Source organism: Rutilus rutilus (genome assembly GCF_951802725.1).
Source record: "Rutilus rutilus genome assembly, chromosome: 3".
Lineage (NCBI taxonomy): Eukaryota > Metazoa > Chordata > Actinopteri > Cypriniformes > Leuciscidae > Rutilus > Rutilus rutilus.
Genome location: NC_140211.1, coordinates 7880177 through 8015091, shown reverse-complemented (window position 1 = coordinate 8015091; position 134915 = coordinate 7880177). Strand labels below are relative to the sequence as shown.

The following is a 134915-nucleotide window of genomic DNA, read 5'->3' as shown; positions in this document are numbered from 1 at the left end:
CATTGTCTTCCCACGATCGCTCGGCGGCCTCCTATGCCTTCTCTTCCCTTGATGGGGCCGCGACTAAAGGGTACACTGGGGTCCCCCCGGTGGAGCGCTCTGTTGCGATGTAGCTGTGTCCTCAGAGCGCTTCAACCTGGCGTGGTGATCCTAAGCACCCCTCCAAAGCCAGTAGATTTTCGTCTACCCTGGTGGCAAAGTCTGTGGGGCAAGCCGCCGCCTCGCTGCATGCCATGGCCATCCTGCAGGTCTACCAGGCCCGGATGCTCAGGGATATGGACGAGGGTAGAGCTGACCCAGGGCTCATGCAGAGCTCCCTGGGTCAGGTGATGTCCACTGCTTTGGTCCAGGAGAGACAACTCTGGCTGAACCTGGCCGATATGCGAGAGTCTGAGCGGACCCGGTTCCTTGACTCCCATATCCCAGGCTGGCCTCTTCAGCCACACAGCTCGGCCTGCTTCATATGAGACCGCTTCAGCACTGGCTTCGCGATCGAGTCCCGAGTTGGACATGGCAACAGGGCACGCTCCGGGTATCATTTACTCAGGCCTGCCGTCAGACCTTCACCCCGTGGACGAACCTCTCTTTTCTACGGGCCGGAGTCCCCTCAGCTGATTTGGGAACAGTGCAGCGACGCACTGGTAGATCTGTTTGCCTCCCTAGACTCTTCCTACTGCCGCTTGTTTTGTTCCCTGACTGAGGGGACCCTCGGCATGGATGCACTAGCGCACAGCTGGCCGCGGGGCCCAAGAGCCTTCTTGCACAAGTCCAGTGCAAGATCAGGGAGGATGAGGAGCAGGTCCTTTTGGTTGCGCCTCATTGGTCCAACCGGACTTGGTTCTCCGAACTGGTTCTCCGAACTGGTGCTCCTCGCGACAGCCCCTGCCTGACCAATTCCTCTGGAGAAGGACCTCCTTTCTCAGAGACGGGGCACCCTCTGGCACCCACATCCCGATCTATCGAACCTCCATGTATGGGTCCTGGACGGGATGCAGCAGATTTGAGTACCCGACCACCTCAGGTGGTGGTTACCATCACTTTCGCTAGGGCCCTGTCTACTAGACACACCTATGCGTTGAAGTGGAACCTCTTCATCACCTGGTGTTTTTCTCGCCGAGAAGACCCCAGAAAATGCCCGATTGGGTCCATGCTCTCCTTCCTCCAAGAAGGGTTGGAACGAACGCTATCTCCTTCCACCCTGAAGGTTTACGTGGCTGCCATCTCTGCTCACCATGACCTTGTGGAGTCAAAAATGGTGGGACAGCATGACCTGGTCGTCAGGTTCCTGAGGGGGGCGAGGAGACTTAATCCTCCTCGCTCTCCTCTTATACCCCCTTGGGACCTCGCAGTGGTCCTATCTGCCCTGCTGAGAGCTCCCTTTGAGCCATTGCAATCAGTGGCGCTTAAGTTCCTGTCAATGAAGACCCAGTGTACCTCGGTATTCCTTCGTTAAGCCTAGCCCTTCATCCGTGCTAGTCTCACGACAGGGAGCTCAGTCTTGCGCAGGGCACTGGAAGACAGCCGCTGTGGCGTGAATGAATTGGGACCCCCATTTCGTCATTCACTGACGTAACTTGTAGTGACTGAACGAAAGGGAACGGAGACGTTATATCCCTCTGCCACAACTGCTGTACCATTGGAACGGCCTGGAGCTCAGTCATAGCTCCTCAGCAGAAAACATGATGCGAGATTGCTGGCGTCCTCCTTTTTATACCCACGCGGTCGGGCGTAGTTACGCTATGCAAATTCCGCAGACCCATGGCATTTACATTGCCATTGGCTCATTTTCTAGAACTCGAATGTGATAGGCTTTTAAGTGAAACCCCCATTTCGTCATTCACTGATGTGACGTCTTGGAACGAGTTGGAACAAACTTGTAACTCCTCAGGGAACAAGGGTTACATACGTAACCAAGACTTTTTTTCCTTTTTATGTTTGGTATCATTTTAAATGTCTCAGTGCGATTGGTAAAATGGTCTTAATTTCATTGCAGTCATTGGTATTTTGAGAAAGATTGAAAACGAGAATTCTGTTCTAATTTTTGGGGTGTGTCTCTTCAAGATATCTGATAATTCTCTCCTCTCCCCCGAAGCCAGGTGTACATGGGGTACATGAATAGACCCAAAATTACTCTAAAAAATATTTGTACAAGCCTTTTGTTCTGGTCTGCATACATAAGGGTCAGTGGCAGAGCAGTCTTTGGGAACCTGTAACCAGAAAACCCCCATGCAGTGCTGTGTCAGTGTCATAAGTGGTACACTGTCAGGTGCATTTCTTACTCTTAGAGTCATCTTTGAGCAATTGATGTCATGTATTTATTATTTTTTAATTGGCTTTTAATTGTTTACTTGTGTAATTGTCATGATACACTTTTACCTGACAAATTTAGCATTTAGCATTATTCTGAAATTATTTCTTGTATAGATCAATGTGGAGTCTGGTGTTACCTTAAATCTCCATCCAGGATAGATCAAACTGAAGGCACTAATGAATGGAGCATGGAGCAAATCATTAAGGAGACCTTCTGATTTCTGTCTATCACTGACTTACTGTAGCAAGTTGCTAGCCTGGTAATACCAAACTCTGCTACTTCGCTTTGCTTCGTAGACAGAGTCTGGCATGGCATAATTGAAAAGCGTTTTCTTTCTCGTGGGGGGGCGCTTGTCTGAAGTTTAAAATCATTGGTTACCCGTAAGCCAATCACATAACGTTTGGTTATGGCGTGTGTTATGCGCATGCTCAGCCGCATCTAACTTCCACTGTAAACACATGAATGATGCGAAAACAAAACCATTGAGTGAAATACCGGAGTGAACATGGCTGTGAACGACTTTTGCAGATTATGTGAAGTAAATCTACGCATCCACGGTACAATCAGTGTCTACGTCGTCACGGCTCTCAGCCCGCCCTCTGTTCGTTGATTGGCCGGCTGTTTTCAGGCCGGAGGAAAACGGAAAGCTATTACGCTGTCTCAGACTGAGTACAGAAGCGAAATGAAATTGAGCGGAAGTACGAAGTCTAGTCAGGCTAGCAAGTTGCAGCCCACGACTATTAAAAATTACACTTTTTGTTATGAGTCAGCAGAGAGCGACACTAAAATAGTTTACACTGCATCCTCCGACTATTTCAGAACTTGCTATTTTATGTCCGTGAGCTCGTGATATTCGACCGACGTACAGTCTTAAAGCGATACTGGGTCCCTTAATGAACGAATAATTGAAAGTATGAGATACCCAGAATAATCAAAGATCTAAATGAAATCATAATCAATATTTTCTAATAAGAAACACAATCTAAATTTGATAATCATTTGAAATTGGCGTCAGATTAAGTGCAGAGCTAAAGTAAGATTCAAAAACTAAATTCTACAAATTGAGTGAACTTTACAGAAAACTGAAAAGACACGCATTATACCTTCGCCCACAATGTTGGATTCCGTCATTGGGCCAATGGATGGCCTTTACAAGACTTCTCATTTTGTGTTCTGTAGAAGAACGTCATACGGGTTTGGAATGTCGTGATGGTGAATAGCTCAGGGAATAATACTGAATTCATGTTGTAATCTACAGTAACCTGGTAATGCTTTGCGAGATGAGAAAATGGCACAATAAAAACCAATTGTTAGAATATTCTTCACACTAAGAGAAAATGTTTTCTTTTAAAGGGGTCATATAATGCCATTTTTGTACAAGTTAATATGATTCTTTAGGGTCTAAATGAAAAGTTTTTAATATACTTTAATTAAAAATTCTCATTAGTATTGTAAGAAAACACTAATTTTACCTGGTCAAAAACAGCTCTGTTTTCAGCACGCCATTTAAGTGCGTGTGTCTTTAAATGATAATGAGCTTTGCTCACCCCGCCCCTCTGTTCTGTTGGGCGTTTTGACCGGTTTTGACACAACACAGGTGGAGTGTTGCCTTGACAACAGTTGAGGGTATATTTTGGAGAAAGAATGGCAGCGGGAGTCTCTGAGGACACATTTGTGCAACTGTATCAGTTTGAACCGGAGTCGGACCTGGAACAAGATGACGGCCCCGAAGAAGTTCAACAATTAAGGCTCGAACAGGACGTTTCTGAATGGTTGGTTAACGTAATGTCACTTTGATCTATCTTTGTATGTACTGGCAGGGTAGAGTAGTGAGATACGAACGCTATGTGTTTACTGATGTACACGTTAGTTAATTGACAGATTGATGTTACAGCTAATGGTCATGAAAAACTTTTTTTCATTAAATGTAGGCTTGTCAGTGATGCGTAACGTTATCTATGCAGTGTTAGGTACAACTGTCAGGGCTGAAGCACTAACATTTTACTGATGTTTAAAAAATAAGCAGTCTGTGAGACTATGACAGTCATTAGGCACATAAACAACACATACTCAAGACAGGAGCTAATACCTTTTTCAATGTACTCGTTTATAAAGCAGTCTGGTGAAATGATTTGCGCAAACATGAAAGCATTGACGTTGATCGTGGGGAATATTCCCTTCAAAACAAAACTCAGCCACTGCGTCTTCAGCGGTTCGGATGTAGGAACATCAAAATGACTGCTGTGTTCGTTATTACACCCAAGAACAGAACACCACAATCTCTTAGACCCCATTAGGCTCCAGCGTATCAACAATGGCGTATTATGATGACAGCTCGCTCAGGGCGGGTCTGTGTTGAAACACTGCTGTCAATTAACAATCGTGGGAGGGGCGTCCGACTGTGTGACGTCACACGGTCAGACGGCTCGAGTTGAGACAGGGGAAAACATATAAGGAGATTTAAAAAAAACACTGGATGGATTTTTATTATTATATGATGGTTGAGGCACTGCCAACACACATTTCAGTACAATCAACTTGTAAAAGTGCATGTACCATTATATGACCCCTTTAAGAACTGTTCACTGAAAGGTTCTTTGGGGAGCCAAAAACGGTTCTTCTATGGAATCGCTGTGAAAAACCTTTGGAACCTTTATTTTAAAGAGTGCATTAACATGTAAATGAGAGCAGATGTCATGAGATTCAATAACTTGAATGGCTTAAGATGTATGCATGTGTTACATGGTCCATTTTTATGACATATTTATGATGCTTTTGAAAGCTTTAAAGTGTCAGTCTCAGTTCATTGTAACTGCATGCAAACAATTTTCAGATTTTCTTATTTTGGGTTCTGCAGAAGAATGTCATACAGGTTTGGAATGACATGATGGTGAATAACTTAGGGAATAATACTAAATACATGTTGTAATCTACAGTAACCTAGTAATATTATGAAAGATGACAAATAAACAATAAAAAACAAAAATATCCATTTTGAAAATTAAAAAATATTTTATTGCTAGTATAATTGTTAAAAAACCATGCAAAACTATGATCAACATATAAAACTATAATTCAGTGAGACAATAATAAATATGATTAAAAGGTCAGAAAAAGTTACATAAAAAAACATCAATTCACAGTTTATTAAACAAAAGCATGTTTTCACATTTGATACTTCACTTATCACCAAGAGATTATAAATTACATAGAAAATTCTATATTACAGTAGTAATAGTTGAATGAATCATTTCCTTTAGTTGCTCTTTGTGACGTTCCTCTTGTTAATCCTGCAAACATGAAGAGACACACAGTACATTACAATCTGAAGGATGAAAAGTGCTGCAATGTCCAAGTTTAAAAGTATGAATTAAAATGATTCATTAGCATGATTTGATTTCACTTATAATAAGCAGATAATAAAAGCAAAACATCATCATAGACAAACTTACTCTTCCTTGAGAGAAATCACCCAGTCTACACTAGGATTGAGACACGTCATTCCTTTCTTCATTGTAGCACTGTAAGAAACAAATGTATGATTATTTAAAATCTATTATTATTTTGAAAGACCACTGTAAGGAAAAAATACGTGACATTCTGGTAAGTCATGATTTTATCGTTAAATTATGTTCACCCCACAAAAAACTGACATTCTCTCATTATTTTCTATTTAATTTTCTAAATTTGTATGACTTTTTATAGCAGAATATCCAAGCTGCTCTTTTCCATATAAAGCAAGACCTTTTATTTTATTTTACAGAAGAACAGCTCAGGCATTCTGCTAAACATCTGGTGAAAATAAAAGCCATACAGGTTTGAAACAACATGAAGGAGAGTAAATTAAGCCTCAAATTCATTCATTCAGAAGAAACATCCATGTATCATCATCAGTTATGAATTTTCACACGCTACCAGCCACTCTAATGATCTTAAAGACCTTTAATATGAAGGCTTAAATCTTTCAGATTAGTGAAAAAAGCATCAACAAGTGTCCACCACACATGTGAACTCCTGAAATGATGAAGAGAAGAAGAAGAAGAGGAGTGTGGAACCTTGACAGATGGAAGCAAGAAGCAATAATGTGTCTGTATTTGAAGTGTTGTTTTTGTAAGATTCACACTCACATGATCTCCTCATTTTTGCAGTGTGGTCCAGCAGGAATCACCTTCAACGAGAGTATTCTTCCAGTACGAATTGGTGGGCCTGAATGTGTTTGAATGCACAGGCAGCGCCTGTTGATGTGAGGCATTCCTGCAGTGACAGAGAGAGAGAGTTGGTGTAAATATCTGCAAATGAATTGATTTAAAATACTGTTATGAATGTTATATTCTGCTTACCTTCTGTTGTGGACAGCAGTGCAGCGGTGCAGATCAGAAACACGAAGGCTGTTACGGTGAACTTCATCATTCTGAATCAGCGTTGTGCAGAGAAATGCCAGTAAACGTGTGAAGTGAGCGTCTGCTGTAGTCTAACACAGGCCTGCACTCTCCCTTTTAAAGAGAGAAACTCCCACACGACATGAGAGTGTGTTGCGCATTTACGGTTCCCGACTAATCTTCTCTTCCAAGGAACTCTATCTTTCTCGCTCTCACTCTCAGTGGCTATTATTCTATTGTAATTTCATTTACAAGCGAGTATAAAAATACTTCTTAACCCTATGAAGCATACTGTATCATATTTGATATGCTAATTTCTGAGGCCTCTAAATAATCAACATGATCAAAACTTCGCTGAAACTTGCAGTTGCACACAATCTACTACAGTCCTTCTGTCGTCTGATTGATAGTTCATACTTTTTTTGGCAAGTTAAAGGCCTTTTAGTTTAATTGTAAAAATGTCCAGCTTCAGCTTGTGGTTCTTTTTTTGCTGTGAAATCTTTACTGATTTTTATACAGTAAACATAAGAATAACTTAAGTTATATTTCAGGATGAACATTTAATAGACTGAAGCAACTTTGGTTTACTTGAACTACAAACGTAGCTTTGATCACAAAACTAAGCATTTAAATATCATTAAGACATGTTGGGAGATATCAAGCGAAAACTGATATTTATATGCATTTTATGTAAGTCTGCGATACTGTTATAAAGACATAATTCATTTACATTACAAGCTTTCAGAATTTTGAAATAATGTGAATGTTGCCCTCACGTGCACTTTCCTAGTTGAAAATTGGACGTGAATACCCTCTCAAGTAGTACTACTGGGAAACTGGGATTATTTTGATACCTGAGTCATAAACTCTCCTATTGCATTTGAGTCTTTTGACCCAGAAAAGGTACATACTTTTATTTTTAATCCATAGTTTTTAGTATGAAGATTAAATCTGTGATGAAAGTGTGTTAAGACTGTCAAAATAAACATCACTTATTTTTTTTCAGATTTATAAACAACCTTTTAAACTAAATTGTTCAGGTCCGGTTTGACTTGAAAGTGAACTGTGGATTTACACATGAAATTATATTGATTATTTTTTTAATCTAGTTAGATTTGTCTGAAATTACTTCTGTAAAATACATCTAGCCTCTTTCCTAAGCTCATACACACATTTGTTCCTTCCCTCTGGCGCTGCGTTTTGTTTAGAAACATACTGTATTCGTGATTACACACAATAATTCTGAAATTAAAATAAAATGACAGAAACAAATTAATGTCTTAATGTGTTTCTAGAGCAAAAGTGCATAGACCAACATTTAAGAGTAATACTGATGTTGTTAGAAAAAAGAATATGTAGGTTTCATAAGATCTGGATCCAAACTTGGAAATGAACGATCAGACGGATACAGACCGGACAGGATTAGACTGTGAGGCCAACATACTTATAGCCATCGGTGTAGAAGATACCCCAACTTCCGCACTAAGAGATTGCCGTGAAGGTGATTAAACATGTAGTGGAGCTAACACAGGAGAACTAGCGATTATATCTGAGATACGTTTCACATCTTGCCGCTGCTGCTTGCTCTCCTCTCTCATTTCACGAATACACACGAGAACATCAGCATTCATTACCGTATTATCCTGCTCATCTGCAAATGTGAGGTGCCTCTGAGGATGACTAACCTCATACTCCTGAGGATACAACGGCTGTCGAGTAATTCTGTGTGGCCGAACCACCTCATCTTCTACCATTCCCTCTCTGGGTCTGGATGATCTATGTAATGTTTTCTGTGGAAAATTCCTTTCCAAATAATGGTCTAGTCCTCCTTTCTGCTGCACGCTGAGAGACTGAACAGAGCAGTGGTCATACAGAGGACACGAGAGAAGTTCATTTTCATCATTTTATCTGGAAGGATAAATCTGCCAAAAAAAAAAGGAAATGTAAGCTTAGCGTTAAGTTCTGCCAGGAAGACTCAATCAGCGCGTTATGAATTAACTCACTTCTAACCAATCATGTGTTAACACTCTCAGTATAAAAGAATGGTACTTACATCCGTCTGAGTTCGCAGATACTGACGGCGCCAATTACGCTTCCATTCAGTTTGCAGAAACCGACGCCGGCGTTCACTCACTCACTCACTCACTCACTCGCGTTTCGGTTCCAACTGTAACAACACAAGTCTTTGATTAGATCTCAGCAATTTTCGCGGTGCGCGAGTGCGACAAACTTGTGTAGGAAACAAGCGCGTGGCAGCTTGAAATCTCATGAGAGACGATCTCCACACAGGCTTTTTCAAGTTCAAGTTCCACTTTCAAGGTTTTACGTTGGTAGGCGCTTTCAGCCGCCACTGTTTTGTCCCCACTAATATGATTAAACTTCATTCAGGTATGTATATTAACTTGCTACTCTACTGTTCCCTTCATCAGCGGTAAAGTTCATATGGCGACTGTGGTGACGTGGTAGGTTTCTCTATTTTCAGCGTCGTTGATTCCACGCATTAATGGGCAGTTGCAAAATACTAACAACTGGATTGTTGAATAAAATTAAAACAAGCTTAAGAGCAACTAAGATATTAAATCGGCTTTTTATGCATAGCCTACTATGCCTTATATTACAGCTCGCGCTTCTCATCTGCTCACTCGCCATAGTGAGAATGCCTTCCATCTTAAAGGAGCAGTAGGCCTACCTATTCATACTTGTTTTACGCTCTTCTCTGAATTCGTTATTGTTCGGTATTTATGGAGATGTTTTTTCAATCACTTCCCCATCCAGACTTGGCACCTGGATGATTGCAGACTTCAACGCAAAAAAAAAAAAAAAAAAAAAAAAAAAGTGAAAATGATAGGCTACATATTAATATATGACCATATCATAAAGAAAGAAGCTGACCATAAAGAAAGAAGCTGACCTTAAAGAAACCAAGTTGGTCATTGGACGTTATACATGCCGCAGTAGACATGGCTATGAAGGGTATATGTTGGGCTTATATGGGTATGTTGCAGGAGTATATCATACAAGTAAATGATACATTTACAGTGCTGATAATTCTTTAAAACTGTTCCACACTCTAGATATACATTTTTCTTCATATCATCAAGATCTTTTAATACTTACATTTAAGTTCATCAGTAACAGAAATATGGTACAATCGCTGTAACACAAATGTTCTCAGCGACTACTTGAATCCACCATATGTGTCATAGAAATATTTACGTAATAGGTATTTGATATTAAATGTACAAAGGCAGACTAAGGATGCTCAGGCAAAGGTCACAGACTTTGTCAAAATGTGATTACACAGTAGATCTAATAGTATGTTTAAATTATATCATTCAAACCGTTAAAAAAAAAAAAAAAAAAAACAGTCAAGTCTCAAGTGATATTATTTACTCATCTGTTTGATTTAAATGTTCACGGATTTTTCTTTTAAATGTTCACGGATTTTTCTTTTAAAAGGACTCTCTTGGTTGCCACGGCCAGCGATCTCTCAGCCATGAATACAATTTCACTCATACAAGAGCTCCTCGAGAGTAATGTCAGGTGTATGCTGCGCAGCTGAGAAATAGATTCCACGCTCAAGTCAACAACAGAATATTAAGTGTGATTGAGGTTGTATCTTATCGGTATGCCGTCACCTTACTTCAGGTAAGTATTGCACTAAGATTTATAAGATTAAGATTTAGTGGTTAAAAAAAAAAAAAAAAAAAAAATTTATCGAGCCTGCTCAGCCGCGTTCATTCGCGCTTTACAGAAATTGCCCTATAGTGGCTGCTAACATCCTTTTGGGTTCGTAGTGGCAGCAAAACTTATGTTGTATGTGCTAACGAAGGTCGGTTACATCACTAAGGCAGATCTTCTTGTTAAACGATCATGCTATTCCTGAGATTTTTATCTGGCAATCAGTAGTCTCCAAATTCATGATTAAGGTCGCGTGAGCACATTCCTGACCACTGCAATGCTATAGCTACACACTTAGTCTTCAGGTGGCTCTGCCCTTCAGCAACCCTTGTCCATCACCCTGCCTCCTCTAATATCGATCATTTAATTTAGTCGCTCTGCTCAATCCAGCTAGACCATATCACTGAAGGTGTGGCTCCCTACACCTTAAAAGCTTATATTTCTGCTTTTGTTTATATTATTTGTTTAACATATGTTTAAACATATTTGTTTAAGTTTTGGTTTTCTTTTCAGATTCCTTTATTTCTCATCCTGATCACGGCCGGTCGTTCCTTCCTCGTCTACAGTTACGAAATCAATGTGTGGTGGGTCCCCAGTGTCCCCAGGGTGTTGTGAGGGGTTTGTCTTGGAATGTTCCAAAGTTATTTTCATCTACTATGCTGGAATTGTCATTGAGGGTGAGTAAAAGCGCAGGGGTTTTGTCTGTCCCTTTGGATGCAGTCTGACTGCTGCTCCCGGCACAGGGGGTGGAGTTTCAACAGCTCGTTTTGCAGCTTCCGATTACTCTCACAGACATTTTCAAAACTTTTAGCTTTATGTTCAAACCCAACTCAGACAAAGATGGAGAGACTCAGAAGCGTCAACATGTAGACACCATTTCTGGATGGTTAGTTGATGAATTATGTAGCTTTTGCGTAGTAATCTTTTAGTCATCCATTAACTCATTCTCTCGATATGCTATAAATCATTGCGGGAGCTGGAATTATGTAACTTTACGGATTGCGATGCCACTTATCCGGAAGGATGCCGCTCAGTCCCTTTCAGCGTTGTCATAGTCCTTACAAAGCAATCTCTTTAAGTCTTCCATGCTTGACTTGTGCGTTGTAACTTTGCAGTTGTTGAAATGCTGTAACAGCAACATTACAGAAGTGGAATTCATTCAACCCCCCCTTTTTAATCCCCTTCTATTCGAAATGGTCTTCTTTCTGTTTTCATATTCAGATTGTAGCCATGTTTTAACAGCATTCTTGGCTCATGCACCCAGGGGAATTTACTTAAGATCTAAACACTCCGATCTTGCTCTGTCTTTTTCTGTTTCACGTTCTTGCCTAATTGCTTTACTCTTTCTTAAGCTCTCCAAATAACTCCAGTTCTGTTATCACATTAACAAATTCTAAAATTAGCAATAAATTTGTCCCTTCTATCTATGATTAAATTCCTACAATTCGCCCTAGATTCTCAGATCACTCCCCCTATTTTCCTACCTAACGAAGCATCTCTCTCTAAAGCCTGGTTCAGGACTGTCCTCAAAGCTACAGCTGTCTCCCTTCCAGCATACCGGTCATTCCTGCAGGATCGGGGCAGCCACTACAGCAGCCGAACGTGGCATTTCTACTTCAGCTATCAAGATGCTGGGCAGATGGTTTTCCTCTTTATGCAAGTTTTATGCAAGAAATAATTCTAAAATCATTCTGGAAGCTCAGCAAGCTCTTCAGTAACGATTCAGGTAAATCCTCATGCAAATACTGGTGGTGGTGTCATGTTGCAATTAATCTGCAATTAATCTGCACTGAAACTATAGCTCGCATCACTCGATAAGCGGATAATGCGGTCTGTCTCCATGTGGCTATTGCAGCCTCGTTTCGTGTGGTCTGTTTGGTCTTGTCTCTCGTCTATGTGTAGTCCATCACGGCCTTGTGGCTGTTTGTGGACTTGTCCTGAGTGGCTGCCTTAGCCGTGTTCTGTGTGGTTGTTCATGGCCGTGTAGCCTATTGTGGCCTGGTCCTTATGGCCCATCGTGGTCTCGTGGTCCATCGCGGCCTCTGTTCTGTGTGGCTTAGTAGCCTTGTGTCTTAGGTTTTGTCTTTGTGTGGCATTAGCAGCCGTTGTGGCTCCTAAGCGGTCTCGTCTCTGTGGTCTCCCATGGCCATGTGGCCTACCGTGGCCTTGTCCTGCAAGGCCCATCGTGGTCTAGTGACCTCTAGAGGTCGTGGTTTCATGTGGCTTAATGGCCGTGTTTATGTTTAGCTTGTCTACGTGTGGCCTTTAGCGGCTCTGTGGCCTATTGCAGCCTTGTCCTATGTGTGGCCATTCGTGGTCCGTGGTCCATCGCGGCCTGCGTTCTGTGTGGTCTATCATGGCCGTGTGGCCTATCGTGGCCTTGTCCTGTGTGTGGCCCATCGTGGTCTGTGGTCCATCGAGGCCTTGGTTTTGTGTGGCTTAGTTGCCTTGTCTTATAGGCTTGTCTCTGTGTGGCATTAGCGGCCGTTGTGGCTCCTAAGCGGTCTCGTCTATGTGGTCTCCCATGGCCGTGTGGCCTTGTCCTATATGTGGCTTTTATGGCCTCGTGGCTCGTCGAGGCCTTGGTTTTATGTGGTCCAATGGCCGTTCGGTCTATCGTGGCCTGTCCCGTGTGTGGTCTTTTGCATCTTATGGCCATCGTGGCCAGCTATATGTGGTCTATCATGGCCGTGTAGCCTGCATGGCTCGTCTGCATGTGCCCATCGAGGTTTGTTGGTCCATCGCGGCCTTATGTGTGGTCGAGCCGGCCTTGTGGTCAAGCATGACCTTGTGTTTATGTGCGGTCCATCGTGGCCTTGTGGTCAAGCATGACCTTGTGTTTATGTGCGGTCCATCGTGGCCTTGTGGTCAAGCATGACCTTGTGTTTATGTGCGGTCCATCGTGGCCTCGTGGTCAAGCATGACCTTGTGTTTATGTGCGGTCCATCGTGGCCTTGTGGTCAAGCATGACCTTGTGTTATGTGTGGTCCATCGTGGCCTCAATGGCTTTTATGTGCAGCCTATCAGGGTCAAGTGGTCCATCGCTGCTTCGTCTCTATGTGGTCATCACGACCTCGTGCTTTATAGCTATTATGTGTGGTCTTTGGACCTTGTCTTTATGTTGTCTATCACATCATGTCTATGCACAGCAAATTTGGTATTATGGTCCATTGAGGCCTTGTCTAAGTGGTCGTCATAATCAAGCAATATTATGGCTTTCATGTATGGTCTATCGTGACCTTGTCTTTATGCAGTTTATTTTTTAATATATTAAATAATTAAATAAAGCTTTTTCACGTTATTCTTAACGTTTCTTTCTCATTCCAGGAACTGCAGGATCCACGACTGGTGGGTACTCTTACTTACAGTTTCTTCGGGGGTGGGCTCCGTCCCGGCGGAGGTATTCCTCCACCTATCTTGGGGGTGGGTTCCGTCCCGGCGGAGGTGTTCCTCCGTCCGTCCCGGCGGAGGTGTTCCTCCGTCCCCCGGTGGAGGTGTTCCTCCACCTATCTTTGGGGGTCGGCTGCGCCCCTGCCTTCATCTTCAGGCGGGATTTGCAGATTCCGTTACCCTCGCATTGCTTGCTAAGGACGGGGCCTACGCCAAAGACTATGCTTGCTGAGCTATTAATAAATTTACTCTTGTTATATCATTTTATCTCCCGAGTCTTTCTGGTAGAAATGTAAGCTTAGCGTTAAGTTCTGCCAGGAAGACTCAATCAGCGCGTTATGAATTAACTCACTTCTAACCAATCATGTGTTAACACTCTCAGTATAAAAGAATGGTACTTACATCCGTCTGAGTTCGCAGATACTGACGGCGCCAATTACCTCCATCCTCCCCAACCACCTCCAAGATGGTCCTTTCCCTCCATCCTCCCCACCACCACCAGGATGGTCCCTTCCTTTACCTCCAGGGGGTCGGCTGCGCCCCTGCCTTCATCTTCAGGCGGGATTTGCAGATTCCGTTACCCTCGCATTGCTTGCTAAGGACGGGGCCTACGCCAAAGACTATGCTTGCTGAGCTATTAATAAATTTACTCTTGTTATATCATTTTATCTCCCGAGTCTTTCTGGTAGAACTAAAAAAACAAAACGGTCAGCAATAGTTTAGTGGCATAATGCATGAAGAAAGATTTGTTAATAAATAAAAATTCAAGACAAGTTTCAGCACATGAGTCTTTTTCACCCATTCATCTTTGGGATTGAGGCAGGTCTGTCCTTGTTTCAGAGTGGCAATGTGTAAGACAAAGAAGGTTTAATGAAGGCAGATTGAAAAACAGATTAAATAGATCATAAGAGACAATATTCATTTGAATCTATCATGCATCCAGATTGCACTGATCTTTGGTGTATATCACACTCACATGATCTGCATGTTTGCTGAAAGTGATTGTGCAACAGGAGCTTCTTCAGTGAACCTGTACATACTGTATGTATGTACATACCATACCGTATACATCCGCTTCGCGTCGGGGTCCTGATCAGCCTGTCGGAGTTGTATTCGCTATAACAACCTGGCTGATCAGGACCTACATTATCCCTTACTTATTTGGGGATTAAAACCTGCCTTGCATTTTGAAAGCTGTATATTTTTGCTTAGCTGTATATTCAACTAACTAGATATTTTATCATGTTTCTTCTGAATTTCCAATATCATTAATATGCAATATTTACGGCGAGTGAATAAAATGAATATCATATATATTATTATGACGTTTTGTGTGAGTCATTTGTAGTTTGTTTTTCTTTTTTCTTTTTTTATGGGAAGTATCTCAACAATAAGAGGTAAATGTTGTTTGGTGTCATATTAAAGAGGGGTTTTGTGCTCTTTATAACAAAGTAGCTTGTAAACAATTGTAAACTGTAGTTTTTCTGCTGTCTGGTTCATTGAAAAAAAACATTACTTTTTAGAATTAGCATCCACATTCTATTGGGTTCTAAAGGGTTAACTAGCTTTTATAACATGGAGCACATTTACCATCTAGAAATCCTCTTCAAGAATACAGGACTACAGGGTTCGAATTACGGGGGAGCTAAGGGGAGCTCGGCTCCCCTGAAAAGGACCTGGGCTCCCCTGAAAGCCTACTTTGAGACATTTAGGGGGAGCTCTAAAACACTGTCCATTTTTTTGTGTCGCATATAGATTGTGATTTTCTGTACATTTTTTGTACATTCTGTACAAGGGAAAACTCCTTTTCTCGAGAATATTGAAGCCTTTATTTTAAAACGTATTGCAGCAGCACAGGCGAGAGCATCAGAGCTGATGGGCTGTGCTGAGGCAACTGCACAAACCAATGGCGAGAAAGCAGAAGCACGCGATCCAATAGGAGCGCTTGGCGACCTGCCAGACTCTGCGCGCCAAATAGAAGAGTATAAATACAGAGAAAACTCGCCATATGACAGATCTAATCGACTGAAGCGAAAACACCTGACGTGAGAGAAATAGCACGGCAAGGCAACGCAGTACTCGTTCCCTTATCTCCGAGGTAAGGGAACCGAGGTTACGTAAGTAACCAAGTACGTTCTGTACTGTTTACTGTAAAACTATTGTTTTAAATGCCCGAACATGCACCAAAAGCGTTAAAATCAGTCAGGGAGGATCGGAAAATAGGGCTCCCCCGAAAGCCACTTTGTAATTTGAACCCTGCAGGACTATATAACCAAAATGGATCCTTACTAAGTGTACTTTTACTAACTCTTCCAAATAATTGTAATCATCTCTCTCTCTGTCCTTATGTATAGTCAAGCCAGGTTGAGTTAGCAGTGGAGGAGAGAGACAGGGAGGAACAGGCTGTAGACTACTTTGCCCGTCCTGAGCCTGCTATGATGCAGGTGTTTTTAAATCATTACCCCAAACAGGATGCTAAAAACCCTGTGGTGAAGAGGGTGTTCAAAAAAGAGATGGCAAAAGCAGAAAGTGGCTGACATACTGTCATGAACGTCATGCTTTATTTTGTTTTTAAGTCTGGCCTTCAGCAAGCCAACTGACTCCAACATTTTCATAAATGGAATGTCAGACTGGAGACATGTGCACCAGAGAGCGGAAGAGCGTGACAAAAGCATGGCACACAGAAATTGTGCCGAAGCTTATTTTTTAAACTGCTCAAAATCTGACATCAAAAACCTACTGGGGGGCAGACAGCTGACAGAGCACAGAAATCAGGTCAAGAAGAGGCGTCAGGTTTTGGAACGGGTAGTGGAGGTCGTAAAAGTGATAGGAAAGAGGGGCCTAAGCTACAGACATGTGGAGAATGAGGCTGCGTATACCCTGGACAACGATAGCATCGACCATGGACATTTTTTGGAGCTGATCATTTTATCGGGAAAATATGATTTAAAGAGCATCTAAGTAATGTGATTGAGAAGAGCAAAAAATTGCATGTGTCACCAGGATCAAGAGGCAGAGGTTTCCTCATGTCTCTACTGTCTAAAACGACCGTCAACTCTGTGATTGATACCATCCGGAACTTAATTCAGCAAAACATCTCCACTGAGATCCGGAAAGCTGGAATGTTTTCTGTCCAGCTGGATACAACGGTCATAACAGGACATAACAGCGCAAGACCAATGCTCAGTCGTTTTGAGGATGTTCAGAGGACCATGGAGCCATTTCCACTAAGTAAGTATAAAATATGTGCAACCATCTCTCTACATTGTTATATATTAAAAATACTTGTATGGTGATCATTTTACTCAATCAGTTATCATTCTTGTCTCTCTCTCTCTCTCTCTCTCTCTCTCTCTCTCTCTCTCTCTCTCTCTCTCTCTCTCTCTCTCTCTCTCTCTCAGGATGCCCTCACTTTGTGTAGGCCCTACTCCACTGCCACCTTTGATCAGTCAAGAGAGAGTGAGTACACTGGTCCACTTGCACTGGTACACTGGTCCATGGCACTTAGTGCTTTGTAGGGGGTTTTGGGAATGGAACAGTAGATATGCATATCTACAGGGACCGCAAGGATGGTGTACTGGTTGGTTGTGTCCGACCGATTGTGGTGGGCAAAAATGCCAGGGCCCTTTTTTTGTCTCAGTACAGCCCCGCCTCCACCAGTTCAGCAAACATTGCCTGTAAAGAACAAGCTGGTGGGCTTTTGTCTGTTGACCTGCTGGAACCGGGCACCTCCACGCTGCTTGTACTTGGCAGTTCAGTGCGGCAATGGGCTGTAACGACGTCCTGAAACAGATCATGCACAGTTGGTTTGAGTGCCTCTGGAAAGTATCTGTCTTTGTATGGGTTTTGTATGTCTTTGTATAGCCCCTTTCACACAGAGATTCCAGAAAATACACGATAAAGTGACACGGGATTTGACCCGGGTTCGTTTGATTTTGGTTCATTCACACTGCCAGTGATTTTCCGGACACAACCCGTAAAAATCCCGTAAAGACACGTGACATCGATGTGACATGTAATGTCTCAGCAGCGTCTGAAGTGTGCTTATGAGCTGCGATTTCTCTCTCGAGAAACCACACTTGTGCATTTTTTTTCTCTGATTCGTTCATAAACTTGCACATTATGTACCGTTTCACAGCTGGCGATCCCGGCTTCATCATCACTATGACACGGCATTATTACGGCTTTTGTTCACACAGCGCGCGTTCCCGGGACTGAACACGGCAATGTTACTAGGTCCCCAACCCGGCATCGATGCCAGCATCAATCCCTGGTCGTGTTTGTGTTCACACAGTTCTGGCAATTTCCCGGTAATTTGCCGGGATCATCACGCTGTGTGAAAGGGGCTTATCTGAAATAGATGTAAAAATGAAAAACTATGTGAAATCAATTATAGTGACATGTAGGGCTGGTCTGAATACCATTTTTTTGTGATTCGAAGCTTCCGTAGTAATGAACATCGAATATTCGAAGCTTCGGAGAGAGGGGGCTGAATATTCTTCTCTCTAATAGACAGGAAAGACAGGAACACAGGACTCTGTGTCTGTCTGTCTGTTTGCATTTTGATTATTTCGAGAACCATTCATCCAATCGACTTCACATCACAAGGGATTTGTGCAATTTGTGCACATTTGGTGCAATATAGATAGACACGCGAGACGCGACACGTGACACATTCAGAATTAATCAACTTTTAATACTACAGAACAGCACGAGCGGGAAGCGGCGCGCCTCAAGCGGCAGGGCTTATATGCTCTGAGAACGGACACTGCACTAGTGATAGAAAACACACACACACACACACACACAGGGCTGCGTTTCCCAAAAGCATCGCAAGCCTAAGTAGATCGTAAAAATGATCGTACGACTGATCTTAATATTACGGTCTGTTTCCCAAAAGCATCGTAACTTAAGTAGCACTTAAAAATCATCGTAGATCTACGAGTGCTCTGGAGTAATCGTAAATCCCCAAGTGCATCGTAAGAAGACAGGACAACCGGCAGATTACACCTTTAACTTTATTCAAATGCAATGTGATTATAAGGTTTTGATTGTACTTTATTGTACACTTTATTACTCTTTTTTTGTTGTTGTTGTTGGTTAAACTAATGTATAAATAAAATAAAAAGAACAAAACAAAAAAATATAAATAATTTAATCTAATAATTTTAATCAAAATGCAGAGTCTCTTAGTCCCACAAATGACTATACATTCTACTTTTAATTATTTTACCCTACCACCTACAGCAGAGATACGGGATTATATTCAAAGATCTAAATCTTCCACTTGTCAGCTCCACCCAATGCCTACTTGCTTGGTTAAAGCCTGTGTATCGTCACTGTCCTCATTATTTACTAAAATTATTCATTCTTCGCTTGATACCGGGCATGTACCGTCCTTCATGAAAACCGCTGTCATTACTCCAATTCTTAAAAAAATAGGGGCTGATCCATTAAATTTTGAAAACTATAGACCGATTTCTAACCTGCCATTTATTACTAAAATACTGGAAAAGTGTGTCAAAGCTCAAATTCATGAACACCTGTCCAAGAATGCATTATATGAACGTTTCCAATCAGGATTTCGTTCTCATCATAGTACAGAGACGGCCTTGGTCAAAATAACTAATGACTTGTTAATAGCAGCTGATTCTGGTCTTCTGACTATACTAGTCCTACTTGATCTTAGTGCGGCATTTGACACTATCTCGCACAAGATACTCTTGGACAGGCTAGTATCTATAGGAGTCACGGGTACCCCCTTGTCCTGGTTTAGATCATACCTCACTGGTCGTAATCAATATGTCCAAATAAAAAATTATAAATCAAGGTCATTTAGAGTTAACTTTGGCGTTCCTCAGGGATCTGTTTTAGGGCCTCTTTTATTTATGATCTACTTACTTCCTCTTGGTTCTATTTTTAGGAAATACGGTATTAATTTTCATAGTTATGCTGATGACACCCAGTTGTATTTATCTTCTAAACCTTCTAGTTCTTCTCCTCGACCTGTTTTGAATGAATGTTTATCTGAAATTAAAGCTTGGCTTTCAGGTAATTTCCTCAAACTAAATAGTGACAAAACCGAAATTTTATTAGTAGGTACTAAATCAATTTTGGCTAAATCTGATTGTCCTTCTTTAGTTATTGATAATACTGAAATGTATCCTTCTCAACAGGTCAGGAGTCTGGGTGTTATCCTGGACAGCACACTCTCCTTTGAAGCACATGTAAATAACATTACACGTGCCGCATATTTTCATCTGCGTAATGTTAGTCGTCTTCGTCCTTCTCTCACTAAGAGCAGCACAGCAATTCTAATTCATGCGCTGGTCACTTCACGAATTGATTACTGTAATGCTCTTCTCTCTGGTCTTCCTACAAAACTTCATCGTAAATTTCAACTGGTTCAAAATTCAGCGGCGCGTGTCCTGTCTAGGACTTCTCTACGCGAGCACATCACTCCAATTCTTCAACAATTACATTGGCTTCCAGTTAAGTACCGTATTGATTTTAAAATTCTGCTTCTCACATTTAAGGCTTTACATAATTTGGCTCCTCCGTATCTCACTGAACTTTTAAACATTTACACTCCTTCTCGTTCTCTGAGATCGTCTCACTCTATTTCTCTTGTGTCGCCACGTATTCGCTTAACTACAATGGGAGCGAGAACTTTTAGTTTTGTGGCGCCTCGATTGTGGAATTCGCTTCCCCCCAACATACGGAATTGTGACAGTTTTAAAAAATTTAAATCCCGTCTAAAAACTTATCTTTTTACTCAGGCTTACGGGTGAATTGCAGCATTCTTTTCTTTGTGTGATGGATGTAATTATGCTGTAAATTTCATAATTTCATTTTTATATTGTTATTATTTTACTGGTTGTTTGCTGTAAGGTGTCCTTGGGTGTTCAGAAAGGCGCCTTTAAATAAAATGTATTATTATTATTATTATTATTTATTAAAATAAAGGAATGAACAAAAAAATAAATAAAAGATGTAATATGCTTCAAAGACTGGGAAAAATAGGGATAAAAAAAAAAAAATAATCTGTCAATGACTTGCTGGCATGCACGAAAACCAGCCATGTATTGGGCATTTCTTGTTTGGGCATCATTGTTCCCACCACCTGTTTTATTAAATGTTGTCCTCTGCAGAGCCCTTTTCCTTTTAGCAAGGCTGGCAAAGTCCTGCCACTTCTTCCTGACCTCCTTCCCTGATCTTTTAATGCCCCTAGTTACAGTCAGTTTTCTAGCAAAATCCTCCCAGATTTTTTGTTTTTGTTTATTTGTATGACTTCCCTTAAACCTGCTGAAAATAATATGTTTGTATAGCTCCACCTCCTCTAAAATTACCTTAATGTCTTCTTTTTAAAATCTTTTTTTTTAATTTTTTTTATGAGTCTCCACTCGTAGGTTTGTGCTTTTAGAGATTATTGGCCTCGTGGAAAATGCACATCAGGTGAAAACAGTTAGGTTAAACATTTAAAATTACAAGCCATTCTACAAGGTGACATTTCAGCACTTGACAAACGGACAGCGACTCTGAAGTAGCACTTAATGACGGAAAACAAACGATTACAGTTTGTCCAGTTGTTTACAGTCCTTTTTACTAATTTTATACCAAGATTTTTTTTTTCCAATTAAATCTCATGCAGAATAGGTCAATTCTTCATAATTTCAGTATGAATAAAAAACAAAGTAGTTACACTGAGATGGTTTGGACAACCATATGTTTTTGAACAGTCAATTATTGGTTACAGACAGTATAAAACCATCAAAATGATCTAATCGTCCTTGAAATCCATGCATGCACAAATCTATTTAAACTTAGGTATTCTGGGTTTGTGTAATTTTCAAAACAATTGAGAAGCCCCCGTTTGAAAATACGAAATAGAATTTAATAGAAAAGAATTTATAACATGATGTAATTATTTAATTATTTCAGTTGTGCAAAGTACTAGGTGTAACGCTAGCCACAGAAGATGAAGACGAGGATTAGATAACATAAGATTTAATATAATAGATCAAACAGCCAACATGCAAGACAGTGTGCTATGCACAAACAATAACCGACAACAACTGAATGAAACGGAGGAACTTATATGGCGGTGATGAGACAATGACAGCTGTAAAGATAAGTGTCCATGGTGAATTATATGGTGGCGGGAAAACGAAGACAAAGAAACACGTGATGAATGAGGAAAAACTGAAAGTCCATGAAAACTAAACTGAACAGAAAGAAACTCAGTGAATTTGCTATAGCATAAACAAATGTTTTCATGTTAAGTACTTAGTGGAATAATAGTTATGAAAGGTACCAATTTCTGTTTCAATTTCAATTTCAAATGGAACGCTAATCCTGATTCTGAGGATCTAAAATGAAACAGTTACTGTGACAAAATAAAGCCATTAAATATTTTTCGTTTATGCTTTTATTGATTGTCAGATTTAACATTTGAAATGCTAATAGCCTAGTGCTGGGCGGTATGACCAAAAATCCACATCACGGTATTTTTCTAAATTACACCGGTTTCACGGTAGGCTATATGACGTTTTTTTTTCCCCAAGCATGACTGGGTGTAAGAGGCGCTATAGGAGCGGCAGAAATAGCGGTTTCCCCGGCTGTACACAAAGCAGCAACGCTCATAAACGCTGCTTTATCAGGAAAGATAAAGAACGATTCAATCGTAATAACAAAGAAGCTTTTCTAAAGACCGTCAGTTAACTTCACATACATTCATGCGCCGCCTTTTGATTTTGAAATGTGCAGTGCTCATGTTTATTTAACGATGTCAGATACCAACCACAAACAGATTTTCCAAAAGGCTGTGTTGATATTGTGAACCAATGTATGGGAAACACTGTAATCTAATTTGACAGCTATCAATTATAGTTTAACCTAGCCATCTTCAAAGTCACGCAAAATGCTAAAAAAATAAACGTGTGAGAGCGTGTTATAGCATAGGTTATATGTAATGTTATAGCCAGTTATGACGACGGTACTGGAACACGCATCACCGCAGATGAAAAGCTGAGCATATCAAAGCCAACGTGCAAACTATCGCAAATCAAAGTGAAAGTAAGTCGCATAACACACAATCATCATCAATAAAAGTAGAGAAACGAAATGATCTTACCAGGGCTGTTGCCGCTCTCTCTTATTGCGGTCTTTGATTTTGAAATTTTAGCTGATGATCAATAAAATGCAGCTCGTATCTGTTGCTTTCGGTGACGTGCACTCAAATAAATATGCATATAGGGAATTGAAGACCGGATTTAAATCCGTTTCGCAAAAACACATTTATGTGACCTGGTGTAAATGGAATCGTTTTGATAAACCAGATAGTTATCCGATCTGAGAAAACGCATGAAGTGGCCAGGTGTAAACAGCCCCTTACGGTGCGTGTCCACTGGCACGGTGCGAGCTGTGCTGCGTTCCAGTCCACAATTCGCTAGTTGCACGTGGCCGCGATTTTGGATTTCGAATCAGCGAGGGTATGCTAAGACACTTCCGGTTTTGCATTACGCCCGGTGCAGGGAGCTGGAGAAAGACGAAATGTATCTTTTATAGTTGTTTATAGAATCAATTATCACTTAAAATACTACTAAGATCCATATTACTATCACGCGAGCCAATGGCAATTCAAGAGTTCACATCTACATATAATTATTACGGTAAAGGTTATGCGTATTTGGCGTGCTGTCCGGGTGGAGGGCTCCGAGCTCGGAATTTCTGCCCGAACCCAGAGCACTCCCCCCGTTGGTGAGAGTAGATGGAACTAGAAGTGAGGAGATGGGGTGGAGGTGGGATGCTGAATAAACTGTCAAGGAACAGAGGTGGGTTCTGCTGTTATTTATATTGTCCTGAGTTGATTACTGATTGATCTCCACTTGTGCTAATTGGGTTAATTATCTGCACCTGCTCCTCCCGAACCTTGTTAATAAAACATAATTTAAATACAACTGTTCACGAACAGAAGATTGTGTTTGACTCATGCTGCATACGCATATGCAACGACAATTATAATTCCTCTTTTGTTAAAACGGATACTCAGCCTAAACAGCAGCCATGATTCACAAGAAGATACTGACGTATGTACAGTAAATATAATTCTGTTGTCTGTCTTTGAATGTGTGCAAGTATGATTCATGCACTATATTGGATTTGATCAAATGAGAGTGCTGCATTTTGAAAGTATCTTGACAAGCTCTTTTTCTTAAATATACCAAAGTGGAGGTGATATTTCAGTTAGTAATTCTAGCTAAGAAACACTTAACACTATTCTAAAGCAAGGCATTGAAACTGAGATTACTTCAGGTTGATGTCCATAATCGCTTTGTAGATAATGAGCAACACTGTGTTGATATTAAAACAGATTACGACCAAAAAGAAATGCTTCACAATTGACAACTTTAAAAGCAACAGGTATCAAAAGCTTGATGTTTCCAACTCCATATTAGCTTGACTAATTAATTCTTATTAACTAGCAAATTAGTAACTGAAAACCAGTTATGTGATACAGATTTAACTGATTATTTTTGAACAGGTTAAATGCAAACTGAAAGCCAATTTTAATTGATGTCATTAAAGTTGATATTTACACTTACAGGACCTCAAATATGAGCAGAGCTATGTGATTTAGTTAGAAATATATTTATATCATTCATCAATCAGGTTTTTCATTAGTGTTTAGGATAGGACACTTTTATACTGTATCCTTTTTTTAATCAATTTATTCATTAGACTGTTATTAAACTTAAGCTATCAAGACTTTTCCTGACTGAAAACATGAAAAATGGGTTCCAGTTCATGTAAGTACAGATTTAAATCCACTTTATAACATGAAGGTAACTATAATAATTTTACATTTTTCCTATGAATATTTAATGTGACTCTTTATATGATAATTTAGAAGTTCTTTAGATTAGCTGATTATTTTCCTATTTAGCACAAGAGGACCAGGTGCCGTTGATAGACAGAGACGAAGGTGAGAATATGAACATCTCTGTTGCTACCAGGCCTGTATTGTGAAACTGTGCATTTTATTAAGATTTATATCATTGCAAATATGGCCGCTGAGCGAGCAGGCTTTCTTTAAAATAAGTTTTTAAAATATATTTTAATTTATTTTAATTTAATGGAACATTTCACTCTTTCAGGAATTCAGCCTGTTTTTGAGGAACTGAAACTTGTTCTGATTGGAAGTCAAGGTACTGGAAAAAACACTATTGGTAATGCCATCCTTGGGGATAAAATCTTCACGTTCTGGACATCTTTTAGAAGTGACCACATCAAGGAGACTCGTACAGTATCAGGAACAGAGATTCATTTGACTCGCACTCCAGGCTGGAATGGAGAGTTGGATAGGTCAGAGAAAGCCAAAATGGAAATTGTTCACTGTGTGCAGTCCTTATACAATACTGGCCCTCACGCGGTCCTCTTGGCTCTTAAAGTGAACTCTGAACTGCCAGAGTCGACCATCAGCACCCTAGAAAGACTTCTTACTGATGAGCTGTGGAATCATACTATAGTGATCTTCACACATGCGGAAAGACTGGGAGGTTATACCATTGAGGATAATATCAGATGTCAGCAGCTTCAACCTTTAATTGACAAATGTGGACAAAGATATTTCGTGGTTCAGAAAAATGACTGCAACCAGATTACTGACACAATTGAAGATCTCATTATCAGGAAGAATTCAGCCAGTTTTTTTAAACTTTCTGCTGTGAAAGAGGTTGATACTAATGCATTACTGTCAGACTGGACATGTCTTGTCGAGAGGATCAAATCTAAAATAGTTTTTCTCAAGCAAAATTTACAGTTAAATCCAAAAACACAAAATAATAACTCAGATAAAAAGCTACTCAAATCAAAAGATGATGAGATAGAGAGGCTGAATAACCTTGTTCAAGTAAAAGTGAGGTTACGATCAAGATCCTCAGGACCTGACCCGTCTGCCCAACACAGAATTGCAGAACTGGAACATCAACTCAATATGAAGTGCAAAGTGGAAGAGGAAAAGGATACTAAGATTAAAGAATTGGAAAAACAGCTACAAAAATGGAAAACAAGAGCTTTAGAACAGAGAACACATGAGGATCAACATGCAACTGCACATGCAGACATCCGTAGTCGACTCAGTCAAAATCTTAATCAGGAGTCCATGAGAAGCTTCCCCCAAATTCCATTAAATGTTCTTCCTTCAAATAGTAAGTAGTTCAAATGTGTTTTCAGATCATGCTCTTTTGATAACAGCAGTAATCACACAGGATCTTATTCGTACAGGAATGTTTGTGTGCAGAAAGCCCCAATGTCCTGTTCACACTGACAGTAGGGCTGCACAATTAATCGCAATGAAACCGCACGCAATTTGGCAAAGGCTGCGATTATTTTATGCACAGTTTGTCAGTGCAACAGCTGATCAGTAGTAAATGCTCCATCACACACACACACACACACACCACATATCTCTCTGAACACCAGAGGGCTGCACACCACATATTCCTCTGAACACCAGAGGGCGTCACACACACACACACACACACACACACACACACACACACACACACACACACACACACACACACACCACATATCCCTCTGAACACCAGAGGGCTGCACACCACATATTCCTCTGAACACCAGAGGGCGTCACACACACACACACACACACACACACACACACACACACACACACACACACACACACACACACACACACACACACACACCACGTATCCCTCTGAACACCAGAGGGCTGCACACCACATATTCCTCTGAACACCAGAGGGCGTCACACACACACACACACACACCACATATCCCTCTGAACACCAGAGGGCGTCTCTCTCTCACACACACACACACACACACACCCCAAATATGACCCGCTGCATAAGTATGATAACACACATTCCTGGGGTCTCATTTATAAAACTGTGCGTAGGAACCTTACTAAAAGTGTACGTGCGCCCGAAAGCCAAAAAAGGCGTACGCAAAAAAATATTCAGACTTATAAAACCGTTCGTACGCCAGAACCTGCGCAGAATTCACTTTATAAATCCCAGTCAGCGGAAGATTGTGCGCACATGCGTCTCCACCCCGAAATAATCATATATGGAGCTTACAACGCCTTGTTTTACTATGCAGATCCTCATCTGCATATCATTTGCATATGATTATTCATCCACGTGATAACGTTTAACGGTACAATACATATTACATTATTAAAAATCATGTAGTTGCCTATCCTTGCCTTGTTTTTGAATACATAAATCAAATAGTGTATAAAATACATTTCAGAGAAAGTTTTTCTCAATCTTTTCCACTGGTCGAATTGTATTTTTAATTGATTTATATTTTTAATGGAAACAGATAGGCCTTGGGCATTATTTGCACTAAACTATTTTCTCAGACAATCTGGTATTATCATGATAAGCAATAGTAGAAAAGTGTTCAAAAGCATCGCATCCACAACAAATATTTCTATTGACTTAATTTGAATATAAAAAATGTTGTAACTTCTCAGTAATGATTTCATGTTTAAGTGTTTAACTCCATTCATTTGAATGGCATATTTAATCTAAATGTTTATATCAGAAGTAAAACATAGTTTAAATCATTTTATTTATTTAAACTGTTATTTGCATCAGTTTCACTAAACGGCCCAACGCGCTCGCTGGCGCGGACATTTAAGAAGGGATGGATATTTGCTTCAAGTGACTTGCTTGGTGAGTGAAATTATATTTGTATTATCTTTCTGTATATGTTTAATTTTCTTTAGATTTTCTGTCTAAAAGTGACCAAAAAGACACTTAACTCCAGCTCGCCATCGGTGTCGCCAAACTGCTCCATCTCCAAAACGTTCGTACGCATGGGTCAGAGTTTGCGTGCAGGTGCGCAAATTTTCCCGTCAAGTTTGTTTTTATAAATCACAACTTATGCGTCAGAAGTGGCGTACGCCTCTTTCAGGGCCTGTTTTGTGCGTACGCAACGGTTATAAATGAGGCCCCAGGAGATCCCTGTGGGCATCATCGCTGTTGCTGAATACACAGAAGACTGAAACACTATGATTGATTAAACATGACTAATAAACACACGACTGCCTTATTCTTTATAAGAAGCACATCATCTCACAGGAGGAAGAATTTTCTTTTCAGGATTCATGAGTATGATAGTTTTTCACCTGGAAATTGGCAATTAGAAAGTGAAGTCATGCTGATGGCTTCAAGCATACCAAAGTCACCTTTATTTATATAGCACTTTTTACAATACAGATTGTTTCAAAGCAGCTTTAAAAAGAGTGACGTGACGTGTAGCTTTTAGGCCATAACTGCCCCCAAATATTTACTTTACAGTGTTAACAGGAAAATAATGCCACAACGTTTGTTTTGGCTCTACAGCAGCTCTAAATGAAAACAGTGTCATTGTCCAGCTTAAAGGCATGCTACATTGTATGTAGGATTTTTCAAAAAAAAAAAAAAACATTCCAAATTAGTTTAAACTGTCTTTACATACTAGGGTTGTGCCGATGGACGATATCATCGTCCATCGTGATGGCTGACCGACATCACGATGGTGAGCCACCATCGTGATGCCACGCCCCCCACCCTGTCAGACCAGCCCAGTCTCACGGCAGTTCGTGTTCGTGTGTACACCAGTGGTTGGGAACCTGGCTCTAGGCAAAAATCATGTGGCTCGCAAGGTCTCTCACCCTTTACCAACGAACGATAAAAAAATAAGACGTGCGTGTTCAGTGCTGTTCGCGAGTGTCACGAGTCACCACAGCAATCAACTAACCGCTTACGTTTCTGTGGTAACCTAACAGCTCCTGCACTGGGATTCAAGCAGCCGCTGCTTGTTTAAGGTGATGGCGAAAATCATTTTAGAACAGCACCGAAAATGTAAAAGTAGGCTATATAAACTTTAATATATCATTTTATTGAAACGGGTGCTTTACTGTTCAAAGAGACATTTCGAAACATTTCACCGGCTGGCCGCTGGTACTTTCACTTTAGCCGCAGAGACCCTTTATGTCCTATAAATGTGTGGTATTGTTGATAATCCGCGCAGATTTCAGTTGACGATTCTGTTTAAAGTTATTAATAATAAAACATGAATGAATGAGAAAGAAAAGAGCAGGATGTGCTTTATATTGAAAAGAAATATTAAAAGCGTGATAAGTCGCGAAAGAGACCTGAATTGTACTGACAGGATGCTGTGCGCGCGCTCCGAGCGCAACACGGACAAGAATCTTTGTCTTCGGTTGCGAGCCTAAACGGCCAAATAAACATATAAATATTTCAAAATGCCAGGCCGAGTATTCCCGTGGCGTAAACACAGTAGAAGTGTACTCTCTCTCTCTTCGTGATGGTCAGCGCGATTCCGTAGCACCCCCCCCCCCCCCCCCCCCGACGATATCATCGTCCATCGCGATGTTTTACTGTAAACATCGTCAACTGCCAATTTAGGGGACATCGCCCAACCCTATTACATACCAATACATAATTAAAATGTAAGTACTCTGAAAAAGAGAGTATAAAAATCGAGTGTCTGTAGCAGGCACGGCGTCATGGGTGGGCCTGACGGGCCTGGGCCCACCCACTTTTCAACAGGCCCACCCAAAAAACAAACAAAAAAAAACCTAATATATTCAAATTTTGTCAAGAAGAACTTTTAACAATGCAACAAAATATTTAAAGAGCATCAAGCTATTAAAATCTATATTATTTATACGCACAGATAATATAACAGTAGGCTATATTAGTCAATATTTTTGCAGTATATATATCCAAGCAGTGATTGGATAACGTTTTTTTATTTTTTTTATTTAACGTTTTTAATTTAAGGCCCACCCACAATTGGTCTGGCCCATCCAAAACTGGAATCCTGGCGCCGTGCCTGGTCTGTAGACCTCTCACGACTGTAACAGTTGTAAACACAGCTAATTATTTCCATTCACTCCACCCCCTCCCTTCTGAGCTCCTTCCAAAGCCACGCCCCCAAAACACATGAACGCGCGACGCCAAACGCTCAGGCTCAGCTGGAACAAGACGCATTTATTACCTGAGACTAGTGGAGAGGAAGGAGCGCAGTGCATGCAGTGACATCATGTCAGAATCACATGTAATAAAATACCTAACTTTATCACTATAAATATAAACAAATAAGATTTCTTTTAGTACTCACTATCAAGCTAGCATATCGATACTGGTAAAGTTTAAAATATACTTTGTTTGATTCGGTAACAAGCTATATTTATAGGTAACGAGCTATATTTATAAGGCAAAGCTAAAAACAGGTTGCATTGATACACGTTTTTCCATTACCATCAGTTACACTGTGATGAAGGTGAATTTCGTGTAAGACTCATAACATATACGGTGTTTTGCGAGTTTCCATGATGAAAACATTGTTGACTCTAATGAGGACTACACTCCGGAGACAAGTACCGCTTCGTCGGTTCGAGGACAGGTCCGGGGTCGAGGGCGAAGCAGAGGAGGTGTTCAAGAGTGCGGGCAACCATGGTCCGAGGAAGTAGTTTTTGCCTTGTTTGCCTTCGCTGACTGCATATGCAGGTGCTTTGAATTTTGAATGCTCTTTCTCTGCCATAATTTTACTCTTCGTAGGTTCCGCGCCTCTCAAATCAAACGGGTGCGCACGCATATAGGCAGATCTAGCAACAGGGGTGGTAGCCATGGTTGCGAGAGTGAGTGACAGTCGCCCAAACCAATCAATTGTTTCATCCCGAATGGAAATAATGAGCTGTGTTTATTGCAGATTAAAAGGTCTACAGTCACTTGATTTTTATACTCTCTTTTTCAGAGCACTTACATTTTAATTATGTATTGGTATTTAAAGACAGTTTAAACAAATGTGATTTTTTTTTTTTTATATAAAAATCCTACCTACCCTACCTTTAAGTAAGTTCAGTGTTGATTAATTTCCATGGTAAAAATAATTAGACATTAATTTAGTTAATTTATCTGTACAGCCACTCTGAAGAAAACAGTGATGTCATCGTCCAGCTCAGTTCAGTTCTCATGGGATGGGTGTCAATGCAGGCAGATCAATAATATTTTGACCAAAGTGTATACCGATAATGATTAATAACCTCAGGGCTCATGGTACGTAGGTCTGTCTGGACAGAATCATCAATAATCTATTTCTCTATGGGGAGAATTAATGGGGATTTTTACTTCTAGAACTTGACTATTCTTAGTGGGAACCCCACACAAAAGTCATTGTATTTTGACAAGGAATCAGTTTTCTTGTGTGTTTACTTGAGAACCTTTTCTGCACATACAAGTCAAATATTTGTACACAATTATTATTGACTGAAAGCTATTGAATAAATACATAATGATTTCAGGTGGTGAACATGTTCCAATCAGTTCAGCAGCAGGGATGGGGTGAAACTCTTCTTAAGATCTTGGATGAGCTGTCTAATGATCAACTGAAAAAAATGAAAGATCTCATGCACTTGAGTAAAGGATGGAACATTCCCAGATCATCAATGGAGGAGGACAAAACCAGAGGTGATCTAGTAGACCTTATAATAGAGAAGTGGGGTGAACAACTGTCAGTGCTGAAAACACGAGACCTCATGAAGAAAATCCCTCGTAATGATATGGTAGAGCTGTTTACACCTTTCTTGGAGGTAATTGGTGAAAAATGGTGATCATCAGCTATCATACAGTCATCATTTCTTTCTCAAAAGAGGTCTGCTTACTTTTTTATTATCCAGAATAAAAAAGATTATTTCTTCTCCACATCAGGGAAATCTCACACATATTTATTAAAATAAGGCACCCAAATAGTGGATAGAAACCATATTGAAGTGGTTCAATGTTTTTTAAAAACCATAGTGGATGTTATTGAATTCACTCATTCAATGTACAGCTGTCTGAATTCACTCACTCGTTTTCATTCACTCTTTCAGTTTTTGAACTGAGGCTATTGAGACTTTCTCTGACTGAAACAAATGGGGAAAAAAAGTTGTGTGTTTTAAATAAATATACAGATTTAAAATTTTTATAACAATAAATATTTCTCTGTGAATCTTTGATTTGAGTGTATATACTGTATGATAATTTATAAGTTTTAAAAATTATTTTTTTTAGCACGAGAGGATAAGGTGCACTTGTTAGAGGATGATGGTGATAATATGAATGTGTATTTAGATGTATTACTATTTAACAAATGTGTTTGCAATAAAAATTACATCCAGACATATTGGCCCAGACTTGTCCACAGAAAACGAAATGTGAAATGGTTCACTGTGTGCAGTCCTTATATGATACTGAACCTCACACGGTCCTCTTGGCTCCTAAAGTGAACTTGGTGCTGCCAGAGTCGACCATACACAGCCTAGAGAATTTTCTTACTGTTCGGCTATGGGATCATACTATAGTGATCTTCACACATGGAGAAAAACTGGATGGTTATACCACTAAGGAGCATATACATCAGCAGCTTCAACCTTTAATTGACAAATGTGGACAAAGATATTTTGTCATTCAAAAAAGCAACAGCAACCAGATTACTGAGACAATTGAAGATCTCATTATCAGGAAGAATCCAGCATGATGTTTTAAACCTAATGATCAGATAAAGGTTGACAAATTACTGTCATACTTGAAAGATCTTGTTGAGGTGATCAAATTTAAAATCGCCTCTACCTTTAAGCAGAATATATATATGGTTACCAGACTGTCTTATTATATGTCAAATTATATGTAATTAATTACAAATTTTGGACATCTGTGCAAACTGACTTCACTCTTATTAGTCGCCACATTACATTGCTGCTCATTTGCATGAAATTAAATATATATTTTTTATTGTATATCTATATTTGTACACAGTTATTAGTGAATGCACCGTGATGAATTATATATAATTTCTTCTCATCTGATCACATTTCCTCAGGCTCAGCTCTACGCAACTGTAAAGTCACACACTTCTTCAGATCTTGAATGATCTTTCTGATGATGAACTGAATAGAATGAAATACTGCATGTGCTATAATGACAAATACAGAATAACCAAGAGCTCATTGGAGGGCAGAGACAGAGTTGATCTAGCAGAACTAATGCTAAAACAATGGGGTGAACGACGGTCAGTGATGAAAACACGAGACCTCATAAAGAAAATCATGATGATGTAGATCTGTTTACCTGTCTTGAAGTATATCATACAGTCATCATTTATTTCTCAAAGAGGACTGCTTCGTTTTTATCATTCCAAATAATGAGACATTTCTTCTTCACGTCAGGGAAATCTCACATGTCTGTATTGAAATGAGACACTGGAATATTTTTATGTTACAAGAACCCACAGAACCATGAAATTTTCCTAATGACTAGTTCCTACCCAGCCTCATTCTATAAAAAATGTAAAAACATGCATTGTTTAGTTGTTCAACTGACTGACTTCAGGAAATTTCTACCATTTAAAAGGTACACTATGTAACTTTTGGCCCTGTAGCGGTTGAATAACAAAGCTGCATGCATTTTGCGGAAGAACATTATTTTGGTTGTGTCGCTATTACAGCATTCCCCTAAGTTCTCACCAATGTTGATTCTGGTTTTATTATGAGCTCTGTCTCATTCTCTTTTTGCCAGCAGACTGGAGATTAGAGATTTATCTGCTCTTTGTCAACCTTTCTTACTCGTTGTGAAACTAACCTCTGCCACTTCCACACCAGACACGCGTCAAAGTAGCCGGAGCAACTTTTCTCTCACTTTTCTCTCTTTACGGATATGATGAGCAGGGGTGGAAGTAACACATTACAACTACTCACGTTACTGTAATTATGTGTTTTTTTTTTTTTTTTTTTTACTTTAAGGAGTATATTTAAGTCTGTAATTTTACTTGTAGGCCTACTTAAGTACAAATTAAGCTAAGTAATCTACGACGCTACTTGTAAAATCACAATCTGTACACCTAATTTTTTTTTTTTTTTTTTACAAATGTGACCCTGGACCACAAAACCAGTCACATGGGTCAATTTTTTGAAGTTGAGATTTATACAACATCTGAATAGATACGCTTTCCAATGATGTATGGTTTGTTAGGATAGGACAATATTTGGCCAAGATACAACTATTTGAAAATCTGGAATCTGAGGGTGCAAAAAAATTGAAACATTGAGAAAAACGCCTTTAAAGTTCTACATTTATGTTCGCGATTGTGCTGCATTCACTCACAAAAATAAATGTTTTACATTTACCGTAGGAAATTTACAAAATATCTTCATGGAACATGATCTTTACTTGATATCCTAATGATTTTTGGCATAAAAGACAAATCGATAATTTTGACCCATACAATGTATTTGTTGGCTATTGCCACAAATATTCCCGTGCGACTTGTGACTGGTTTCGTGATCCAGGGTCACAAATGTTACTGAGTACACTAACCAGCATTTTGTAGCTAATAAAGATATTTGATTGCAAACGGACCAATAAACGTGCCTCGCGCTGTTCTATCATGGCCCTCGACCTCGTCCTGCTCGCCACACAATACTTTGAAAATGTAACAAAATATATTAAGACTCACTTCATTAACGCTCTTCAAACTTTCTGAAAAATAGTCTGTCACTCGTTACGCTGGATGAAAACTTCAGCAACGGCAATCATGTCCACTTTTGCCGAGACCTCTGTATGTGTCTGGCAGCACATCTAGTCATTAAGCCTGCTCTGTATCATAGTCGAGCGTAGATACATTTTAATACATCTCAGTGTTGAGAATGATCTATCAGCTGATGCTGTTGTGGCAGGAATTGTGAAAAACAGTAGTTTTTGAATCAGCGACAGTATTCATAGCTTCACTGATGAATCTAACTGATGTTCCAGACTTATCTTGAATGATCCCTTGATAATGTCTGGCAACATGCTCAACTGTGCACATAAATTCTCAAAGTCAAAATCCACCTTAGACGTTATAGAAGGCTGGAGAGTCACCTCTTCCCCAGAAGAAGCTGTGAAAAGGTGTTTCTCCAAGTTCGTTTTGGAGACTGTTTGATCAAGTGAGTAACTTCTTGCACAATATCCAATGCATCTCGTATCAGCTGACAATTTTTCCCAGCATCTTGAAGGCAGGCATAAGTTCAAGCAATCTGCTAAACAGTGCACATGTACAGCCACTGGACTGCACTCTTTAAAGCATGCAGCGACGCCTCTCAAGTGACCGGACATGTTCGCTGCGCCGCCGTATGCCTGGCCTCTGCACAAATCACACATTATATTGCAGCGGATCAAAAGGTCATTTATTACACAGAAAATTGTGTGAGCGTAGTTTTTTGGCAAATCAAGTCCAATGAAATCCTCTCGAATTTTGTATGTGTCGTCCACCCAGCGAAGCAAAGTCACAAGTTGTTCTTTGTTGGAAATGTCTTTAGTTTCATCCACGAGTATTGCATAAAAGCCGCCACGAATGGGAGACAAAACCTTTCGTAGTACATTGAATGAAATTATATTCATTATCTCGTTGATTATGTCATGGGACATATAATTCTTCACTCTGAGATGGTGAGCGGGAACATGGTTTGTGTAAAATGAGCAACACATTATTAGCCGTTTGATAATGCAGTCAAGCCAAAGGCTAATCATATTAATTACCGTTATGTGTCCGACGTGATTGATAGTGATACATTAAACGCATTACCATTCTGATACATCGACTTGTATACGACCGTGTATGAGTGAGTGGAGGCAGGGCTAATTTGCATATTCATGATTCCGTATATTGTTAGCCTCATAGCATAATTGCCCAAGTCATATTTAAAAAAAAAAGACTTAGGCAATTATGCTATGAGGCTAACGATATACTAGATGACGCAAGGGTGCAGAGTTACATTCAAGTTATTTTAAAGCATGAATTAAAAAAAAAAATCACAGGAAAAAACATTTAAATATGCCATTGTGGTGATCAAAAATGAGTTTTAAGGGATAAAATGAATGACTACATTAAATAAATTAAAATCAAACACGTGTTTTGAAAACTGCTTCCCCCTAGTGACATTTTTAGTTTCAGTTTAAACTTTTAATTTCAGTTTTAGTTTATATACAGTATATACATACACACACATACACATACACATATACTATACATCCATATACATATACATATATTATCATATTATAATTATTACTAATTATCAAACTATATAAAAGATGCCGAAATATTTTGTGGTCCGTTTTCTGAAATCACATGATTTGCCAAATTGACAGTCTAGAAATAAACTGTGCCCACTACTATATCCAGCTATATTATTGGTAATATGTGTTCAAATGTATTTTAATCCAGTGGTGTTATTTACTGCTATGTGTATGATGAAACATGAGTAGGGATATTGTTATTGCCGTGATGTAATATTTAATTACTTAATGGAGATTAATGTAGGGTATTGTTTTTCATTAAGCCAACAACATCAACAATAATACAAATAGCTTGTTTCTTTACAATGTTTCACTGAGATTTCTCTTACACCAAAAAGTGCAGTCCCTTTTTAAAAACATATCAGCTTTATATCTGATCAGGAACAGAGGATAGAACTTGAAGACCAAACTCACGTCAAGTCAAGCTCCTGCTGCTTTACTTACTGGGATGAACAAGTCTGGTAGGCTATTGTTGATTTATATGCATTTCTGTGAATCAGGTTATTTCAACAGTTATTTTAATGTAGGATTATGTAGGAATATCCCGTTTTATGTTCCAACTTGTAGTTTTACTGGCTGGTCAAATGCTTCAGAGTTCATGCAAGGTGAGATCACTACTCTTAATTTCTACTAATCAGTTTTCTTTTTAGATCAGATAAAGCTTTATTTTAGATTTATGCATTTGAATGTCCCCTGCATACAGTGTGTTGTTCCACTCTCCTTCATAGCGTCATCAAGCTTAGTCTTTGTTATTGACAGCTCCGTTGACAGCTATTTAGCGACGAGAATACTTTTTGTGCGCCAAAAAACAAACAAAATGACGACTTTATTTAACAATTTCTTCTCTTCCATATCAGCTGAATAAAGTTGTTATTTTGTTTGTTTGACGCACAAAAAGTATTCTCGTCGCTTCACAACATTGAGGTTGAACCACTGTAGTCACATGGACTATTTTAACGATGTCTTTCCTACCTTTATGGGCCTTCAAAGTGTTCATTAAATAGCTGTCAATGGAGCCCCCGAGCCATTGGATTTCATGAAAAATATCTTAATTTGTGTTATGAAGATGAACGAAGGTTTTACGGTTTGGAACGACATGAGGGTGAGTAATTAATGACAGAATATGCGTTTTTGGGTGAAATGTGTCCGAGTGCGGTCTGACTTGCTCTGATGTCATGCTGACGTATGTCAAAAAACTCTTGCAACGGCGAGGCGGACGTGTCACATTCTGCAGTTGCTCTCCACCGAATGCGCTGATCAAAAGAGAAACGACTTGCTGAAGACTCAGCTTAATGCTCATTGGTTTAAACAACAGTGATGTATTGTTCTGTTTTAACATTTTTGATTTTAAAACTCTGATATCATGTTTGTATGTGTACAAATTATGTGTGAAATTTCAAACTCTCTGACAGTGTGATATCTGCCTTTGATCTCGCAGGTGTCTGAGCCACTAGGAGAAGAAAGCACTGTCCGTCTGCGTCGAAAACGTATTCAGTGACTTGTTGCCTCGCTGCCCTATCGGACTTTGCAGGCAGCGTATGCACACGAAGGTAGGCAAGGCGAGGCGCATCAAACAAGCCTAAAGACTCGTAAGGTAAAGTAATTATTTATATTCCCTGTAAATTATCTTTGGCTGTATTATAATGATTTCTTAATTCAGAATATGATTAAGATTGCGTAGATGGATGTGTTCGGGGAATTTGGTTGTTAAAAGTATAACATTTAAAGCCACTTAGATGAACGAAATGACTCGTTAATTTTGATGACGAGATCGAACGAAAGTGTCAGTAAAATGATCCGAACTTCCCATCAAACGTTATCAATCACGTGGTATTTTCATTTCGAAACTATCATCGGTAGCCTACAGTGTGTGATATATAGGGCTTTGAAAACTGGAGCATCGGAGCCCGGTGTCAACCGTCCCATCACTAATGCTGAGAGGGGTAGGTAAAAATTTGCTCTAGTGAAATGACATTGTTTTTGTAACATAGGCTATTACGGTTCATAACGAACTCCACATAATGTAAATAAGTTCAGGTAGCCTAAAGGCACCTGTAACATTCGATTTATTCTTCTGTTGTGAAACCTGTTCAAATGACCCTTCTGAGACACAAGGAAAAAAAACATTTATGAATTACAATGTTACAGATTAAAAAAACAGATTGCTTTACAAATAGAGCTTATTTAAACATCTCTCTATTTGTCCAAAAGTCACATTTAATAATCGTGAATGCAGTGAGTTGGACTCTTCCCACCCTGTCTATGGACTGTTTGTCCCAGTTCCCTCAGGAAGAAGGCTGCGCTCCATCCGGGCAAGAACAACTATAGGCTCAGGAACTTTTTTTTTGCAGAGGCTATTCGACTGACAAATCCTTGATCTTCTGCTCTGTGTGCAATAATATAGATACGGGCATGTGTAATAAAAGTGTCTCTGTTTTTTATTTAATTTATTTTTTTAGAAATAATGTTTACATTTTTTTAAAAGTATTATTTATACATTTAATGCACAATAATATTTGACTATTTATGTCCTAATTTATTACTAATTATTACTGTTTTTATTCTTGCATTGTCTATTCTAGATTTTTATTGCTGTTATGCTAATTATTGACAACGCTGCTTAGACATACACCCTAGTTTCTAATGTTTTTATAGGTCAATGTTTTTATCTTGTGTTTTGACCAGGACCTTAGTACATAGACCTAAACATATCAACCTTGACATCGCAGCCTGTTCATTAGGCTATAACCGTAATAAAATATAATAATAAAATAGTCAACCTAACATATAAAAATTGCACTGCTCTGTTTAAATAGTCAGTAGGCTAGTACAATTGGTAGGCTACCATTCAGCATAAGCACCGCTCCACTGTGATGTTTCCAAGCACATTTTTGCGCATGTGAGTGGAGTACAAAGAAGCATATAATAAATAATTGTTTACCATCCAAATCCATCGCGAATGTTTTAAAATTTTGATTCTAATGAGAGAGATACGTGAGCCCAACGCCGCTTACTTCCACTTTCGCTTTAAATTATTTCGTTGTGGCTTGTTTATAGTTATTTTTTTATTCTTTTTCTGTTCTGAATATCATTCAATTTAAAGGATAAATCATTGATTTAAATGTCAATCATCAATCATTGATCGAATAAATTTTTTGTGACATGGCTTAACATTACGTGACTTGCGCACGAATTGTCTATGCACGCGAGGTTATGCGCATGACTCAAACACTGGCAGACACAGCAGCAGTTGTAGGCAGGTATATTGATCATGAAATCAGAATTTTCTTGTCTTGAATTATTCATCCATTCATTCATTTATGTGACTTATTAAAGTTAATTAATATGTAAAAAAAAAAAAAGGGGATTCGATTGGAAGCAGCCGCTTAGTTCGCTTATGCCTCGGGCCGGCCCTGCTTGAACCTTGTTGTAGCCTATATGTTAAAGATCATCAAAATATAGACCCAGGGTATTATGAATAAAACAATGAAAAGCCTTCACATAGAGTGTATCAATTGTCGCTGCACTTGTGTTATGAAACATAATAACTTCCTCTGTCTAGTTCATAGGCCTACCTGTTTATTATTGCTATTTTATCTGTCTAGAAAAATAGTCACATGACTGAGAAGAATACAGGAAAAGAGAAACGGATAATCTGCAGGTGGGGTTCTGTACAAACAACTAAAGAGCTATAGTCCAATGCATTACTGATAATTATAGATTTAAGCAGTAGGCCTATAAACTTCTGGACGACTTTTGGACTTTATCTTATCTCTCCTCATTAAGATAACTGACAAAAGGAGGAATTTTTCCATCTCCAGCCATGTTTAATGCTTCCTCTTTTGTTAAAACAGATACTCAGCCTAAACAGCAGCCATGATTCACAAGAAGAAACTGACGTATGTACAGTAAATATAATTCTGTTATCTGTCTTTGAATGTGTGCGAGTATGATTCATGCACTATATTGGATTTGATAAAAATGAGAGTTCTGCATCTTGAAAGTATCTTGACAAGCTCTTTTTCTTAAATATACCAAAGTGGAGGTGATATTTCAGTTAGTAATTCTAGCTAAGAAACACTTAACACTATTCTAAAGCAAGGCATTGAAACTGAGATTACTTCAGGTTGACATCCATAATTGCTTTGTAGATAATGAGCATGTTGATATTAAAACAGATTACGACCAGATGCATTCCTTTTTGGAAATGCATCACATAATAATAGACTACTTTAAAAGCAACAAGTATCAAAAGCTTGATGTTTCCACCTCCATATTAGTTTGACTAATTCATTCTTAGTAATTAGTAGAGCCCGACCGATTTATTGGTTTGCCGATTTTATCGGCCGATATGAGCCTGTCGCATATATATCGGTATCGGCGTATGACGCAGATATGCCGGCGATATGACTTTTTTTTTTTTTTTTTTTTTTTTTACAGAACACATAACCCTGATAAAATGCTTGTATATACGTAGTTTGTCCAGCAGAGTGCGCTCCATTGTTTTTGCTAATGTTTGTTGCTGTTGCGACGCGAGCAACAATGGCCGCGTCCGTTGTAGACACATGTTAAAGCCCATTGTAATTAAACACGTTTTCATTATGGCATTATTACTTATACTTTAAAGATCTGAGTTCTTCCTCCACTGGTATAGAGACTAGAGGAATTAAGACTAGAAGATAATAGTTTTGCCAGTGACACTTTTGATATATTTATTGATACAAGTTATTTTTTATATAACTTGACTAAATTAAAAGACAAAGTCATTAGTGAAGATTATGCAACAGTATTTAGAATATAATATAGAATAGAACATGCAATGCAAACTAGTTTGGTTACAGCTCAAATATCATTCTCATTCTATCAATCACCCTGCCTCCATTACATATATTTGTCACAAGTGATTGATCATCACATTTGAGTGATCATTGCAAATCGTGTGTGTATATATATTCTGTTTATGTATAGTGTGTATTCTATATATAGTACCAGTCAAAAGTGTGTACACACGAATGGGAAAGTATGTCCAAACTTTTGACTTTTGACATAAATAATATTGCTACTGTATTATAATATACACATAAATAATATTGGCCAATATATCGAAATCAGGCTTTTTTTACTCCCTAATATCGGTATCGGCATCGGCCCCCAAAAAATCATATTATATTAAATAAAGATTGTTGAAAAGCAATCAGATGAGTGGTGTTTGAAAACCAGTTATGTGATACAGATTTAACTGATTATTTTTGAACAGGTTAAGTGCAAATTGAGAGCCAATTTTAATTTATGTTATGAAAATGTATATTTACACTTACAGGACCTCAAATATGAGCAGAGCTATATGTGAATGATTTAGTTAGAAATATACATCATTCATAAATCAGGGTTTTTATTAGTGATTAGGATAGGACACTTTTAAACTGAATCCTTTTCTTTTTTTTTCATGAACTTAAGCTATCAAGACTTTTCTGAAAACATGAAAAAAGGGTTACAGTTCATGTAAGTACAGAATTAAATCCACTTTATAACATGAAGGTAACTATAATAATGTAAGATTGTTCCTATGAATCTTTACTGTGACTCTTTATGTGATGATTTATAATTTCTTTAGACTAGCTGATCATTTTTATTTTTTAGCACAAGAGGACCAGGTGCCCTTGTTTGAGAATGATGAAGATGAGAATATGAACATCTATGTTAGGCCTATTGTAAAACGGTGCATTTTTTTAAGATTTATATAATTGCAAATATGGCCACCGAATTAGCAGGCTTTCTTTAAAATATGTAAAAGATCTAAGTGTCCCCCATGATAGAAAACTTTGTTGTTCTCAGTTGGCTTCGTCTTATACACTGCGATTTGCCGAAGCTTGTAAAGCAAAGGTATGGCACAGAGTTACGGTCACGCACTCTGGAGTCCATCAAACCAGATATCTCAAGCCCTGTGTTCATTATTAGATGAGGAGCAGTTGTCAAAGGATGCTAGAGCTATGTGCTCGGCCGTGCCTAACCCCCCTCACTGGGTCGACTCAGGAAGTCCTGCCCACTTTGTAAAGAGGCTCGCAAACCGGACAATCACTTACTGCCTCCTCCTGACAGAGCTTTTATAGGTGCGGCTAGTTGCTGGCTCACCGTGCCACTCTGACGGCGAGTCCGAGGATGACAACGACGACAACATGCCGTGCAACCTTAAAGGGATAGTTCACTTTGAAATTTGGTATGTTTTATGTGGAGCAACAGGTGATGGCGTTCTTCCACTCAAAGGGGATTGAGTTGGTCAAGGATAACATCGAGGCTTGTCACCCTCTCCCACGAAAAAACAAGACGGATAAACCGGTCGTAATCATTCGGTTTTCCTCCAGGAAGCAAAAGACGGATCTGCTGAAGCAGGGAAGGCTGCTGAAGGGTACGGATGTGTATGTAAACGAGCATCTGACAAAGAAAAATGCCGACATCGCCAAAAAGGCCCGTTTCCTTAGAAAACAGAAGAAAATACAATCTACATGGACCAGGAACTGTAAAATATTCATCAAGCTCAACGGATCACCAGAACAAGCCAAAATACTAGTAGTCAGGAGCTTGGAGGAGTTGGATAAGTACCAATGACACAAAAAGAAAACAAGGTAAACTTAAGACAATAAACATGACAATCCCTGTCAACAAAAATATATCCATATCGAGATTAGAAACGTTTGCATACACAGAGCATGGAATACAAGACATAGAAAATGACATTGACCCAGAAAATAACTTGTTTCACAATATCAACAACAACTGCAGTTATTATACAGAGGATGAATTTAATGTTACTTTCAAATCAGATGATAACATATCAATTATTTACTTCAACAGCAGAAGCCTTTACGCCAATTTCCTAAATATTAAGGAGTATTTGAGACAATTCAAGAACCCATTTAATATTATAGCAATATCGGAGACATGGATTAGTATTGATAAGGGTGTGGATTTTGCAGTCATGCAGACTGCAAGGTCGCTGATGACCTGTATTGTGGCACTGACACCCTTGAGGACCTTCTTGCGATGTGGAAAAAGGTCTTAGTGGCCCTCCAGGCATGCAATCTGTGCTTTGCTCCCAGTAAGTCTGTCGTTGCCCCGGTCTATACGACATTTTGGGGTGGGTGTGAAGTCAAGGTACTATTTGCGGTAGTCTGCACCGCATTGCAACATTGACTTCGTGTGCCCACCCATGACTGTTCGTGGCCTACGTAAGCATTTTAGCGCTAAGCTTCGCGAAAATCTGATTAATTGGCTTCCATGCGAGATTGAGGCCCTGGATATAGCTGCCTCCCTGAAGCATTTTGGCCAAGAAGCATGACCTTGGCAAGAGAATGGCTTTTAGTCGTACGGCGTAACACAACACTGTTGACCTCCACTGAGTACATTGTCGTTCCTTATCGTCGACTGGTACTTCTGTGCCCTGGATTTGGATTCGGCTGTCCAGATTACCAGTAAGGGATGTCACTAATGTGCTGTACTTGCACAGTCCCCAGTGTTCACAGTGGAGCAGTCCAGCTGCTATCCACCTGAAATGGTCAGGTCTACCTTTGCAGCTGACGTGCTTCAACATGAACGTCAGCCCATCCTAGTCGTTTGTGAGTGTGTGACATCCTTCACAGCTGCTTTGTTGATTGATGACGAGCGGACCAACAGCGCATTGATTGCTGTAGTTAGAAGGGACTCAGCGCCAGGTTTCTCGGCACTTGCTTAATACAGGTTGGCCATTAAGGTAGGCGTTACTAAAAATATCAATAAAAATCCGGTGGCCGAAAAGGCTATCTAGGAGCTACAGGGTCGGTAGCTGTTGCTCAGTTAAATAGCCATTTCCGGTCATGTGGCATGTCAGCCCGTGATTTCGTTGCAGCACGCACAACTACCTCCACAGTGTTAAGACGAAAGCACCACGATGCCAGGGTGCACCTAGCCCAGATATTAGCCCGGGCAACCTTGTATACCTTTATAGTGACTGCAATAAGTCTTCGGCTCAAAGCCGATATCTTGTGCTTAGATCCGCTGGAACGTGGTTACAACATCTGTAAGTTTACGGGTTATGGCATGATTCTTATGGGGTCCACTTACGGGACTGTTATAAAGTTGACTCTTTCCCGAGTGTCGTAGGTCATTGGGAAGATGGTGCAGCGTCTGAGAGTGAAGAGGAGCGCGGAGTGCCACTCATGCCCCCATCATAAATGTGTCCCTATCTTGTTCGGTGGAGGTTCCATGTCCCCCTCAGCTGTCGGATCAGGTCCCTCGGCGTTCTGCCCGTCTCCGTCGGCTCCCTGACAAGTTGAAAGATTATGAGATTCAATAGATGGGCTGCCTTCACCTGTGTTCTTATTTTGGCTTAAAGGATGTTGTGTTGATGCGTTATGAAGCTCCATAAGGGTCTGCTGTGCGGTTGGCACTGCACAGATGGTTCAATCAATTTATTCCCTGTTTGTGTGTTTCAAAAGTCAGCAGGTGCCAGAGAAGAGGGTGTATAATCTGGTAGTGTTGTCACGATACTAGAATTTCTAACTTCGATACGATACTTTGAAAAATATCGATATTCGATACCATTTTCAATACCACAGAGAAAAAAACTGCCACAATATTAAGGGGGTATTTTTTTTATTTAAAGCTAAATATAACAAGTCTAGAACATGACAATGAGGTATATTTTACATGAACAAAAATGCCCTGAGGTAGTGCACTTGTTCAAAAGCATAAATGCTGGTTAATACATTAATGTTATTTGATGAACAAATTTAAACGCAACCATGCGTGCATCACACGCGAAAACAATGCTCACTGGATCGACATGAAGTCAAGTCACCTTTATTTATATAGTGCTTTTAACAATACAGATTGTGTCAAAGCACTTAACAGTATCAAACTGGAGGATAGAGTGTCAGTAATGTATAATAATAAGATTAAACATTCAATTTTCAGTTAAAGGCATTTCATTATTGAATTCAGAGATGTCATTGTCTAGTTCAGTTTAGATATTTAGTATCTGTGTAATCAAATGGATGATAATCGCTAATGAAGGCAAATTTAATAATTCAAATTTAAATAATTTTTTGAATAAAGTTAAATAAGCACAAGTTAATTTTACCATCACACAGAACGAGCAGTGCGCTGCGTTTTTTACAGTATGTTGCTAGGCAATCACTGAAACAGCTGTCCTGTCAGTCAAGTAAACGTCAAATCAGCCTTTCATTAACTTTTTTTTAAATTTACTTTCTGTTAACATTATGGTAGTTACGGTTCGTGAAGTCGTTAAGCTCCTGGTAACCCGCGAAAGCACCACAAGTTTATCCTCCATCATCGCACTCTCCGGGCGTTCAAGCAGCTGTAGCTTTCATCACTACAACGGAAGGCCCACCTCTCCATTCAATCGATTGGACAGTGGAAAGAAACGCGATGACGTCGGGTGCTTTTTCCGCTCGGAGTTGCTTTTTTTTTCAACTTCAAAAACGTGAGGCGCAGCAGGCGCATAATCAGTGTGCAGAACGCTCACTGCCATATGAAACCAATTGAAAATAGGCGCCTCTCACTGCAAAAAACGTGTCAGGTGTGATCGCCCCCATTCACTTTTGCTATTTAACCAGAGCGAATGAGACGAGTGCGCGTGTGGTGTTTGTCAATGCGCCTTTGGAGAGAAGTGAAAGTGACAGCTCGGCTAGTATAGGTGTATCGATACTTCGGGAAATTAGTATTGGTGCCGTTCAGATATTTCAGTATCGATATTTATCGAAATATCAATATTTTTGACAACACTATAATCTGTAAGGAAAATGGGTGGCGCCAGTATAGCTGGGCCGAGATGGGTCTTGTGCATGTTGCGCACTTGGGTCCCACCTAGTAGCAAGTGCAATCCTGCATGAAATCCATCTGGGCAATTAACATGGGCCCATTATGGAACCCACGGACAATCCTATATGGTGCCCATTTTTCAGCACATTTCATACCCATATGGACCCCACATACAAATGTTGGCTGGGATGTGGAGTGTGACGTGGATCGTGATGTGGTTCTTGACATTGAGGTTGAATGAGCAGACCCCGGTGGAGCATGCACGTGGGCTACGGGTTGTTGTTGTTGTGTATGCGATTTGTCATTAAAGGCTTTCAAAAGTAACATTCCCAAAACTTAAGCGCAAACCTGGCAATCGCCTCAAGCAACAGCAGCTCCCCAACTAACCACCTTGCTTGCTTAAATAGGAGCCAAGACTGGATTCAGGTGTTCTCAGGTCACGGCCCAATCACTAATCAAACCTGCTAAGAGAAAACAAAACAACCAAACCCACACAAAACAACTGAATCCTAACACATTCATTAGGTATTTTTCCTCTTTTTGGTGATTTCATGACAGTTTTTAGGATAGGCTTTCACACTGGTTTTTGGAATGAAAAATATTTGCAGCTTTAATATTTCTATAATCCTTTATTCTATTAATTTCAACTCATTCTAATCTATTCATTAGGAAGGTTATCAGCTGAAGCTATCAAGACTTTCCCTGACTGGGACATGACAAATGGGAAACAAATCATGTAAGTTGTGTGTTTGGAAAAAAATATACAGATATAAAAAAAAAAACCTAAGTATTCTTTATTGTCTTTATAACAATACATAATTTCCTATAATAAATACATCCTATAAATCGTTTATATCACTATTTATTTGATAATTTCTAAGTTTTATAACAGATTTATTTTGTTAATTTTTTTAGCACGAGAGGACAAGGTGCGCTTGTTAGAGGATGATGAAGGTGAGTATCTCTGTGTATTTAGAGTTATTATTATTTAAGAAATGTATTTGCAATACAAATTACATCCAGACCTATTGTGAAACACAGTGCATTTTGTTTTGATTTATATATTGTAACACATGTGGAAAAATATGGTAGACTAGACTTTTTGCTTAGTTTAATAGCACTTTAGATATTACTCAACAAACAAATGCACTTCCATGATCTGTACACTTTCATTCTTTCAGAAATTGAGCCCATTTTGGATGAACTTAAGCTTGTGCTCATTGGAATTCAAGGTGCTGGAAAAAACACTGTTGGAAATGCCATCTTTAGGGAAAAAGTCTTTACATTCTGGACATCTTATAAAAGTGATTACGTCAAGGAGACTCGTACAGTATCAGGAACACGGATTCATCTGGCTCGCACTCCAGGCTGGAAAGGAGAGTTGCATAGATCAGAGACAACCAGAAGGGAAATAGTTCACTGTATGCAGTCCTTATACAATACTGGCCCTCATGCGGTCCTCTTGGCTCTTAAAGTGAACTCTGAACTGCCAGAGTCGACCATCAACACCCTAGAAAGACTTTTTACTGATGAGCTGTGGAATCATACTATAGTGATCTTTACACATGCGGAAAAACTGGGACATTGCAACATTAAGGATTATATCAGAAGTATGCAGCTTCAGTCTTTAATTGAAAAGTGTGGACAAAGATATTTTGATATCCAAAAAAATGATGGAAAACAGATTACTGACAAAATTGAAGAGCTCATTATCAGGAAGAACTCACCGATTTGTTTTAAACTTTCTGAGAGAGAGGGTGATGAACTTAAGGCTAAATTGTCAGACTGTCAATATCTTGCTAAGAGGATCAAATCTAAAATCGCCTCTATCTCAGCCTTCAAGGAAAAGTTGCTGTCAAATCCAGAAAAACAAAATAAGGACAAAAAAAAGCTATTCAATTCAAAGGATGAAGATTTAAGGAGACTAAAAACTATTCTTGAAGAAAAAGAGAGGGAGATAAAGAGGCTGCAGTCAGTGATAACTCAAGATCAACAAGATCTAATGGAAAAGGATACTGAGATTAAAACATTAAAACAAAAATTAAAGGAGAAGGATACTGAGAATGAAACACTGAAAAAAAAATTAAAGGAGAAGGATACTGAGAAGGAAACACTGAAAAAAAAAGTAAAGGAGAAGGATGAAACACTGAACAAAAAAGTAAAGGAGAAGGATACTAAGATTGAAGAATTGACAAAAGAGATACAAATATTGCGAGCTAGATATCAGAGACCACATGCAGTCTATCGTAGTAAACTCGGTCAAGACGGCACAACAGTGAACTCAAGAAAGGCCAAAATACAGTTAGAAATTCCTTCAAATGGTAAGTACAAGTACAAGGTTCAAATTAAATTGTTGAAAATATGTTCATTGGGTGCAGTAATCATGCATGATTAATGCATAAAGAAGAGGTAGTGTGGAAATTCATTCCCATTAATAGTCGTCACATTGCTGTATTGTTAATTTCCATGACCATGGAATTAAACAATTTTTTTTTATAGTATATCAATATTTGTACAAATTCATTGGTGAATGCAATGCATAATTTCAGCTTATCTGATCACATTCCCTCAGGCTCAGCTCAACGCAACTGGAGTCACACTCTTCTTCATATCTTGAATGAGCTTTCTGATGATGAACTGAAGAGAATGAAATACTACTTAAAACAGAATGAAGAATACAGAATACCCATGAGCTCAATAGAGAGAACAGACAGAGTTGATCTAGCAGAACTAATGCTAAAACAGTGGGGTAAACTACTGTCAGTGCTGAAGACAAGAGACCTCATGAAGAAAATCCCTCGTAATGATGATGTCATGATAGAGCTGTTTATACCTGTCTTGAAGGAAATTGGGGAAACATGGTGATCATCAGCTATCATACAGTCATCATTTCTTTCTCAAAGAGGACTGCTTCATTTTTGTCATTCCAAATAATGAGACATTTCTTTTCCACATCCAAGGAAATCATGCATCTTTATTGAAATGAGACAATGGAATATATTTATCTTCTAAGAACTTACAGAACCATGAAATTTGCATAATGAACCAGAATGGTCTGGCAATTTTCTCTCAAAGTTATGAACAAATGTTCTTCCAGTAACGTTAATATAACATTTGTTCAAAGTTATTGGGTCTGTAGTGATGTTCTTAAAATGTTGGCACAAAAATACTCATACATCCAATATTTATTGTACATTTTGTATATTGTGTAATAGAAATTTTACATTTAGATGTGTTTTTTTACTCTTAGATGTGTTTTTACTTTTAGAAGTGTACAACTTGTATTAACATCTGTCACTTTATTTTTTACTCATGAGCATTTAGAGAAATATATTCATATAAGCTAAAGCACGTTATTAAAGATATGTAATCAAGTTTTAGAAATGCATAAGTTAAGACAAGCTTGCAGGAACAAAATGTTTTGAGTTATAGGAGACTTAGTAGCAAAGAGACTAAGAGTACTCAAGTGACCTTTTGTGAGCTTCAAGTGTGAAAAGTATGTGCGTAGCTTAAGATCAAAAATAACGATAGACAAAAGGTGTGAATTTTGAGCAGCAGCTAAAAACAGGAACTTGTATCTAGGCATGATATTGTTCTGTTTGGATATAATTTATGCAAGACAAAGATTTTGGACGAGATGCCTCCTTTTAAGGTAAACGAATGGTGAAGCCTAACCAGGATGTGTTTTGTGTATATAAGCTGGGCAAAAAGCAGAAGTCGGGACCTTCCCATACCAGATGCGTTCTGTATGTGAATGTCAATTTCTTGCAAGAAATAAAGATCTTTATAACTTTTGAAATCTCCAGCTGTCTTCCAATTATTATTTAAAGTTGAGAAAGAATTTCCACCACAATTGTTATATTGTGTGTCAGACACTTTTATTTATATTGTAGCTCTAAGTCCCCCTGCAGTGAAAATCAGGGTTTTAATGTTGTTTATATGTCTATGTGGTGTTTTTAGTATGCGTTAAGACAAATCATGTGTAAATTCAATTCAAAAATTGCTGAGTATTTTCTGTTTAAAACTGCAGTGAAAAAAAAGACGCGGTTTGAAATCGCCTGTTTCTGATGTCATGTCAAGGTCCGGGCGCGCTTTAGCAAATCATCATTACTATGAGTTTTAAGGGATACAATTATTGACTATAGGGCCCAGGGGGACTTTAAGTTTTTGGGCCCTATTTTAAGGATATAAGCGCATGGTCTAAAGCGCACGGCGCAAGTCCGAATCCACTATTGCTATTTTAACGATAACGACAGGAAAAATGGTTGGTGCTCCCAGCGCATGGTTTAAAAGTGTTGTCCCTATTCTCTTAATGAGTGTGTTTTGGGCTTTAAGTGCAATAAACCAATCAGAGTCTCATCTCCCATTCCCTTTAAAAGTCAGTTGCACTTGCAAAGGTGGATTTGCTATTTACATGACACAATTTGCATAAAGACTGAGTGCTTTTTACAGAGAGGAAACGGATCTGCTCGTGCGCAAGGTAAAAGATACGGCAGAGTATTTCATTTTACACATGGGGTACTTTTTTTATCCCTGTATAAACCAAACACTTGCGCTCCCCGGGGTGGTTCAGCGCAAAGAGGAGGTGTGTTCCTGCGCAAACGTTCCCTGACGCTATTTTGCAGGTTTAGAAAACAATTCCGCCACTGACCAGGAAAAACCTAGTCTAAAGTCAGTGGCGCGTTGCGCATGATATTCAGATGCTATTTTAAGGGCGCATGCTTGGCCATAATCAATGTAGCGTGTGCACAACGCGCATACACTTTGATTCTCTCATCTACACAGAAGCAGCAGTTTTCATTTTTGCAAATCATACATAATTACGATAGATAGATAGATAAATAGATAGATAGACAGTTTATTATAAAAGCATAAATCTAGCTTACACATTTACCCAAATTATCATACGCCTGTTTAACCTAAGTTAATTTGGGTGGGTTTCTCCCATCCCCAATGCCACTTCTCTGTGTTTTACAGCCCTGAAGAGAACGTCGTAAATCCGCCGTTATAATATCAATCCGCTATAGAAGAAGCACGCCTGCTCTTAAAGGGAATGTGAGATGTCGCTCTTATTGGTTTATTTCAAGTTACGCCCAAACCACACCAATGAATAATGAAGCTACTTCAGACCAACCCATTTTAGATTTGCGTCACCCACAAAGTTACTTGCGTTTCGTGCTTGATACTTGCGTTTCAGATCGTTAAAATAGGGCCCTTTAGATGGGTTTGATTTATACAGGGATAAAAAAATTGCCCATGTGTAAAATGAAATACTCTAATGTATCTTTAATGCTGTGGGCCTAATTTTCTGCCAGAGGTCCTGGACATATTGTTCAGAGACATGGCATCATGGATTCGATCAAATACCAACAGATAAAAAATCAAAACCTGACAACCTCTGCTAGAAATCTTATTTCGGGCCATGTTTGGATCTTCCAACAGGACAGTGATCCAAAAACAAACATCAAAACAAAAATGGGTCACTGAACACAAAACCAAGCATCTGCAATGGCCATCCCAGTCCCTGACCTGATTCCTATAGAAAATGAGTGGACTGAAATGAAGAGAAGAAGCGCCAACATGGATCTGGGAATCTGAAGGATCTGGAGAGATTCTGTATGGAGGAATGGTCTCTGATCTCTCGTCAGGTGTTCTCCAAACTCATCAGGCATTATAGGAGAAGACTCAGAGCTGTTATCTTGAAAAAAGGAGGTTGCAAAACGTATTTATAAAAGGGGGCAAATAATTGTTCCCAACGTTTTTTGGAGAAAAAATGTGATTTCACAGCAAATGTGATTTCCCCCCCACTTTCAATTATTTTACTTCAATGAAAGGTTTTTTGATAAAATATCAAAAGGATTAACAATTCAGATGTTTTTTTTTTACAGCCATCTTTGATCATATTTACCAAGGGGCCAAATAATTCTGACCAGCACTGTATATGTCTCTTAACTCGTTGATTGGGTTAAATAACTGAATGTGCTCCTTGTGAACTTTGTTAATAAAACATAATTTCTACACGGATGTCGTGTGTTGTTCATAAATGAACTCTGTGACATTATTCTGAAGTTTTCTCTAGTTCTCTAAATCGCTGCGAAGTCTCTGCCATTGTGAAGTCTGCTCCGACCCCACAACCAACAACGGCCTTCTCGCAGAAAGGTGGCACCGCCAGCTCGCCCACAGGCTACTAAGAACCCACTAAAGGCTTCAAAGTGCACCTGAGACGGGCGACCCAGGGAAGGAGAGGAAATAGGGGAAAGTTTGACAAGCTACGATAAATGATATGTGGGGTATTTTGAGCTGAAACTTCACAGACACATTCTGGGGACACCTGAGACTTGTAATACATCTTGTGAAAATGGGCATAATAGGTCCTCTTTAACATGTAGCCTATACTAATATTTTACCAGTTTTGTGTTCCAAGGTGTAGCCTATGTTAATGTTTTGCTCCACTCTTAAAAGCTAAAGCGGTCATAATTCATGGTGAGATCACTACTGTTCATTCATATTAATCTATTAGCCTACTTATTTTTCTTTTTAAATAAGGTTAAGCTTAATTGTAGATTAATGCATTTGTGTGTCCCCTTGTGTTCGATGTTTTGTGCTTTTTGTGAAATTTTCCAGCCTTGTGCTTGTCTGTTCTTGTCCCTGCATGTTCCGGCAGTTTCTGTCAGAATGCTCTTTATAAAGGCTGCGCATAAACTGATAAGACGGCGCTTACAAACTGACTTTGTCTGAGAATTTGCTGTCTTTCTAAATTGGTCTGTGTATTGAGTGGTACAGGGATTCATTTTTTTTTTACTATAGTCTATTAATTTTTTAATCAGTCATATGTAGGATGAAAAGGCAGAAAAACTTTATTTAGTATAACGTCCAAGACTTGATAGTATTTTTTGGCACAAGTTTATCTGTTACTTGGTAGTCATGATGGATTTTTATAAATAGTAATTAGTAAATTAACATTATTAAATATGCAGTCCATAAGGGACACCACAAAATGTAAATAAATTAATGTAAAAACTTCCCAATATTAACATGTACTCTAAATACCTCATACAATATTAAAATACCTCTTAAGTTACATAACCTGAGACACAAGGTGAATATTGGCACAAACTGCAGTGCAAACAAAACAAATCAAACAAAGGTTTGCTATTTGTTTGATTAAACAACTCTCTGCTTGTCCACAAATCACACTGAAACATGAACAAGTGTGTTGATGCAGTTTGTTGAAAATTGTCAGTATAGGAAACAGAGGAAATATTGAATATTATGAGTAAAACAATGAATGGGAAAAAGTTATGGTGAAATATTTTGTGTCATGTGAAGGTTTATATACTGAGTTTATAAAACATGATCTCTTCCTCTGTCTAGGTCTATTGTTACTATTTCTGTCTGTAGAACGAGTCACGTGACTGAGAAGAACAAAGGAAAAAGAGAGATGGGTGGTGTGCAATGGGGTTTCTTTACGGACACAAACAAACAGACGATAAAATAATCTCTAATTCACTGCTATAGCCAATTGTCAATAGATTTAATCCATACAGTAATACTTCTCAAAGACTTTTGGATGTTATCCAATCTCTCATCATTATGCTGAGATAAGGGGGAACTTTTCTTGTTCCTTCCTGTTTTGTGAAAACATACTCAGCCTGAACAGCGGCTCGAACTCACTTCGAGGGAAAGTTAATGTAAGTAAATACAATTCTGTTGTCTGACTTTTAATATGTGCAAGTTTAATTTACTGTACATGATTCATTTATTTGATTTGATAAATTGAGATACAGCATTTTGAAAGCAAAAGTAGCTTATCTTGACAAGCATATCTTAAATACACCAAATACAATATTTCCATTGAAAATTCAAGCAGTTCTTAACAAAACAACAAAAATAATGAAATTAACTGTATTGTATTAGTCAATTCACATACTAACTGATTGTTATGTGTGGTTCATATGGCAGTTTTCAGTTTTCCTTTGACTCGTGACTCATAATTTGAGACAGAGTGAAGAAGAACTTTAAAATTTAGCTTAAATTGATCCTCCTCCTGTAGTTAATGTAAAGTGAGACTGAATGTCATGGTCACACAGAAATGCAACCAAACGAGAAGAGAAACGGGGCGCGACATTCCTAAAATATAGGTCTATGTGTTTGAATTAGTCAAAGTCAAAGACTTTCAGTTTCAGTTTAAATAAGCTATATATATATATATATATATATATATATATATATATAAAATAGGGATAAGGTAGGGATATCGTTATTGTTATTTCCGTGATGTAATATTTAATGACTTAATGGAGATAGGGTATTGTTTTTCATTAAGCCAGCACCATCAACAATAATACAAATAGCTTGTTTCTTTACAATGTTTCACTGAGATTTCTCTTACACCAAAAAGTGCAGTCCCTTTTTAAAAACAAATCAGCTTTATATCTGATCAGGAACTGAGGACAGAACTCACTATCAAGCTCCTGCTGCTTTACTTACTGTAATGAACAAGTCTGGTATTGTTGGATTGATATGCATTTCTGTGAATCAGGTTATTTCAACAGTTATTTTAATGTAGGAATATGAATATCCCGTTTATGTTCCAACTTGTATGTTTTACTGGCTGGTCAAATGCTTCAGAGTTCATGCATGGTGAGATCACTACTCTTAATTTCTACTAAACAGTTTTCTTTTTAGATCAGATAAAGCTTTATTTTAGATTTATGCATTTGAATGTCCCCTGCATACAGTGTGTTGTGATTTTGTGAAACCTTCCAGTCATGCACTCCCCAATATTAGCATGCACTCTATTCTTACTCTGTGAAACCTGTTCAAGTAAAGTTATAGTTAACAAATCTGAGACACAAGGCAAATATTTGCATGAACTGCAGTGCAAACACAAATTAGATCAGTCATTTGTTTGATTAAACAACTGCCTGTCCACAATCACATTTAAACATGAACGAGTGAGTTGTTGCACTCTGCTGAAGATCATCAGTAGGCTATATTCATGGATATTGAAATATTCTGAATAAAATAATGAATGGGCACAAACGGTGAAAGATGGTGTCTCATGTCAAGTTACATAACAACATAGCAGCATGTTTCGTCACTTCACTAGGGTTATAAAAAACGTGACAGCTTCCTCTGTCTAATTAATGTCTGCGTCTGTAAACTTAAAAATGCTGCTTCCGCAGGAACAATACGGCGGCAGGAAGATAACAAGGCACATCCGAATCCAGTGATCGTGCCACATCCTGTCTCCTGACATACCTTCTTCTGAGCAATTTTTGAAGGCAGCATAGATGGATCCTTCCCACAATCCTGTGCGTTCCATTCCCTGACTGTTGACCTAAGAAATAAAGATGGCATCTGAAATTTGAGGTTGGTGATCAGTTTGTGTGTAAAGTGTACATTTTGACCTACTTTTCCCACTTTTGATGAGATTTCTAGCAAAAAGTTAGTATTGTAGTAATTAAATATTCAATTGGTTGTCACCAAAGCTCTTTCTGTTTTGTTATCGATCATCAAATAGTTACGCTGCCTCAGAAGTCTGTCTGAAATCAGTTTCATGAGGTATCTTCATGCATAAACGCTGCCTGCGAAGTCATTGACTGACAGGGCAGAGAGGCAACAAGTCAGCTGTCTAGGTTTTCGGATGCAGCCCACGTCTGTAGAACGAGTCACGTGACAAGAGAACAAAGAGGAAAAAAATAGAGACGGATGATCTGCAATGTGGACCAATATTTGGGCCAATCCCAAACAGGGCCAGAGATTTCACCTTCTTTCACCAAAGTTCCACCTGCTAACACACCCTAGATGCCAGACAGATTTCCTGATATCAGGTATTACAGACTAATGTGACTGGAAGAGGCAATTAAGGATAAAGAATTCATACAAATCTACAACAGGCATTATTCACTTTTACTGTGAATAACTTTGCAAACTCCACCCACTGGCCCAAAGACAGTGTCCAGTGTCGTGGTCGAAGGGAATTCAGCGTGTATGTCTTCGGGCGCTTCTGGAAAAATCACTTTAATTTATTAAACAGTTGATCTCTAATGTTAATTCTGACTCCATGAATAATTTAATCTGACTCCAAATTTAAGTGACTCTTTGTTTTTTACTGATTTTCTTTCTTAACAGCTGATCAAAAGATGAATTGTGATTTAATTTAGATCTTTTATGATTCTTGACATTCCATACTTTCAGTTATTAATTCATTATGGACCCAATGCCGCATAAAGATCACGTCGGCCGGATCATGTTTCTCCCGGACACAAACTTGCTAATTCTGATTTTAGTCAGAGGATGTAGGGTTTGCTAATACCTCTAAAGTCGGTTGCCTACTGCTCACTCGAAGAAAAAAGTGTAGTTTATTTTAGCCATTTCCATACAACTTGCTAAATCAGTGATAGGCAGAAATCAAAAGGTCTTCAGATGACGTGCCTACTGCTCCGTTCATACATGCACCTTTAGTTTGACCTACCTTAACTAAGATTTGCGGTAGCACCAGCTTCCTTATAATCTACTAAAATATTGATTTCAGAATACTTCAGAATAAATCAAGATGTAACATTTATTTTGCCAGGCAGAGTTAAACATCAATTAAAAGGATTAAACAGAATACACAATACATAACTGATCAGCATAAAATACAAACATAATTCAAAATGCAGTATCAAAAATAGTTTAAAAGAGTCAGCATACCTGGCAATAGAGACACACAGCAACAGTGTGGGAAGTTCTGTTCACAGATGCTTCCTTGAGTGGTTTGCTAATTCCCTTTAAATACCCAAGTGGAACAAAAGAACAATAAACATCTAGCACCCAAATATTTATTCAGCTTTCGTTGGACCCTTTCTCGTGCCCCAAGTGGTCACGCCTGAGTTTGGGGGATAAAGACGAATGTTATCAACGATCTTTATTGGGGTATCTCCCACATCAGAAGAACAGGCATTGTTTTCTTATTTCTGACTGTTCTGCTGCTGCGGGAATGAAACTTCTTTACCCTTCTCACCAAAAGTATTTATTTTGACCTCTCATAAACAGCTAGAGACAGTAGGTTTGTGTGTTTTGCATGACTGAATGAGACCTGGAAGGGAGAAGATAGTGTGAGGGGTCAGGAACTCAGCATGGGGGGAAGAGATGAGATTGGGACAGTTGTGTTGTGCTCTCTGTCCCATAGATCTCTTCTTCAGATTAGTGAGTTTTATTGCTTTATTGCAGGTTCAAATTCTTGAATTCAGTCTTAGTAGAAGTCCATCCTTACAACTTTTACACACTGGCACAGTCCACCCATGAAAAAATCACAACAGCCTGATCATCTCTAATTATGTGCTACATTGGTATTAATCTCTCTAGGTCGTCCTCAGACGAGCCTTCCATCGTTGCCTCCAGTCATCCCGATTCTCCATGCATCTGGCCAGTTCGTTGGTGCTCTGGGCTCCTGCATCCCTCTTGAGTATGTCCACGTATGTTAGCGTGGGACGTCCTCTTGACCGATGGCCATGTGTTGGTTCCCATAGCACCAGCTTGCTGGCTGGCAGCTCTCGATGCCTTCGGCAATGTCCTGCAAGTCTCATTCTCCTCATAGCAATCTTGTTGCTCACTCTTGGTACTCCCTCATACAGGATTTTGTTGGTTACATGCGCACTCTTGCTGATGTTAAGCACTGCACGCAGCATCCTGGTGTAGCACCCGTCCAGGGACTTCTCTAGGGTTGGATTCAGGGTCCAGCATTCACTGCCATAGAGGAGAACGGACTCTACCGTCGCGTAGAAGAAGCTGAGTTTGATTTGGCGGGAGAGGTTGGAGTTCCATACACTGTTCATGCCGTTCAGGGCCCTCCATGCAAGTGCCTTCTTCACTTTTAGATCTTGCTCAGTTGAGTTGACCCATGCGCCCAGGTATTTGAAGTCCTCAACTTCTTTCAGCACAGTGTCTTCTGCTGTTATCAGAGGTTGATGCTCTGGTGGAACGTTGTAGGTCATGACCTCAGTTTTCTTTGCATTTACCCTAAGGCCAACCTTGGTGCACTCTAGCTCTACCCTGTGTAGTAGTTCCTGTGCTTGTTCCATGTTGTCGGAGAGCAGACTGATGTCATCCGCATAGTCAAGGTCTGTCAGGACTACTGCCGGGTGTCGACTTGACTTCCTTGGTGTTAGCGTGAAGCCAAGTTCCTGCTCTCGCCCACTGATTGCCTTCTTGAGCGCATAATCAAGGACTATGATGAAGAGGAAGGGGGCTAGTGTATCCCCTTGCATAACTCCAGCCAGGATGTCAAACTCCTCGCTGTTGCCATCTGGGGTCACCACCCTGGCCCTTGTTCCTGAGTACATGGACTCTATTGCCCGGAGTAGGTTCGGAGGAATTCTGTATGCCTTCAGGATCTTCACCATCGTGCCTCGGTGAATCGAGTCAAATGCCTTTTTGAAGTCTATGAAACATAGGACTGCAGTCAGGTTGTCCTTCCTCACCTCCTCTATCAATCTCCTGAGTGCCAGGATCTGGGCTGTAGCAGTTCGCCCTTCTCGAAAGCCGTTCTGATTTACTCTCAAGTGAGGGTCGATTGCTTGCCGGACCCTGTTTAGAATCATGCGGTTTGGGAGGTCTGATGGTATTTCCTCTTCCTCAGCTGCGTCTGCTGTTTCTCCCAGCAGCCTTTTGAAGTGGCTTGACCAGGTCGTCACCCTCTCCTCCGGGCTATGTCCCTTCACCTGTCCCTCCTTGGTCCTCTTCCGCCCCGTCATTTCATTGATGACCCTCCAGGCCTCCCCATACTGCTGTTCCCCTTGTGCCGCCTGCACCCTCCGCACTCTTTCCATCAGTTCTTCCCCTTTGATGGTATCATAGGTTCTGAAAAGAAACTGTTTGGCTTCGTTCAGCTCGCTGCGCCTCTCCGTAGTTGGTTCCCACTCAAAGTTGAGGCGGGCTTCCTCCACCATCCCACGTGCTGCTATGACCTCTGGGTGTTTTGATCACAGGGAGGTTCTGACTTTCTCCATCTTAGGCACGCACAGTCTGGTCGCCTCCTTGTTCTCAGTGATGAATCTCCTGTATTCGCCGCTTGCCTCCACTCCCCTGTCCAGCTGCTGGAATCGTCTCCTCACCTCCTCAGTGTATCTGGTTAGAAGGCCAGGGTCACTTGAGAAAGCTTTCCAGTTATACCGGATTTTGGGACTTGGTTTGGGGACCCTGAGGCTAAGGCGAACTCTCATTGACACCACGCGTTGATCTGAGCCCACAGAACTAAAAGTGCTGTATGGCTCAGCATTCATGATGGAGTTCCTCCACTTCTTCCTCACTAGGATGTAATCTAGCTGCCGTAGCGTTCCTGAGGCTCGGTCCCGGAAGGTCCACCTCTTTCCTGTTCTCTTCCGGAAGATGGTATTTGCCGCCAGTAACTCGTGCTCCGTGAGGAAGGCAGTGAGGTAGGTGCCGTTGCGGTTGGTAGAGTTGTGGTAGGGGAAGGGTACGTCCTCTGGTCCAAGCCTCGCATTGAAGTCCCCAAGGATTGCCAGGAAGTTGTGCGTTGGGACGCCGCGGAGCGCTCTTTCAAGGTCCTCAAAGAACTTCTCCACCTCGTCAGATGGCGCCACGTTGGTGGGTGAGTACGCGACTATGACTGTTGTTACTGGGTTACCCGAGAACTCTGCGCACATAATCCTGTCGGTGTGGTGGTAAACCCGACGTAGAGCCTTACGTGCCCGTGGGCCCAGCATTAACCCTACACCGCCTGTTGCGGCTTGGGCATCGTTCCTCCACGCTGATGCGGAAATGAATGTGCATCTCTCCACTCTGCGGTACAGTATCGGGTCATCAGTGTGCACTCTCCTATGTTCTTGAAACCCCAGGATCTCCACTCCCTGTTCCTCTGCACATTGTGCAAGTTCTATCAACCTCGCTTCTTCTCTCGCTGTGCATGCGTTGAAGGTTCCCATAACAACTGGTCTCCGACAGCGCATGAGTGCATTGGACGGGGTGATGTGGTCGGACAGGACCCTCCCTGGGACAATCCCAGGGTTTAAGGTCCCGTTGTCATGGTGTCCTCCAGGAGGAGGACCAGCACCACCATCCGCCGCGATGTTCCTACGGACTCCCGCCGCTGGAAGTATAGGATTTGGGATGTCTTTGTGCTCCATGGTTGGCTTTACTATGCTGATAGCGGACTGTGGGGCGCAACTCCTCGCAGTCCCGATTTATTTCAGAGTGACCTTCTCTTAGACAGGTTGCCATCCAAGGCTATGAGCCCCATCTACCCATGCTATTTGACCCCTAGCTGGGACAGTGGTTGGCAGACGCCAGGGCGTGTCCACACACCGGTGGGCCTGCACGTCATGCCTCTGGGGCCCACTGCTGCTCAGAGATCCCCTACAGATTAGCCTGGGACCTCGCGGAACCCAGTATCCGTGTGTGGCCACGTGGAGGCACTGCAGGAGTCTTGGTGGTGGAGAGGCTGTGTACCGGCAGGAGGAGGCTTACGCACTCGGCTCCTCTTTTCACCTCCACTAGGGGGGCTAGCCGGTGGCAGTAGCTGAAAGTAGAGAGTAGCAAGCAGGAGCAACATGCAACACACAACATGCAACATGCACTAACTACAAGTACTTCTACGCACTACTGCACATGACGCATCACACGCACCCTGTGCAAGTGCACACACACACTAAAATTAATAGGCCTATATAAAACGTCTTAATGACTTTTGGACTTTCTCATCTCAAATCATTATTATGACAAAAGCAGGACATTTTCCATCTTTAGCAATCTGCAATGCTTTCTGTTTTGTGAAAACATAGGCTACTCAACCTAAACAGCAGCTCTAATATAGTTTGAGAGGAGGTTGACATACAGTAAGTAGACTAAATATAATTGTTTTCTGACAATATATGCAAGTTTAATTAACTGTACGTGATGAATTTGTGACTTAGGCTCATTGATTTGATCAAATAAAAGCATGCCTACTGCATTTTGAAAGTATAAGCATATATTTTGACAAACATGTTTCTTATTAAAGGGGACCTATTATGCAAAATTCACTTTTACATGCTGTTTGGACATAAATGTGTGTTGGCAGTGTGTGTACACAACCACCCAATAGTGATAAAAATCCACTCACTCCTTTTTTATTAATCCCCATAAATCATCAGCAGTGTCTCCCAACGACCTGTTTTCAGAATGCGGCTTTAGTGACATCACTAAAGCCACAGGCCCCGCCCACGAGTGTTGACAGACACTGCCGTTTTAACATAGACCCGCCCTGATCGAGTTCACAGCGAGTTGTACACATCCGCCATATTGCTGCACTGACGAGAATGTCTCCCAAGCGTTGTAGGTGTTGTGTGGCTGGATGTATTAACCCTCTGGGGTCTGAGGTGTTTTTGGGGTCCTTGAGATGTTCTGACATGCCCTGACATTTGTGCTTTTTTCAGTTGCTTATAAACATAGTAATGGCAAAAAAAAATTACACACTATTTAGCACAAACAGGGCTACCATAATATGTGAGCAACAAGAATGTACATGTCTGCATTTTTGAGAGAATAATGTTTATGCGTGGTTATTGAAAAAACTAAAAACTAAAGTTTCTGAAATAAGACCACAAAACACACACTAAATATGTGCCAATAAGACTTTTGTCTAATGGATGTCATCGCCTAGTGTTTTTTCTTCAAAATTATGTGAAAATCACCCTGCCTAATCCTTCACATAACACAATACATTGATTTGAATTTTGCAAAGCACTTTCTGTTTGGAAAGGCCATATGCGGAGTGGGCGTCACAGATCATGCATATGTAGTGGTTCACACCTCAGGAGACAATGGGGCCCGCATACTTAATTAGCCATTCATTCAGGTGAGTCACTGAGCCACAAGAATGCAAGAGCAACAGTTGGAAGCATCTCAATTCTTTTTTATTTTTCCACATATTGTGCTTGCAATTTGGCCTATAATAGCCAAGGAAAACATGTAATTGTGCCGTTAATTCTCATACTGTATTTTCAGTTTTGGAATATTTATCCTCTCCCCAAATTTGTCACTAATAAAACACAATAAAAATTATTTAAAGAAAAGGCTTATATTTACCTTTTAATAGTTTGTTTACATCTACCTTGTAAATATTTAAATAAACAACAATTCAAGTGTAATCTTTCTTTGTACAAACTAAAGTATACATTTTATCATACATATTTCAAAGTTAAGGATTTGATTGATTATTTGATTATTTTTGACAAAAAAATTGGCAAATAAAAGCTTATTTGAGGTGGCAGATATTTTACAGTAAAAATGTATAATCTATCCAAAACTAATCAACGAAATGTTGTCTTTCATATGTCTGTAACATAGGTCTTTCATTTTTATTATAAGGAATATAAATGCTAATTTGCAGTTTAATACCTTGCTTATACAAATATATATATGTGCATACACACACACACATATACATGTGTATATATTTATACACAAAAATAAATTTTATTTATATTTTTTATATACATTTTTTTTTCCACAAATTGTGCTTGTAAATTGTATAATATCCAAGGTAAACATGTCTAGTAATTGTGCAGTAAATTCTCATACTGTATTTTCAGTTTTGGAATATTTATCCTCTCCCCAAATTTGTTACTAATAAAACACAATAAAAATTATTTAAAGAAAAAAAATTTATATTTACCTTTTAATAGTTTGTTTACATCTACCTTTTGAGGGACATTTTCCCTTATTATTATTATTCCTCACAGCGCTGCGAGACGGTGTAAACAAGTAATGATCTGAATAAACTTGTTTTCTTGAGCTGATATGGGGCTCGAGAAAACACAGCCCCTCACAGGTTTGCGCCGTGGATTCCCGCGAGTCAGACGCGGATACTGTGTTTGTTTTAGGCTCGCGCAGTCTTCACTCGGACGCGCGCTTCAATCCGTTGTGGAGACTCTCTTTTCGTTCCAGTGAAATTACAAAACAAAATACACACACACACATGTCTCTGCCTGATATACAACCACTGATAAACATAATCTGATTTGACAAAAAAAAAAAAAAAATATGAGTGCAGATTCGAACTCAGAACCTCTGACACGCTAGGCAAATGTTCTACCACTAGACCACTTGAGTTCACGTATTTACTCACGTGAAAACTCGGTGTTTACTCGGCGTGATCAATTCACTCTTGAACATGCTGCCGTTCGTCTGAGTTACAATCTTCCTCATCATTCATGAAGATCTCCAGTTCAAGCACCTTATGTTGTGATTGCTAGCCTATTTACTTTTTATGTATTAAATCCAGGAAATTTGTTAATGAAAATAATATTAAAATTAAGATACAATTAAAACAAAACGAAATTCGTTTTAAAGAATGGATTTGTGCTTTCTGTTTTGAAGTCTCTGTGAAAGTTTGAAAGTCTTTTAGTGCTGCTTCAGAGCGCTCGCGTCCATAATGGAGAACTGTCACGTAATATTGTTTTTTCCTCATAAATGCGAACATGTGTCAACTAATGCAAGTAAATTTAAAAAGACTTACCCGAAATATTATCCACGGCTGGATCAAGTCGCTCAACGTTCGTCGCTCAAAATACAAACGTTCGTCGTCAGAGTCCTGCTCTTCTTCTGAGCAAAATTTGAACTCGTGTCATCTTCCAACAGCACAGGAAAGTGAATAAATGAAACTTGCTGGTTTTAAGGCATTTCAGGGGGCGTTTACCTTATTTTGCATAGATCACCTCAGCTCATTATCTTATGAATAGCGCGCTCTGCGAGTGGGTGTGAACTCATTACCGATAATTAGGTGAGACGGGAGAAACTGTACTTCTCTTTAGTTTCTTACAGATTACATTGCAGGAGAATATTTGTTTTGAATGTGAATTGTTTTATTTAAAAGTAGAAATTTAAAGCTTTCTTTAGACGCATGTTTCATGGTTGTGTGATAAGTATTAGCTGAGTTTCAGTTCATTTTCCAGACTTGTTTCAAAAAGATTTTTGCGGAGACAGAGTGAGCTGAAAGCGCACCCTGTTTATTTTATTTATTTAAAAATAAAAACAATGTTTTGATGTTAATGTGAGTGTACACAAAAAAAGAAGACCCTCTATAGTTTATAATCATGTATTTATTTTATTAATATGACCGTAAATGACGGACTTTTTTAAGTTTATGTTGCTTCTATGTGAAAAAAATCCAGCAAAACGCGGGGGCGCGTTTGCCGACCTCAGAGGGTTAATAATGTACAATAAACTTTATTAAACTCATCAGTATATTTTTGATCATCATTCGGACCTGGTCCGAAACAGCAGACTTGTAGGCTATTAATAGTGGATACATACAAGCAGATGACAAATACGTTATAACCATAATTAAACTAAACTATACCTGTTCCATCTCCATACAGCACTCTGACTCTGTAGGCATTATTGTCCGACTCCGGGTCGAAATTAACACCGTTACTGAGAGTTTCTGATATTATCATCATTCCGTGAGATGAAATTGTCCTAGACTGAGCGCGAGCTCATGAAGCTCCGCCCCCTGTGCCGTGCATTTAAAGGGCACACACTAAAACAGTGCGTTTTTCTGAGCACCAAGAGTGACAATTTAAACATGCTGTAAAAAATTTTGAGCCAAAACAAGTAGCGTAGCGAAATACAGTTTCTGTCGTGTTTTATTTGGCATTTTGTAAAATCCCATTAATTTATGTTGGAGGACTCATTGCTCGTTGATATTACTGCGCTACCGGAAACAGAAAAGACGCTTCAGACCCAAATATCGAGCGAAAGTTTATACGCGGTTGTGAGGTATCTGAAAAATAGTTCCACTATAGCAAATAACACGGATTGAAATCATACATTGCACCGATATATTTGTTTTTAATCATCAATGAACATCACTAACCACTCGGTGAGTTGAACAGTTTTGAAAACGAACGTTAAGGGTTGTTTTAAGGACATGTTTTTGCATGCCCGTAGCCAGACACTCTGAAGCGGTCAAAGGCGATTCTAAACGAGTCAGAAAGTCGAGACAGGACCCATTGTCAAAATTTCTGTGTCCACCACTCTAGTTCATCCAAAACAAACCAGAAAAGAGACTCAAAGTGCTAAATACCAGAATTATCCTTTAACATTAATATGAACTGTCAAACTGAGGTAAAATATAGATCCTTCTAATTAATGAGGGGTTCATAAATGTACTATGATAAAACGAGTGGAGAACGGAGTAGTTGAAATATGCTTGCATGTTTGCATTGGTCAAAGTTTGTATGGTATTAAAGATTGTTGAAACATAATTTGTTAAGACCATTGTATTATCAGGAAGAGACCATCTGTGAATAAGATCAAAATTATCAAGAGGTTTATGATAAAAATCACATTTTTATTAATTTATTGGTTTTATCCCTATTGATTTTATCAGTACCATCAGTATCACTTCTGATTTCATTTTACTTTGACTTATTAATAGTTTATAGTAACTATAACTTTATAATAATTAGTACATTAATAACGAATTTAGGAAATATATCTAATTGAAAAAGCATCAGGTTCAAAGGAAATTGTAAACATACTAAACCAAACTTATGTTTTGAAAATTTATATTTTCATTATAGTGGATGAACTAGAGTGACTCTGTACTATGCACAACAAATTTATTGAATTCAATTTAATTTACATTTATTTGTATAGCGTTTTGTACAAAACATATTGTTTCAAAGCAGCTTTACAAATGCATGACTACATTTCAATTTAGAATGCTCTGTTATCAGAGGGAACTTTGTCCAAGTTATGTATTTCAGAAATGCATATATACAAATCACACAGTTAGTTAATAATGTATTAATTTGGTCATACTCTTGACCTTATTATGTCATATGGGACCCCTGTAGATAATGCATGTATTGAAAATCCTTCCTTTTCTGATCATAAGCCCATTGTATTTACGATCCCTGTTGTGAGCTCTGTCACTGTGAATAAGTCTGTAGGCTCTTATTCTCGCTTCATAAACTCACTTACTGCCTCTCAGTTTAGTGAGAAATATTTAATGCCGTTGAAGGATTGATCTTGAATGCTGAGTCTTCCATCAGGCCTGATGATTTAATTTCTCTTTTTTATGCATCTTGTTCTGATATTTTAGATTCTATTGCCCCTTTTAAGATAAATCAACCAAAGGAAAAATCTTACTATTGGCTGGATAATAACACTTGCTGTCTCAGACATGCATGTCGTAAAGCAGAGAGGAGATGGAAGCTTGATCGTTTAACTGTATCATTTGAGATTTTCAAAGAGTGTTTGGTTAAGTTTCAGAGTGCTGCAAAGTCAGCTAGCTCTAAATATTTCTCTGATTTAATTGCTAAACACTGTCATAGACCTAAGATTTTATTTTCTGTGATACATTCTGTAATTAGTCCAAGGTGTCAATTTCATGGGGAACCCTCGGCTGAACGTTGTGAGAAATGTTTAATGTTTTTTGCTTATAAAGTGTTAGCTATTTGTGCATCCTTCACTTTACAGCTTACAGATCAGTCTTCGAATTCACTGGCTAGTACGTTTTTCTTTCAGAATTTTGAGCATGTCTCTTTAATGGAACTCTGTGAAGTGGTTAACAAGATGAAGACAACTACCACCACACTTGATGTTATACCTTCTGATATTTTAAAACTGGCTTTTCCTATAATTGGCCCCAGTATCCAAGCGTTGATTAATTCATCTTTGGACACTGGGATAGTTCCGAATAGTTTTAAGCATGCGATTGTTCAGCCTTTGCTTAAGAAACAAGGTTTGGATGAGGGTTGCTTTAATAATTATAGGCCTGTCTCTAAGCTATCATTTTTATCAAAACTTTTAGAAAAAGTTGTGCTGTCTCAATTGCACTCATTTTTAAATGCTGCAAATTTACTTGAACCTTTTCAATCTGGTTTCACTGCCCATCATAGTACAGAGTCTGCCTTGCTAAAAGTGTTCAATGACATTTTACTTGCAGCTGAAGCCGGTAAAAATGTCGTACTGATCCTACTTGATCTTACGGCTGCCTTTGATATGGTAGACCATAGTGTTCTTATTTGACGTATAGAGCATTTTTTCGGTATCAAGGGTACGCCTTACAGTGGTTTCGATCATATCTTAAAGACAGGTCTTTTTTAGTGGAGATAGGTACATTTTCTTCATCTTTTGCTCCTATTATTAGTGGAGTTCCTCAGAGCTCTATTTTGGGTCCCCTTCTTTTTAACTTGTATATGCGTCCATTGGGAGAAATTATTAGGAAGCACAATGTTTCGTTTCATTTTTATGCAGATGAATCACAGCTGTACCTGCCGTTGAAAGCTGGCCATTCAATTCAACCTTTGTTGGAATGCATCAGGGACATTAAGAAATGGTTAGCGCTTAACTTTCTCCAAATTAATGAGGACAAAACGGAAACAATTGTTTTTGGTTCGCCAAAATTGAGCAGTAGTATCATTAAGGAGCTAAGTAATCATTTTCCCTCTGTTTCCTACCAGGTTAGGAACCTTGGTGTTATCATGGACTCAGAATTGTGCTTAACTAAACAAATTAATTGTGTTGTTAAGAATAGTTTTCATCAATTGCAGATTATTTCCAATATTACATTGTTTTTTTTTGTTTTCAAGACTTGGAGAAGGTTACTCATGCTTTTATTACCACATGCTTAGATTACTGTAACTCTTTGTATCTGGGTCTTACTCAGTCAACACTTCGCCTCCAGTTAGTACAAAATGCAGCTGCAAGGCTGCTGACCAGGACAAGGAAATATGATCATGTCACCCCAATTTTAGCGTCCCTTCATTGGCTCCCGATTCATTTTAGAATCCAGTTTAAAATCTTGTTGTTTGTTTTTAAAGCTCTTAATGATCAAGCTCCATTTTACCTTAAAGATCGTCTTACTCCTCTGTCATCTTCCAGATTAAGATCTGCGGAAAAGGCTCCAGTTTAAAAACTAAGGGAGATAAAGCTTTCTCAGTTGCCCCCTGAAATTCAATTCAAAAGAAAAAATGTATTCGATCCAAATGAACAAAAAAACATAATCAAAATGTCAGTAATATCAGTCAGTATGAAATCCAGGTGAATGGATGTATAACTGGAATGTTGTATGGTTGTGAAACAAAAGTAACATTAAACTCAAAACTAAAGCGCAACAGCTTAGGAGCCAAGACTGGATTCAGGTGTTTTCCGGTCACGGCCCAATCAGTAATGAAACCTGCAAAGAGAAAACAAAACAACCAAACCCATACAAAACAACTGAATCCTAACACAAAAATGTGGTATTTTTCCTCTTTTTGGTGATAATTTTTTTTAGGATAGGGTTTAAAAGGGATGGTTCGGAGTAAAATCAACCTAGGGTCCTTTGCACCATGACCTCGAGCCAAACACCCCCCCCCCCAGAAGCCTTTTTTCCCTTGGTTGAACATTTTTAAAGTTAGAGCTTACATAAGGATGTAGTGTAACGACGAATTATTATTTTTTCCGAAGTGTTGACAATTTAGTGTTAACTAATAATTGTTATAAACTGGTACTACCAACAAAATATTAGTGCATTCCTGGAACTGGGCGTCGTTACACTACATCCTTATGCATCACTTTCTGCCAGGACTTTTACGTGCTTTTCCCAAACCACTGAAATGACGTTGACGTTCGGGTTAGTGGTAGCATGAGCCGTCAGGCAAGTGTTATCTAAATAAACTCCTGATGTACTTACAAACTTTCCAATGCCTCGTTTTATGAGTACAGAACCTATTTGTACTACTGTAGAAGTTTGGTACCATTCTGGGCATTATTAGTGGGGTAATTTACGAGTTACAAATTTGGAGCCAATAGCGGCTGCACTAAGCCATTTGGCTGATATCTCTAAATAAGCTCTAACTTAAAAAATTTTCAACCAAGGTAAAAAATGCATCCCTTTAACACTGGTTTTTGGACTGACAAATATTTCTTTATTCTATTAATTTCAATTCATTCTAATCTATTCATTAGGAATGGTTATCAGCTGAAGCTATCAAGACTTTCCCTGACTGGAACATGACAAATGGGAAACAAACCATGTAAGTTGTGTGTTTGGAAAAAAATATACAGTACAGATATACAGAAGACAATTCTTAATTGTCTCTATAACAATAAATAATTTTCTATTAATCTTTTATATCACCATTTATTTGATCATTTATAAGTTTTATAACTGATTTACTGATTTTTTAGCACAAGAGGACCAGGTGCACTTGTTAGAGAATGATGAAGGTGAGTATATGCACATCTCTGTGTATTTAGAATTATTATTATTTAAAGGGGTCATCGATGCAAAATTCACTTTTATATGGTCTTTGCATATAAATGTGTCTTTGCAGTATGTGGACACAATTACCATACAATGAAATCACGCTTTTTTTTATCCTCAAAAAGTATAAACACTCTCAATAATCAAGCCATTTGGATTTTCTCAGCAATATGGTGTCATATTGCTCATGCTCCGCCCACGACCACTGATGGACTATCCCGTATTAGCATATTTCTGCCCTCAGCCATTTGTATGCTTTCTGCTAAGCAGGTTGCCAAGGCAGCACTTTACATGTCTTGTGTCGACACGCCCCATGGAAGAGAGGGGTGGGGTGAGCAGTTGCTCATTATTATTTAAAGAGACACGCACCGAAACAGATCGCTGTAAACAGAGCTGTTTTTGAAGAGGTAAAAAGGGTGTTGTTTTACACAACCACTGAGGAATTGTAGCCAAAGTATGTTACAAACTTTACATGAAGACCCTAAAGAATCATACAAACTTGTGGAAAATGGGCATCCGATGACCATATCTTTGCAATACAAATTACATCCAGACCTATTATGAAACACAGTGCATTTTGTTTTAATTTATATATTGTAACACGTGTGGAAAAATATGGTAGACTAGACTTTTTGCTGTTACTTGTTACTAGACTAGACTGTAACCTATGTTCCTTGAGAACAGGGAATGAGACTCTGCGTCGATGATGCTTATCCAATCAAAGCAATCTTATTGACCGGCGATAGCCTATGACGTCACTACTAGTGCGACCCGGAAGTACTGTATATAAGGGGCGCCTACAGAACATGTCATCCACTTATCGTCTGAAGGGACTGTTCAGCAGGCATCCCCGAGGCATGGCGAAAGACGGAGCGTCTCGTTCCCTGTTCTCGGGGAACATAGGTTACAGTCGTAACCTGAGACACTCAATGTGGCAAACTCTAACTCAACCTACGGGCACTGCCCAAGCTATAAGCTTCAAAGAGGCCTTCTATACAATGAAGGCCTACCAAGGCCGCTCAAAGGCTTGGAACCAACAGCTTCCGTGGAAGGAGTTCCTTTAAGGGAATATGGCCAGGGGGTCCGAAAGGAGTCCCGTCCAGTCTGTTTCTGAGGGGGACATCAATCTGTTTCTTAAACAGAGTCTCTAACATTATTTGCCTCACTTGTGGAGGCATCCGATAGGGAGGACTGCAGATAGTGGCAGTAATCGCTCACAGACCGGATCATAGAGATGGGCATCCTAGAGAATAGAACTCAGCATAACGCTTCCTAACCCTTGCAAACGAGGGGAGTAACTCTACTCAAAGCTGGATCCACACAGTGCTACAGAGCCCTGTGGAGGCTGGGTACTCTGAAAGGGACCCTTATAAAGGGAGCACCTCCAGCTCTAGGGCTGACCTAATAGGGAGGCCTCATGAGAGTCCTTCGACCTTCCAACCAGACTTAGGGAGCTAAGTTTTCATCCAGAGTGATCCTCAGATAGATTCTGGAACACTATGCTCAACCTGAAAAGTATTGACCAGGCTCTGGGCTAGAATCAGGGAGACTCTATGGGGGCCTGCAATGTGATACTTAATGCCTTTGCAATGCTAAGCATCCACTTTCAAGGAGGCCTGTTAAGGCCTAAATACTTGATAGTGAGACTGTTAGCAGAGCTAGCCTCAGAAGCAGGTGCTCTCACAGATATTTCTGGTTATACTTATTTAACATTGCTAACAGGCAGTGTACTCAGCAGAAGTGCTATCGACCCTTTAGAGCAAGGGGAGTACAATCTTACGCTACCGGACTATCAAGGAGGCCTACTGTAAGGCCTTCAGGTTTGAATGGCACAGGCGTTAGCCTGGGCAGTGCTTTGGCTCTAAGGGAGCATACTCAACCATCCCAAATGGGAGAGAGTAACTAATCTGTCTCTATCTGAGCCTGGGTGGTGAAGGGTGATAACCAAGGGCGTAGGTTTGATTTTGAAATTGGTGGGGATGGGGACATCCCCAGAAGCTGAGCTGCATCTGTCATTAAAGGGACAGTTCACCCAAAAATGAAAATTCTGTCATCATTTACTCACCCTCAAGTTGTTTCAAACCTGTATGCATTTCTTTCTTCTGCTGAACACAAAAGAAGATATTTTGAAGAATGTCGGTAACCAGACAGTTGATGGACCCCATTGACTTCCATAGTAGAAAAAAATACTCAAAACTGGTTTACCGACATTCTTCAAAATATATTCTTTTGTGTTCAGAAGAAGAAAGAAATCCATACAGGTTTGAAACAACTTGAGGGTGAGTAAATGATGACAGAATTTTCATTTTTGGGTGAACTATCCCTTTAACAGAAATTAACTGTTGGCATGTTTGTTTCACATCAATAATGTCCAGTTTGTCCTGTTGGACATGGCACACAGCAATACTGTTAAGTGTAACTTGTGCCATTGTTCTGAGCCATGTTTTCAGTCTCCTAAGAGCACTGAAACTTCTTTCAGCCTCAGATGATGAGACTGGGATGACAAGGGTTTCAACTTCATCAAACAGTCCTCTCATTTCAACAAGACCAAGCAATGTTGTGTTTTTATGTTTTATGGGGACTTTTTACAGACATAGACTAATGATTTAATACTGTACAAACTGTATATTATATCCCCCTACACTAACCCTGCCTATCACAGAAAACTTTCGGCATTTTTACATTTTCAGCTGTTTTCCAAAAAAACAACAACAACCATTTTGTCCCTATAATGTAGTGTTACACACACACACTTAAGCATACACAATCTCTCTCTCTCTCTCTCTCTCATTGCTAGGGACATATCAGTGTCACTGGATATTGGTAGGGACATCCCTACTAAATTCTACGCCCCTGGTGATAACATACAAGCTATGGGTAGCAAAGTACTCTAAATAATGACCCTAACAAGGGGAGTACTATCAGCATGACCCTGAGGAATGTATCAGGGTCGAGGCCTATTATCTTTTTTTCTTCTTTTTTTTAATATATTTTATATTTTCTACTAAACCCAAGGGAATGGAGTCCTCAGTAAGTGGCCAACGACATTCAACCTTATGACTTGAATTCTTTTATTCAAAGGGCTCAGTGGAAAATTCCTATTTCAAATTAAGGCCTTGCTGGATATACTACTATACTTGGCTCTAAAGGGCGGAGGCCAGAGCATTCTGCTTTTTACTTTCTAGAGAGAAAGGCCTGACAATGCCCATGAAATATCTGCATCGGCTTTTTGAAGACAGCTGCTACATTATGCTACTATCTACCCTGTAACACCACTAGCAATTTTACACCTAATGCAAAAGGTGGGCCTTGGCTAGACGACTAGTACTACGAAAACTAGATTTATAGGAATAAAATCTCCTAATGGGCTCTTGCTCTAAGGAACCTACACTCAGATACTGAGAGGCTTGAGACGAGAATGCTTAGCAGACCGCCACCAAATTCCTAGTTACTAAGTATTAGCCAGATATCGAGGCGGCCCTGTGATGGCTGACACACGAACATTATATGTCTGAAGTTCAGAGCAATAATCTCAAAATGACTCTCTAAAGTGAGAGGAGAACCGCTGCTCTAGTATAAGGTGGCTATCAAGGCTTGACGTTGTAGTTCTATCTGGAGTTTGACAGAGCGGTGGCCTCAGTAGAATAACACCCGATAGGGAGGAAGCCATCTCACCCAGAAATGTCTGTTTGATGCTCGGATGAACGGTGGCCTCACTAGAGAATTTTCCATATAAGAAAAAAGTGGGGAGGCACAGATTTGGACCGCAGTGTTATGCAAGATTTAAATGCAGCAGAGCGCGCCTTTGCCTCTCTGAACTTTCCTACCACCGCCTCGACGGAGGTGCCGAACAGTTCAGGAGGCGACACTGGTGCAACGAGAAGAAAGGCTTTTTCTTTCTCCCGATGTCAGCCAAGTTCAACCACAGATGCCTCTCCTCCTCTCCAGATGCCACCATCGCCGCCATCGAGTGTCCGATCGCAGCTGCTGTTTGTTTGATGGCCCAGAGAGCTAAATATGTGGTGCGACGCAGCTCGTCCACTGCGTCAAGGGAAAGAACCTGACTTTGGTCCTGGAGCGTTATGGTCGGAAAGAAACTGTTTGTCAAGTCTGCCACGAGCGGTCTCTTCCCTCACGCGCTCCTACAGCAGCTGAAGCCTCGCTGAAGCAGGGTGGCTGTGAGGGTTCAGGTTGAACACCCAGATGTGAGGAACACCCTCATCAGCCATCTTCTGCTCTCTTGGGCTGGGCAGCAGAGCACTCGCGAGCCTCCGAGGGGCGTGAGAGATTAACACCTCTCTCAGTTGGCACAAGCAGCTAACTCAAGAGCTGACCATACGTGCTCTTAGCCTAAACAGTAAACGCACAAGTTGTGTGTGTCATCAGGTGTCAAATATCTTAGACATGGATACACACACTTCCTGAAGTGTTTTTCACAAGCTGTGATTACCTTTTGAAGTTTTCAGGTTGAAGCATACAGACAAAAGAGTCCCTGAAGATGAAAAAGTGCATGCCATGTTCTCAAGGCACTCCTTAAATACTTCCGTGTCGCACTTGTAGTGACGTCATAGCCTTTCGCTGGTCAATGCGATTGCTGTGATTGGATAAGTGTTTCAGGCTCTGGTTCCCGCGGAGGCGTTCCCCAAAGCGTCATTGACGCAGTGCGAGTTACCTTTCGAAAGGGAAAGCACTTTATATATTACCCAACAAACCAATGCACTTCCATTATCTTTAGACCAGAATTATTAATGAACTGTAAAGTATTAAAGGAACACACTGACTTTTTAGGACTTAAGCTTATTCACCGTATCCCCCAGAGCTAGATACAGCCATACATATCCTTTTCATCTCCGTGCGTGCTGTAACTCTGTCTGACGCACCCATCGCTAGCCTAGCTTAGCACAAAGACTGGAGGTAAACGCTCTGCCCAGGTAGCAGTGCTTTGCATTCTGAGAATATAGTTCCCAGTATGTATACGGTTAGAAGATGGCTGTGTCTCATGTGACCTTGTTATTTGTACATGCTGTGACTATACAAATCACAACATGTAAATAGGAAAATGTTGGCGTAATTTTGTCACTTATTGGGAGCAGTATGCTAGCTGGAGCTGTTTACCTCCAGTCTTTGTGCTAAGCTAGGCTAGCGGTGGGTGCCTCAGACAGAGTTACGGCACGCACGGAGATGAGAAGGGTATGTATGGTCTTATCTAACTCTGGGGGATAAGGTGAATGAGCTACAGTCCCAAAAATTCAGCATGTTCCTTTAATATCAGTATAGGTGTCAGTAAAGATTCAGATATCATCCTGGCCAGTGCAAAATAAACAGAACATCACTGATTGCATCTTTAAAGTACATTTAAATTTCTTTCAATTTATTGCAACATTCACTCTTTCAGAAATTGAGCCCATTTTTGAAGAACTTAAGCTTGTGCTCATTGGAATTAAAGGTGCTGGAAAAAACATTATTGGAAATGCCATCTTTAGGGAAAAAGTCTTTACATTCTGGACATCTTATAAAAGTGACTCTTATAAAAAGAGTCTCAAGGAGACTCGTAAAGTATCAGGAACAGAGATTCACCTGGCTCGCACTCCAGGCTGGAAAGGAGAGTTGCATAGGTCAGAGAAAGCCAGAAGGGAAATTGTTCACTGTGTGCAGTCCTTATACAATACTGGCCCTCACGCGGTCCTCTTGGCTCTTAAAGTGAACTCTGAACTGCCGGAGTCGACCATCAGCACCCTAGAAAGACTTCTTACTGATGAGCTGTGGAAACATACTATAGTGATCTTTACACATGCGGAAAAACTGGGACATTGCAACATTAAGGATTATATCAGAAGTACGCAGCTTCAGTCTTTAATTGAAAAATGTGGACAAAGATATTTTGATATCCGAAAAAATGATGGAAAACAGATTACTGACAAAATTGAAGAGCTCATTATGAGGAAGAACTCAGGAGGAGCGATTTGTTTTAATCTTGCTGATCAGAGAGAGGCTGATGAACATGTGGGTGATAAACTGTCAGACTGGAAAGGTCTTGTTGAGAGGATCAAATCTAAAATCAACTCTATCTCAACCTTCAAGGAAAAGCTGCTGTCAAATCTAGAAAAACAAAATAAGGACAAAAGAGAGATTAAAAAGCTACTCGATTCAAAGGATGAAGAGATAAGGAGACTAAAAACTATTCTTGAAGAAAAAGAGAGGGAGATAAAGAGGCTACAGTCAGTGATAAATCAAGATCCTGCCCTGATCGCACACAGAAGAGTTGCAGAATTGGAAGAAGAACTTGATTTGAAAAACAGAGAGCTAATGGAAAAGGATACTGAGATTGAAACACTGAAAAAAAAAGTAAAGGAGAGGGATACTGAGAATGAAGAATTGACAAACGAGATACAAATATTGCGAGGAATGGCTAGACATCAGAGACCACATGAGGCACATGCAGGCTATCGTAGTAAACTCGGTCAAAACGTCACAACGGTGAACTCAAGACACACCGAAATACAGTTGTATGATATTCCTTCAAATGGTAAGTATGGAGTTCAAATTAAATTGTTGAAAATATGTTCATTGGGTGCAGTAATCATGCATGATTAATGCATAAAGAAGAGGTAGTGCGGAAATTCATTCCCATTAATAGTCGTCACATTGCTGTATTGTTAATTTCCATTCAATTGTACATGTTTTTATTGAATTTCAATATTTGTACAAATTTATTTGTGAATGCAATGCAGTGAATTAATATTTAATTTCAGCTTATCTGATCACATTCCCTCAGGCTCAGCTCTAAGCAACTGGAGTCACACTCTTCTTCATATCTTGAATGAGCTTTCTGATGATGAACTGAAGAGAATGAAATACTACTTAAAACAGAATGAAGAATACAGAATACCCATGAGCTCAATAGAGAGAACAGACAGAGTTGATCTAGCAGAACTAATGCTAAAACAGTGGGGTAAACTACAGTCAGTGCTGAAGACAAGAGACCTCATGAAGAAAATCCCTCGTAATGATGATGTCATGATAGAGCTGTTTATACCTTTCTTGAAGGAAATTGGAGAAACATGGTGATCATCAGCTATCATACAGTCATCATTTCTTTCTCAAAGAGGACTGCTTCATTTTGTATCATTCTGAATAGAAATCGTGCATCTTTATTGAAATGAGACATATTCAATATTTTTGTCATTAATTTTTTATCTTCCAAGAACATATGAACCATGAAATTTGCCTAATGATTAGTTTCTTCCCAGCTAACAGGCAATGTTTTCAGAATGGTCTGGCAATTTTCTCTCAAAGTTATGAACAAATGTTCTTCCAGTAACATTAATAGAACATTTGTTCAAAGTTAATAGGTCTTTAGTAATGTTCTTAAAACATTTAGAATTTTTTTTTTTACATTTTTTTAAAAAAAAATTAGGAACTTCTAAACAGCTAAATTCAGTCTTGACTCAAATATATTCATTCATCTATCCATTCTAATAATAATAAAAAAGAAAACATGATTTATTTGCTTAACTGACGGACTTCAGAAAATTGCTGCCATGCAAATCTGTTCAAACACTGTGATGTCATGAGGATTATCAACTTCATATACCTATTTTTAGGACACATTCTTTTTTTTCTTTTTTTTAACATACTTTCATTATTTGTCTTTGTGACTTCAGTACTGTACATTTTATGATTTGCATGTATTGTTCTTTGTATATTGTTAAATTGTGTCTCAGACACTTAAAAAACTGTATGAAAATGTTACATATTTAAAACTAATAATATGAAGTAAGATTTCACTTTTTAATGTGTTCAAATAATTTTACAACTGATATTTTTAAGAAATGTGAATTCATGTTTAGCATTTAATTAATGTTTAACCATGCCAATATGTAATGATTTGTTTTGATAATATGAAGATTTTTCTTTAAAAAAATTGAGGTTGAATCCAAAAAAATAAAAAAATAAAAAAACGATTTTAGAATTTTTAGAACTGCTTAAATGAACTGAACTCTGGTGCGTTTCTATGGTCGCATGTTCCTTCGTTACCAACACAATTCAATGGATCTTGCGACCATAGTGGGCTAACATTGCTTTTGTGAAACACCCCGTTTCATTTGTTTCAGGTCATGAAGGTCAGCAAACTTTGGAACTACATTGGAGCAAATACCAAAGCTGTTTGTTGCAAATTCTTCTTCGTCTTATTTATATTGTGGCTCTATTTTAAAGTCCCCCTGTGGTGAAAATCAGGGTTTTAATGTTGTTTATGTCTATGTGTTGTTTTTAATATGCTTTAAGACAAACCATGTACAAATTCATAGGTCAACATTAATGTTTGATTAATGCAAGAACATGTGACGGTCTGTGGAGACAATGTCTTTTGGGGTTTTTAACCAAATGTAAAATTTTCCAATTTTTATAGATTTGATTGAGTCTATGAGTTGTGTTTTTTACCATATCAGCATTCTCTGCCCTGACTCTTTGCCCTCAGTCACCCCTCTTAGTTTTGTTGATTTTAGAACTATTTCCCTGAATACAACTGGGCAGCCAGTGGACAAATCTCTTACATTCAATGGTTTCTTGCAGTCTTATAATGTCAGAATTCAGAATTTCTTTTTTGAAGTCTGAATGTTGGCTTTTAATAACAAAAATGGAGGACCTTGAATTTTCAGTTCTTGAATTTTCCAACATGTGACTTTTAAGGAAATATGAGCCCATTAATTAATCGCATTTTTTATTTCAAAAACAAGACAGACATCAGTATGTTGAATTGACAAATCAAGAAGAATATATGAAATATTATTGTTTTATTGTTTTATTAGGATCCCCATTAGCGGCCCATTTAAAGGTGAACTAAGTAACTTTTTTACCTTAACTGAACAGCTTCGGAGTCATTGGAATGGTTATAATACTTATTTCGGGTTGAATGGTGGTCGTTTCGCACCCCCCTGGTGCCCCTGAGCGGAAAATACGCACTTGCAACTTTGGGACAGTGGGCCACCGGCCGCCGCGTCAGGAATATCGCGTGATATCAGGTCTCGCGATGTAAACAACTGCTTTACGGCCAAAAGAAATCTGCTAAAATGCTGTCATTATTGCGCTCCCTCACGCTGTTCGAACCTGAATGAAGAAGACGTTTTAAAGAATGTCCCATCTGCTTTGATGTCGTTGATCTACTAGCCTCTAGTGTCTGAGAATCACCAACGAGTTTTTACAACACTGTTGTCAAATATCTATTCCGAAGCTATGGGGGGAGCTCTAGAGAGAAACCTGCGAGCGAAAAGCAAGAATACAGCGTAGAAATCCCGAAGCTACTGAGTGCTGCTTTAATGGCAGCTAATCTTCCTGGGGTCCTCTTTAAAATATTCACAACATAAAATTACACAAAGCAATAACAACACAAATTACAATCAAAAGAATTCAAACATTGCAATTACATTCAAAATATTACGAAGTGAAAGAACATGACCATTTCCAGCTTTCACGAGGTCATTTGCAGCAGTTCCTGGGTTACTGTCCTCTTAAATTTGTATTTGTTCTGAATTCTGCGTGATGAAACAGAGAGTCGATTCCAAATAGATATTGCTCTGTAAAGTGATGTGCGTTTCAGAAAATTTGTCCTGGGAAGCGGAAGTTATGTTATGTCACCACCTAGTGCCTGCCTGGTGGCATATAAGTATCCACTTCCAACAAAAACAAGCTGCTCAGAGAGAAACTGTGGCTGTTTCATAAATACTGCATTCCACAATATTAAAGTTAATCGTAGTTTGATTTTGTCGTCAACTGTGAGCCAAGAAAGGCGTGTATGCATCAGGGCCACGTTAGTCTTAAGAGAGCACTGGAGGACAGTCCTCGCTGCCCTATTTTGTGCCACTTGAAGCTTACGAAGGTCTTTTTGTGATGCAGACGACCATATAATTGGACAGTTTTCTAAATGGCACAAAACAAGAGACTGGACAACCTGTTTAGCAATGGACATAGGAATATATGACATACATTTTCTGGACATTGCAATACCATTCCCCATTTTAGCTATCACTCCATCAATATGAGGTGACCAAGACAAGTAAGAATCCAAGGTGACGCCCAGTAACCTGGTTTGCATCACTTGTCTTAGCTGCAGCCCATTAACTGACAAGTTCAGAGAGGGCTGGGTAGTTAGTTTTGATCTTTTCCAGAATATCATAGATGTTGATTTGTCTACATTTAAAACTAATTTGTTATCTTTTACCCACTTGCTTATATTCTGCAAGTCATGATTTAATAGATTTGAGACATCATGAGGAGTTTTTGCAGAACAGTACAGTGTGGAATCATCTGCATACATGACAACAGTTGAATATTTCACAATGAAAGGTAAATCATTTGTAAAAATCGAGTATAGCAAAGGCCCAAGGCAGCTACCCTGGGGCACACCACAATGTATTGTCCTAATAGATGAATATTGACCATTAAAGAACACCCGCTGCTTCCTATTGGATAGGTAACTCCCCATCCATGACAGAGACGAAGGTGTAAAACCATAGCATTCTAATTTTTGAAGCAGTATTTTGTGATCTATCAAGTCAAACGCTGCACTGAAATCCAACATCACTGCTCCTACTAATCTGTTTGCATCGATTTCTTCTAACCAGTTGTCGGTCATATGAGTTAAAGCAGTACATGTGGAGTGACCCTCTCGATATGCATGCTGGTACTTGGTGATCAGCCTGTTAGAAAAAAAATATTTATAAACTTGTTCAAAAGCAATCTTTTCCATGACTTTGCTGAGTAAAGGTAATAAACTGATAGGTCGGCTATTCTGTCCTGTAAATGTGGCTCTTTTATTTTTAGGCAGTGGTATGATTTTAGCCTCCTTCCATTTCTCTGGAAATATGCCCTGCAACAAACTTAAATTGACCAAATGAGCAATGGGAAAGGACAGAGCTTCAGCTGCCACCCTGATAAGCCTGGAATCCAAGTGGTCCATGCCTGATGCCTTTCCATCAGGAAGAGCTGCAAGAATTTTTCCGACAGAACCTCTGTCAACTTGACTGAATGAGAAAGTGACAGAATGGTTCTTCTCACTCATTATCTTACTTAATATTGCATCATAAGATTCTGAGATATTTGGACACATACCAGATCGAAATTTCTCTACCTTACTAATAAAATAATTGTTGAAATAATTAGCAATTCCCTCTGGATCTGTAATGAACACTCCATCATTTTCAACATGTGAAGCAGCTGAGTGCTTACTCCTGCCCATTATTTGATTTAAAGTGTTCCATAGTTTTTTTTACCATCATTTTTTGCTTCATTAATCGTTTCCTGGAAGTACTCTTTTTTCTTCTTTCTATTCATTTTGACTACTTTATTTCTAAGAGTTCGGTATTGTTTTTGATCAGCTAGTTCGCAAGAAATATTAGCTTTTGTTTTAGCGTTATCTCTAGACAGCATTACATTTTTAAGATTTTTGTCCAACCAAGGGGCGCTTTTATTTCTCACAGCTCTTTTTCTGAGAGGAGCATGCTTGTCAACTATTTTCATTAGTATGTCCATAAACCTATTAAGGGCTGAGTCAGGGTCACGATCTTCACACACTTCTGACCAGTCCACACCTTGAATTTCACCCACATACTGCTCTTGGTTGAAATATCTATAAGTTCTTTTATGAATTATTTTACCGCCCCCTTTAGGCAATTTAGTTTTCCTTGTGACTCCTATGATATTATGGTCACTACAACCAGTGGGCACAGAGACTGCTTTGGAGCATTGTTCAAAAGCGTTTGTAAATATATGATCTATACATGTTGCAGATAACACCAATGTACTGGTAGCAACCCTAGTGGGTTGAGTTATGATTTGTTTTAGGCCACATATTGTAGCTGTAGATTTAAGCTTCTTAAGCCCCTTTCACACAGCGCATTGAACCCGGGAAATTGCCGGCAAATTGCCGGAACGCCTTCTGTGTGAACGCAAACACGACCCGGGTTTAATGCCGGGATCGATGCCGGGTTGGGGACCTAGTAACATTGCCGTGTTCAGTCCCGGGACGCGCGCTGTGTGAACAAAAGCCGTAATAATGCCGTGTCGTAGTGATGACGCTGAAGCCGGGATCGTTCGCCAGCTGTGAAACGGTACGAAATGCGCAATTTTATGATCGAATCAGAGAAATAAATGCACAAGCGTGGTTTCTCGAGAGAGAAATCACAGCTCATTAGCAAACTGAAGACGCTGCTGAGACATTACAAGTCACATCGATGTCACGTGTCTTTCCGGGACATACACGGGTTGTGTGTGAACGCGCTCTCTGATTCCGGAAAATCACTGGCAGTGTGAATGAACCAAAATCAAATGAACCCGGGTCAAATCCCGGGTCACTTTATCCGTGTATTTTCCGGAATCTCTGTGTGAAAGGGGCTTTATACATTGGACAGTTTGGTGACAGCCAGTCAATGTTAAGATCACCTAAAATAAATATCTCTCTGTTTTGATCACAAACAGCATCAAACATTTCACATATGTTATCCAAATATTGAGTATTGGCACTGGGAGGTCTGTATACACACCCAACTAAGATAGACTTTATGTGTGGTATATGAACTTGTACCCATAATGCTTCAATATTCTGCCATATGAAATCATTTCGAACATTAACTGGGATGTTATCCTTAACATAGAATGCAACACCACCACCGTGTCTATTTCTGTCCCTCCTAAATAATCTATAGCCGTCTATCTTCACATCAGCATCCGTGAAGCTAGAATCTAAGTGTGTTTCAGACAAAGCTAGGATTTCAATACTATTGGACTGCAAGATCTGATATATGTCATTAGTTTTGTATCTCAAACTGCAGATATTCAAGTGCGCTATTGTAATACCCTTAATTGGAAAAGCTAAATGACACAAGTCAATAGCCATGATCTAAATTACAAGTAAAAACCCACAAAAATACAAATAAACAAAACAAAAATGAATGTTTGCATACTTCTAACTAGGCTCCTCCACTCTTGGATTTTATGACCAGTTTATCATATTTCAGAGTGGCTATTTCTCCTCTTTCCCAGGCAGCTCGCAGCTTGGGTAGCAATTCTTTTCTTTTCTTCATTACAGCCTCAGAGAAGTCCTCATTTATGTAGATGCGTGTACCTTTTAATTTCTTTGCAGAGGATAAAATGGTCTGCTTGTCCTTGAATCGCAGGAGTTTGGCGATTATCTGTCTGGGTCTTCCACCCTCCTGATGCTGGCCAATCCTGTGGGCCCGTTCAATTTCAATATTGTTGTCATTTAGACCCATTTTGCTGACCAACATGTCCTTGATTTTCTTCTCGGATACATCCCAGCTCTCTCCTCTTTCCTCAGGAATGCCATCCACTATAAGGTTGTTTCTTCGTGACTGGTTCTCAATAAAATCCAGCTTTGTAGCCATCTTGTCCAGCTCCTCCTTTGATTTAAGTATTTCCGTTTCAAGCTTCTTCAACTTATTCATTTCCTCTTGTGCTTTAGCCATTTTGTCAACTTTGTCTTGAGTAAATTCCAGGCTAATTTTGATTCCTTGAACATCCTTAAATACATCATCTAAGCGTTTGTTGGTGCCATCAATTATGAGCTGCACAAAAGATTTAAAGTTGTCATGTTGTTGTTGTAACATGTCTTTATAAAAATCTTTTTGCTGCTCAAGCGTCTGAGTGAAGAGGCTCATGGTCACCAGTGACTCATCCTCTGGTGGTATAGCCTTTGGTTGTCTGGGAGGCATGTTGTTTCTTACCCTGTGCGTCCACCTGGGCCCTGGGTGTAAAACCAAGAAAGTCCTGGGTAGCTCAAGGGCTTCGGCCTACTCCGGACCTCACTCCAAACAAACAAGATTTTGAGGATATTCCAGCAATATCTTCACTCAATATTGTGGAACAGGTTGGATTAGAGGGTACCAGGAGCAAGATATTATGATGTATCTATGAATATCTAAGAATTTAAAATAAATGTATAAATAAAGTAAAATAAATATACAAAAACATCATATTCTTATATATATATATAATAAATTTGTTTTAAAATAAATAAATCGAATAAAAATAAAACACATCTCTCTCTCTCTCTCTCTCTCTCTCTCTATCTCTCTCTCTCTCTCTCTCTCTCTCTCTCTCTCTCTCTCTCTCTCACACACACACACACAATTAATTGATTGACAGAATTAATGAACTAAATCCATATAATGATCACATGATGGGAACCCCTATTAAGTGTCTGGCAGAACCCTTATAATGTTTCTTCTAAAGAGTGAACCAGAGATGTATTACAAAGTATTATTTCCAGTCCAGTTTTATTGGTATTTCTACTTAAGTATAAATATTTTTGTTGCCTTTTATTTCATAAAATTAGAATTTTGATGCTTATTGGGGCATTTTTATCTGTTTTGCTTTAACCTCAGGATGCACACATGCATTACCTGCAACTTGCACCTAAAAAACACACATTTGAGACAGAAGAAGCTGTCAGATGATGTTAGACTCAATAATAAATCGAATCAGATATTTTGTGTCTATTTAATAATAATAATTATTAAATATATAAAACTATTTAATTCCTCTCTGTTGCTCTGACTCTCTTCTTTAAGTTCAGGAAGTGTTGAGTCTATAAGACTGACTGTGTTTGACAGTGTGTCATTAATAGATCAGGATGGAGCTCAGTTCACTTCCTCTAATGATCTGTGAGTATTATTTTCTCATTTATGCATCAGTTGTGAATTTTGTATAATGTTGTAGTGAATCAGTGTTCATCTGTATTTCATCTTTTTAAGTATTTGGTCTGTTTTTTATTTATGCTGCTATAATACTTTGAGTATCAAATCCATGTAGTTCATGATATCTGTGTGTGAAAGTGAAAAACTCCTGATGTGCTGAATGAGATCAGTGTATTGATCATTACTGTGATGTTGTTCAGTTTAGTTATGGTTCATGTGTGAATCAAACGTGCTGTCAGGTTATGTAGTTGTCTTTGTTTTCTTCAATAGATCTTCACTATCTACATTTAGTCTTTAATTGTGATGTGGATCTCAGAAACTCAGATGTTGATTTGATGTCAGGTTTTGTTGTTCTGGAAACTCCTGGAGTTGTTCAAGAGTTTAGTAGTAGATGTGTAGATGATGTTGTGAGACGGCTTGTGTTTCTTCAGTCTCAAACTCTGACTAGTGACATTAATGACCACGATGAAGCCACTTCCCATATGAAGCAATGATTACATGGAAAATAAGATCTTCAGACTGTGGTTTCAGCTCTGTCATGACAGCATCAGCTAACTATTATTGAACATAGATGTTTTCTTCACTCTTCCACTTATTGACTTATATCTGGAAGAATATATAGAGTTGATTTGATATAATAGAAATGGACAGAGTTGAGCTGATGGAATAGAAAATGAAGCAAGTTCATACATAGAATTTTAAAAACGATAAAGAAGTTAAGATTAAAACAGCATTTTCCTAGTTTTACATTGATTGTACTATATCTAAAATGGAAAGTGTACCAAATTACCCATACTTGAAAGTATCTATTTTTCTCAAAGAGAGATTTACAAACCTTTTCTCTCTGTCTCAAGGATTGGGGTCATTTGGATGTTTCATTATCATGTTTAGTCTTATTTCTCTTCATAATAAAATACCATATTGTCACCCTGATATCTGAGAATATACAAATTGAGGACAAAGGTTTTTCAATTATCATAACAGCTTTAAACTTCTGATATTTATAAAATTTGTTTATATGAAAGGTTTCAATTTTACCATAGTATTTTCTTGTGAATTTCCTCTTATTAAAACACCATTTTAAATAGTTTTCTTAGTCTCTTCATTTGTACGGACGGTTGCACAACATTGACATTTTGGGGGTTTAAGATACCAAAAAATAAAGTAATATTTATTATTTGAAAATACTAAAAATGAATTCAAACTGAGTAGTTTTTTATGGAATAAAGTCAAATGTCATGAATTTATCAAATTAAAAGGGAATAATGCACTTACTTGGACACAAAATTGTGCGCGTCATGTCATTGACCCTAATGTAGTTTTTCTAAAGCATTTACTGCCATGAGAACTCCCAACAACACATCCCTATATGACCGCTTTCGCAAGCTACGCTAGCGGCGGTCATAATAATGCACTTTTTGTGCACGTCATGTCATTGACCCTAATGTAGTTTTTCTAAAGCATTTACTGCTGTAAGAACTCCATACTAACCCAACAACACAGTCTGTGTTTGTCTGAAAGGACCTTGTGAATTGGTGTCAAAAAAATTAAATAAAATAAATAAATAATAATTGCATATAATCAGCAGACAAATCAAGCCTTTTTTTGGAGAGACTGATATTGTAAATCAATATTGTATTTTCTCCAGAATGAAGTTGTGAGGATGCAGCTGGTGTGTGTGTGTTGATTCTCCAGTTCTGCTCTACGCCACAACAGAGATCTCAGCATAAACACATGATCAGTGTTTTTATCAGAATTGATTATTTTTACATGTCTTAGTCACATTTAAAAATATAAGCACACAAGTTTTCTGTTAATGAGCCTGTTTTTATCATTTCTCTGCCACCTTATAATCATCATAAATTATTCAAATGCTGATTTAAATGCATTTATGTATGAAAATGAATGAAGCAACAACAAATAAATGAATGTGTTTTGTCTCTTTTGATTTGTAGTGCTGATTTCAAACATCCAGCCTGGACAAACTAAAGGTGATTTATACATTTCCTCAAGTCTTCACACACATTACACAGTGGAACAGAAACAGAAAGTGTTTAGCAGTGTGTCGAGTACAGTGAGATTCTGTCAATTCACTTAATATGACTTTGTTAGATGTTTAACCATAACTTCTGTTTGTTCAGTTTTTACAGAGGCACCTAAAGCTGTTCTGACTGTTCAGCCTGAACCATCACAGATATTCAGAGGAGAGACTGCCACTCTCACATGTGACTTACAGGGGGAAGGATGGACATACAAATGGGAGTGTGTAGATAGAGATTACATATCTAAAGAGTACGTCTCTAAAGAGAAATATGAAGATTATACACAGTACGATTTTAAAGAGAAAGAGTTCAAGATCACTGCAGAGATCGCACAGATATGCAGGTGTAGCGGCTGCAGAGGATCAGGCTGCTCTGACTGGAGTGATAAAGTGACTCTGACTGTGTCGGGTGAGTGATCATCACTGACTGACTTTAGGATCTTGCTCAGATTGTATATTATAATGATGTTTGCTTTGTGTTGGAGTATTATTATCCAAATGATAGTTAAAGTTTAGGTTTGACTCAGATCAGATGAATCCAAGCCATTTTCAATAACAATGTGTCATCAATTTATTTTCCATTCCCTACAAATTGTTGTTAAATTAAACATCCGATCAAGCCTTCTGCCTGCGCTAATAATTATCATGAACATCTTATCAATATACTGTATCTGTATGTTAAAAGATATGATTTGTACCCTGGATATCACAGATGTTCCTTTTTTAAAGATTATTTGTATTACACCCTAAACGCAAATATATGCATTTATTTTTTAACTGTAACATAAATGTTACTTAAGTGCTTTTTTAATAGAAGCAAATGTATGCATAATGCAATCTATCCATTAATTATCATACAGCAACAATAATAGCACAAAACTATCAAATACATTTGAACTATAAAAAAAGCTGCATGCTGATTAATGTTTTTTTGTTTGTTTTTTTGTAAAAATTGTATTACAGAAGGTACTTTTATTCTTATACTTTTAAGATCAATTTATTACAAAGGGATCATTTGATTCTTTTAAGCACTGGATTTGTCTTCATGTATTTTCATTCTGAGAGTTTAAAGTTGAACCTCTTGTGTTTGATGAACGTAAAACTGCATATAATTACATTACTCACAATAACAGAGAAAAGTATTAAAGTATATTAAATATAATTAATATAAATTATAGAAAACATAAGCAGTGATAGATGATTACTGAAGGCTGTATATTAACACAAGATCATGAAATATTTACAGACAAACCCAGAGTAACTGTGAAGCCCCAGAGTTCAGTGTTCACTGGAGACACAGTTACTCTGAGATGTGACGTGGGACACTTAACTGGACAGGAGATTATCTGGTACAAAGACTTTAAGATAATAAAATCTGGTGATGAGACAGAAACACTGAGAGATGTGAGAGTCTCTGATGGAGGAGAGTACAGTTGTGCTGTAATAAGAGAAAACAACCCCACAACACAAGGTCATAGAGTCACGCTAACAGTCAGAGGTAATGTGCAATCTGATTTAATAATTGGAATATTATGAAACTTAATGTCATCCAAGTAAGCTAAGTATTTCAGAAATTATATACAAAGTCACAGTTAGCTAAACATTTTTTAAGTTAAACAATGTAATAATTTAATGCAGAAACAATGAGCTCATTGAAGTAATGAATACTTGTTTGTTAACAAATGAGTAACATTTTAGCATTGGTGCATGTTGATTCAGATATTATGTAAATGAATGTCATCCATCAACAGTATCATGTTCTGTCAGTTAAATTAAACACAGTTCATTTCTCACAGAGAGACCCAAAGCTGTATTGCGTGTTCAGCCTGATGGACGAGTGTTCAGAGGAGAGACGGTCACTCTCACATGTGACATACAGGAGTCAGACGTCACTAGCTGGACCTACAGCTGGAATAAAGATGATTCAGAGATTCATGTCAGTCAGTCACAGGAATACAGAATCAGTTCAGTTAGTGAATCTCACACAGGTCAGTACAGCTGTAGTGGAAGAGAGACACGAGGATCACGACACACACACACCAGTGATGAAGTTACACTGACGCTTCCAGGTGAGTGTGAGAATCTCTCCTTCACATCAATCTGATTCACATCCATGGTAAAATTACCACTGAGATCAGTGTATCTCTTTTATACTTAACAAAACAAAGTGCTATTAAAGGGATAGTTCACTTTGAAATTAATTTTTGATATGTTTTAGCTTACCTCAAGGGCATCCAAGATGTAGGTGTCTTTGTTTCCGCAGTAGTTTCAATTTTGATATTTCTAGGTCAAACCGTTCTTGTCTGTCAGTCATATAATGCAGGTCGATGGTCACTGTCTCAAAACACAAGCACAGAGTCCAAATTAAAACAATTCCCCACGTCCAAATGAAACAATTCCCCATCATAAGTACACATTGATGGCCTAAGACACGAAACGAGCGGTTTGTGTGAGAAAACGAACAGTAGTCATATCGTTGTTATCTCTTGAAAACAGCACACGTCCAAATGATCTGACGGCGCGGGCGGGTATAGATACATAGATGTCGCCTTGGCTACTGCAGTTCATTGGAACGAAACCGTAGCCAAGCGACATCTAGTGTATATATCTATACCCGCCCGCTGGCGGGTATAGATGTATACACTAGATGTCGCCTTCGCTACTGCAGTTCATTGGAACGATACCGTAGCCAAGGCGACATCTATGTATCTATACCCGCCCGCGCCGTCAGATCATTTGGACGTGTGCTGTTTTCAAGAGATAACAACGATATGACTACTGTTCGTTTTCTCACACAAACCGCTCGTTTCGTGTCTTAGGCCATCAATGTGTACTTATGATGGGGAATTGTTTCATTTGGACGATGGGGAATTGTTTTAATTTGGACTCTGTGCTTGTGTTTTGAGCCAGTGACCATCGACCTGCATTATATGACTGACAGACAAGAACGGTTTGACCTAAAAATATCAAAATTGAAACTACTGCGGAAACAAAGACACCTACATCTTGGATGCCCTTGAGGTAAGCTAAAAAATATCAAAAATTAATTTCAAAGTGAACTATCCCTTTAAAACTGGTTGAAATATGTGCATTAAAGAATAATTGTATGATGCTTTTAAGTATAAAATATGAATGATGAACAGTGACAAAGACATGATTGATGACTGTAAATAAATGTTGGTTTAAAAGTTGGATAATATTTGTCAAACTCCAAAATAACAGTCAGTGAGCAAAGATTCAAATCAATGGCTTCACTGAGACCTACATGACACAAGGATATTTTTTTAACCGAAAGGTTTAAAAGTTTAAAAAACAGAAGAAAAGTCAAATCTGGTGGTGCTAGAGGGTACATTATTTTTCATTTTAGATAAGAAAATCTAACAAGTTTAGATGATGGGAAAACAGCATATAATTACATTACTCACAAGAATAGAGAAAAGTATTGAAAAAGTATATTAAATATAATTAATATAAATTATAGAAAACATAAGCAGTGATAGATGATGACTGAAGGCTGTATATTAACTCAAGATCATTATGAAATATTTACAGACAAACCCAGAGTAACTGTGAAGCCCCAGAGTTCAGTGTTCACTGGAGACACAGTTACTCTGAGATGTGACGAAAGACGCTCAACTGGACGGAGGATTTTCTGGTACAAAGACTTCAAGAGAATAAAATCTGGTGATGAGACAGAAACACTGAGAGATGTGAGAGTCTCTGATGGAGGAGAGTACTGGTGTGGTGTACTGAAAGAAAACTCCACAGCAAACGGTCAAAGAGTCACACTAACAGTCAGAGGTAATGTGGCAATCTGATTTAATAATAGGAATATTATGAAACTTAATGTCATCCAAGTAAGTTAAGTATTTAAGAAATGTACATATACAAAGTCACAGTTAGCTAAAAAAAATTGTAATTTAAACAATGTAATAATTTAGTGCAGAAACAATGAGCTCATTGAAGTAATGAATACTTGATTGTTAACAAATGACTGAGTAACATTTTAGCATTGGTGCATGTTGATTTAGATATTATGTAAATTAATGTCATCCATCAACAGTATCATGTTCTGTCAGTTAAATTAAACACAGTTCATTTCTCACAGAGAGACCCAAAGCTGTATTGCGTGTTCAGCCTGACGGACGAGTGTTCAGAGGAGAGACGGTCACTCTCACATGTGACATACAGGAGTCAGACGTCACTAGCTGGACCTACAGCTGGAATAAAGATGATTCAGAGATTCATGTCAGTCAATCACAGGAATACAGAATCAGTTCAGTTAATGAATCTCACACAGGTAATTACAGCTGTAGTGGAAGAGAGACACGAGGATCACGACACACACACACCAGTGATGAAGTTACACTGATGCTTTCAGGTGAGTGTGAGAATCTCTCCTTCACATCAATCTGATTCACATCCATGGAAAAATTACCACTGAGATCAGTGTATCTCTTTACTACTTCAACAAAACAAGTGATATTAAAACTCTTTGAAATATGTGCATTAAAGAATAATTGTATGATGCTTTTAAGTATAAAATATGAATGATGAACAGTGACAGAGACATGATTGATGACTGTAAATAAATGTTGGTTTAAAAGTTGGATAATATTTGTCAAACTCCAAAATAGCAGTCAGTGAGCAAAGATTCAAATCAATGGCTTCACTGAGACCTACATGACACAAGGATATTTAACCGAAAGGTTTAAAAGTAAAAAAACTGAAGAAAAGTTAAATCTGGTGGCGCTAGAGAGTACCTTATTTTTTATTATAGATAAGAAAATCTAACAAGTTTTGATGATGATAAAATGATTTGGTTGTTTAATTTTTCAGGTCCAGAAGCTCCATTGCCAGTTCTCTCAGTTCTCAAACTGCTCAGTTTTCTACTGGCAGCTTCTACATATCTGCTCGTGACCATCATTATAGGAGTCAAATGCTACAGAGCTCATGGTGAGATTCTCTCTCTCTCTCTCTCTCTCTCTCTCTCTCTCTCTCTCTCTCTCTGATCTGTTCTCCTACAGATTAATTTAACCAGATCTACCATCACTATGAATAATTAACCCTTATTCCATATCTCGTGTGTTTTACAGCTCAGTCTGATGAGATCAATCAATATGCTGTAACAGAGGAGTGAAAGTCTGCTGTCCTGATGAATGAATCCCATTCTGTTTCTCTTTTTCAACATTATTTAGTTATATTCATAATGTGTCTGAATTTGACATAATTAAGGCTTAAATGAACTCTGCGTGAGCTACTGCAGCTTCACTAATCGTATCTCTATCGTATTTTGTCTTTATTTCTGTTTTGAATATGTTGAAGTAAATTGTCAAGTGTTTATCCTCATTGTTTGCCAAAATGATTTTGTAATTAATATGAAGCTATAATTTTAGTCTTTATTTGTTTCACTATATGTCTTGCATTTCTGCTTTATTTAATAAAGAAGCATAGCCTGGCTAACGTCAGACTTCGTCTCATTGAGACGTGGTCTGGGAACCACGGGTTCATTTTCTCGTATTTGAGGCGTGGTTTACGAATGCCCAGAGCCGTTTATTGGGCGCTACGAATGTCTATCAAATGCGCCTGTACGTAGCTCATAGCCAATCGTTTCAATTATACCAGATGACGTATGTAGAGCGACAGAAATTTGACGAGGAAGAAGACGATGGGTCAGAGATTTGTGTACACGATGGCGTTCAGCGACTAAACTACTTAAAACACTATCTAAGGCTGCATCGAAAGGTAACTTCGCGTCTGCTGCCATGTTTGTTTATATAGATATAAACAAACTGCTTTGGTGTGTCGCATAGACGTCGTCATCGTCTTGCTGCTCCCTCCCCGTTCTGTGATTGGTTCCCTTTTTGAGGGGAAAATCTGGTCCATGGTGTCCAGGCTGCCTAGCAGCATGAATAAAATCGCGCTGTGTGCAAGGCAGCATAGGGAAACCCAGGCTAAAAGAAGCATACATCTTCAACAAATAGTGGAGAAGCTCAAATATCTTCAAAAAGCATCACTGAAGTCGGTGTTGGGAAAGTGACACAAAATTAAGTTAAAGTCACTGGTTTTGGGTCACAGAGTGCTTGTGCTGGTCATTGTGGTAAAAAATAAATAAAAATAATTCTGCCAGTACATCATTTATTTTCAGTGCTGGGTACTAGTAACTTCTTATATATAATCTGGATTACGTAATCAGATTCCAAAGATTCATTACTTGTAATTAGATTAGATTATGTTTTAAAATACTTGTAGTCAGACTACAGTTACTTTTTTATTGACTACATGAGTACATGTTACTCTCACAATGGCTATTCATAATTTATCGATTTTCCCTACTGCTCCTTTTTTATCTTTTAAATTTTCCTTTCTAAAAAAGCCTATTGCTTATATACGTTCAGAAGCTCATCCAGGTTTGTGGAATCACACACAGATCAGCTTCTAGCCATGTGATTATCACGGAAAAGTGAAAACAGCCAAACACAGCATTTGATCACTGTATTAACACAAATCATTTCACTTTTAATAAGTTTTAAATATGTGGGATTACAAATTTAAGATTGCTGATCTTAAATCTTAAATCTTAAATCTTACATCCTTACTTAACATAACATGAAAAATTAAGGTAGAGTACATTGAATTTAGCATTTAAGGTTATGATGATGACATCAGATGAATAATTCTCTTCAGCAAAGTTTCCAGCAAGAGATTCCTGTCAGTCCTGTTCTCTCTATTAAGTTAAATGAGTCCGATTACTGAGCCTCTCGCCCTTTGTCTTTAATGGCTCTTGGAGCCCCTGTCCCAGTCTTTGAATAGTTATGCTGATTGGATTAGGATTGGTAACACTCTAGAGTATAGGGCGGGTTCCTAAACCTGGATACTTCATTTGCATGCTTTGTTTAAGGTCGTCACCCAGGTGCCTTGTCTACATTTCTAAGCCCTGCCTCCTAAAATCTATATAAACAACAATGTACACTGCCTCAGTTAGACTTGATGACTGCAGCCGACAGCTCGTGTTCTCAATAAAGAATCCTGCTGAAGATACAACCGAGTCTCCTGGTCTTCGTTTCTGAGTTTCCTACAAATACTAACTTTCACTTTTAAGGAGTCAAGTCCCAATGCGGTGTAATTCTCCCATGTTGCAGCATGTGGTATCTTTTAGACGACATGTGTATGTGGCGATACAGAGAGCCAAACAGTACTGAGGAGGTTATAGTCTAAGTGGAACCTGCCCCAAAAACACCGACTACGCCACCCTGGGAATTTCACCCAGAGAATGATTCTTCTTTATTTCCTAATTGCAATACTATTGATTCACTTAAGGACACACAGGTAAGTAAACAATTCAGCCAGAGACGAGGTTCAATTTTAAAAGAGATAACAAATTTTATTCAATAATTTAAAACACAATTCGAAACACATTCATACTTGCTGCGAGGCCTACCGGTGGAGGAGAAAGGAGTCACAACGGCACGAAGAAATCCCAGGAAAGGTCACCACGTGAACACACAAACACTAAAAAAACACAACAGTGGACACAGCAAAGTAAAACAGAATAGACGACACAGCACGCAGGAAGGGGAAACCACCACCCGGACACCAATACCCCCACCTTCGGCTCTCAGCCACTGAAACAGACACACACGATCAAGGGGGATTCACTCAACAGAAAAAAAGAAAAGTCAATATAATATTGAATAAAGTACAATGAAACCTTGGCCAAGGAAGACAAATTCAACAATAAAACAGAATAAGACAAAATATAAATAAACATTAACTGGATTAGTTTATCTAATGAGATAAACTAAAATCACTGATAAAGAAACAAAATAGAAAAAAAAACAAATTAACTAAATTGAAAACAAAGTAATAGAAAAGAAATATAAACACTTAACTCAAATTATAACTGTAAAGAGCCAACCCCTTCAACTGCATCCAAACAGTTAAAACACTGGCCCAACGTCAAACTAGAGGCTCGCACAGTCAAACGTACGGCCGTGGCCCGTGAGAGTCCAGTGGCCGTGATTGCCCAGTCGCCGTGAAGGCAGAACGGGCGGGCAGCGATCGAGTAGAGTTGATGATGCAATGTTCAAAATCTGCATTAAAAAGACAGCTGTACAGTGATCGAGTGACGTTAGAATTTCTGGTACGTAATGTTCAAAACACACAAGAACACAGCTGTCCAGGACGAGCAGGTAGCACGATCGCGTACAAGTGCTGGTATGAATGTTCAAAGCGTACACATTAACAGCTGTCCAGGGCTGGCATGCAGCGATCAAGTAGAGTTGATGATACAATATTCAAAATATACTCGTTAACAAGCAACACTCCAGGACGGACGTGCAGAAATCAGATGACGTTAAAGTTGATTGTACAATATTCAAAATGTGCGTTAAACAAACAGCAATCCAGGCAAAACAGCAGCTAGTGAATAAATACTCTGCGGCTGACGTCAATCTCCAGTTGAACCAGCCCAGTTCCGATCAAGCAGCGTTTTGTATCACCCAGGAGGAGGCAGCTCAAAGGGTACAAACAGTACAGGCAGCTTTCAGTAACATCCGCTTTTAAATGCGTTGAACGACGGAACAAAGGGCTGGCCCGCCAACCGGAGATAGCAGAGCAACACCCGGAGTGAGTGACTCGGAAGTATGACGCACTTCCGTCACCCGCGAGCAAGAGGGCAGTCAGAAGGACTACTACCTGTATTTATAGGGGGAGCCTGTGGCAGTAATTGGTAAAAAGAACGCCAGCTCGTTATGAGTTAACTCATACTGCTACAATCTACCCCACCTTTTGGATTGTCGCCCCGACGATGAATCAATAAAATTAAGAATACCATATACTAGCTCCAAGACACTCACCTCTATCTTGGGACGCTAGTAAAGCAAACACTGAGGGAGACCCTTGTTACAAGTCTTCTTACCATAATGGCTACACAAGAAACACTTGTTACAAATGCTCTGCCATGACGGCTACAACAAACACTAGAGACACTTGGTACAAGTCCTCTTGCCATGACGGCTACAACAAACACTAGAGATACCTGGTACAAGTCCTCTTGCCATGACGGCTACCCATCAATCCATTCTGTTAACCCTATGCCTGATCTTCCCCTAAACATAAGACATTTTCGGTCACAGGGCACAAAAACCAATCTCAATTGTAGGGGCTCTAGTCATGGGTAGAGCAGTAGGTAACACATTAGGGGGTGTAGAACTAGGTCCAGGCACGGCTGCAGCCTGTTCCAGTCGCAGCCTCTCATTATCTGCTCTTAACTGCTCAACTAAGTCCCTCAACTCCTGTAACTCTCCCTCCATACTTATCCTGCCCAATAAAGGGGAAACTCTACCGTTAGGAGATAGGAAAGCGGAGAAAGAACACCAGCTGCTGTTTTGCCTGTAACACAGAACAAAGAAAATGTGAACACTCTTGGACAAATCAAAATGCACCCAGGACCACAAAGGAGCAGAAATAACCAAATGCAACAAAATTGAACACGTCTCGGCTTTAAATTGTAAACCCTGCCGACTATACGCCAAATGTGGCGATACAGAGAGCCAAACAGTACTGAGGAGGTTATAGTCTAAGTGGAACCTGCCCCAAAAACACCGACTACGCCACCCTGGGAATTTCACCCAGAGAATGATTCTTCTTTATTTCCTAATTGCAATACTATTGATTCACTTAAGGACACACAGGTAAGTAAACAATTCAGCCAGAGACGAGGTTCAATTTTAAAAGAGATAACAAATTTTATTCAATAATTTAAAACACAATTCGAAACACATTCATACTTGCTGCGAGGCCTACCGGTGGAGGAGAAAGGAGTCACAACGGCACGAAGAAATCCCAGGAAAGGTCACCACGTGAACACACAAACACTAAAAAAACACAACAGTGGACACAGCAAAGTAAAACAGAATAGACGACACAGCACGCAGGAAGGGGAAACCACCACCCGGACACCAATACCCCCACCTTCGGCTCTCAGCCACTGAAACAGACACACACGATCAAGGGGGATTCACTCAACAGAAAAAAAGAAAAGTCAATATAATATTGAATAAAGTACAATGAAACCTTGGCCAAGGAAGACAAATTCAACAATAAAACAGAATAAGACAAAATATAAATAAACATTAACTGGATTAGTTTATCTAATGAGATAAACTAAAATCACTGATAAAGAAACAAAATAGAAAACAAAACAAATTAACTAAATTGAAAACAAAGTAATAGAAAAGAAATATAAACACTTAACTCAAATTATAACTGTAAAGAGCCAACCCCTTCAACTGCATCCAAACAGTTAAAACACTGGCCCAACGTCAAACTAGAGGCTCGCACAGTCAAACGTACGGCCGTGGCCCGTGAGAGTCCAGTGGCCGTGATTGCCCAGTCGCCGTGAAGGCAGAACGGGCGGGCAGCGATCGAGTAGAGTTGATGATGCAATGTTCAAAATCTGCATTAAAAAGACAGCTGTACAGTGATCGAGTGACGTTAGAATTTCTGGTACGTAATGTTCAAAACACACAAGAACACAGCTGTCCAGGACGAGCAGGTAGCGCGATCGCGTACAAGTGCTGGTATGAATGTTCAAAGCGTACACATTAACAGCTGTCCAGGGCTGGCATGCAGCGATCAAGTAGAGTTGATGATACAATATTCAAAATATACTCGTTAACAAGCAACACTCCAGGACGGACGTGCAGAAATCAGATGACGTTAAAGTTGATTGTACAATATTCAAAATGTGCGTTAAACAAACAGCAATCCAGGCAAAACAGCAGCTAGTGAATAAATACTCTGCGGCTGACGTCAATCTCCAGTTGAACCAGCCCAGTTCCGATCAAGCAGCGTTTTGTATCACCCAGGAGGAGGCAGCTCAAAGGGTACAAACAGTACAGGCAGCTTTCAGTAACATCCGCTTTTAAATGCGTTGAACGACGGAACAAAGGGCTGGCCCGCCAACCGGAGATAGCAGAGCAACACCCGGAGTGAGTGACTCGGAAGTATGACGCACTTCCGTCACCCGCGAGCAAGAGGGCAGTCAGAAGGACTACTACCTGTATTTATAGGGGGAGCCTGTGGCAGTAATTGGTAAAAAGAACGCCAGCTCGTTATGAGTTAACTCATACTGCTACATGTACATGATTCTAAATAATGAAAATGAAGAACTGAACCTGATTATGAAATTTAAAGTTGATCATTTTGGTTACGTGATTTTTGCGACCTCTAGTATGATGAAATGCTTTGGTTGTGGGAAAGAAGGTCACACTATTAGGGCATGCCCAGATAAAGAAATACAGAGTGCAGCTCATGACAATGTGGCAACTGAAGGGACGAGCGCCGACAGTGATAGAACACGTAATCCCAAACCCGCTGCGGAGAGCAATGGTAGTGAAGTTGCGGAGATGATGGAGGTGAACACTATGGTAATTGACGATGCAAATAAGGTGGTAAATGGCAATGTAAATACCGTGGTAAATGCGGTCGTAAATATTGTTTCAAATGGTGCTGAAGGAAAAGATGATTCAGTACAGGAAAACAATGTTGCTGCTGTTGTGGCTGAGGCGGGTTGTGATGATTTGGATATGGCGGAGGATGAATCTATTTTCAAAACCCCTGCAATGAAAAGAAAGACAAGCAAAAGAGGGAGAAGGAAAAAAGCTAAGAAAGTAGTGGATGGTAACGTCTAAAACGTTGAGGAGGTTGAAGTCGATTCAGACACTGGTTGTCTTGATGAATCTGCTCAGGGAAGTGAGTGTGAGTCTTCAGACTCTTCTGTGGCTGTGAGGAGGTCAGGAAGAATTGCTTATACTTTGGAGAAAATAAAGATATTTCTACAGAACACTAAAGGAATGAAAGGGGTGAAAGTAGAGGATTTTTTTCCCGAATAGGCAAAAATTCTTGGACTCAGCTAAAATATTGATGAAGGAGACATGGGTGGATTTACAGATCAAGACATTTTCAGATTAAAGCAAATACTGCATAAAATCAAACTAAATATGCTTAATGAAGAATTTGAGATGGCTTGATTTTTTTTTCTTTTTTTTTTTCTTATCTTTGTTTGTTGTCCTGTACAGATGTTTTTCCCACTATAATGAGCAGAATTAAAGTAGGTACTTTGAATTTAAATGGAGCAAGGGATGTTCATAAAAGGGCAATTCTTTTTCAATTGATAAAACATTGTCTTAAACATTGATGTTATGATGATACAGGAAACTCATAGTGACTGTGCTAATGAAATTGAATGGAAGAAGGAATGGGAAGGTGAAATTATATTGAGCCACAAAAGTGCGGTTAGTGGAGGAGTGGCTGTTCTCTTTCAGAAGAATTTGATGCCAATATCCTATGAAGTTGAAAATGTGGTGGATGGGCATCTAATGATTGTAAAGGCACAGTTTGGGAAATTAAAGTTAGTCTTTATTAACGTCTATGCTCCTACTTTGGGGGTAAAATAGAGTGGTTCTTTTAAATGAAATTGATACTTTATTGTCAAATTGTCATACTGAAGATTACATGTTCATGGGTGGGGATTTTAATTGGACTGAAAATGACAATTTAGATCGAAATCATTCAGAGCCACACATGGCGTCACAGAGAGCGATGGTTAAGCTTAGTAATGCACATGACCTGTGCGATATTTGGAGAGCTTGACAGATTTTATTGTTTTAAATATCAATTTAATATTGTTAAAAGCTGTGATATAAAATCAGTAGGTTTTTCTGATCATTCCATTGTCATTGTTACTGGTTTTATTGCCAATATAGAATCTAAAAGTGCGTTTTGGCATTTTAATGTTTCCCTTCTTGAAGATATTTTTTTTAAGGAGGTTTTTTGTGAGTTTTGGAAAACTTTTAAGGTTAAGAAAAAATGTTATACCTCAATTCAACAATGGTGGGACTGTGGGGAAATTCAAATATAGCAACTGTGCCAACAATACAGATTCAATGTATCCCAGGATATTGCAAGATCATTGGAAGAATTAGAGATTGAAATTGTGAAATTACAGAGTTTAGTAGATTCTACAAGGAATCAAAGGTGGTTTTATGCTCTTAAATCCAAGAGAAGAGTAAGGAATGATCTGTTAGGTATTCAAGCGCAGGGAGCGTTGATTCGTTCACGCTTTCAAAGTGTTGTACAAATGGATTCCCCTGCTAAGTTTTTTGTTTTTTGTTTAGAGAAAAAAAGTGGCCAAAGTAGGTATATTCATACTCTCCTTTCAGATAGTGGACAAGAACTCACAGTTTTGAGTGAGATTAGAAAAAGGGCAAGGCTATTTTATGCCGATTTGTATAAAAGTGAGGTCAAGGAAGAGGAGGATTTGAATAAAGTTTTCCTTGAAGACCTGCCTAAAGTTTCAAAAGGTGCGGACACTAAATTAAAGAGGCTTTTATCTAAAGGAGAACTTTACGCAGCTCTAAAAAGTATGGAAAATGGTAAAACACCTGGGATTGATGGTCTCCCGGTGGACTTTTATAAAACATTTTGGGAGATGATTTACTGGAAGTGTTTAATAATAGCCTAGCTGAAGGTCAACAGCCGATGAGTTGCAGGAGGGCTGTCATCACGCTCCTGCCGAAAAAGGTGATCTAAGAGAGATTAAAAATTGGCGGCCTGTTTCACTATTATGTGCTGATTTTAAGATTCTTTCAAAGACTTTGGCGAATAGAGTTAGAGAAGTAACTGGGGACATCATCCATATTGATCAGACATACTGTATGCCTAACAGATCTATATTTGATAATGTTTATTTGATTAAGAATATTTTGGATGTTTCTAGTCTTTTGAACATAGATACTGGATTGATCTCTTTAGATCAGGAAAAAGCGTTCGACAGGGTTGAGCATCTTTACCTTTGGAATATGCTGGAAGGATTTGGTTTTGATAAAAGTTTTATTGGCATTATTAAAGTTTTGTACCGGGATATTGAAAGTGTTTTAAAGGTTAATGGTGGTTTGAGTGGACCTTTTAAAATTTCACGTGGAATTAGACAGGGTTGTGCTTTGTCAGGCATGTAATATGCTATGTCAGTCGAACCTCTATTAGTAAGAATGAGAAATGGAATTGAGGGCTGGGATTTGCCTTTTTCTGGAATGTCCTTTAAATTATGTGCTTATGCAGATGATATTGTTGTTTTAGTAAAGGGTCAAAAAGATTTAGAAGTTTACAGTCAATTATTAAAGACTTTAGTTTGATTTCATCTGCTAAAGTAAATTGGACAAAAAGAGAGGCAATTTGCGTTTGGAAATTGGGAAAAAGGTCTACCCACATTACCTGCTGGGTTATCATGGAATAAAAAATGTTTTAAATACCTCTGAGTTTATTTAGGTAACAATGAAATGTTGCAGACAAACTGGGAAGGTTCTTTGGAGAAAGTGCAAGGTCGACTTGAAAAATGGAGGTGGCTCCTTCCGAAATTGTCTTACAGAGGAAGAACTTTAATAATAAATATTCTAGTAGCTTCTGCTTTGTGGCATCGGCTGGCTTGTGTTGAACCCCCTGCTGTTTTTTTGGGAAAATTGCAGTCAATTCTGGTTAACTTATTTTGGGACAAACTGCATTGGACTCCACAAAGTGTGCTGTTCCTTCAAAAGGAAGAAGGAGGACAAGGACTAGGTCACCTGGCAAGAGGTGCTCTTCAATATATCCAAAGATATTTAACTGGACCAAAAAACCTTGTCTGGAGAGAGGTAACCAGCACAATTTTAAAGCAGGCTGGAGGACTAGGACTGGATTCTACATTGTTTTTAATGGACTGTAACAAAGTGCCAGTAAATGGACTACCTCCTTTTTATAAAGGACTTTTTAAAGTCTGGAGCTTCTTTACAAAGCAGAGGTTGAAATCAAATGATTCACTCTTTTGGTTATTAGAAGAGCCTTTAATAGGCGGAGCTCGTTTTGATGTGTCTTGTGAATCCATACCTGGAATAAGTTACATGTTGATGGATAAAAAAATTGTAAAGTTAAGACAACTTGTTGATATTAGTGGAGTTGATTTTAACAATGTTAAAGAGCTGGCCTCACAGGTGGGTATGGTGTCTCTTCGAAAAGTCAATGTGTTTGTGGATCTGATTAAACAGAGATTGACTGCTGAGGAAAGAGCACTTCTTAGAGATTATTGGAGTGGACAAAGTACTCCTACAGGGATGGACTCATATCCTGATATCAGTATATCACACCTGATTTTCAAGGATTTTCTGGACCTTTATTAATGTTGAATGGACGACATGATTTAAAACTATATGAAGTGAAAGGGAAACAATTATATAAATGTTTTGTCAAGGTTTTGAATAAAAAGGTGTTAAATGGAAGAGTGGACAATGTATGGAAAGACAAATTGGGAGTAGAAGAAGACTGTAAACCAAACTGGAGAGTGTTATACAAACCACCATTAACAATAAAAAAGCAGGAGATATTCAGTGGAAGGAAAAAAATTACATCCCCAAGTCAAAAATTTCTAGTGACTGATTACATCAAAATTTTTCAATTAGTCTGACGTATTATTTCTCATTGAGCCAATGTTAACAGACTACTGCAACAAGAATTGCACTTGGGCCAATTTAAAAATTTAGATGTGACCAGTCACTAGAAAATTTTGACTTGGAGAGGTTAGAATTTTTTTACAGTGATGGTACAGTTGCTGTTAATGCCTTTGTTTCTGGCATTAATCATAATGTGCAGAGTGGGTGTCCTTTTTGTGATATGAGAGAAACTGTCTTTCATTGTTTTATGGAATGTGACAGATTGGTCGATTTATTTAGTGTACTTAAGGGGTTGTTTAAAAAAAAAAAAAAAAAAAAAAAAATTTAAGAGTTTTATTTTTGGACCAAAATATTACTTTTCAATTAGAAAGAAAAGCCAGCTTTTAAATTTTTTGGTGGGTCAAGCTAAACTGGCCATTTATATTAGCAGAAAGAACAAGATTGAAAGTAAAACAGGACAAGAAGTACTATTGATGTTTAAAGAGTTTGTGAAGGCCAGAATTTTGGTTGATTATAAATTCTATAAAGCTATGAATAACTGTGAGTTTTTTTCTGGATCAGTGGTGCTATAATGAGACTCTTTGTACACTATTTGAAGACAACCTAATTATACCAACATTGGAATGATCATTGTGTTTTCTTTTTCTGTCATTGCTGCCATGTGAATACTATACTGTTATTATTTTATGAAAATGTATAATTGTGTATATTTTTTATGGATGATTAAGTGAAAAAATACAGTTCTGTTGAAAATATTTAGTTTGAATAAATTTGTAGTATATTCAAATAATAAATATTACTTTATATTTTGGTATCTTAAACCCCCAAAATGTCAATGTTGTGCAACCGTCCATAAAAATGAACAATGATTTTTCTGTTCAAAAATCTCTCTCTCTCTCTCTCTCTCTCTCTCTCTCTCTCTCTCTCTCTCTCTCTCTCTCTCTCTCTCTCATATAGGCCCTGCCCCTAATGACACACGTTATATGCTCTTGTGGGCATAAAATGGCCATCGCGTGCACATGACTGTGGCCCTGTCCCAAATGGCGCACTTCATGAGGCCGTCCCATTCAGCATATTAACGCTCTGAAGTGTGCTCAGCAGCGCCCCCTTTGTGCCCGTGAAGAGGTCTTCCGCGAAGCCCGCAGAGATGCAGGCTCCACACACTTTAACTACCCGGGAATCCTTGCGAAAGGCCAATCAGACAACGGATGGGAGGAGATTTCGCTCACGGACAATTGTTGACATGGCTGAGAAGAAAATATTACGTTTTTTATGACCTACAGTAGATGTACATTTTACCAGTTGTTACCAGTTGTTATGGTCATCGAGCAGTGGTTGATGTGTCAAAGATAATAATAGTGTGTTGAATAATACGATCACATTATGATTCATTAAATAAATAGAACCGAATGGCAGGGCTTTACTGAGTCATATGTAAACATAGTATGAATATTGAAACCTGTAAATTCATCTGAAACTCATGCACATTTTCATTATGTGTTAAAATTGTAATCTTAGTTCAAATGGAACATTATGTATTATTATGTACAACTGTATTCATCATTTAAATAAGCATGATATATCTATTGTCTAATGCCCAGGTGGCATACATAATATAGAACTGTAAAATTAGGCTGTGTAGTTGACATGGAGATAAGACGTCAGAGCCAAAAATGTGATTTCTCCTGTCCAACAACAACCAGACCGTTATTTCCAGCGTGACGATCAAGTCTGTCCCAAAAATACCTCTCAATGTGCCCTCGTGGACTCGTGCCAAGGGCCCTATAGGTCTGCACTACATGACGTCACCAAAGTGTGGACTCTGAGGAAGTCCACAAGTCCGGAGTGTGCCATTTGGGACAGGGCCTGTGAAGTAGGTTTAGAAGGGTGCTCGCCAGCACCCCTTTGTGGTTGATATGTAAATGTAAAAAAAAAAAAAAAAAGAAAGAAAGAAAGAAAAAAAATCCAGTGATAACAAATTTACAAACTGTGTAATTCATACAATTTTATTAAAATAAAAAAAATAATAATTGATTAACAGAATTAATTAATTAAATCCATATAATGATCACATGAGAAGTTATCTTTATTAAGTGTCTGGCAGAATACTTATAATGTTTCTTCTGAAGAGTGAACCAGAGATGTATTACACAGTATTATATCCAGTGCAGTTTTATTGGTATTTATATTTTAGTATAAATATTTGTGTTGACTTTTATTTCATAACATTTGAATTTTGATGCTTATTGAGGCATTTTTATCTGTTTTGCTTTAACCTCAGGATGCACACATGCATTATTACCTGTATCTGCATCTGACAGCTTCTTTAGCTCAAATGTGTGTTTTTTAGGTAGTACCTAAAAAACACACATTTGAGCTAAAGAAGCTGTCAGATGTGGTTAGACTCAATATTAAGTCGAATCAGATATTTTGTGTCTATTTAATTCCTCTCTGTTGCTCTGACTCTCTTCTTTAAGTTCAGGAAGTGTTGAGTCTATAAGACTGACTGTGTTTGACAGTGTGTCATTAATAGATCAGGATGGAGCTCAGTTCACTTCCTCTAATGATCTGTGAGTATTATTTTCTCATTTATGCATCAGTTGTGAATTTTGTATAATGTTGTAGTGAATCAGTGTTCATCTGTATTTCATCTTTTTAAGTATTTGGTCTGTTTTTTTATTTATGCTGCTATAATACTTTGAGTATCAAATCCATGTAGTTCATGACATCTGTGTGTGAAAGTGAAAAACTCCTGGTGTGCTGAATGAGATCAGTGTATTGATCATTACTGTGATTGTCGTTCAGTTAAGTTATGGTTCATATTGGTGTCATGTTCTGTAAAGTTGTCTTTGTTTTCTTCAATAGATCTTCACTATCTACATTTAGTCTTTAATTGTGATGTTGATCTCAGAAACTCAGATGTTGATTTGATGTCAGGTTTTGTTGTTCTGGAAACTCCTGGAGTTGTTCAAGAGTTTCGTAGTAGATGTATAGATGATGTTGTGAGACGGCTTGTGTTTCTTCAGTCTCAAACTCTGACCAGTGACATTAATGACCACGATGAAGCCATTTCCCATATGAAGCAATGATGGCATGACAGCATCAGCGAACTATTCTTGAACATAGATGTTTTCTTCACTCTTCCTCTTTCCCCCTCAATCTCTCCACTTATTGACTTATATAGATCTGGAAGAATATATAGAGTTGATTTGATATGGACAGAGTTGAGCTGATGGAATAGAAAATGAAGCAAGTTCATACATTTTTTTTTTTTAAACAATAAAGAAGTTAAGATTAAAACAGCATTTTCCTAGTTTTACATTGGTTATACCCTCTAAAATGGAAAGTGTATCAACTTACCCACACTTGAAAGTATCTATTTTTCTCAAAGAGAGATTTACAAACATTTTCTCTCTGCCTCAAGGATAAATTGGGGTCATTTGGATGTTTCATTATCATGTTTAGTCTTATTTCTCTTCATAATAAAATACCATGTTGTCACCCTGATATCTGAGAATATACAAATCCTGGACAAAGGTTTTTCAATTCTCATAACAGCTTTAAACTTCTGATATTTATAAAAAAAATTATATGAAAAGTTTCAATTTTGCCATAGTATTTTCTTGTGAATTTCCTCTTATTAAAACACCATTTTAAATAGTTTTCTTAGTCTCTTCATTTGTATGGACGGTTGCACAACATTGACATTTTGGAGGTTTAAGATACCAACATATAAAGTAATATTTATTATTTGAATATACAAAAAAATTATTCAAACTAAATAGTTTTTATGGAATAAAGTTATATGTCATGAATCTATCAAATTAAAAGGGAATAATGCAGTTGGACACAAAATTGTGCACATCATGTCATTGACCCTAATGTAGTTTTTCTAAAGCATTTACTGCTGTAAGAACTCCATACTAACCCAACAACACAGTCTGTGTTTGTCTGAAAGGACCTTGTGAATTGGTGTCAAAAAAATAAAAAAATAATAATAATTGCATATAATCAGCAGAGTAGACAAATTAAGCCTTTTTTGGAGAGACTGATATTGTAAATCAGTATTGTATTTTCTCCAGAATGAAGTTGTGAGGATGCAGCTGGTGTGTGTGTGTTGATTCTCCAGTTCTGCTCTACGCCTTATTTAAAGCACATTCAGTTTGCTCATACATGCTTGCTGCTCGCTTCTGCTGCCCGCCACCTCCCCAGCTCCTCCTTATGCATAACGTGGCATTTGCTTTATGTCATGTTGCTTGCTCTGTTCACAGGGGGATATTTTAGCTCTCACAGTCCTAAACTGTGTGAGCGTTCCCTAATGCTGCTGCTGCTGTCCTCTGACTCTCTGCTATTTCATGGTGCTCATGAAAGGTCAGAGGACTCCCTGAACAGAGCCGTACCGCCAAATTTCAATTCAGGAACATCAACTGTTTGCAATCTATTCAATGAAAATTCTTTATTTTTATTGTCTGTGTGTTCTTGACTTAATGGACCTGACAGAAATAAATCAATGTGTTTTGTCTCTTTTGATTTGTAGTGCTGATTTCAAACATCCAGCCTGGACAAACTCAAGGTGATTTATACATTTCCTCAAGTCTTCACACACATTACACAGTGGAACAGAAACAGAAAGTGTTTAGCAGTGTGTCGAGTACAGTGAGAGTTTGTATTTGTATAAGGGTTTTTATTTGCACAGAAGAAAAGAAGGTGGTTGTAAATAAAGTGAGGTTATTGTTCTCAGCGAGCAGGGCATGATGTTTCAAGAGGAACAGATCGGTTAGATTTATTGATATTTTAATTGTATTGCACTATTACTGGACATAGACAATACATTTTCATTATCTACTTTTATTCACTTATCTTGGTTTCTTTCGGATGTTTTATCATAACTTCTGTTTGTTCAGTTTTTACAGAGGCACCTAAACCTGTTCTTACTGTTCAGCCTGAACCATCACAGATATTCAGAGGAGAGAATGCCACTCTCACATGTGACTTACAGGGCGAAGGATGGACATACAGATGGCAGTGTGTAGATAGAGATTACACATCTAATGAGAAAGAGTTCAAGATCACTGTACAGATCAGACATAAATGCAGGTGTAGCGGCTGCAGAGGATCAGACTGCTCTGACTGGAGTGATGAAGTGATTCTGACTATGTCGGGTGAGTGATCATCACTGACTGACTTTAGGATCTTGCTCAGATTGTATATTATAATGATGTTTGCTTTGTGTTGGAGTATTATTATCCAAATGATAGTTAAAGTTTAGGTTTGACTCAGATCAGATGAATCCAAGCCATTTTCAATAACAATGTGTCATCAATTTATTTTCCATTCCCTACAAATTGTTGTTTAATTAAACATCAGATCAAGCCTTCTGCCTGCGCTAATAATTAGCATGAACATTTGATCAACATATCTTTGTTAAAAGATATGATATACCCTGGAAATCACAGATGTATACCTTTTTGTTTTTGTTTTTAGTTACACCCTAAAATGCAAATATATGCATGTTAACTATAACATAAATGTTACTTAAGTGCTTTTTTAAATAGAAACAACTGTATGCATAATGCAATCTGTCCATTAATGATCATTCAACAACAATAATAGCACAAATCTATGAAAGACATTTGAAGTATAAAAAAATGTTGCATGGTGATGAATGTTTTAGTTTTTTGTAAAAATGGTATTACAAAAGTGTTTTTTAATTATAGTTTTAAGATCAATTTATTACAAAGGGATCATTTGATTCTTTTAAGCACTGGATTTGTCTTCATGTACTTTCATTCTGAGAGTTTAAAGTTGAACCTCTTGTGTTTGATGAACGTAAAACAGCATATAATTACATTACTCACAAGAACAGAGAAAAGTATTAAAGAAGTATATTAAATATAATTAATAGAAATGATAGAAGTCATAAGCAGTAATAGATGATGACTGAAGGCTGTATATTAACACAAGATCATGAAATATTTACAGAAAAACCCAGAGTAACTGTGAAGCCCCAGAGTTCAGTGTTCACTGGAGACACAGTTACTCTGAGATGTGACGTGGGAAGCTCAACTGGACAGGAGATTATCTGGTACAAAGACTTCCAGAGAATAAAATCTGTTGATGAGACTGTAACACTGAGAGATGTGAGAGTCTCTGATGGAGGAGAGTACTGGTGTGCTGTAATAAGAGAAAACAACCCCACAACACAAGGTCATAGAGTCACGTTAACAGTCAGAGGTAATGTGCAATCTGATTTAATAATAGGAATATTATGAAACTTAATGTCATCCAAGTAAGCTAAGTATTTCAGAAATGTACATATACAAAGTCACAGTTAGCTAAACATTTTTTAAGTTAAACAATGTAATAATTTAATGCAGAAACAATGAGCTCATTGAAGTAATGAATACTTGTTTGTTAACAAATGAGTAACATTTTAGCATTGGTGCATGTTGATTCAGATATTATGTAAATTAATGTCATCCATCAACAGTATCATGTTCTGTCAGTTAAATTAAACACAGTTCATTTCTCACAGAGAGACCCAAAGCTGTATTGCGTGTTCAGCCTGACGGACGAGTGTTCAGAGGAGAGACGGTCACTCTCACATGTGACATACAGGAGTCAGATGTCACTAGCTGGACCTACAGCTGGAATAAAGATGATTCAGAGATTCATGTCAGTCAATCACAGGAATACAGAATCAGTTCAGTTAGTGAATCTCACACAGGTAATTACAGCTGTAGTGGAAGAGAGACACGAGGATCACGACACACACACACCAGTGATGAAGTTACACTGACGCTTCCAGGTGAGAGTGAGAGTCTCTCCTTCACATCAATCTGATTCACATCCATGGAAAAATTACCACTGAGATCGGTGTATCTCTTTAATACTTCAACAAAACAAGTGATATTAAAACTCTTTGAAATATGTGCATTAAAGAATAATTGTATGATGCTTTTAAGTATAAAATATGAATGATGAGCAGTGACAGAGACATGATTGATGACTGTAAATAAATGTTGGTTTAAAAGTTGGATAATATTTGTCAAACTCCAAAATAGCAGTCAGTGAGCAAAGATTCAAATCAATGGCTTCACTGAGACCTACATGACACAACGATATTTTTTTAACCGAAAGGCTTAAAGGTCCCATTGCATGGATTATTTCCTGGGGTGCCCTTATAATGTTAGTATGTTTTTTAGATCAAAATTTGTTATAATTTAGAAATAAAAGGCATTTTTCCTAGCCTGATTTTAGCCTCTGATTTGAACGCTCTGTTTGAAGGGGCGTGTCTGTGTGAGACTTCAGTGTAAACGCCCACTGCTGTGATTGGCTGCTATGAGACTTCAGTGTAAGCCTGTTGATCTCGTGAATGAAGATATAAGGCTTGCTCGACTTCATGCAGCTCTGCGCAGACCGATCGGCGGCTGACTTGAAGCAGTGCATGCCGGTTCTAAATTTTGTCCGACTTGATACAGCGCCGACGCCACGTTACTGTGACGTATGCCATCAAAGTACCGCAAGAGCGAATCGAGAGTAGCTGGAGAACTCAGCCAGCGCAGCTTCTCAAGAATGGCTGCAATGGGCTGCACGAGCTCTGATAACGACACAGCTGTTCCACGATTGGCCGGATTCACCGCATGACAACGATCACGTGTGTTTCCTGTTTATTCAAAAACCTTTAGTTCCTCTAAAGCTCACAAATCAGTTTTTTATAACAGTAAACACTCTTTTCATGTAGTTGCGATGTTATATTGTGTCATGTTTATCAATTTAAAAAAAGTAGACTCCACTTCATTGATAGTAGCTTATGTTGAACTTTATTCTTCTTCAAACAGACGCTGTATGAAGTAGTACATAAAGTATTGAATGAAAATGTCTCTGAAACATCTGTGTATTATTTGGCAAATATTGCATTTATATTTCACTTCATCTGTGGTAAAGTATGCAAACACCACGTGAGCGGTCACTACGGGAACCAGAAAGTGTCCGACTTCACGTCTCCGTTTGCAGCTCCTCCCCGCCTGCACGCGGCTACTCTCGCCGATCGGTTACATCCAGCCGCAGCCGATGTTGAAGACACCTCTTATAGCGACAGAGCACATTTAGGCCACGCCCACACCGGGGGGGGGGCAATCCAACCGTCTCCATTGACTTTGCATTGCGAGAGGCTGCCTCCTTGTCATTTCTTGCTTCTAACAAAAGACAGAAAAATGCCTAAAAGCTGCTGTGTGACAAGGTGTACAGCAAACAAGCTAAAAAACCCAGAAATAAGTTTTTATTAGCTCTCGACCCCAAAAAAACTAGCGTTTAGGACATAAAAGTGGATACAGGCAGTTGAGACAGAGCGTCACTTGTCTCATTACTCTGAGAACTAACGTACGCCCGCTGGAGGAGACACGTACAGGATCGGCAACACAGGATAGTTTATCTTACAGAAATATAATAAAACTGACATTTGGATATTTGACTCACCAGTGACCAAATGTTTAACTTACTGCACACGTAGTGTATTTTTAGTGCATACTGAGTGTCAGGATCCCACAATTTACCCATTCGTTCCAGCCTGTAGGCCTATCCACTTTTATGTCCTCAAACGCTCGTTTTTTGGGGTCGACAGCTTATGAAAACTTATTTCTGGGTTTCTTAGCTTGTTTGCTGTACACCTTGTCACACAGCAGCTTTTAGGCATTATTTTGTCTTTTGTTAGAAGCAAGAAATGACAAGGATCGAGGCAGCCTCTCGCAATGCAAAGTCAATGGAGACGGTTTGATTGTTTTCCCCCTTGGTGGGCGTGGTCTTCAGATTATGATGCGTTGCGCTAGCTCTGTCTCTATTGCAACGCAGTTTCTGCACTCTCACTAATGATTTCACCAATGCAAACATGATGTACGTACAGTAAGAGCTTCGTTGTGCAGTGTAACAGCGTCATTGATTTCATAACGAGTTTTGGCAAGTGTCTAGATAAACTTGCGCTGTGTGATTGACAGCTTGGGCGACTGGAAAGGGATTGTTCTTTGATCGCTATCTGTATATCAATCACAGTTTAAGTAAGATTATTTTCATCCTACTAAGAGAAACGACGTGAAGTTGATCGTTTAGTCACTGGCTTGATTTACTGATGCATAAACAGTATTGAACGATTTTGAGAGAAAGATCATCTGTCTGAACTTGAACAATTACACATCAGACATTCACATAACCCACTGGTTCTTCAGAGGCTCGGATGAAGGAACTAAAAAAATACCTTTGTGTTCATTTGTACATCCAAACACTGAGCAACTGCCATGCTTCACTGGTTTGCAAGCCATGATGTCTCTCGAAGAAAAATAATTCGGACGATGATTCGGCTGCGCAGTTCCGCCTGGCCTTGAACATGGGCTGGCATATGCAAATTTTTGGAGGTGTACATATTAATGATCCCGACTGTTGCGTCACAGTGTTATGTGGAGATTCGCCTATTTTTCAGGGGGGTTTTTCAAAACCGAGATTTAAATAAGAAGGAGAAAACAATGGTGTTTGAGACTCACTGTATGCCATGTCCATGTACTGATCTCTGTTACTAATAACTACTGTTATTTAAATATGCCAAGATAAATTCAATTTCAAATTCTAGGGCACTTTTAAAAGTAAAAAAACAGAAGAAAAGTAAAATCTGGTGTCGCTAGAGGGTACCTTATTTTTTTATTATAGATACGAAAATCTAACCAGTTTTGATGATGATAAAATTATTTGGTTGTTTAATTTTTCAGGTCCAGAAGCTCCATTGCCAGTTCTCTCAGTTCTCAAACTGCTCAGTTTTCTACTGGCAGCTTCTACATATCTGCTCGTGTCCATCATTATAGGAGTCAAATGCTACAGAGCTCATGGTGAGATTCTCTCTCTCTCTCTCTCTCTCTCTCTCTCTCTCTCTCTCTCTCTCTCTCTCTCTCTCTCTCTCTCTCTCTGATCTGTTCTCCTACAGATTAATTTAACCAGATCTACCATCACTGTGAATAATTAACACTTATTCCATATCTCGTGTGTTTTACAGCTTAGTCTGATGAGATCAGTCAATATGCTGTAACAGAGGAGTGAAAGTCTGCTGTCCTGATGAATGAATCCCATTCTGTTTCTCTTTTTCAACATTATTTAGTTATATTCATAATGTGTCTGAATTTGACATAATTAAGGTTTAAATGAACTCTGCCTGAGCTACTGCAGCTTCACTAATCGTATCTCTATCGGATTTTCTCTTTATTTCTGTTTTGAATATGTTGAAGTAAATTGTCAAGTGTTTATCCTCATTGTTTGCCAAAATGATTTTGTAATTAATATGAAGCTATAATTTTAGTCTTTATTTGTTTCACTATATGTCTTGCATTTCTGCTTTATTTAATAAAGAAGCATACATCTTCAGCAAATAGTGGAGAAGCTCAAATATCTTCAAAAAGCATCACTGATGTCGGTGTTGGGAAAGTGACACAAAATTAAGTTAAAGTCGCTGGTTTTGGGTCACAGAGTGCTTGTGCTGGTCATTGTGGTAAAAAAAACAACAAAAGAAATTCTGCCAGTACATAATTTATATTCAGTGCTGGGTAGTAACTTGTTATATAATCTGGATTACGTAATCAGACTCCAAAGATTAATTACTTTATATTATGTTTTAAAAAACTCGTAATCTGACTACAGTTACTTTTTTATTGACTACATGAGTACATGTTACTCTCACAATGGCTATTCATAATTTATCGCTTTTCCCTACTGCTCCTTTTTTAACTTTTAAATTTTCCTTTCTAAAAAAGCCTATTGCTTATACACGTTGAGAAGCTCTTCCAGGTTTGTGGAATCACACACAGATCAGCTTCTAGCCATGTGATTATCACAGAAAAGTGAAAACAGCCAAACACAGCATGATCACTGCATTTACACAAATCATTTCACTTTTAATAAGTGTTTTTTCAACAGTGCTGGTTTTTCGCCTGTGTTCGACCAATCAGAGTACAGTGGTTTAGACCCTACTCTGAAGTAGGAGATTCATTAGTTCCTCCAAAAGGAGTTCCTGCAACTAAAATTGTTCCTAGTTCCTGCGGTGCGAACACGCCGACATCCGGGTATTTCCGCCAATAGTTCTAGGACCTAAAAGGGTTCTTCTGTGCGAAAGCCCCTTATGTTACAACTGCACCAGTTGAAAGAATGTTTTTTTTTAGACATACTGTGTTCGACTCTACAAAACTGTTGCCCTGAAGACTTTCTGTTCCTAGGCGGTGATTTCAATTGTACTGAGCGCAATTTAGATGGAAATCACATTGAGCCTCAGTTGGCTTCACGTAAACGTCTCATTCATATTATTAAAAAATATGATTTATATGATTTTTGTAGATGTTTACAGGTGCAGTATGTAAGTTTTTGACTGTACTAAAGCATAAAAATACCTTGATATGTTTTGAAGTTATTTAGGAAACATGCTGAGTTTAGATACTCGTTCCTGTTGCGTGTCCTCAATCTGGAAACCCGTGAGAGCATCGAGTCTGAGCAGGAGGAGCGGGGAAAACAACTCTCCAATATTTTGAATTTGGACTGCAGTGCCCATTTCAACCACTAGCTGTCAATATCACATACTGCACCTTTAAATGGTAATGAGAGACAGTACACTTGGGTTCACACACGTGACAATGTTATGTCATTAGCCAGGTTGGACAGATTTTATAGTTTTAATTACCATCCGAGTATCACAGTATGGTGCACAGTCAAGTCAAGTCAAGTCACCTTTATTTATATAGCTTTTACAATACAGATTGTATCAAAGCAGCTTCACAGTGATAACATGATAATAATACAACAAAGTTTGTTTCTAGAAGAAAATTGCGTCATCGTCCACCTTAAGTAAGGCAGATCAATAATATTGTTGAATATTAAATGTCCCCAACTAAGCAAGCCAAAAGCCAAGGCGACAGTGGCAAGGAACCAAAACTTCATCAGGTGACAAGAATGGAGAAAAAAAACCTTGAGAGAAAACAGGCTCAGTCGGGGCCAGTTCTCCTCTGGCCAACGAGCTAACAGTGTATGATTATGATATAGGCAGCATTACAGATCAGAAGTCTGACAGGATCACTGTAAGTTTATCTTAAGCTCAATAAAACCAAAAAGCACATACTGGCATTTTAAATATGTGGGATTACAAATTTAAGATTGCTGATCTTAAATCTTAAAGCTACACTGTGTAACTTTTTAAGTTGATTCTTAGCAAAAAACACTGTTCTCTCAAAAGTATATGTGCTCATTAATGTGTAATTACTTCCACCAACTAATAAAGTATTCTCATAAGCGTAAAATATGCCATTTATAATACATACGAGCGAGTCGCTTTTATAGTTGCTTGTCTAACCATAGCATGGTTGTGCATAACGCCAGAACGAACTCTAGTATAACTTGCGTTACTTTTCCTCGTGTCAATGGTGAAAAAGTATTGTTTACCTTGTAACATAAATCTGTGCTGCGACGGATCACAGGTGATGAATAGTTTTAAAGGCGCAATTTTTGCGAAGTCGAACTGGAAGCCATGTTAATCTTGGAATAATACGGCCACCGTAGGAGTTAAAACGCCCTGGGAATTGAAAGGAACAGAAACTAATATTCACTGGGTAGTCATATACAATTTCACCGCTAGATGGGGGAAAATATCTCTGTAGCTTTAAATCTTAAATCTTACATCCTTGCTTAACATAACATGAAAAATGAAGGTAGAGTACATTTAATTTAGCATTTAAGGTTATGATGATGACATCAGATGAATAATTCTCTTCAGCAAAGTTTCCAGCAAGAGATTCCTGCCAGTCCTGTTCTCTCTATTAAGTTAAATGAGTCAGGTTACTGAGACTCTCACCCTTTGTCTTTAATGGCTCTTGGAGCCCCTGTGCAGTCTTTGAATAGTTATGCTGATTGGATTAGGATTGGTAACACTCTAGACTAGAGTCTAGGGCGGGTTCCTAAACCTGGATACTTCATTTCCATGCTTTGTTTAAGGTCGTCACCCAGGTGCCTTGTCTCCATTTCTAAGCACTGCCTCTTAAAATCTATATAAACTACAGTGTACACTGCCTTAGTTAGACTTGATGACTGCAGCCGACAGCTCGTGTTACAACCGAGTCTCCTGGTCTTTGTTTCTGAGTTCCCTTTCGAAGGGAACTCAACAATACGTCATAACGACGTTATGGGGAACGCCTCAGGCGTGACAGGCAGATCAGTTGGAGAGGGGCGTTAACCTCGCGGATGATCTGCCAGCTGACGAGGGTGAGTTACAGGTCGATGTAGAGGATGTTTTGTCTCTTTCTGATGGATCTGTAACTGGTTCTCTTCGGGCCGGGCAGGAGTTGGCTGCCGATGATGTCAGTCTAGTTGAGACTGAACCATCTCAGCCCTCCTGTCCAGTGTACGCTGAGCTGGTGGACGTTATGGGGCGCGCCACCAACAGACTGCAGCTGCAGTGGAGGCGCGTCCGGGAGGAACCTGTTCGTGGTATTTTGGACGATCGGTTCCTCCCCACCCGTAAGCCACCGGCTCGGATGAGCCTTCCATTCCTTCTCGATCTCCACACTGAGATCGAGAAGGCATGGAAGAACCCGTTCTCTGCGCGTCTTCATCTGCATCAGCGGGCTAGTTTCGCTGCTGTGGAGGGGGCCGCAGAGCACGGGTATGTGTCGATGCCGCCAGTAGACGAGACGTTGGCCAACTATCTCGCCTCTGGTCGGGCATCGTCACTGGGAGCTCCAACCCTGCCATCCAAGCCGTTGAAGACAACATCACGCTTGAATGGCAGAGCGTACACGACAGCAGGTCAGGCAGGGGCGGTTCTGCACACCCTCGCGGTCCTTCAGGCCTACCAGGCCGACCTGCTGCGGGACCTCAATCAGGGGGGCGGTCTGCCCCCTGACGCGGTAGCAGAGCTGCGCCGCACCACGGATTTGGCTCTCCGGGCCACCAAACAGTCAGCTGCTTCCATCGGTCGTGCGATGGCGGCTATGGTGGCCACGGAGAGGCATCTGTGGCTTAACCAGGCTGACATCAGGGAGAAAGAAAAAACCTTTCTCCTCGATTCGCCGGTTTCGCCTTCCGAGCTTTTTGGACCTTCCGTTGAGACGGTGGTCGATAAGTTCAGGGAGGCGAGGGCGCGCTCTGCGGCATTTAAGAGCTGCATTCCGCGGAGGTCCTCGGCCCAGCCCAGGCAGGCGGGAGGGCCTGGTCCGTCATGGTCTGAGGATCACAGACAGACCCAGAAGGCCAGTGTCGCCTCCCGTGCACCCCCTCCTTCTAATAGAGGGAGCAGGGCGCGCAGGAGGCGTAACTCCCGCGGGAGGCAGGATCTCAGGGAGGTGATCCAGAGTAAACGTTCTCAAACCAAACGTTAGACATCACCTCCCTGGGTCGTGCCTCCTAATCACCATCGCTCCCAGGCTCCTCCTACATCAGGCCTGGGCAGGGCCCATGATGAGTTCATGAATTCTCTGATGGCCCGCTTCAGCTTGGTTGATAGGAGCTCCTCCAATTAGGCTTAGTAATATTCAGGCTTCTGAGTTTCTGAGTCCTGGCGTGCTTCATTCCGCACGCCGCAGGTTTTATGTTGAGTAAAAATGTTTTGTGCGCAAATAACATTTTTCTCTTCTTTTTCAGAATTCGTCTCCTGTACAGAGCCTGGGACATGTTGGTAAGCAGGTAATGTATTGTAAAAGTGAGCAGCCGCATGTCAGGTCACAGGCCTCACCGGCCTTCCTGGTTATGAGCTCCCACCTATTGTGGTCGCCAGGTTACAGGCCTCACCGGCCTTCCTGGTTATGAGCTCCCACATACTGTGGTTGAGAGGTCACAGGCCTCACCGGCCTTCCTCGTTATGAGCTCACACATACTGTGGTTATCAGGTTACAGGCCTCACCGGCCTTCCTGGTTATGAGCTCCCACATACTGTGGTGATCAGGTTACAGGCTTCACCTGGCCTTCCTGATATGAGCTCCCACCTATTGTGGTTGCCAGGTTACAGGCCTCACCGGCCTTCCTGGTTATGAGCTCCCACCTATTGTGGTCGCCAGGTTACAGGCCTCACTGGCCTTCCTGGTTATGAGCTCCCACATACTGTGGTTGAGAGGTTACAGGCCTCACTGGCCTTCCTGGTTATGAGCTGCCACATACTGTGGTTATCAGGTTACAGGCCTCACCGGCCTTCCTGGTTATGAGCTCCCACATTCTGTGGTCGCCAGGTTACAGGCCTCACCCGGCCTTCCTGAATGTGAGCTCCCACTTACTGTGGTTATCAGGTTACAGGCCTCACCGGCCTTCCTGGTTATGAGCTCCCACATTCTGTGGTCGCCAGGTTACAGGCCTCACCCGGCCTTCCTGAATGTGAGCTCCCACTTACTGTGGTGATCAGGTTACAGGCCTCACCGGCCTTCCTGGTTATGAGCTCCCACCTATTGTGGTCGCCAGGTTACAGGCCTCACCGGCCTTCCCGGTTATAAGCTCCCACATTAGATTAGATTAGATTCAACTTTATTGTCATTACACAAGTACAGGTACAAGGCAACGAAATGCAGTTTAGGTCTAACCAGAAGTGCAATAGCAGCAAGTGCAGGATATACAGTGGTTCCATAAGTGCAGAACATGGATATGTACTGAATAAATATAGAGTTGAATACTATTATAAACAAAAATTTACAGATAGATTGTCCTATGAATATAATATACAGATAACTATTACTGTGAACAGAGTTTACAGCTAGATATGTACTGAATATAATAATATACAGATGGCTATTACTATAACAGAATGTTTACAGATAGATATGTACTGAATATAATATACAGATGGCTGTTACTATAAACAGAATTTTACAGATAGATATGTACTATGAATATATATACAGATGGCTGTTACTATAAACAGAATGTGAGCATAATATACAGATGGCTATTACTATAAACAGAATTTTACAAATAGATATATGTATAAGTTAGGCTAATGAGCAGTATAACAATGGATTTAAAGTAGTGCAAATAAAGTTTGGACAGAAGCTATCCGAGTGAAAGTGCAGTGGAAAGTAATTGCACATTACAGTTAAGGTACGATATTGCAATGTATATATAAACAGTCGGTACTGTAAATAAACAGTCGGCAGTGCAAATTGAGCATATTCCAGTCAAGGTAGTAGTGCAAGATGCATATGTAAACAGTTGTTACTGTATAACAGTCAGCAGTGCAAATGAACATTATAGTATTGCAAATAACAAAATGGAGGCAGGTGTGAGGAGGGAGAGGAGAGTCAATCAGTATATGAGGGGAGTGGGATCAATGAGGGTTAGAGTTTAATAAAGAGACAGCTCTGGGGTAAAAACTGTTCTTTAGTCTGCTGGTCCTGGTCCGGAGGCACCTGAAACGCCTGCCGGAGGGCAGGAGAGAAAACAGTCTGTGGGCTGGGTGAGAGGAGTCCTTAAGGATGCTGCGAGCTCGATGCAGACAGCGTTTCCTCTGGATGTGCTCGATGGCAGGTAGTGGAGTCCCAGTGATGCGCTGGGCGGTTTTCACCACCCGCTGCAGTGCCTTGCGCTCTGCAACAGAACAGCTCCCATACCACACTGTAGCACAGTTGGTCAGGATGCTTTCTATTGCACAGCGATAGAAGTTCACCAGGATAGTGGAGGAAATACTGTGGTTATCAGGTCATAGGCCTCACTAGGCCTTCCTAATTGAGAGCTCCCACATACAGTGGCTGAATATGAGCTCCCACACGCTGTGGTCGCTAGGTTACAGGCTTTACTGCCTTCCTGAGTGTTAAGCTCCCACATTCAGTGGTCACCAGGCTTCAGGCCTCCCTGGTTATGAGTTTTCACATGTCAGGTTACAGGCCTCGTCAGGCCTTCCTGAATGTGAACTCCCACTCACTGTGGTTGCTAGGGTATAGGCCCCACTGGTTTTGAGCTTCCACATGTCAGGTTGCAGGCCTCATCAGGCCTTCCTGAATGTGAGCTCCCATGCATTGTGACTATCAGGTTACAGGCCTCGTTTGGCCTTCCTGATCATGGGTTCCCACATGCTGTGGTTGCCAGGTTACAGGCCTCACCGGCCTTCCTGGATACGTGCTCCCACATTCTGTGGTCGTCAGGTCACAGGCCTCAGCGGCCTTCCTGATGATGAGCTCCCACCTACTGTGGTCGTCAGGTTATAGGTCTCACTAGGCCTTCCTGAATATAGAGTGATGAAGTACATGCACCTTTACTTCATCTGTTTTTCTTTTTGGTACGTATGCTCTGTACCTTCTTAAACCCATACTTATGTTAAGTCACACGACTGAGCGTCTTGTGTACTTTCTAAAATCCATTTTTTATGGTAAGGGTCATGCGCTGTACGCTTCGGTCCCTTTTTTATGTGGCTCTGACCCCGGTCTTTCACCTCGGGTCCCACTTTAGATGCGTCTTCTGTCGCAATGTTTTACGACAGGGGCCTCCCTTTTAAGCTATCTCCCACATTTTGTGGTAACAGGCCTCGTTAGGCCTTTCTGAAGATAGCCCCACATTGTGTGGCTGTCAGGTTACAGGCCTCATCAGGCCTTCCTGGATTCGGACTAGCATAAGTATACGCACTTTCGTTTCGTGTACTTTTTAAAATCCATATTTGTGGTAAGGGTTATACGCTTCCGCTTCGTTCCCGTTTTTACGTGGCTCAGACTCCGGTTCTTCACCTTGGGTCCCACTCTAGATACGTCTTCTGTCGCAATGTTTTACGACAGGCGCCTCCCTTTCAAGCTATCTCCCACATTTTGTGGTAACAGGCCTCGTTAGGCCTTTCTGAAGGTAGCCCCACATTGTGTGGCTGTCAGGTTACAGGCCTCTCCGGCCTTCCTGAATACGAGCTCCCACTTAAACTGTGGTCACCAGGTTTCAGGCCTCACAGGCCTTCCTGAGTATGAGCTCCCACATACTGTGGTCGCCAGGTTACAGGCCTCACCGGCCTTCCTGAATACGAGCTCCCACTTAAACTGTGGTCACCAGGTTCCAGGCCTCACAGGCCTTCCTGAGTATGAGCTCCCACATACTGTGGTCGCCAGGTTACAGGCCTCACCGGCCTTCCTGATATGAGCCCTCATGTACTGGAGCTCCCCACATGAGGGGGTCATCAGGTCTTAGGTCTCAGTAGACCTTCCTGGTTTTGAACCTTCTCTTACTTCCCCAGTGTTCGGAGCGAGCACTGGGTAAACCCGTGGATTGAGTGGACTATTTCCGTCGTTTCTTGAGGTTGAGTCACACTCTCCGGGAGATCCCGTCTCTGTGATCCGGAACCGAATGGTTTCTGCCAGCTTTGCAGGCCTTCGGTTTTTGGATGTCTTATCCAAGGCAACTTCCAGAGGTTCTGTCTCGGACAGACAGGCAGTGGCCAGACTGTGTGTCTTAGTATACATCACCAGGCCAGCCTGGTGGTATTTCAGGAGGCATGCTCCCCTGAATAGTGACTGGTTGGGAGTCCCTTGGGTCCCCTAGCCACACTCCCTAGAAGGGACCCCTTCTTTTGGAAGTTGTGGTCCAAAGCCTTTGAGCTGGCCCAGATATACCCTCCATTAACTATGTTCTGGCGGTTTTCTTGGTTCATTAGCTTGGGTTATGACCGGTAGGGAGTGGGAGTAGGCAGCCCGATGTGACCTAAGGGTGAGTGGTTCTAGCGCTCATTGAATTGCTGGTTCTGACAGTTGTCACTGCCTTTGGGCATGCACTCCCCTCAGCATGGTGGCGTTGGTATATCGTTCCCCATAGCGTCGTTATGATGTATTGTTGAGTTCCCTTCGAAAGGGAACGTCTCAGGTTACGATTGTAACCTATGTTCCCTGAGAACAGGGAACGAGATAATACGTTTCCCTGCCATGCCTCGGGGCCTGCCTGCAACAGTCCCTTCAGACGATAGGATATTGTTACGGTTTCAAGGCGCCCTTTTTATACATACAGGTTGCGCGCTCATCATTCAAGCTGATGATGCACGGGCTGTCGCCGGTCAACATGATTGCTGTGAGTTGATACTTGATTTCAGACACCTGTCACGCCTGAGGCATTCCCCATAGCGTCGTTATGACGTATTGTCTCGTTCCCTGTTCTCAGGGAACATAGGTTACAATCGTAACCTGAGACGTTTCCTACAAATACTAACTTGTTGAATTATATATATTTTTAAGGAGTCATGTTCACAAAACAAAGAAGTCTTCTTTTTATCCATTACAACAGTGGTGGGATGTTGGTAAGGTACAAATAAGACAAAACAGTAAACTCACAACGTTATTAAGGAGTTGACTCGTTCTTTAGAGCTTTTAGAAAAAGAGATAATTAAATCTCAAAATCTGGCTCAATCTACTGGCGAGCTTCGCCATTTGGAAGCCTGCTCAAAGAAGAAAGCTCAGTTAGCTGATCTACTGGGGCATACAATACAGGGGGCTCTGGTCCGCTGACGTTTTCAAAGAATTTATCAGATGGATGCAGCATCCAAATACTTCTTCAATCTGGAAAAAAGAATGGTGAGAAACGTTTTATTCATGCATTGCGAAGAACAGTTCATTTTTATCAAAATCTTTATAGAAGTGAGTTAAAGTCAGGGTGTTGTGTGGAGAATGTTTTCCTTGACAGTCTATCAAAGGTGTCAGAGGAGGTTAATAATGATCTCACAGGAGTGCTGACCCTAAAAAAGAGCTCTGTACGGCCCTGTTGCTCCAATTGTTCCAGAAGTTACTGGTATTTTATTTATTTATTTTACTCCTTTGTACACTCTTAAGAGCTTCATGATATATTGATTGTGGAGTTCTTCATTGTCAGCATTTGTGTTTTTGATTTGAAAGATTTCATACTGTTGTCGAATACGTTTGCACTCACTGTCGAACCACATTTCGTTGGAGTAGGCCTATTTTGGTTTCTTTTTTGATGATTTTTTTCAAATTGCACATGGATGCTGATTGGTGGAATATGTTGGTAATGTCACGTAGTGCCAGATTTATGCGTATTTTATTTTCTGGATATGTGTTAATTATAAATTTGTCCAATAATAATTTGGTAGTTTGACTTTCTATTGCATGTTGATAATTTTCTGTGCTGTTTTTGTCCACTTGTAGGATTGTTGCAGCCTCAGTAAATCAGAGGGTTGTCTGCGTGATTCATTGGTTTGAGTTCGTTTCAGATATAGTGTCATTTTACAGTGGTCTGACAGGCGTTTGAGGACTGACTGTGAATGCTCTGAGATGCACTGGGTCAATGTCTGTAATTAAATCATCTACAGTACTGTTGCCCAGAATAGTATTAAAGGTGTAACAGCCAAAAGAGTCTCCCTGTATGCGGCCGTTCACTATATACAGGCCCGGTGATCGACAGAGCTCTAGTAGGCTTTTCCCACTTTTGTTTGTGAATTTGTCATCATTTTTTCTGAGGTGGTATGAGGGCAGAGGGTGCATGGCTGGTGTTTGTAATATATTCGTCTCCCCGAGGGATGACAAATTCTGGTTTGTTTCCAGTTCTGGCATTTAAATCGCCACACATTAATACATTTATGTCTCTCTGCCCTCAGTCACCCCTCTTAGTTTCGTTGATTTTAGAACTATTTCCCTGAATACAACTGGGCAGCCAGTGGACAAATCTCTTACATTCAATGGTTTCTTGCAGTCTTATAATGTCAGAATTCTGAATTTATTTTTTTGAAGTCTGAATGTTGGCTCTTAATACCAAAAACGGAGGACCTTGAATTTTCAGTCATTGAATTTTCCAACATTTGACCTTTAAGGAAATATGAGCCCATTAATTAATCCCATTTGTTATTTCAAAAACAAGACATACATCAGTATATTGAATTGACAAATCAAGAAGAATATATTAAATATTATTATGTATCTAAGAATATCTAAGAACATCTCTCTCTCTCTCTCTCTCTCTCTCTCTCTCTCTCTCTCTCTCTCTCTCTCTCTCTCTCTCTCTCTCTCTCTCTCTCTCTCTCTCTCTCTCTCTCTAATACATAAAACTCATATAGGTCCTGCCCCTAATGACACACGTCATATGCTCTTGAGGGCATAAAATGGCCATCGCGTGCACATGACTGTGAAGTAGGTTTAGAAGGGTACTCGCCAGCGCCCCTTTGCTGTTGATATGTAAAAAAAAATAAAAAAAAATAAAAATACAGTGATGACAAATTTACAAACTGTTTAATTCATAACATTTTATTAAAATAAAACAATTAATTGATTTACAGAATTAATGAACTAAATCCATATAATGATCACATAATGGGGAACCCCGAAAAAGTTCTATTTATTAAGTGTCTGGCAGAACCCTTATAATGTTTCTTCTAAAGAGTGAACCAGAGATGTATTACAAAGTATTATATCCAGTACAGTTGTATTGGTATTTCTACTTAAGTATAAATATTTTTGTTGACTTTTATTTCATAACATTTGAATTTTGAGGCGTTTTTATCTGTTTTGCTTTAACCTCAGGATGCACAAATGCATTATTACCTGTAACTTGCACCTAAAAAAACACACATTTGAGCTAAAGAAGCAGTCAGATGTGGTTATAATCAATACTAAATCGAATCAGATATTTTGTGTCTATTTAATTCCTCTCTGTTGCTCTGACTTTCTTCTTTAAGTTCAGGAACTGATGAGTCTATAAGATTGACTGTGTTTGACAGTGTGTCATTAATAGATCAGGATGGAGCTCAGTTCACTTCCTCTAATGATCTGTGAGTATTATTTTCTCATTTATGCATCAGTTGTGAATTTTGTATAATTATGTAGTGAATCAGTGTTCATATTTCATATTTTTAAGTATTTGGTCTGTTTTTTATTCATGCTGCTATAATACTTTGAGTATCAAATCCATGTAGCTCATGATATCTGTGTGTGAAAGTGAAAAACTCCTGATGTGCTGAATGAGATCAGTGTATTGATCATTACTGTGATTGTCGTTCAGTTTAGTTATGGTTCATGTGTGAATCAAACGTGCTGTCAGGTTAAAGTTGTCTTTGTTTTCTTCAATAGATCTTCACTATCTACATTTAGTCTTTAATTGTGATGTGGATTTCAGAAACTCAGATGTTGATTTGATGTCAGGTTTTGTTGTTCTGGAAACTCCTGGAGTTGTTCAAGAGTTTAGTAGTAGATGTATAGATGATGTTGTGAGACGGCTTGTGTTTCTTCAGTCTCAAACTCTGACCAGTGACATTAATGACCACGATGAAGCCACTTCCCATATGAAGCAATGATTACATGGAAAATAAGATCTTCAGACTGTGGTTTCAGCTCTGTCATGACAGCATCAGCTAACTATTATTGAACATAGATGTTTTCTTCACTCTTCCACTTATTGACTTATATCTGGAAGAATATATAGAGTTGATTTGATATAATAGAAATGGACAGAGTTGAGCTGATGGAATAGAAAATGAAGCAAGTTCATACATAGAATTTTTAAAAATGATAAAGAAGTTAAGATTAAAACAGCATTTTCCTAGTTTTACATTGGTTATACCCTCTAAAATGGAAAATGTATCAACTTACCCATATTTGAAAGTATCTATTTTTCTCAAAGAGAGATTTACAAACCTTTTCTCTCTGCCTCAAGGATAAATTGGGGTCATTTGGATGTTTCATTATCATGTTTACTCTTATTTCTCTTCATAATAAAATACCATGTTGTCACCCTGATATCTGAGAATATACAAATCCTGGACAAAGATTTTTTTCAATTCTCATAACAGCTTTAAACTTCTGATATTTATACAATTTGTTTATATGAAAGGTTTCAATTTTGCCATAGTATTTTCTTGTGAATTTCCTCTTATTAAAACACCATTTTAAATAGTTTTCTTAGTCTCTTCATTTGTACAGACGGTTGCACAACATTGACATTTTGGGGGTTTAAGATACCAAAACAAAGTAATATTTAATATTTGAATATACTAAAAATTAATTCAAACTTAATAGTTTTTATGGAATAAAGTCAAATGTCATGAATTTATCAAATTAAAAGGGAATAATGCACTTTTTGTGCACATCATGTCATTGACCGTAATGTAGTTTTTCTAAAGCATTTACTGCTGTAAGAACTCCATACTAACCCAACAACACAGTCTGTGTTTGTCTGAAAGGACCTTGTGAATTGGTGTCAAAAATAATAAAAATAATTGCATATAATCAGCAGACAAATTAAGCCTTTTTTGGAGAGACTGATATTGTAAATCAGTATTGTATTTTCTCCAGAATGAAGTTGTGAGGATGCAGCTGGTGTGTGTGTTGATTCTCCAGTTCTGCTCTACGCCACAACAGAGATCTCAGCATAAACACTTGATCAGTGGTTTTTATCAGAATTGTTTATTTTTACATGTCTTAGTTACATTTAAAAATATAAGCACACAAGTGTTCTGTTAATGAACCTGTTTTATTATTTCTCTGCCACCTTATAATCATCATAAATTATTCAAATGCTGATTTAAACGCATTTATGTATGAAAATGAATGAAGCAACAACAAATAAATCAATGTGTTTTGTCTCTTTTGATTTGTAGTGCTGATTTCAAACATCCAGCCTGGACAAACTCAAGGTGATTTATATATTTCCTCAAGTCTTCACACACATTACACAGTGGAACAGAAACAGAAAGTGTTTAGCAGTGTGTCGAGTACAGTGAGAGTTTGTTGTTTATGTCACAGATGCTGCTTCATGTTTAAACTACATCTGTTTTATGTGATGTTATAGAGAGACCAAAGGCTGTAGTGATTATGGTAAAGGTATATGAAACCATCACTGTCAGATGTGAAATACCAGGAACTGAAGACGACTGGACATACAGCTGGTTTACAGACGGATCATCTCGGTCCATCAGCTCTGACAGAGAATTCAGCTTCAGAACTGGTGAATCTCACAGTAGCATCAACGTCACCTGTAGAGGAGAGAGAAGTGATGGACAGAAGTCAGAGATCAGTGACGCTGTTACACTGATATTATCATGTGAGTCTGATCCTCTTCACTGCAGAAATAAGTTACACTGAGAAGTGATGACATGATAAGAAGGGCTTTTATTTGCACAGAAGAAAAGAAGGTGGTTGTAAATAAAGTGAGGTTATCGTTCTCAGTGAGCAGGGCATGATGTTTCAAGAGGAACAGAGCGGTTAGATTTATTGATATTTTAATTGTATTGCACTATTACTGGACAGATGAGAAATACATTTTCATTATCTTCTTTTATTCACTTATCTTGGTTTCTTTCGGATGTTTTATCACAACTTCTGTTGCAGTTTCAGAGACACATAAACCTGTTCTGACTGTTCAGCCCGAACCATCACATATATTCAGAGGAGAGACTGTCACTCTCACATGTGACTTACAGGGAGAAGGATTGAGATACAGATGGAAGTGTGGAGATACACAGCACGACTCTAAAGAGAACGGTGGAGATGATAAACAGCACAACTCTAAAGAGAACGGTGGAGATGATAAACAGCACGACTCTAAAGAGAAAGAGTTCAATATCACTGTACAGATCAGACAGAAGTGCATGTGTAAAGGCTGCAGAGGATCAGGCTGCTCTGAGTGGAGTGATGCAGTGACTCTGACTGTGTCGGGTGAGTGATCATCACTGACTGACATCAGGATCTTGCTCAAATGATATATGAACAATTAATAAACTGCAAAAAAAAAAAAAAAAAAAAAAAAAGTACTAGTGAACATTTCTAGATGCTGCATGTTAGTCAGACTGAACTGTGAGTTACAGTAAGCATCTGATTTTACAAGCCATGTCTCTCAGGATCTGTATCTTTATACATCTTTATGAGAGCTCTCATTAGATCATAAAACAGCCATACAATTACATTACTCATAATGAGCTGAAGGGTGAGGTAAAATTAAGACGCATTAAGTATAAATGATAGAAGTCATAAACAGTGATAGATGATGGCTGAAGACTGTATATTAACACAAGATCATGAAATATTTACAGACAAACCCAGAGTAACTGTGAAGCCCCAGAGTTCAGTGTTCACTGGAGACACAGTTACTCTGAGATGTGACGAGAGACGCTCAACTGGACAGAGGATTTTCTGGTACAAAGACTTCAAGCTACTAAAATCTGGTGATGAGACAGTAACACTGGGAGATGTGAGAGTCTCTGATGGAGGAGAGTACTGGTGTGCTGAAATAAGAGAAAACAACTCCACAACACAAGGTCATAGAGTCACGTTAACAGTCAGAGGTAATGTGCCATCTGATTTAATAGTAACAATATTATTCAGATTAATGTCATCCATCAACAGTATCATGTTCTGTCAGTTAAATTAAACACAGTTCATTTCTCACAGAGAGACCCAAAGCTGTATTGCGTGTTCAGCCTGACGGACGAGTGTTCAGAGGAGAGACGGTCAATCTCACATGTGACATACAGGAGTCAGACGTCACTAGCTGGACCTACAGCTGGAATAAAGATGATTCAGAGATTCATGTCAGTCAATCACAGGAATACAGCATCAGTTCAGTTAATGAATCCCACACAGGTAATTACAGCTGTAGTGGAAGAGAGACGGGAGGATCACGACACACACACACCAGTGATGAAGTTACACTGACGCTTCCAGGTGAGTGTGAGAATCTCTCCTTCACATCAATCTGATTCACATCCATGGAAAAAATTACCACTGAGATCGGTGTATCTTTTTTATACTTCAACAAAACAAGTGATATTAAAACTCTTATAAAGACCAAAATGAAAGGAGCATGTGGCATAATATGTGAATTGAAGAATATGATGCTTTTAAGTATAAAATATGTTGGATAATATTTGTCAAACTCCAAAATAAGAGCAGAAATTCAAATCAATGGCTTCACTGAGACCTACATGACACAATATGTTTTTAATCGAAAGGGTTAAAAGTAAAAAAAAAATAATAAAATTGAAAAGTAAAATTTGAGCAGTTGGTGGCACTAGACTAGACGGTACATTACTTTTTATTATAAATAAGAAAATCTAACAAGTTTTGATGATGATGAAATGATTTGGTTGTTTAATTTTTCAGGTCCAGAAGCTCCATTGCCAGTTCTCTCAGTTCTCAAACTGCTCAGTTTTCTACTGGCAGCTTCTACATATCTGCTCGTGACCATCATTATAGGAGTCAAATGCTACAGAGCTCATGGTGAGATTCTCTCTCTCTCTCTCTCTCTCTCTCTCTCTCTCTCTCTCTCTCTCTGATCTGTTCTCCTACAGATTAATTTAACCAGATCTACCATCACTGTGAATAATTAACACTTATTCCATATCTCGTGTGTTTTACAGCTCAGTCTGATGAGATCAATCAATATGCTGTAACAGAGGAGTGAAAGTCTGCTGTCCTGATGAATGAATCCCATTCTTTTTTTCTCTTTTTAAACATTATTCACTTAAAGGTACAATATGTAAGAATTTTGCATTAAAATATCCCAAAATCTCAAGGCCAGTGTTATATATTTTGTTAAGTTGATTACTTACAATATCCCAAATGTTTCCAACTATTTTTAAATCATGAGAAAATTGCGATTTTAACCAAGGAAACGGGGCGTTAGAGCAGGGGGGAGCTGGGAGTCGCCAGTCAATTGCGTCATATCCGCCCCACACAGCAGGAGACTCCCATGCGGATCCGCGTTCAAGTCGCCAAACCCGCGTGACTGTCAAATTCGTTTTGGCGCCGCCCAGAGGATCAACTCCGCCTCCGGGAGGCTCCGTAAATTCTACTGTCAAACAGCGGGTCCTGAGCAAGGTTATAATCGTTAACGAAAACGAACGAAAAAACGAAAACTAGGTGGGAAAAAACATTGTCGTTAACTGAAATAAAAATAAAAACGAGGCATTACAAAAAAACGATAACTAACTAAAACTGTAATGTGTGTTTGGCAAAACTAACTAAAATAAAATAAAATTATAGAGTAAATGTCCTTAGTTTTCGTCTTTATCAAGGTCTTTCATTTTTTAACGCTATTAAAAACACGCAGCGTATTCGTTCAGCTGCATTTCCTTTCCCTGCTCTCCCTCCCTCTCTGTCACTCATGCATCTCTCACATGCGCGCGCGCGCACACACACACACACACACACACACACAGCCCCTCCCCTCCCTCCGTGCACACCGCGTCTCCATGAGAACGAGTGTTCGTTCGACGTTGAAAGCAAGTTCGCTAAAGGTTAGTATCTCTATCTCGTGAACACCTTACAATCACACATTAAAAAGTGGTATCAAAATATTTTAAATTCTGAATATAATTTTGTCAGTGTGTTAATGTTGACCTGAGAAGCGATTGCGCCTTTTTTAGAAAGTTAACTAGTCGCAAGTTTGAGGTAAAATGCACTTTTTGGTTGTGGTTGTCGATGTCAAAACACTATATAAGCTTTGATTCAAATATTAAATAATGTTATCAATCCAGATGAGTAGGCTATTGACTGTAGGGAAAGTGGGGTGAGTTGTGCCAGTTTTTACTCAAAGTGACTGTAAAGTGAGGCCACGGCAGTAATGCCTTCAACTTAAGGATGTACATATATTTCAGGATGTGGTGCATCCCTGAGAACAATAACTTTGGATCTGAAATAAATTGTTTCAGAAATATAGCTCTTGGTAAAAAAGTGGTCTCATGGCACAACTTGCCCCTGGTGCGGGGGAAGTTGTGCCTTTAGGGGAATACATTGGGGTAAATTGTGCCAGTGATTTCTGAAGTAAAACAGAACATTTTAATGTTATGAACCGTAATGCTATATGAAAGCAAGATAAATTCAATACAAAATTACTCATTTAAGGTTTATTTAGATATTGTTACCCTGGAATACCATAGCATGCGTTTTTCCTACTATGGTCAATTGCATAGGGATTTTGTATTGAACATAGAGACAAGGGGGCGGGCTCATTTTACCCAGACGACCAATCAGTCTCTCAGGATCATTGTGAAGCTATCAAGCTACGCCCTAGCAACCATTTAGAGCACCATAGCAACACAATATATGATATTTGTGACTCATTTCAGGCAAAAAGGCTTTGGCAATAGATGCCTGTTGACATAGCGCTGTCTGTCAATTATGTAACATATAAGAATAAAGTGACTAGGCTAATTTCTAAACATACTATTGTGACATAGGCCACTTTAAAACGGAATAAAACTTCTCTTTAATAACATAGTGCAAACTCAAAACTGAAATCAGTGTTAGCTAAATTAAACAAAAAGCAGGCAGGCCTAGGTCAAACAATGATGAGGCATGCCCATCTCCTCACTTCTCAAGATTATCCCCTGTGAGTATGGAGGTCTAGGTGGTCTGGATCTGGCACAACTTAACCCAGGCCCTTTGGCACAAATCACCCCAGACCCACAAGTTTGAAAAACTAGCATGATCCAGCAGTTAAGAGCTAACATCATGCTAACTGTACAGACTCATTGTGTAGCCTACTAAAGCACTAAAACATGTGTGAAATGTTTTCAAACTTGTCTATAATTGTTCAGAAACTACAATCAAAAAACCTTAATTATAGAAATTTTACTTTGAAAGGGAAAAAACAGTTTTTTGCACTAAAATGTGCTTAACTCTCATGCCATGTGTCTCTCTTCTTTGGAGGATGAGTAAAAGTGATTGCTTTTCAAAATTATGTGGTCACATGACCAATTTCTTCTATGGTTTTCCAGAAACAAGGGGTGGAACTACTTCCCCCCTGGCACAAATCACCCCACTCTTCCCATAGGGTAAATTTAGTATAGGGTGTGAAAATTGTACAGCTGTGGTATTTGTTATAGGGTGTGAATTCTGTATAGAAGATGTGTAGATTTTTGGTACAGCATGTGGATTTTGTAAGAGGTAAAGGAATTTCAATGGGGTGTGAATTTTTTTCTAAAATTGTATTATGTTTTTATTATTACACAATACTTTTTCTGACTTTTTTTAATCTTGCCCCTGACAAATAACCCAAATTACAAAAAAAGACTAAAACTAACACTAAAACTAATAAAAACTAAACTAAAACTAAGCATTTTCATCAAATAAAAACTAAACTAAACTAAACTAGCAAATCCACTTTAAAAACTAATTAAAACTAAACTGAATTTGAAAACCAAAAGTCAAAACGAAATAAAAATAAAAACTAATGAAAAATGCAAAACTATAATAACCCTGGTCCTGAGCGGACCCATGTCAGATGCTCGGACGCGGACGCGGACGCGCCTTTTACTGCAACGGTTGGACTACAGCACGTCACCAAGAGCCGATATCAGTCGAGGATATTTTTGCTGTGACACGGTTGTATTGAACCCTCTTTTGAGTAAGTATATTGATTTATTGATATATTGCGACATTCACAGTAAACATTGTTTTTTAAATCACTGTATACTAATGGTTGTAATGACGTTGTTTGATATTAGGACAACTTTAGAATGTTCACTTAATGGTTTAGCGCTAGCTTCTAGCTAGCTGTGCATTATTAAGTTTGCATTTTGCCAATTTTGGTCTCGTGTGTGTGTCTGCCATCCTCTTATTTAATGAAAATTAAGTTACGGCATTTTAATCACTGTTTGAGTCGGTTCAGACAACTATGCCGCCTATTTGAACGTCAAACTCAAAAGTGCAGGCTTCTGCTAATGTTAGTTATAGGCCTACTGTCTAACTAAGTTACATTAAAACCATACCTTGTGAATATAAAAAAATTCTTGTGTCGTCTGGGGTCTGATAAACAGTAACGTTAAGTTAAATTAATCAAATTCAGTGTCCACAATGCTATGTATTTTCCAATAAGCTGTAAGTTACGTTAGCTGTCATATTTCACGGGACCCGTGAGTGCGGATTTCATGTCACGACTTTCGTCGCTGTTTGTCACTTTCCCAATATGCATATATATATATATATATATATATATATATATATATATATATATATATATATATATATATATATATGTTGTTATTTGGTTGCCATAACTTCGCGAATGACGACGTCTCTGTAATAGTTGCTCGAGGGAGCGGATGACATTTAGCTGCTTGAGTTCAGTAACGTTAGAGCAGACAGCTCTGCAGAGTCGTGTAATTACGACTTTATGACTTTTCATAAACAGCTGAAGGAGCAGCGGTGCGACACCTAATGACTTTTATATTAATTACATTTATTCATATAGCAGACGCTTTTATTCAAAGCGACTTACAAATGAGAACAATAAAATCAGTTAAACTAACAGTAACAATATACAAGTGTTATGACCTTTCTCAATTAAATTTGTGTTCCGAGAGGTCTCGTATTACGGGAAAACTCATTTTCTCGAGAATATTGAAGCCAATTTTTTTGTGACGCAGTAAAGTTGCATAGCAGACTAGGGCTGTCAATCTTCCTCTATAATACTATTCGAATTCCATTCCTTATTTTATTTAATATTCGAATAATATTCGAATATTAAATGCTCAAATTCATCCTATTATTAATATTTAAGACATTACAGTCTTATGGATCGCCAATGCCAATGCGTGATGTTGATCGGTCTCATATCTTCATCGTGTCAGTTTGTCTGTTATTGCCTTTTGGCGGACAGAGCAGCCCTGTGACGAGGAGAGAGGCAGAAAATAAGTAATTCTTGCCTGTTTTAGCGGCGGTTCCTCGGACAGATCGTCTTAGCTTGTCAGTCAGGGTGTAACGTTAGTGTTGTCATAAAAAATAACGTATATTTTTCTCTCCGGTTTGGCGTTTTAATTAATGAAAACGCACTCCAAAGTGGATACATTTGAAAACGCCGTTTTCGCGTTGTAGTGTGGACTGTGAATCAAATTGTCAGGAGTGGTGATCTCCGTTTCCGTGGAGACATTGCTCTCCGCGATTTTTTACAGTAATGTTATGATGATACAGCGTGGATAACGTGCACAATTGTGTTACGATTCAAAAACTTTATTCATCAAAAGAAACAAAAGCATTTAATTTTCACATGCGTGTAAACCAAGGCGGCGAGAAAGGCAAGATTGCAATTTTTTTTTTTAAATATACATTAAAAAAGCAATATTCGAATAGGAACTTAAAGCCCATGTTGCAGGTTTTTTTTATTTTTTTTTATTAATATAACCTTGTATGAAAATACCATATGAAAAGTAAATGCAGGATTAAAAATTGTTTTGCAAGACATAAGGGCACAAATTTAATAGAAAACGTTACCGTTTCCTTGACCGTGTTGAAAAAGCGCTTTTTTTCACCATCGCGTCATATGACGTCACATGAGGTAGTCGTTTGGCTCTGCGTTCGCGCTCAGTGCAGAGATAGGTTGGTAGTCAGTTGGAGCGGTCATGATTCAGTGTGTTTTCTGTGCTTATTGTATTTCAATTAATCATCGTCGTGGTAAATGATTGTGAATTATGGCCTGTCAGGACATGGAGTCCACAGGTTTCCGAATAAGAAAAAGGACGGTGCAATCTTCCGTGCCAGTGTGCGTTTTGTGCCGGGTAAGAGACGGGACTTCACTTCTGCTTCTGCTTTGAAAAACGCGGTAGTGTGTAGCGTTCACTATAGACCGAATGATTATAATCCCGGCGATATGTGCACACTGTCCCAGCTCCTTCATCGGGTCGCCCGGTGACGGCCCGTCGTCAGCATGTGGTTCGGCCGCCAGCGGGAAACATGACGCTCACGGATCCGTCAGAGATCACTTATTGTACATCTGTTTTACAAAATGTGCCTTGTCTTAATTTAATTCATTAACATATCCTACATAAACTTGTAATGTAATGCATTTATGTGTTTGTTATTAGTCTGCAGCCGACACTATTATTATTATTATTATTAATATAAATATAATATTATATATTACGTTCTATAATTCATTTTCAATCTGTACAAACCGACTTTAATGTTTGTGTTGGCTGTTTCTACATATAAAGTTTTTATACAGTAAGACAGTTGTGATTGTGATCATTTTTTTATTCATCGTCACCAAATGGGTAAATTCAAAGCCTTTATAAAGTCCCTCTTCCTCTGGAAACTGTCTCCTAATGGCTGACACGCACAACACATGCAGGTAAGGGTCTAAGTACTAGCTTTGCTATTGCCTGATACATGATGATAATAATCTGTACAGTATTGTGATCTGAGCATAGTGTTATACATATCATCGGCTAACGTGAATAGGCCTACATCTATAAGCTAACACTTCTCTCGCCCTGTTCTCCTCACACCACAACTCACCGTTGTTCTGTCTAACCCTGGCCTATCCTGCTCACTTATCAGGCTCATAATTATATGATATCATCATATATATCAATTATAAATGAATTATTTATATATATCATATGAGTAAACATTTAGGCTACAATTCCCTTTCCGAGCTGTCATTGCGATCCATTGCTTTCCTATTCGCTAGTTGATTTACTTTGACCGCTCTACCTCATGTTACGTCACTTCAGGTTCGGCGGTTTAAGAGATTTTCAAATGCGGAAGTAAAAATTTCTCACAAAAACGACTCCAGAAGCCTAAATAGCGTTTTATAAGTATATGTTTATATTTAAATCTAGTTCCTACATTATTTTTCTATACATTGGCTTACTGGGTACTCTAACCTGCAACATGGGCTTTAAGCATTCGAATAGTATTGATTTTTTTAATATTCGAATTATATTCGAATTTCGGAATTCGTTCCAACAGCCCTAACATGAGCGTCGAGAGCGGTCATTGGCTGTGTTGCAGCAAATGCTGCACGAACCTATGGCGAGGCGGCTCAGATGCTTGAGCCAATCAGGGCACTTTCCACCCTGGCACGTCAGAGACCGCCTAAATAGAGCTGGTAAGTCCCGCCCCTTCCGTAAAACCCCGCTGGACCTCAAAGTTGAAAAACCGTCAATGCAAGTGAATGGGAGAAAATAATTATTTTCTGGTCCCGTTTGAATTGTGCCATGAATGTGAACATATGTTGTCTGTGAATTTTTTATATAATCTTTCATGTTACAAGTTTGACAGTATATGGTACGATTCGTCGGCTAGCAGTTGTGGAAAAGACATAACGAGAAAGACTACATGTCGCCTATGTGACGTCACCCCATAAAGTTGACTTACCCGTGGTTTTCACCAACCTCAACGATTTTGTCCTCTCCCTGAAAGAAGGCGGTGAAGTGCACCAAAGACACAGTCATGTTTAGCGGGATCCGTGAGCTAGAGCCGTGTGCTAGTGGTGGTGGCGTTTCAAACGCGTCGAAAGCAGCGAAGAGTTGTAGTCCACAAAGTGCTTTCACACAAAGTCTAACCGTATCAAACTTCTACCCGCTAAACTGTAGCATTCTTTACACGAAAAGTTCTATAAAAAATTCACAGACAACATATGTTCACATTCATGGCAAAATTCAAACGGGACCAGAAAATAATTATTTTCTCCCATTCACTTGCATTGACGGTTTTTCAACTTTGAGGTCCAGGGGGATTAGCGGAAGGGGCGGGACTTACCAGCTCTATAGAGAGCCTAAGTCCCTCCCCTTCCGGTCGACAACCATGGGACCTCAATGGCGAGAGACAACAAATATTTTGATCTCGTTTGAATTGTGCCCTAAATTACACATATGATGTTTATATATATATATATATATATATATATATATATATATAATTATTTAACAAACATTTATACTCATTCATAAATTATATTTATACAGGTACAAATTTATAATTTCAAATGTAGCTTAATGTTTGTTTTTTTTGTATC

At 39.1% G+C, this 134915-nt stretch overlaps 4 protein-coding genes and 1 long non-coding RNA gene across 6 annotated transcripts; 4 read left to right on the top strand and 1 right to left on the bottom strand.

The window, feature by feature from the left end:
• Positions 1-5298: 5298 nt before the first annotated feature.
• Positions 5299-6811, bottom strand: LOC311288129 (growth-regulated alpha protein-like). The gene is made up of 4 exons (XM_084405378.1): positions 6652-6811; positions 6439-6565; positions 5764-5832; positions 5299-5601 (listed from the first exon to the last, which is right to left on the bottom strand). The coding sequence occupies exons 1-4, from the start codon at positions 6719-6721 to the stop codon at positions 5568-5570; spliced, it is 300 nt and encodes a 99-aa protein (XP_084261504.1). The 5' UTR covers positions 6722-6811; the 3' UTR covers positions 5299-5567.
• A 4854-nt stretch (positions 6812-11665) lies between these two features.
• LOC311288126 lies at positions 11666-14432 on the top strand. Its single transcript, XR_014626884.1, has 3 exons — positions 11666-12097; positions 13699-13719; positions 14182-14432. It is a non-coding gene; the product is annotated as an uncharacterized lncRNA (long non-coding RNA).
• Positions 14433-46409: 31977 nt separating this feature from the next.
• On the top strand, positions 46410-48782 carry LOC311288311 (uncharacterized protein). Its single transcript, XM_084405652.1, has 4 exons — positions 46410-46476; positions 46656-46694; positions 46922-48061; positions 48313-48782. The coding sequence occupies exons 1-4, from the start codon at positions 46461-46463 to the stop codon at positions 48603-48605; spliced, it is 1488 nt and encodes a 495-aa protein (XP_084261778.1). The 5' UTR covers positions 46410-46460; the 3' UTR covers positions 48606-48782.
• Positions 48783-53144: 4362 nt separating this feature from the next.
• LOC311287420 (B-cell receptor CD22-like) lies at positions 53145-91207 on the top strand. 2 transcript variants are annotated; one of them, XM_084404279.1, is made up of 12 exons: positions 53158-53431; positions 54929-55115; positions 68691-68758; positions 68913-68951; positions 85655-85690; positions 85841-86149; positions 86987-87238; positions 87537-87809; positions 89293-89541; positions 89849-90121; positions 90580-90696; positions 90837-91207. In XM_084404279.1, the coding sequence occupies exons 3-12, from the start codon at positions 68743-68745 to the stop codon at positions 90878-90880; spliced, it is 1608 nt and encodes a 535-aa protein (XP_084260405.1). In that variant the 5' UTR covers positions 53158-53431; positions 54929-55115; positions 68691-68742; the 3' UTR covers positions 90881-91207. The 2 variants fall into 2 exon arrangements, with proteins under 2 accessions (XP_084260406.1, XP_084260405.1); XM_084404280.1 differs by lacking the exons at positions 85655-85690; positions 85841-86149; positions 86987-87238; ... (3 more) ...; positions 90580-90696; positions 90837-91207 and adding exons at positions 74384-75514; positions 75764-76926 and having other exon boundaries at positions 53145-53431.
• Positions 91208-103764: 12557 nt separating this feature from the next.
• On the top strand, positions 103765-127833 carry LOC311287433 (B-cell receptor CD22-like; the record flags this gene model as incomplete). Its single annotated transcript, XM_084404302.1, has 9 exons — positions 103765-103795; positions 105763-105798; positions 106130-106387; positions 107208-107459; positions 107761-108033; positions 126208-126459; positions 126566-126838; positions 127277-127393; positions 127534-127833. The coding sequence occupies 9 exons, from the start codon at positions 103765-103767 to the stop codon at positions 127575-127577; spliced, it is 1536 nt and encodes a 511-aa protein (XP_084260428.1). The 3' UTR covers positions 127578-127833.
• Between the last annotated feature and the right edge of the window lie 7082 nt (positions 127834-134915).

Excerpts from the sequence above, each read along its gene's own strand:
- LOC311287420 (XM_084404279.1), top strand. Across the intron at positions 68,952-85,654 it reads CTTGTTAGAGAATGATGAAG|TGCTGATTTCAAACATCCAG; the intron begins GTGAGTATATGC and ends TTTGATTTGTAG. Across the intron at positions 87,810-89,292 it reads AGTTACACTGACGCTTCCAG|ACAAACCCAGAGTAACTGTG; the intron begins GTGAGTGTGAGA and ends AAATATTTACAG.
- LOC311288129 (XM_084405378.1), bottom strand. The coding sequence starts at position 6,721 with ATGATGAAGTTCACCGTAACAGCCTTCGTGTTTCTGATCTGCACCGCT. Across the intron at positions 5,833-6,438 it reads TGCAAAAATGAGGAGATCAT|TGCTACAATGAAGAAAGGAA; the intron begins GTGAGTGTGAAT and ends TGTTTCTTACAG. Across the intron at positions 5,602-5,763 it reads GTGATTTCTCTCAAGGAAGA|GATTAACAAGAGGAACGTCA; the intron begins GTAAGTTTGTCT and ends TCATGTTTGCAG.
- LOC311288311 (XM_084405652.1), top strand. Across the intron at positions 46,695-46,921 it reads CTTGTTAGAGGATGATGAAG|AAATTGAGCCCATTTTGGAT; the intron begins GTGAGTATCTCT and ends TCATTCTTTCAG. Across the intron at positions 48,062-48,312 it reads GTTAGAAATTCCTTCAAATG|GCTCAGCTCAACGCAACTGG; the intron begins GTAAGTACAAGT and ends ACATTCCCTCAG.